This window comes from Telopea speciosissima, chromosome 4, assembly GCF_018873765.1.
Source record: "Telopea speciosissima isolate NSW1024214 ecotype Mountain lineage chromosome 4, Tspe_v1, whole genome shotgun sequence".
Taxonomy (NCBI): Eukaryota; Viridiplantae; Streptophyta; class Magnoliopsida; order Proteales; family Proteaceae; genus Telopea; species Telopea speciosissima.
This window is the reverse complement of record NC_057919.1, coordinates 12,313,318-12,457,496: the sequence shown is the minus strand read 5'-3', so window position 1 is coordinate 12,457,496 and position 144,179 is coordinate 12,313,318. Positions and strand designations below refer to the sequence as shown.

The following is a 144,179-nucleotide window of genomic DNA, read 5'->3' as shown; positions in this document are numbered from 1 at the left end:
TATTTTTGTAAAGAATATACAAAAATAACAGTTTAGAGAGGGTTCTCTAGGCAGGCCATGGCTCTACCACTTGATAGGTCAAATGGGATTGTAATTTTGTGGACAGATAGACCCTAGATTCCCTTTACTCACATGTCAAATTTTCCTTCAATCAGATTTGACCAAGTGGCAAAATAAAGTTTTGAAAAAAATTGGGACTACATAGAGAATGCTCACAAAAAAAATTATAGGGATGCATAGTCATACATGGGGTTATTTGATTGAAATTGAGTATGCAAATGCCAGATTGCCCTACGCACGGCAAAAGTAGGTGAGCCCACCTAAAAAACCTCTCTAAGAGAACTGGTCTTGAAAAACTTTAAAGTTGGGGAGTGACCAAAGGCTGGGCTTGGGTTTTAAAATCCCAGTTGCAGGCCTATAGGCAGATGACATATGAAAATAGAGGCCCATGGAGATTAGGATCATTGAAATATTTTCAGATGAAATTTCGAGAAGCAAAGCCCATAATGGTCCAGCCCACAGGGCCCATGTCCACACCACTGCCACAATGAGGTGGGTTTGAACTCTGTCCATCAATCTTGAATCTTTCATTTTACCCCCAAGAAAAAAAAACGAGACCAAGTTTTCCACCACCAACGGTGAATGGGATCCCATTCCCTGCGGCGCAGGAGGGCCTTTTGGGAACATACCAAAACCCTAGAGAGTTTTGTGAACCTGGTATGGTGTGTGAAACCATCTTTCTATGGGTAGAGGGAAACTTTGTTCAAAAAAGAAAAGGCTTATTTTCTCGAATTATTTCTTAAGAATCCCAACATTATTCATTCACCAAGAATCTTTTGGCTTATAAAAATTATTTTCTCAAGAAATAGATATATGGCATACAACAATGGAATGGGATGTCATAGAATAATAGCTCAATCAACGGGATGTTATTGGGTTTGGATTCTTAGCCCAATTACTGCATGAGCTAGGGTTGAGGTTGGGTTGAAGGCCCAATGGGCTGCTGGTACAACCATTTCTCTATTCCATAATCCACCTGATCCATTTGTCTATTTAACAGAAATTTAACCTCATCCAATCTATCATGTGATAGATATTTGTGCTGAATTTAGCTCGTCTCCAAGGTGGCGTGCCCCCAAGGTGCTGCCAGGGGGCATCCAGCGGTTGAGCTGTGCAGCACACATCTCGGCGCATGCCTAGGGATATGTGCGACACAGCCCAACGGCTGGCAGAGCCCTAGGCGTTCCCTGCTCCCTGGAGACGATCCTGGTCCTATTTGTGCTATCCAGGGATTCTATGGTGAATGTGAAATCCATAAAAACCAATTCCCTTGATTTATTATAAAAAAATTAAGTTATCTTAAAATATTCCATAAATTTGTAATTAGTGAGTGTGTAGATGCAAGTGTAGTGTCTTTGCCTCCATTGCTAGAGTTTGGATCTGCTACCCACATGGGGACGGGTGGGAACAGATCTAAACCCTCCTTGGGGGTGTGGGACCCACCTCTAGGGTGCAGGACCCACTACCCATGGAGGGGTTAGATCTGTCCCACCCCGTCCCCATGTGGGTAGCTGATCTGGATTCCCATTTCTACCCCATAGAATACCAACCAAACAAATTAGAACAACTAAATGGAGAGATCACACCATGCATTTCATTTGAGGATCTCGATCGTCTACGGCGCAGTTGCCTGTCCTGCCTGTGCTGCACAGACATAGGACCGCATGCAAAGATCGCCTTACCCCACTCGAGCAAGGCGCTCGGGCAGGGGTAAGGCGGTCCTTGAGCGCGACCCTGTGTTTGTGCAGCACAGGCAAGACGGATAGTTGCGCCGTAGATGATCCAAATTGTTCATTTGATGGGGTCGTGCAATGCAATTTTTTTATTTATTTATTTATTATTTAATTTCGATCATATCTATACACTATAATTCTTCTGACGGTAGAGTACTTGGCTTTTAAGTGCCCGTAGGATCTTTTACACAGTAACGTAGGAGACATCTCTATTTTACCCCATGGGGATCTTTAGAATTACCATTGATTAGTTTTCAATTCACTTCTGACCAACAAATGAAATGTGAATAACTCGTCATACCCTCCCTTGGAAACATGGGGGGCTTCTGGTGCTATCGGTGCTTCAAACAATTTTGTTGTCTTTTCCATATTACCATATCTTTAGAGTCAAGAAAGTAGTTTTAAGAGTGTTTTTTTTGACTAATTTGGGACGAAAACCCACTTGAATTTATTCATGTACTATATATATATATATTTTAAATTCTATCAAATTAAATTCTATAATATCATTCCTAGACTTAGAGAGGGATGACCCACTTAACGGATTCACATTTTAACAAAGGAAAAAACAGGGTTCCAAACCTAGCCGTTGGACGGAGATGTTGAAGTACCACATGAAATAGTCTCAATCCCCTAGTCAGAGTGCAAACGTAGTTTTTAAACGGCGAAATGTGTGGATTGTCGTACAATGTCTAGAGGTCTCAAACAAGATTGAAGAGGTTTTTAGTCTAGGCTTAACTTATGCTTGTAGGCAAAAGGAAAACCTTTGAAAGAAATCCTAAGTACTAGTCAACCAATCAGCCGCTTACTTTACAAAGATGAAACTATTCTCTTCAGCAATGGAAGCCAAAAGTCTATCTATAGATTAATTATAATCTTGGAAAAAGTGTGAAAAAAATGTATGGACAAAAAATCAGCAATGACAAGAGGAATTTTTATCCTTTGTTAAATGTATTTGACGTCAAGTATGGACCAGACAAATTGAGAGGATAAAGATCCTTAAAAGAGTTCTTTCATATTTTCGGATAAGGCATCTTCTGCTAATGGAAATAGGGACAGGGACACGTACGCCGAAGTATTAGAAAGTATACGAAGTGTTGAAAGAGTGAAGTCTGAGGACAACGATAAACATGAGGAATGGGATCTCTAAAGCTTCCACGCCAGGGAGCATCCTTACCCACCTAACTCTTGAATCCGCTCAACAGCAGTCAAGAAAAGCTATGTACATAGAAGAATAAATTTGTCAACTATGAAATTTGAGGCCCTAATTCATATTCATGAATTGTTCAAAATTTTGTATTTTCCACACTTTTTATTTGCTTTACATTGACAATTGGTAAAGGATGGTGACGCCTTGGTAACCCGAAACCCATCTGAGACGAAAAAAAAAAAAAAAAAGGTTGGGGGGTGGGGTGTGATGAACTCAATATTGGCTGAAATTTTTTTACCTCATGGGACTACGGTTGAGAATCCATGGGTTAGGTATGGATTAGCTTCATTCTCTTGGTAACCATAACTCATCTAAGCCCAAAGCTTGAAAAAAAGTCAAAGAATACATGTATATGCACATATTTACAACATATAGGGCATACATGCATTATTATAATGCTACTAAATTAATGGTATAGATCTTATATAAGGGATGGAATGACAGAAGTTTTGAGAATCCAAGAAAAAATCACGGCGAGATGAACCATTTATCATTACGATAAGTGTCAAGTGGAAGTGCAGTGATGTATGCAACTGAGGCATCCTAACAGACCGATTATAGACTTGAACCTTGTTCCTACATGACTCGATCAATTCGATCAGGCACTCACCATCTATTTTCATTGCTCAACTCTTTGACAACAACATGAAAAAAACAAAAGCTCTGCCCTCCCTCTCTATCTATCCAAGGGATGGAAGAGCAGAGGCCTTTGGTGTCCCCTCCAGTCAAAAATTGGGGCCTAACAATCACTAGTCAATAAGCTTTTCTCTCATGCCTTTCTCCATGCTGATGGTGGTGGAGTTTATTACTCCATCTTTCAAAGACTATCCTTCTTTTTATTTTTTGGCTATCCGAAACTATGTAATGACCACAACTTATTTAAGAGATTTTTAGTAGGGCTAAGTTTTCCTTCACTTGTGGAGAAGCGGAATATTTTCCCTAGTAGTTATGTGAACTCTTGGGTCATCGTTACACTCTCCCCTCTTATTGACAAAATCAAAAGTGGGCTAAAGCTCAATTCCAAACTCAAGGTTGGGTTGGTATGGGCCCATCCTTCCAGTCTGCCCGATCCATCCGATCCCACCCCAACATGCTACAATCTTCCTATTTATATAATAAGTTGGCGGTTCGGCTGAACCTGCTAGAGTTGTGTTTGTTAATGAAATTGACTATTGCCAAATGTTCTCTGTGCCGGGGGCGTAGGCTACGCCCAGATACATGGGGGTGGGCGAAATGACCATCTTGCCCCCCTAATGGCAGGCCCATGCGTCTAGGCGTAGGCTGCACTGCGGCACAGAGAACATCAGCCCATTGACTATTTTGATATAAATATCATCTATCTACACATCTTGAGTAGGCTGCCCCTACTTCCTTTGGGTATGCTTCCAGTCTCATCAATAATGCAAGTTTTCTTTCAATTTCAAGAATATCTGGGGTGATAATGTATCAAAAAAATCTTATTGTAACCAAACTAATAAATTAAGAAATTGTAACTTTATCTCTTTGCCCTTTTAAGATAATATAATTTTATTTTTCTTCAATAAAGGTAAATCCTATTATTTTACAAAAATATTGTATCAAATAACTTTCAACTTTATAAAATTCTTTTTTTTATTTGGACCCCTATATTACTACATTATATACTATATTAAATAACTTCTAGGAATAAAACAAAGGGCAATTAAAACTGCTAAGTATTCAGTCTCAGTGCTTCATTGGACGCATCACTGGATTGGATAATCTGTTGGTGGTAAGGGGCTTGGGGCCTGCGGTGTTGTCTGATTTGGACATTTGGACCGACAATCATAACTCTGTGATTGGTGGCTTACAATTGTGGAAAAGTGGAATGAGTTCGGTTCTTTTGCTCGTACGTGCAGGTGTACGTACATGAAACCACTTGTCCTATTTTTAACATTTACTAGGGGAGAAAGGGTATTTATGGAAACAAAATAAACATATGATTGACTCTGAGATGTACGTTCACCTGCACATAATGATCCATTCTTCAGTGGAAATACCTTTGAAATTTGAAGAGAAAAGGAGAGGAGAAAAAACCAACATAGGGAAAACCCCTTGAAATCAGCAAAGAGTTTTCATTGCAATGGCGAGCAGTTGGAGGACTTTCAGAAACATGAGATTTTTACTGGTAACTGGATGGGAGGTCTGAGAGGAAGAAGCAATCTCGCTTCATGGGTTGCTGCAGGAACCTTAGCTTGCTTTCTTTGGGTCAAACCCTCTCAAGATCTAAAAAGAGAACAAGAAGTCGCTTAATTTTCTCATATGATTCAATAGTTTCTTTCGTTCTTGAGTGGTTGTGAATTTGGATATGAGCCATTTTCGCTTTTAGTTGCCCATTAGAGAGAGAGAAAGGGAAGCTAGAGCTGAATTAGAGAGATTAAGAAAAAGGATTTGGTGCATAATTACTTTAATGGCAAGGGCCGGGATAGGCAAACCTGCCGTGTGTAGAGTTGATTTGGAAAAAAAAATGGGTGATGGAAGAATTTCTTCACCTACCACTAAAATATATATGGGCTTTAAGCCACTTTCTCGTAGAAAAAAAACCTAATCTATTGTGTTTAGTAGTTATCAAACAGTTTTTATTTTCTTGATCAAAATGGTTTTCAGTAATAAATTTTATTTTTTTTTTTAAATTGATCAAAAACAAAATGAAAAATGATACCAAAAAGACCCAACAAGTTGCACTCATTATAATAACCTTAGATAAAAAGTCAAAGACAAAAAAATGTAGAATGGGTCAATCTGGAGATAGAAATGATATTATTGAGAGATAAGTTAATATATAAGTCGCGATTAAACCCATACTAATTAATAATGTGCAGTGCATGACTACTTGTATAATTTTCTTTTTAATTAAACAAAGAAGTTATTTTTAATTAATTACTCGATCCAAACATCTGGATTTATAGTAGGTAGGTAAGAGCATACGCAATGATGGCTGTGTCGGTGTTTCTTACTTTCTAATTTTTAATTTATAATTTCTAATTTCTGGGAGTTATAATCGAGCCAAATAAAATGCTTTCCATATGTTCTTTGAACTGTAAGCATTGAACGAGTCCAGAAAGTCTCAAAGGTAGTAGGGGCAAGGCGGTATTTTCCACTCATCTTGTATGTGGGGTAAGGCTGGGCGCACGGCAGTATAGTCCGCCTTGGAAGTAGAGAAGTCTCTTCCATAGTAATAGTCAATATTTGACAACTAATTAAAGACAAAGAGGAGAGAGAGAAAGAGAGAGAGAGAAACCAAAGTGGAAACAGCCTTATCCTGCCCTACCCCACTCAGTCTCTATTAGGAAAATTATCTCTCCTTTGTCCAACCCAGTTCCTTAGTGTATGTAATAAAAAAGAGGGTGGACCTCACTTGGGCAGAGTGTTCGGACAGGGATACGATGATCATTGCACCCTTCCTTTATTACAAGCACTTGAGGGGGAAACTGGAACTAGAGGAGATAAAGTTTATTTGAATCCAAACTTTTCATGTTGTGCCCTAAAGTCATGAGATCACACACTAGAAAGGGTAACAAAGAAGAAGAAGAAGAAGACAATAATCATCAATGGGTTTCATCACCTCTCACCTCATGTTGCTTCACTGTATTACACATTTGTCTTCGCATTTCAAAGTCTCCTTTTAATTTTTCCAGAAAACATCAATCAATATTGTTAGAATTGTTTACCTTATTGAAATTATGATGAGATATGATTCCTGTTTGAAACTTTGAAACATGATTATTGACTTTAACGAAGAGATGTGTGTGACACAGCTCAACCGATAAATGCCTCATTGAACATTTACTGGACGATGCCCTCCAAGGAGAGGAGCCGCCGAAGTAATTTGTAAGGGAAAGTTTTTTTCTACCCACCAACCATCACAATAAAGACAGGAAGTGAATCTCTTTTCCGCTCTCTTTCTCTCTCTTTGTCCATCCTATCCGTACAACAAACGTACCTTTGAGTTTGACTTTTCAATACCAAGCTGGCTGTGTGGAAAATTTGATTGTATCTTCTTCTTTCCATAGTTCATTTATAAGAAAAAAAGTTTTCAGGTCCACAGATTAATGAAGAAAATTAAAAGTATATACTGTTCAAGGTATGAATCCTTATTCCTTACAAAAGGAAATTAACATATTTCTCTCGTTTCCAATTGGGTCAACACATCATTATCATATATTAATTATAAGAGGGACCATTTTGGCTGGATCTACCCTGAAGTGACCACCTCAGTTTGTTTTCGCCAACTATATATGTACGGGGTCACCTTCCTTGTATTTAAATTCTGCTTTGTACACTGTACTGGATGATTTCTAACTCCAAGGCAATGTTTGGTATGCATTCTTTGCATTCTAAGTCAAATTCGTATTCTCAAATGATAAAAATAATTGTTTTTATTGTTAGAGAATGTGAAATTGACCTAGAATACATATCAAACACAGCCCAAGTCTTATAACGTACTGGTCAACTAGTCAAGTTGGATCTTAGGTGTTAATGCAGATACCAAGAAACACGAAGAAACAATACAGATTCAAGCAAAGATGACACAAAGATTTAACATGCTTTACACACCAATTAGGTATGTTATGTTCACAGGCAAAGTTTTTTGCCGAAGATGATTCAATATGTAATGAAAGAAAAATATAATGGAGCTCTCTTCAGAACACTAAAAGTCACAACAAGAACTCTTTTCAAAAAAGCTTAACTCGAAAATGTTCAAATCTCACCTCCATCTTGCTTACACAACAAACAATAAAACAAGGTAATTTTTATCCAAGGCAGGTCAATCCATCGGGTCGGGACAAACCCTCTGCTACCATCATAGACCTTACACAATTTTCCTTTCGGGTCACTACTAAAAATGTCGAAGTAGGGCAAACTTCGAAACGGGTACAATAATTCAAGACACACATAACATTAGGTTGGGTATGGATGCTTAATTCTGGACTGAGTTGGACCATATATATTGGGCCCGTAGAGAAGGAAGAAAGTGACCTCATGATTGACCTCTTGGGTCATTATTAGTAGACTAAGACTGTGTTTGGCATGCATGCATTCTAAGTCGATTTAGTATTCTCATATGATAAAAATAGTTATTTTTATAATTTGACAATGTGAAATCACTTAAGAATACATTTCAATTTCTTTTGTTTTTTTGGATAAAGAATACATTCCAAGAATGCATACCAAACACAGCCTTAATACATTGCCTAATAAGTTAAAGAAACGCATACTACAAAGACTTTCAAGTCTCTTTTCCAAATCATGCCAAACTAAATTTCTCGGGAATTCAAAAAAAAAAAAAAAAAATTCCACCAGAGGTGAGAGGTGATGATCATCAAAATCTTTGGTGGGGGCCATACATGCATAACGTGTCTCAGCCCCAACTAATAACCCTTAATTTTTACCAACGTCATATAAATTACAACATATCTATATATTAGTCTTCCCCTGTAATGAGATTTTAATTCTCTTTAGCACCCTCATCTGCCAGCGAGATGCAATGAGCTCGACATGTGAAAGGCACGACATCCAATGGTACCGAGTTGAAGAGGATTTATTTCTCCTGTAATGAGGACTGTAAAAACAACATTTCAACTTTAATTTTCAACATTAAAATCTTTTGCTAGCTGTTCATAATGTTCAAGATAGCAAACAATGTCACAAGTTAGCCTTGAGATGTAACACAGAAATAGTAACCTATAAAATAACATTGGATTTCTGGCGTCGACACGTGTTTCTTTATTTTTTTTTTTCTTTCTTTTATTGGTTTTCATCGTCCAATTGAACATGAGACACGTGGTTGGTGATTCTAAATTCCCGTGTGCGAGACCTATGGGGCTTACATCATGTCATCAATGATCAAACCAAGCCCATGTACACAAGCACTATCACAATTAATATTCCAAAGCCCCATTGGTTTCCTTTTGAACGACCTAACTGACGTATCATAGGTTATGACAGGCTTGTCACCTATAAACCTATTATGTGATATTATAAGGGGCAATATTCTCTGCCCAGGAGCGTTTCTAAGCGCAGGTTGCACCTAGACACATGGGGTGAAAAATGTGGGATAAGATATTATTTCCATCGTTCAGAGGGGTGAGAAGATCATTTCGCTCACCCCCATGTGTCTGGGCGCATCCTATGCCCCCCAATATAGTGAATATTTTTCTTATAACAAATTCTATTTAAAAAGAAAGAGAGGAAAGAGCTAATCCGATGATTGGAGTCTTGTGTCAACATTAAACCCTTATCTGCTATTTCCGAAGTCAAAGTTATCGTTCCCTAATGCAATCTAATGGTACCAATTACCATAGTGAAGGTAAATTTGGTCTTAAATAATTTGAACCATAAAAGTATATAAAGTTAACCATTAAATCTAAGTTTGCAAATTCAAATATTAGTAAGAGGGAGATGATTTTGAACGACCAAGGGCATGGTGCTATAGAGTTTTAAATTGTCATTTTTCAAACTCAAATCAGTTTCATCTCATAATAAATGTAAATGCCTATGTGATCCTGATTTATTAGTCAATAACACTCACTCACATTCTTAACACACATAAATTACCCTTATTAATTTGCATTCCTTCTAGCAAACACATAAATTACCAAGCGATTAAACACAATAACTAACATATTTAAATGTAATATATTTATTTTTATATATGCTACAATAATTATATATATATATATAGAAAATATTAAGTAACCAAGGTTGGTGGAAAAAAAAATTCATAACTTTATTTTTTTGCCATTTTAGTATAAAACACATATTTTTTTTAATTAGGATAAATCGTATCATTTCACATGTCTGCGAAAAATGTGTAGCTTTTAATATGACATAATGACAAGTTACTTTCAAATTATTTTGAAAACCTTGTTATATCTTTACGTTACATAACTTTGGGATATAGGGCAAAGGGAAATCAAAAGAAGGTTACGACTTCTCAGTTCACCGTTTTAGTAACAGTAAGATACACCTTATATAAAATATTATAATGATGTACATATTCAATATATTATGCTGATTTGTCTATATAAAAAAGTAAAATGTGGATTTCTAGTGCTGACAATTATATCATTATTGTTTATAAGACTAAGTTTCCCTCCACCCATAGAGGACGCTTCACCCATCACCCTAGCTAGAGATCACAAACTCTTAGCCTTGCGTCTAGGGTTTTAGTATCTTCTACTTGGCAATTTGACGATTAATCTTCAAATTTGATGACAAGGGCATATCCATGGGCGCTTGGATAATCAATATAAATATATGATATAAAAGCAAAATTATACTTATATCTTGCTCCTACACTTGTACCTGTTTGTAATCTAATTCATATGTTAATTTTGTTCATGTGTGCACACATAGGCATACAACAATTTAAACAAGTACCTTAAGGGGACAAAAATAATGGATATGTTTATGAATCATTTTATAGTTTTTTTTTAAAAAAAATTATTATTTTTGCAATCTCTCAAACTTAAATTTTGTATTTTTTGTTTTTGGACCAATAAGAATTGGAATTTTACCAATAGCACCACCAATAGAATTGTTTAGTACATGCATGATGGAATATAAAGCGAACAAGGAGTGGATAAAACATATTATGAATTTAGGGTCTTTATTAAATGCATAATTTAAGGTATGATTTCTCCATGCATTTAAAATATAAGTGGTGATGTAAAACAAAAAAGATGTGAAGGTTGAAAACTTCTTCCAATATGAAATGTGGACTGCAATAATGAATATTAAATAGTAATCTTTTTTAAAGGAATCAACTTAGTTACGTTTCATTGAGTGTGACTATTAATCTACATATTAATTAGGGGGAAAAATGGTTGTAAGGCTGCGTGGTGTCTGTGCTCAGACACAAGAAGAGAAAATGACCACTTGGGCCTCCGTGAAATAAAAAATCTCATCCTTGTTGGATGCCATGCGTTGGTTTAGGGGCCATGCAGTGATCCCCTCCCAATTAATTAATACTTCCCTATTAGTTCCTTAAGATCCAATTCAGATATTTTTAATGCATTGATTTTGATCGCTTTACATTTACTTCTTTGACACACCACTCCAAATACTTTTAATCCCCATATTGTAAGTGAAGGTCCATTGGAGTGTTTAGAGAGTGAGTTGTCTCCTTGGGTTAGGGGTAAGGCGGGCTACGTCCCTCGTGTATATTTTTCTAAATTTTCATGTTATAAATAAAATGCTAGGGGCCACCTCGGTCCCAGATAATATTCTGGGTAAAAAAAAAAAAAAAAAGTGAAGGTCAACTTAGAATCCATGGGTTTTTTTTGGGGGGGAGGGGGGGGGGGGGGAAGGGTAAATTTGGAATACATGTTTTACGTAATTAAAGGGTAAAGGAAACTAAAAATAAAAACTAAAGCATCAATTACCACCCCTTAAATTTGTGTTTTTTCATGGTGGAATATCCTTGAGAGAAAAACTCATTTGAGCAGCTGGGGCCTTGATAAAATTGGAAAACTTTTTGTTGCTACTTACCCAGGTATGCTCTTGGTACCCATGCTGGCAGTCAATAAAATAGAATAATTCACTTCCCCTTTGGGTTCATAAATACTCTCTTAGGTTTTAGTATTCTAAAAAATACCCTTTAAGATCCCCATTTACTTGATTGCCTACAGTAGCAAAATTTCGTTCATAAACTTAAGGAAGGGGATATTGGATCACCTTTATAAGTTTGTCAAGGCATGTCATTTTAAAAAGTTTTACCTTTTTGAGGAACAAAATGAGATATTATTCCAAGATGATTTAGCATGTTATCAACTATTGCAAGGATTCAGTTTTCCTGCATGAGAGGGTATTTTAGAAAATATACTAAAACGCTATAGGGTTTTGTGAACCCTGGGATGGTGTGGTTAACCTTCATCACGTTGTGAAGGAAAACACTCTCCTTATTGGAACATCACTCGCTCTCTCATGACTCGGGTGAAAAATGTAAAAAATATACGTGGCGAGGGATTATTGTAGAGAACACACTATTTCGGATATTTCAATAATATATATTTTTGTTTTAGGTAATTTAATTAAGCAAATAATTTGATAATTGAAAGTAGCTAATTTTTCAGTAATCTAATGATATTTATTTTCAGAAAAAAAAAATAAAGGGAGGAAAGAACTTTTCACATGAACCTTAAACTCATGGACCCTACCCTTACCTTCTAGATGGTAGAGAAATTAAAGAATATGGGCACTACACTTACCCTTCTAGATGATCGTGAATGGTTGAGAACTGAAATAATATGAAAGCAAGGAGGGGTTTTCATAGACTGATTAAAATGTATCCAATCATCTTTGTTTTTTTATTACATTTTAACTAAGGGTGTCAATCGGTTTGGTTTCGATTTTGGTTCCACGGATTGATGGTGTGATCCAAAATTGAATTGAGAACCAAGTCGGTTTTGGAATTGGATATCGAATCTGAACTTGCTCGGTTTAAGTCGGTTACAGTTCCAATTCAGTTCTTCTTCAATACGGTTCCACTTCGACTCTAAATCTGGTTTCAATTCGGTTATACAACTCGGTTCCTATTTGGTTCACTAAATTATTCTAATGTTTGGTTTTCAATTCTCAACCTCTGTTGCTGAAAGTCATACAAATGCTCATCTTGTAATAGTATCTTATCTCCCTGCAACAATGATTTGCCTTACATGTCAGTGGTGTCTTTGAAACTGATGGAACTAAGAATAAGGGACACCATTTCCTCTCTCAACCTGAGCTTATTGATATTAGATGCACTGTGATTGCTGCTACTGACATTATATTATATATGTTTGTTGTTGTTGGTTGTTTATCTATGTCCCTTGGTCCTGATATTTAGCTTTGCGTTGTGATATTAGTGTGGGACCATGGATCCTTGTGGGAGTTAAGAATGAAGAGAGACAGAGTCGAAGAGTAGAGTAAACTTGAAGTAAAAATAAAACCATAAAATAATAAAGGCAAAATAGTGAAATACGAAAGGCCATATAGGGTTTTGGATTTAAGTGGGTGATTCGGTTCTATTTCAGTTCAAACCGATAGGTTTTGAACTAAAACCGTATCCAAATTGAACCAAATTAAATGCTCATATAGCAAACACGAACAAAAACTTTCAGTTCGATTAATTCAACTCAGTTTCGGATTTGGTATTCGATTCAGGTTTGATTTTGACATCCTTATTTTTAATCCAACCAACTCATTACATATATAATTAATAGTTCCATCTAAATTTAAAAAAAAGAAAAAAAGAAAAAAACAACATTGATAAAAAAACAGGAAATTTCCTTTTAAAAAAACTAATGCATCTTACATGCATGGTTCTTGGAGGATGTCAAAATATGAAACAAGGTCCGTTTGTCTCTCAACATAATAAGGTGGGGGAAAACGTCTTGTCTTTCAAGTTTGATATGAGCATTGAATAAAAGAGGAGAAAAAAAAATGATGGAGCAAACGGGGCCCAAAATCCCCTAAAGAGACAAAACCCCAGGGTACCCTACAACTCCACACCTAAAAACTCCTTAAACAAATAATAATTAATATGAAACCACAAGGTATTTTCTTCCGCCATAAGAAGCGCGTAGAAAAAGTAATACTTAAACACGGTTTTGGGTTCATATTCATAATCGACCGCGCCAAAAAAAAAAAGTTAAATGACCAAAGTACCCTCTCATGCGCAAAACAACTACGAATTTAACCTCGTGACAAACAAAGTGAGATATTTTAGATGATACATACATACATGGATATTTTGTTTTAAACTCTATTAAAACGTAGTAGATAATTTCTCATTTTAAAATGGCCTTCTTCTTCTTCTTCGATCCTCTTCCTTATTTCATTCTTTTCTTCTTCTAATCACTCTAACATGAACTGCTGAAATGCTGAACACAGATGCCTCACCAGGTCCTTCACTTTCATGGAGAAATCTTCTTCCATCTGCAAAGAAACCAAATAGGGTTTTTCAAGTTATTAAACGATTTTCCTTCTCTTTTCAGGAAAACCCAATTCGAAAGAACAAAAAAAAATAGTATATAGATTACCTTTGCGACTACGGTTATGTCGAGAGTGGATTCTCCAAAAGGAATGGCACTGCTATTGATGACACAAAGATGAAGCTTCTCCATCTCAGCTAGGGTTTTCACTACAATTCCTTTTTGTTTCTCGCAATGGATCCTTATTAAGACATTCTTGTCTGAAACCCTCGCTTCGATTTCAGGGAGTGGATCGTTGGTGCCGAAGTTCTCTCCTGAGAAAGAATTGTCGTCGTCTGATGAAATCTGTGATTTCTTGATCACCACCACTGATTCCATGGCTTTTTTCTTCATTGCTTGTTCCTCAAGTGTCTTCACTCTCTCTTGAAGTTGTTTCAAGTACTTTATTGCATCTCCAAGAACAGAAGCCTTGTCCATCTGCCATAGTTCTTTCCATCATCAGAAACTTTAATTTGTTTTAAATTTTAATGTATGGATTCGATTATCAAGTATAAGAACCACAAGATGCCACCCTACTTTGAACCAATTGGTTTCAAGATATACGCTTAACATGGTATCAAAGCGGGTACTGTTGGGCTTCGTTGAGCCTAAAGTAATAATATCAGGAAGAAGGAAAATGGGTACCTTTTTGAGGCCTGGAACAATGGCTGAGAGAGCTATGAAACGCTGGCTGAGCTTCTCTCTTCTTTTCCTTTCTGCTATAATGTGGTCTTGTGAATGAGAAGTAGGTTTAGTTAAAGGTAGATCTCTCTTAATCCCTTGGCTTGTTTTAGATCCTTGGTTCTGGTTCCTGTAAGACCCTTGAGAAATCAAGACATCTGAGGAAGAGAAAATCATAGCCTCATCTTTGGGTTTCACAGTTCCAATTAAATTCCCAAATAACTGCTGAGCCTGATTGTTTGGCGAAGCGGCGCCACCGAAAGAAAGAATATTTGGAGGAGAAGAAGAAGAAGCTTCTAGAGTGGTGGTACAAGAGTTCCAGCTATTGTTGGTCTTGAGTTGCTTTGTGGGTCTCTCCATACCCTCCATGGATGATGAGCCACTAAAGGTGGTTCCACTACTTGTTTGGTTGAAAGTTTGGGGGTGGTGGTATGATGAGTAACTCTCAGAGGAGAAAGAGCTGTGGAAATCATCTCCAAGTGCAGCTGCCATGTGTTCAGTAGTTAACTCATCAAAGGAACTCATCTGACATTGATGGATAAAAACTGGATCTTCCATTTCCTGTTAGGTTAAGAACCAGAGAAGAAAGAAAGATTAATTTTCATAAATTAATCAAAATTTTCAATAATCAAATATGAGTAATTAACTACAGAAACCCCATATGAGCTTACCAGTTCAGATAACCACCGGAAATTTGACATCTCCATTGATAGATGAAGTTTCTTAATTTTCTTGTTCCTGCGAGAAATACAAAATTGAGGTTCAGGGTCAACGGAATAGGCTCCAAATTTTCAATATTTAAACTTAAAATTGAATATTCCCATGAACCCTTTACTTGAGAAAGCTTGGATTTCAGGTAGAAGGGAGAAGCAAAAAAATCATGTTCTCTAAGGAATTAAAAGAAACCCAGAAGTCTAATTCTCCAGAAAAGAAGAAGGAAGAAGGAGAAGAAGGAGCAGAAAGCCCACCTTAAGGCTTCAGTGCTTCACCTTGAGGAGGAAGAGTTTCAGAGTTCAACAAAGTCTTTGGAAGGCCAGAGGGAGGAGTCTTCTTTTTTTAAATGGCCACCATCCCCTCTGTTTTATAGTAGTAATTCCTGTAGGTGAAGCTAATTAATTCGCACGTGAGAATTGTCTCCTCTTTTGCTCTAACTGTTCCAGAATTCCAACGAAGCCAGAGGGTCTTCTCTCTATTTCTCTCTCTTCCGTCCAAATTCGTTTGAAACAAACACATCTCTAATATAATTTAATAAATAATAGTCTCATCAAAAAAAAAAAATTTAATAAATAATAGTTTCTGAGTGATCTCTCCGAGTAATCTGACACGGAAAGAAGGTATTGACGGCGTAACAGCTTTGATCGTTAATTTATTAAAAAACAAAAACAAATCACATTCGTAATCTGTCCAATCTGGACTCCCACAAGTCCGGATTATCACATCACCCTACCCCTCCATTTCGTTTTAATTAATTAATCTCCACTTAATTTCACTTCCCATTTCATAACTATTCGTGATTAGCCGTGGGGTCCTTCTCTTAATTTGGGTCTTCACAACAAAATTTTGGTCAAAGAAACCTTTGAAAACGGGTTACGCTGCAAATGGCTACCAAGTCACACTATCACGTTTACGATCAATTCACATAACTTAGAAACAAGGGGATTAAAATCTAAGAGAGACCTGAGGAACCGGTCCATTATTTTGCTAAAGTTTTAAAATACGAAAATTGGCCGATCCTATTGATTCTGATCCGATTTTGATTCTTGTTTGTTATTTATGCTGTCCAAAAATTATAATTTTTTTGAAAAGTATACGAAATTTTAAAAAAAAAAAATTCAGAAATTCTATATATCAGTAACTTTCTAATCTTTATATTTTAATGGAGGCAAAAGATCAATACTTGGTCGTATAGCCCTTACATTAACACAGGAGACAATGAGAGTGCATGCAGGGGATTTTTTATTACACATGGGGTAGGGTGATAATTTCTCATGCTCTCTTTTGCAAGGTGGTATTGTACCAGCACCTTTGTCTGTGAAGCCTATCTTCGAGGACATCATACATTATTTGTCTTCTTATTTTGTATCTTGTGATTTTAGCTTTGTTCCAAGGGAGAATAACAGTATTGTTGAATCCCAGACCAGGAGGGGATTGTTGGTAGCGCGTAGGACAATTTGACCCAACTCCGATCCATGGATTCGGGAGATGTGTCTTTCTCTCCTGTGTGTACTCCATGCATTATATGAATAAATTTCCCCATCCTCTCAATGTAGAGGGGGTTGGGGGTGTTCCCACCAAAAAAAAAAAATTTATTTATAAACCATCATATATATTTTTTTGCATGTAATATTCTCAACATTAAACACAAGCACAATGATTGTTTAATCATAAATCACAATGATATTCTTCTTCTTCTTTTTTCAATTTTTATTCGGTAAAAAAAGAAAATTTTTGAATACTCTATGGTCTTGGAGATTTGTCAAAGTTTTGCAAAATCAAGTCATCAAACAAATGAGTTAATCAACCAAACATGGAGATCTATGATCAATGCAACATATACTTCAAATTCATAAGTGAATCATACTAAGGTGCAAACAACCGTTAACTCGGTTGGCTGGAGGCATTGCAAGTTGGTGCATGCCCCCCAGGAGGTCAAGGGTTCGACTCTCTTGGATTGCATATTGTGCCAAAAAAAAAAAAAGGGCACCTTTCTCCCCCTCCCCCCTCCCCCCTCCCCCCTTAGTTGTAGATTGTGGGCTTGTCTTACCCTTCCCCTTAGTTTGTAGTTGGCCTTTGGGCCCTTGAGTAGGATAGACCCCAAAAAAAAAAAAAAAAAAAAAATATCATACTAAGGTAGGGGGGAGAATCGAGTTTTACCTATATATACCTCCCAAATCCGAAATGCCTCCATATATAACTCTAAAATTGAAAATGGTGAGGCTCTCTAAATTTTAGGGCTAATGAGATGCCCTAATCAATGAGATATCACAAAATATATTTGAATTCTCAGAATCTTGTGGTGGGTTTTAGCATTTGATTAGATTGGATGGTTTTAAGAATCAACTGATTCGACTCAAAATTGAGTAGGACCGATTTCAATTTATTCCAATTCTTTGCATATTAAATCGATCGAGTTAGGGCGATTCCAACATATTCTTATTGATTTTGGAAAAATTCAAATCACAATTGATGGAAACCAATCTTGTTCTTGATTCTGAGTTTTTAGACCTTTCTAAAGGATAACTTATTAAATAAAGGATTTAAAACAAAGAAAAAAAAACATATGGATCAAGTTAAGAGACATAATTAATGGAAATTACTTATTTCTAGTTTTTCTGAGCTTAATCCTTTTGGCGTCCGTGGCATCCGTAGTGAATAAATTAGATCAATTCAACAAGTGAACTATTATGTGTATGTATGTATGTATATATGTGTGTTTTACTTTATCTGCCACCGCCCTTTTTACTGCTAAATAGTACAAAAGAACACAAATATATGTTAATTATATCTTAAAAAGGTCAGTCTTCTTTTGTCCTGTTCTCCTGTTTCCCACTTGCAAATTTGTTTTTTTATAACAGCTTAGAACAAACCCAGCAAGGATGGATCATATTATTAATGTTAATTAATATGATACGGACAACTTGTCTCAATTTAGGGTTGAGAGCATTTAAAAAGGTGTTTTGCTAATTGGGCTTGGGCGATTGCTTCATACTTGAAAAATAAACATTCTATCATTCTCTATGGCTTACCCTTCTCAGTTCTTAACCATTAGAGACCTTGGCTATACATTTATGGCCAAATCAAATATAGTTTTATTGGGATTTATAAAAGAAAAAATCTTGTTATAACCACCGTGGGTGAAAATGAAATTGCAACTCTATATTTTGACTTTTTTAGTTTAATTAGCACTCGTCTTCTTTCAATGAAGGTAAAATCCTGTCATTTCATATTTATATTTGAAAAAATATGCAAGATAATGACAGCTTTTGAAAATGACGTAATGATAAATCACTTTCAAATAATTTTGAAAATTCTTTTTACTACTAACTTTGAGAAACTTTTAAAATAAAATAAAATAAAAGACAATAGATGAGGAAGTGCATGACGTTAGTGTACAGATTCTTATGCACATCTTTTCATATACCACTCGTAGATCCCACATCCGTTATTCTCAATAACTGTATGCACATCTTTTCATATACCACTCGTAGATCCCACATTCGTTATTCTCAATAACTGTCCTATATATTGAACAAATGGTTATCCACCCCCACCCTCTTATTGGTATAAAACTGCACTTTGACATTGTGGGGAAGCTCTGCTCTTTTTCGATTTAACTTTTTAATTGTTGCTCTCTTTTTTGTTTAGGTAAGACTTTTTAATTGCTGCTCAAGAGAATGAATCAACGAAGAGAGAAGCAAATCATAGGGCAAGAACCAAAATATTGCCAATCATGACTATGACTTATAACTAAACTATTTTATCATTTGCTGAGACCCTTATTTTTAATCAATCACTTCATTATTGTCACATTGAATCTGAAATTAATCACTATATTGTCCCAATGAAGCACAAAATTAGTACAAAAATGTCTGCTTCCTCCTCTTTTTTTTTGTCTTTCCTAAGCAGCAAAAACGAACATTAATTATTGAAAAATGCTCACTTCAATGTTCTCACTATCAAGCTTCTCCATGTTAAAAATATTTAGGCAAAAGGTTTTATGCATAGTCGTATCCGTTTCAAACATTGGATGGGATGAGAGAGATATATAATTATACTTCTATCTCCCACCCTCATTCAACAATTGTAAGACGAGACCATATATGTACATAGCCGTGCATAAAAACTAGGTCCAAATTAATCTTTATTAGAATGACAATGAGAATAATCTATCTAGAGCTGAGGATAACTTTATTTTTCTGCCCATTAATTGCTATCTATAACAAATTGGTTACCAAATGCTTGCAGATTTCAAGTCTGTAGCAACTTAGCAAGCTGGTTGGCTTCTTGCATGGCCCTTAGATTTTTGAGTTGGATATATGAAGAAATTGAACTTGTGTGTATAGTATAAGGCTTTAGTTGTAGACTCCACTTGTTTACCCTATACAAATTATGGAAATCTCTCCAATGGCTGCCTTCAATAAGAGTGTATTACATTGACCATGGAAGTAAAGAAGCAAGTGCATGCATGTGGGATTAAAATCCATTCCAATTTCTTGATCGTCGAGTGCGGTGTAGTTCAGGGTTGAGAGGTTGACACCTATTAGACGCGATATCCAACACGGTCCGAGATAGATTGAGGCACTTTTTTTTCTTTCTTTATTTTTTCACGAGCTCAGCATCGTTGGATGTTGTGTTTGCCAAGTGTCGAGCTCTCAGTCCCAAACTGCATTGTGCTGCACTTTTAAGGAATTGGCCGAAGAAGATTTTTTTTTTCATGCAGGTGATGTCAATTTGAAAATTTTGCGAAACTACAACATTTTTTTTTCTTAGACACACTCCTACAACGAGGACAAAGGAGGACTTTTGGGGTTTTCCCACCTTACCTTCCTACAGTAATTGGATTTTCTTTCATTGCCAAGGAAAATAAAATATTTGTTTTCTAAAAGAACAATGAGAGGGAAACTGGAGAATTGGTCCTAAATCCAGTATAGAATGATAACGAAATCAATGGAGGGTAGAGGGGAGATTGAGTAGATTCATTAATGGAAGAAAGATTGAAGAGAAAACTTAAAAGACTTAATAAATATGGATTGATCATTCTATATACCCCCTTGTGCATCTACTCTACTGCTGGTAGTTGACCAGCTCTACCGATCCTTCAAATGGCTAGGAGGATACGAAGGATAGATCATTCTCCCTACCCTGATCACCATTCTTTATAATTTTTAATTGTTCGATCAGATCCTACACTCTCTACACTCGAATCTCTTAAACATTCTATAGTTGTGGTTGGTATGCATTCTAGGTCGATTTCGAATTCTCGAACAATAAAAATATCTATTTTTATCATCCAAGAGTGAAAAACCGACCTAAAATGCATTCCAAGAATACATATCAAACACAACCGATATTTGTATCCCAAATCTATAATCTGTTTTTTCGGTAATATCCCCAAATCTATAATCAATGTACCCAAACAATCTTATATTGCATTTCATCGCTTTAACTAGAAGTCCAAAATTAACACATGAATAGAGCTTCTTTCATCAATGGTGGAAAGATTGCAAGTGTTACGTAACTGCACAATCAATAGTGACCAACTCAGCTTTCCACATCGACAAGACAACCCAACCCCTCAACCCAGGAAACTTTTCTCATGAGTGTAGATTACGCTAGCACTCCCATGAATCTATCTCTCTCCTTCTCATATGAAAAGACAATCTTACCCCTTTGTTTTAAGGAGAAGAGAAATAGATACATGGGAGTGCTGACATGGACCTTTATCGCCTACAATTCCCTGCCAAGTACAATTTCTATTGTTTTCTAACAAAGGGGGAAAAAATGATCATTCTATTCCCTGATCGAACACTCTGCCTGAGTGGGATCTACCCCTTGTTGTTAGAGTACTGTAGAAATCGTACCGGACAAAAAATCTTAGTCGATAAAAATTCGGACAGAAAACTCCTTTCCAATATAAAAAAAAAATTGGTTGGAAGCTATTTCAAGCAAAACGCGGAACTGTAGATAGATAGGATAGACAGAGAGAGCCGCAATTTTTATAGTCAAAATTTCAACTATTCCCACAGCGATATCGTGCGACGGTAAATGATAAATAAAAATAGAAAAAAAAATTGATTTGAGGAGGACTGAAGGTTCCACTACTCCACGTGGCGAAGAATTTAAATTGACTCATTTTTCATGTGAGGCTCCACGTCGTATTGTGAAATCTCACAATCTCTCTCTCAACACGTCACACGTTTGAGTCAATGAAATCGCGTCTAACTCCGGATGACCTGCCGATAAAACCTGTCACGTTCCATTCATTTAATGTATTATTATGCCAATTATCATGCTCTCTCTCTCTCTCTCTCTCTCTCTCTCTCTCTCTCTCTCTCTCTCTCTCTTTATATAGGATAAGTGGGATCCTAATTCTCAATTACCGATCTGCCCGGTAGGACCCTATTGCCAAGACACAGTAAGGTAGTAAAATACCGCCTTACTCCTGCCTGAGGGGGGGTAAGACGATCATTTATCGCCTTACTGTGTCTTGACAATAGGATCCTGCCGGGTAGCTCGGCAGTAGAGAATCCAAATTGAGGGTAAGTAACTAGTAAGTTAAGGTAAGCACCATCGATTCCTCATGATCAACCGCTCACTCATTCACTATTTCATCCTCTTGTTCGTCTTTCTCATTAGCATCGTAAATAAATCACCGCCCTTTACGATGTTACCTGAACGGAGATAGAAATGCAACAAAAGAGAATCTCGTACAAATTTTTACATTCTCTAAATATCTTGAAAGGCTTTTTCACATGGAGAACTCTACACTTGAGAGTAAAAGAGAAATTAATGTTACAAGAATACAATTAGATTTTGGGATGACTTGATTATATGTTTGTATAATCAGTCTCCACCTCCTCACAGTATTCAAACATACAAGGGAAGAGACCCAAAGAAGGAAGGCCACTGACCACCTCCTTTTCTAACCCATCCAGCTGGTTCAATCAGTTGTTCTATAGGTGGGCGCCAAACCTAAACCGGATCTGCCCAGGTTCTGTTAACAAACACCATCATCATCATCATTATCGTCATCAACCTTTCATTTACTCTTACGAGACTCAGTCTTCCCGTGGCGGCGCCCATGGAACGAATCCCCAGTTTACTCTTACGAGACTCAGTCTTCCCGTGACGATAGAAAAACGAAAAATAAGGCGCTAGCAACCTCCATCATCACCTAATCCTTCTCTATTACTGTTGCCACTTCAATAGAAAACGAAATGGGTCAATTCATTATTAGTATTTCACTTGGCCAGGCAAATTAAGATTCAAGGAAACACGATGGGCCTCTTTTAGAAATGGGTCTGTTTAGGTGTTATTTTGGATTTCTTAACTTTCTTTTGGTTACCCATCCATTTTCTATGTTCCCAAAATTTCTTTTAAGCTGTAATAATTTAGAATTGAAGTAATTTATCATTGTGTTCAAAGGAGAATGTTTTCCTCCACAGCACATACAGGAAGGGCTCAGCCACTATCCTAGGGTCCTAAAACGTCCCTTTCTTTATGAACAATCAAACATAATCCTCATTGTTTCGGGATACCTACTCCCGTCCATTTCCCTTCATCATGGCTTAAGGAAAACTCGGTCCTTATGTCATTATTAAAAGTTGAGGAAAATGTTCTCTATGGGGGAGATGCAGACCATGCCCAAACACAGTGGGGGGGGGGGGCGCAAAATGACCGCCCCATCCCCATGGAGAAAGTCTTGCATCACCCGAGATGCCAGCGTGTGGCCCTTGTGCTCCCCCACAGAAAACACTCCCCCTAAAAGTTATCATTACTTCTGCACATTTTTTGAGTACATATGCCAAATGATATGATTTGTCTAGAAGTGTGACTTACGTCAGCACTACCTTGAGTCTATCTCTCTCCTCCTTGTATTAAAAGACTTCTCCACCCCCTTGTTTTGAGGAGGAAAGAAATAGACACATGAGAGTGTTGGCTTAGGCCACACTTCGGAACAGAAAACTACGTCCCTTATAAATATTTTGACACCTTATAAGGTGTCATACCTTATAAGGTGTCGATAGCAAAATCCCTTTAGAAATTTTATGTTGTAATCTCACGTAACTATTCTACTAGTGGAGGCATTTGGCAAGAATTTAGTTGTTGAGCATGTATGACTCAAATCGTATTTGGTACCCATCTGATTATCATTATTATTAGAAAAAAAGAATGTTGTTTGATTGCATGGATCCTAATCCAGACACATGAGCGTCGAAATTATCATCTCCCCCAATAAAATCAAAATCTCATTCATATTAATGCTCATGCACATGCTCTCATTTGCCCTTACATTGGTATAGCGGCCACGTGACCAGGCAGCAATCTGTTGCCCTTTATTTTTATTACTCTTGGGTACCTTTCTTTGAAGAGAAAAAAAAAATCAAAATTTAATTATAAGATTCACCTCCTTTTTAAAAAATAATATAAGATTAACTTCTTTACTTCTCAAAAGATAATCACTTCCAGCCAAGCAAAATGGTACAAAACGTAGCTAGCTGACAACCAAAAAGATACTCTTAACCCTCAAGCAATATTCCTTTCCATCTTAATAAGTCATACCCCACACAAGGAGGCGACGTGGCAGAAATATATATATTACAAAGCTTAGTTAATGAAAATACAAATAATTAATGTCCAAGGAAGACTACTGTTACAAGATGAATCATAGGGGTTGATAGAATTTTGTATGTTACTAATAATGGCTCATCACTAATATTAAATCCGGAAACTACATTACAATCATAACCTTTGGTTATAATCTTATTAAGTTACACTTTAAAAAAAATGGGTTTTGTAGTCCAAAATCCATCCTTTCTTGTTTCAAGGGGTTGGTTCTAGTTCAGCTCAGTTCAACCACAGCTTGGCAGTTGAACCAGCTAAGGCATTTTGATTTTCTGATTCACATAAAAATTGGCCTGGTAGGGAAAATTATTCGATGGGAAAATTTTTCGGTGTTTATATCCTATCTAGACACCTGTTCATGCTTCATTAGGTCTCAATAATAAAAAAATAAAAAATCCAATTATTTTATTTTTGGACAAGAGATCTCTACTTAGTCGCATGGTCTCTACACAAGCGTCTAGGCCAATGGATGAGCACGCCTAAGTATCTATCCAGGGGCAAAGGCATCTTCTCACGATGCCCTGTGAAAAGGCATAGGAAACACCACCAAGTAGAAATCTTTTTCCCTTTCTTTTTAAAAAAGAAAAAGAAAAAATCCAACTCTGTATTTTACCAATGCGTGCATGCATGGCTATTAAGGCCCAATTTGATAAACATATTAGTATTTTTTATTTTTATTTTTTTAGGAGAGAGAAATTAGTTTTTGTGCTCAATATCCTGTTCTTGAGCCATACTTAATCTTTGCCTTTTGAATAGTCTCAAGTCTTCCCTTCACATGGGGGACATTATATTAGTCAATCAAGGTAGGGAAAGTACACTAGTTATTGTTGTTTAACAGATAGAGAACCTATAAGGGAATAGCGTAAGAGATACCCCAGAGAGAGAGAGAGAGATAGTGAGTGGTGGAGATTAAAGATTTAGCTATCAATAGATTATGTATTTAAAAAAACTTGCACAAAAAGACAAATGAAGAATATAGAAACTAGATTGGGGGTTAGCTGCCCCTGATTTAAGTAATCAAAAACCTCTGGAAAAGATTAGTCATTAAGATGGAATTGAAGAAAAGATGTTGCCACTTATTTTGATCTTTTCCAACTTATAGCTAACTTCCCTCCGAACCATCAACACATGTTTCATGTTATATTAATTAGAATAAATCATGATCTCTAAGAAGTACTCTTTTCATAAACAAAATTATTTTTAAACCCTTTAAATAATCACTGTAATTAAGAAATCCATACTGTTAAAAGACCTGTATGTAATGAGAACTGGGTTCCTCATTTTGTTATCGAGGAGTCTTCATCTTGTCCTTACTATGACCAACAACTAAGATCCACCTTAATCTCCGGAATTTTATTATATCATTTTAATTCCCAAAAAAAAATGTGACAGTTTATTCCACAAAAGGATCTTGCTTTTTTTTTTTCCCCCCTTCCTTGTATACAAGTTGATCCATGGGGTCCTCCAAGCTGGTCATGATTCAACCTATTTAATGACAAGGGAACTACTTTTTGATCAATGAGAACACTTAGACCTGCTCAATATGAAAATTTAGCATTACATATAATGTTACTGTGGATCGATGTGTCCACTGAATTTTCTCAAATGACTGCTCCCCATCAAGATGAGGTGAAGTTAATGTAACTTACTGGTTGTTAATAATGAGAGATTGATTACACATGCACTAGCAATGACCCTGCATATGATGAAGGGAAACATATCATATTGTTTAAAATTATCAATCAGCCATGAATCATAACTATTAAGATATTGTAATCCATTGCTGGGTCTCATATATTTCTAAGATTTGCATCTATCACAATCCAAATTTCTTGGGAGGAATATATTGCTTTTTAATTCACCCACGAATAAGGCACTAAGATGATCCTAAACCCAACCTGTCACCTCTAATAATGAATAGAAAAGGCTAAAGCAAGGTATTAGTTCTTCTTATGGGGTGCCTTAACTCTTAATTCTATTTCTCTTGATCTTCTTCCTGCACTAGTTAAATTTGGTGGCATTTGCAATATTTTTGTAATGTTGTTGGCTGGGGGAGATAGGGAGTTCTTAAAAGATTTAGTTTGTCTGTAAGCTCATTGACTTGAATCTTTATTTGTTTGGTACCTAACAGAACCTACTCATGAATAATACAAGTGGGCTTAAGGACATGCTCTCCAGTTATCCTTAGTTGTTTCTCTTCCAGCTCTAAAGATTAAGCTCTGGTTCTCCCTTTTTTAATGCTCTGGGTTCTCTCTTTCTTTCTCAGGTTGGGGGTGAGAAGCAAAATTTATATTTCATAGAAAATGCACAGAATCCAATAATGTCTGCTAAGCTAACATGACAAATTCGTAGATATTTATGTATTCTGTTCCATAAAATAAAAGTTGCACTTTTGTCTATAATCCCATGCGCAGGTGTATATCTTGTGGAATCTCAAAACTAAAATCTAGAGCCTGATCCTCAATGAGCTACTTGTGTATACTTAAAGGGAAAGAAGAAAAAAAGATCTACTTGTGTAGTATAAATACAAGAGACTTGGTCAAATGGCTTAGTTGTACTAAAATGATCCTCCTCAAAGTAGTTGAGGAACACGGCATTTCAGCATAATTAAACTGACTTGTACCCTGAATAATGTTTCCTTCTTTCTTCTTTAATATATGAACGCATTTCATTCTGTTTTTTTTAATTTTAATATTTGATTGTTCAAGTGTATAATCTATATATACAATATGAAACTGCTTTCTGCATCACCTGTAATCTAGAGAAATAAAATGATCATATGGCAATTAATTAGTTTTCTTTAGTAAGAAACTACTTGATGGTTTGAGATCCCCCCCCCCCCCCTTTATTACATCTGTCATAAATAAATGCCTAATTTATCAGCAAGTTGACTTACCCCTTAGATCTATTAAAACTCTTCAAAAGCAGTTTCTAAGATGTCTGTATAAAGTTTGGTGTTCATTGTTCATCCATTTGGTCTTCCCTGTCAATCAGGACAATTTAGTTTACAAATTGCCCCCTCTTCCACAGAGAACAACCTAAAATAGTACACAATTTATCCTACTAAATTTAACATCCAAAAATATCCTATCTGACTGCAGGACTTCTTCAAATAATTTACATGGCTCAAAGCAGCAATCATGGGACGGTACAGATAGTTTATAGATTCCTTTGTGTGTCATTGGAACATTGGTTGCCCACATTGGACACCTCAAATTATGTACTGCAATCATGTCCCACACTGCGTAAGCCAATGAGAATGCAGGAAATGGAATCCTTGGAACACCCAAGTTCTGTGCATTGCTGTTGTCCAAGTAACATAGGTTTCTAATGGCATCTGATAAGAGTTGAATAGAGATAGTTGATCCAAAATGATGGATCATTTAGGGGTTCATGAAGGAAGAGAGAACATTTATTTATGACTCGGATGTGGAAGAGTTACTTCTAGTTACATCAGTTCAACACTTTTAACTTCCTAATTGGCAGTCAGCTTATAAGTTCAACCTAGAAAACAGGGGACATTGTTGGAACCCGTACATAATAAGATAAACTCCAAAGTTAGCTATTGGATGTGTTGATTTGTCACAAGTCTGTCTTGCAGAATCTGTTTTGTTATTTTTTGTACCTTAAAGAACAACCTTTGAGTTCAACTGTTGGGATTTAAAAACTCAAGTACATCAGAATTGAGGCAAGTTGCTATCATATTGATTCTTAGGAGGTTGCAGTTACCTTCTTACAATTACAAGACTAAGAAAATGAGTTGTTTCAGTTATCTTCAGTGGCTTTTACATGTACTGTGAGAGTAAAGTTCAATTTTCGCATCAAATGCAAAACTTGAGAGGGTCACCCAGAAAATCAAATCACGACATAAAAGAAGTTGTGATCTTCCAATCAGCTATATAATACTAGAGAATTAAGATATTGTTGTATCATGTAGTATTGCCGATGAATTTAAAGACAATGAAATGACTTGACATGATGTGAAACAAGAATCACACCACAATTAAGTAGAGCATTATAACAGATACTGTAGAGACCACCGGGAAGAGGACAAAAACTGCCTTGAAGTCGGCATGAAGCGGCAATGAAAAATATTTTTCTAGCACAAGAACATTAAATTTGTGAAGAACTCAACGACAAACTTCAAACACCATTCTTATATTTATTGAAAAGAAAATAGAAAAGCACTTTCAGCACCAGTACTGATTAATAAGAAATAGTGACTAACAGTGATGACAGTACTAGATCCACACAAATAATTATGGTAAGAGTACCAAATTGAGATAAGTAGATACCATAAGCATATTCAAGGTATGGAAAAGCTTTCTCAGAACTGGATGAATATTAGAATTCAATGGCTAATTCTGGCCATAAAAAAAAATGTACATTCTGAAAAAAACAGTGATATAAATTATAAATTCAGTAAACAAGAAAAATCATACATGTGTGATTTATTTTGTGTTTATCTATTAGAATTTAATATGGTAAGCATGGGTCACCATCAGGGGGGAAAAAAAACTCATATCTTTTTATGACAAACTTTTTACATGCAGTAATTAAAACAAATTTTCCACTAGATGCCGTAATAGAAAAGAAATATTGTTTACTCCCTTGAAAATTTAATGATCCTTTTGCTTCTTGGGCCACTGGATGTAACAAATCAAAGGATCACATCATGATTTTTCTCGCATACCTGAAAACGCTGAAAATTTAAAATTAAAATGTGTAACTACAAAGATCTTGCACATTATAGAAAAGTATGTTTATTACACTACCGTTGTAAAAAATTCACCATGTATCCTGTGAAATAACTTGTGCCAATTGTCAAGAGATAACAATGCATATCAATGGGAACTAGAACTAGAAAATTATTGTTTATCTTGAGAAAAAATGTAACCACTACCAACAAGATACAACTATAGAGATAAATGGTGATATTTTTTGTTAAAAGAGAGATGTAGAGAATGCTTGAATGAATAAATCGATCATTCAGACCCTGTTTATATAAAGAACAGAATTACAACTGAAAATAGAAACTTAACTCAGTCCTAGTCCTACTAGGAATTCCTAATACAACTAGGAATCCCAAACTAGGACTCGGCTGGGGAAAAACAATAAAAGGAATAAAAAATAAAGAAAAAGAAACATAAATAAAGTGGGACTAACCACCCTAACTCGACTAGGACTAATCCTAGTAAGCTAGGACAGGTAGGACCAATCCTAGTGGAACTAGGACTGCTTACCCCAATCGGGTAAGCAGTAAGTAGCCTATTTCAACACTCCCCCTCAAGTTGGAGCAAAGATGTCGATCATGCCCAACTTGACTAAATTGGGATGAAACAATTTTTCAGACAATCCCTTGGTGAAGATATCAGCAAGTTGATCCGCAGATGTCACAAAAGGAATACAAATCAGCCCATCTTCTAACTTCTCTTTGATGAAATGCCTATCCACCTCAACATGCTTGGTACGATCATGCTGTACAGGATTGTGTGCTATACTGATTGCAACTTTGTTGTCACAGTACAACATCATAGGAAGACGAATAGGAACACCAAGATCTTGTAACAACCCTTTAAGCCAGAGTAACTCACAAATAGCCTGTGCCATAGCTCGAAACTCAGCTTCGGCACTAGAACGGGCAACAACATTTTGCTTCTTGCTACGCCACGTGACAAGATTTCCACCTACAAAGGAGCAATACCCAGAAATAGACTTGCGATCGGTAGAACCAGCCCAATCAGAATCAGTATATGCTTCTATCCGTAGATGACCATGTGTAGACAAAAGAATTCCTTTTCCAGGAGCTGACTTCAAATAGTGTAAGATACGAAGAACAACCTCCATATGAGAAGAATAGGGATCATGCATAAACTGGCTTACAGTATTCACGGCGACAGCAATGTCAGGACGAGTGTGTGAGAGATAAATCAACTTCCCTACAAGTCTTTGGTACCGACCTTTATCAACAGGCTCCCCTTCTTTCTCCTTGAGTCGAACAGTAGGGTCCATAGGAGTATCTGAAGGATGGCAGCCTAGCAACCCCGTTTCAGCTAATAAGTCTTGGACATACTTCCTCTGGGAGAGAAAAATGCCTTTAGAAGATCTGGCCACTTCAATCCCAAGAAAGTATCGTAATTTCCCTAGATCTTTAATCTCAAATTCTTGTCCAAGGAAGGTCTTCAATCGTTTGATCTCATCACCATCATTACCAGTAACTACTATATCATCGACGTAGACTATAAGAACAGTGAGTTTTTCACCAATCCTCTTTATAAAGAGTATGTGATCAGCATTACTCTGCTTATAGCCCACAGAAATCATAGCTTTGGGGAACCGGCCAAACCATACTCGAGATGACTGCTTCAGCCCATAAAGTACACGTTTCAGTTTACACACTTTTCCTTGGTTTCTGTCATAAGAGAACCCTGGTGGGACGTCCATATACATCTCCTCATCCAGTGCTCCATTTAGGAAGGCATTTTTTACATCTAGCTGCTGCAAATCCCATCCAAGGTTGACTACACAAGATAATAACACACGAACAGTATTCAACTTTGCAACAGGTGCAAAAGTTTCCTGGTAATCAATGTCGTATGTCTGAGTAAACCCCTTGGCCACGAGCCGTGCCTTATACCTATCCACAGTGCCATCAACCTTCTGTTTCACCACAAACACCCATTTGCATCCAACGATTTTCTTCCCAGGTGGAAGAACCACAAGCTCCCATGTGTTATTTTTCTTCAAGGCCTCCATTTCTTCCATCATAGCTGCCTTCCACTTTCCGTCTGATAGAGCTTCCTGCCAATGGTTAGGAATACGAATAGAAGAAAGAGAGGAAACAAAAGCATGAAAGGATGGGGAAAGTGAGTCATAAGAAACAACATGAGATATGGGATGCTGAGTGCAAGTCCTGACACCTTTGCGAAGAGCAATAGGTAATTCAGGAGAAGGAATATTACCAGGTGGCGAGGCAGGTTCTGGATCCGGGTTCGACAATTGGATGGGTATTGGAGCAACAGTTGATTAAACCTGCTTATGTTTCCTTCCATAGGTCTTCACAATACGGTCATCAATCCTCCTCTGAAATTCACTAATAGTCCTCTGGATAGGAGTCTGGACCGGGGTAGGTTGCTCCTCTTGAATAGAGATAGTCTCCCCCTGTATAGGAACCTCTCCCCCTGAGTCAGGGGAAGTACTGGGGACAAGCCGAACTGGTTCAGACTCATGGTAAACAGACTGAAGTGGAGGTGGAGAGTCAATAGTCAGCACATCTTCACTAACACTCCCCCATGAAGAGGTGGGGACACATAATATGAAACATGTTCATGAAAAACAACATCCATGCTAACAAAAGTCCGGCGGGAATGAGGGTAATAACACTTGTACCCCTTCTGGGTAGCAGAGTAACCCAAGAAAATGCAGCGGAGACTACGTGGGTCAAGTTTACCAGGGGACCTTGTATCCCTGGCATAACAAACGCAGCCAAACACATTAGGTGGGACTATGAAGGAAGAAGAGCCAAGTAATAGCTCAATAGGGGCCTTGGAAAGAAGAACCCGACTGGGCAACCTATTAATTAAATAGGTTGCAGTAAGAACTGCATCTCCCCAATAAAGGGAAGGGACATTGCGAGCAAACATAAGAGGTGGCGATTTTTCCTCTCAGCACACCATTTTGGGCTGGAGTGTCAACACAGCTGGTCTGATGGAGGATTCCATAGGCAGCAAGTTATTGTTGGAACTGACCTTCCATATACTCTTTCCCATTGTCACTCCTCAAAATTTTAAGAGTGGCAGGAAATTGGGTCTTTATTAATTGATAAAAGTCTTGAAAGCAAGAAAAACTTCATTTTTGTGTGCATAAGGTATACCCAGTGAACCTAGAATAGCGATCAATGAAAGTGACATACCACCGATGGCCGATCGGGGAAGCTTTCCTACTAGGCCCCCATACATCAGATATGAACAGTATGAAATAAGGAAGAGGATCTCTTATTAGAAATAGGATAAGCTGAACGTGTCTGTTTAGCCAATACACAAGGTTCACAAAAAAAATCTTCCTTATTACAATCTTTAACTAATGCTGGAAATAAATTTGATAAAGTTCCTAAGGGGGGATGGCCTAGTCTAGAGTGCCATTTACGTATTTCGAAGAGAAAGATGTCGAAGGTAAAGACGAGTAGGTGTAGGATCTCCATCAGCGGTACAATCCGCCATGCACTTTACCCGATCCAATCGTCTTCCCGAGTCCAGCTCTGAAAAACACAGTGAGTTGGAAAAAAGGTCACTTTACAATTTAGGGATTTAGTGATACTGCTAATGGAAAGAAGGTTAGTTGTAAATTTGGGAATATGCAACACAGATGACAGGGTAAGGGAAGGAGAATAACCAATGGATCCTTTCCCTGAGATGGAGGAGAGGGACCCATCAGCAATTTCGACTTTATCCTTACCAGAAGCAGAAGAATATGTATCAAAAAGGCTAGAAGAACCTGGCATGTGATCAGTAGCACCGGAGTCTATGATCCATGGAGTGGATACTACCGATGCACAATGACCAGCGAAAGAAATACCTGTACGGGCAAAGAAGGAACCTGAATTGGCAGCAAACGTAGTAGAAGCAGCGGATGTGTTTAACATACGACGGAGAGCCTGGAGTTCTTCCTGGGAGAAACCGATGTCAGCAGTAGGAGTTGGGGCTACACTTTCAGTGTGATTGGCTTTGCTTTTAGACTTAGCACGTCCTCGTTTGGCCTCAAAATCAACAGGCTTGCCATGTAATTTCCAACACTGAGCCTTCGTGTGATATGGTTTGTGACAATGCTCACATTTCACAGGCTCTTTAGTAGTGGTAGCACCAACACTGTCAAAAGAAGTAACCGGAGTGGAGGCAGCAGTCAGCAATGCTGATCTCTCAACTTTGGGAGTAATCATCATGGCAGCCCTTCTTGTCTCTTCACTGTGAACATAAGAAAAAGTTTCCTCTGAAGTGGGGAAAGGAATCCGACCAAGGACTTGTACCCGGATAGGATAATAATCATCATTGAGGCCAGCCAGGAAATCATAGACCCGAAACTTATCAACATAGGAATGATAGACAGTGATGTCAGTAGTAGTAGTAGGTGAAAACCTAGCATAGTGATCCAATTGCTGCCATAAACACTTGAGGGCAGCATAGTATTTAGTAGACGCTCTGGCGAGTGGTATGTTGGAGTGTCTTCCGATGTCATACACCGAGCATCATTACTGAACGGCCATAAGTTCCCTTGCAGATCCGGATCCGGGTAGCGTGTCGAGGAGTAGATATTGATGGAGAGGTCGGTGGTCATAGAATTCATAATAAAGGACATCACCATAGCATCATTGGCAGCCCATTTAGTACGGGCAGCACCTTCTTCAGTAGGCTGTGTGGTGGTGCCACTAAGATGGCCAGTGAATCCCCTACCAGCCACAGTCAAGGAGATAGATCTGGCCCAGATGAGGTAATTTGATCCCTCAAATTTAATAGCTGCAGCATAAGGGAGAAATTCTGTCCATGGCTGAGAATCAATTCCAGAGTTGGCCGTGGTTACATCTGAGTCCCCCATATTGCAGACAAAACAGTATAAAAACTGAAAGATGAGTCCCTTCTGTAGCAACAAGAACCAACCCTAAATAAAAATCGATAGGTAGGGTTTTGAGGAAACCCTAGAAGAGAAGTCGATTGAGATTCAGGGGTCTTCAAGTCGTAAAAAAAATTACAGAATCTGTCTTCAAAGTTGATGCAGATCTGTGCAACAAAACTGCCCACGCAGAGAGGAGAAATAAACCAGATCGAGAAGCAGCAGGTCTTGAATATTTGTTCAAAAAAACCTGGAGATTGATATGGATATATGCCTCAATGTTAGGAAGAGAAACAGAGACAGCAGCTGTCCAGAAAAACCTGCAGTGTTGGATCCCAAGAAAACCAGCCTGTAATTGTAAGAGAATCTGATCTTTAATAAGGGAGAACTCCAAAAATTTGCAGAAGTGTGGGCAGCAGCTATCCATCAAAGAACTTCTTAAATCATCAATTGTTGAGGTGAAAAATTAGGGCAGCATCTACAAATCACCTCATTAGATGCAGTGTTGGATCCCAAGAAAACCAGCCTGTAATTGTAAGAGAATCTGATCTTTAATAAGGGAGAACTCCAAAAATTTGCAGAAGTGTGGGCAGCAGCTATCCATCAAAGAACTTCTTAAATCATCAATTGTTGAGGTGAAAAATTAGGGCAGCATCTACAAATCACCTCATTAGATCTGCCCTAGGTGGAGAAAAAACCAGAAAAAGTGAAGAGAGTTGAGTGGGGGGGGGGGGAGATGGAGATCGAGTGATAATGGAAGGAGGGTGGGGGGCTAGGAACCAGGCTAGATCTGAGAGACTAGCTCTGATACCATGTTAAAAGAGAGATGTAGAGAATACTTGAATGAATAAATCGATCATTCAGGCCCTGTTTATATAAAGAACAGAATTACAACTGAAAATAGAAACTTAACTCAGTCCTAGTCCTACTAGGAATTCCTAATACAACTAGGAATCCCAAACTAGGACACGGCTGGGGGAAAACAATAAAAGGAATAAAAAATAAAGAAAAAGAAACATAAATAAAGTGGGACTAACCACCCTTACTCGACTAGGACTAATCCTAGTAAGCTAGGACAGGTAGGACCAATCCTAGTGGAACTAGGACTGCTTACCCCAATCGAGTAAGCAGTAAGAAGCCTATTTCAACATTTTTATTTTCAAAAGGATTAATATCATTGGCATAAGCTCAGAGATCAGCCAGAAGAGGAGTTCAGATATACGAATTTGACCCAATGAATCCAGCAAAATCATAAATTTAGTTGTTGCTCAAACTGATAAGGCCAAATGGTTCAATGGACCCGATCTCTCTCTTTTTTTTTTTCTTTTTCTTTTTTTTGGGGGGGGGGGGGGTGTTGGTGGGGTGGGTGGGTGGTGACTTTGTAGCAAACTTCAGATTTTATATGGTGCATTTGTGAGAATGTAAAGTGGCATGAGTTGATCGTAGATGAGGTGCATGTGGTGTTGGCATGCATGGATACAATCATGCATGGCATGAAGTGATGGTCATGTGTATGGTTTATGGCATGCAGCAATGCATACATGGGCAGCAGCTGGGCTGCATTGGGGTTAATGCATGGCCAACAGCCAAGAGGCACAGGCTGCAGCTCATGTGGCTAGGCCTCAACATGAGTACAGCACTGGACGTCAGCTCAAGAGGCCACCATGGCAGCCAGTTAAGGTATCATGACAGTCATGATGTCTATGCAGCCATGCACTTGTAGCAGCAGCACGGCAAGGAGAGCACAAGGCATGAGGCAGCCGGCCTGGCAGGATCATGTGTTTCAGCCGTTCGCAGTGGCTATGGGACCCACACAAGGAGGGCAGGGGGCAGGGTTGTGTGCCATGGTGTTGTTTTTCAAAAAAATTTCAATCCATATGCTATGATTTAACCAATATGCACAAACTGTAATCCAGAATAAACTCTGGTGAGTAATCATAGCATACCATTACAATCCCTCCTTTGGGCCAAAATTGCAACTACACAGAAAACAATAAAGAAGCCTCCCCACCTTTGGGCATGAGAAACAACCCATTGAATTGCATGTGTTTATCACCCTATCCGTTTTAAGTTTGGGAACATGTGAGCTTCTTTGAGCTGCACATCATCCATCAATTCAAATGCAATTTTATATGTAACTAGAAATCGTGCTAGCATGGCACAAATTAGTCCTCTTTGAAATCTCAAAACCCAATAATTGGGCCACTTTGGCAGATACCAAATCATTGAACTCCTTAACTTCAATGGCAAACCTCATTAGTGACCGTCTAAACCTGAATAACCATACAAACTAGGATAGCTTGGTTTCCAAAACCAACAGGAAAACAGAATTTGGAGCTGACCGGTCAACCGGATGTACTCGGTTATATGACCCTGGTCCCTGGGTGAAGATACTGATTAGAAAAATGTAAGTGAAAATATGCAAAAAAGATCAAAGCAAAAGTAAGGGATGCTGAGATCACTACTTTATGGTGCAAAGTTGTGTAAAATTGTAGAAGGCACTCAGAACACAGCCCAATTTACCACACACCATCAAAATGTGAACTCGCACTTGTAAAAAAAAAGAAGAAACGGTTTTTTCCAATTCCCTCACCCATCCTGTCATTGTGCCAGAGCAACACAAGTATTGATGCAAAAGTTGTTGGACAGATAAAGTTCATGCAATTGAGAGCTTGAAAGAACTGAAGCTTACAGGCTTGGGCCTAAATTCATAGCCCTTCACTTTCCTCAAACAACTTTTGTACATTAGTGTACACATGCTCATCTTCCAGTCAGTTCAAGTTATTCTATGACGTTTTAAATTTCCGTTGCTGCTAAACTATCATTCATATAATCTGGAGTACTAATTATGGTCCAACTGGTCTGTACTTCAAATTTTCATCATTGCTTCATTCTTCATGTTTTACCCCAAGGAAAGTAGAGCAACGACATAAAAGCGAACTGTTTACAAGAAAATTGGCTGTTATCTAAATTGAGAAGAAGAAACTCTAGAGGTATGAATGCTAGAATGCACTATCTAAATCCCCACCCCCAGGGGGAAAAAAAACAAAGGATGAATAGAAATTCTGGATATCTCGTTTGTTTTTATGAATTGGGACCATAAAGCTTCTCCTCCATTCCTTTGGCATTTTCCTAGTGGTCATAATCTTGTTAAACAACTTGGTTAGCCAGGATAGACCACAAGGTTCTACGTTCTTCCACACTTCAAATGGGATCTCGTCTAGGCCTAAGGCTTCGCCTACTTTCATCTTTCTTATCGCCTCTTTTACTTCAAGCATCCAAATTTTGTGTATATATCTACACAAAGAGGTGTCCCTAAGTATGGCTTTTGGCCGACCACTTTTATTGGCTGACCGCTTTTGATGGCCGACCACTTGACCTGACCGTCCTAACAATGTATCAAACCGGAAGGACGTTGCAGATCACCAATCTTTGGATCAAATTTTGAGCATGATCCAAGCAGAATCTGAGGAAGGCTATAATGTACTTAAAAGTTCGGTTTTAAGTCCTCTTTCAGATGCAAAAAGAATCAGGTCATTTTCATTTTTACACAGAAAGTTATGCTGGTCGGACTGAGAAAAGTTCAATCTGCCAAACTGATTCTGGTCCAATTTGAGCTGCTGAACCAAGCACGAGTTTGGGTTGTTTTGGGGGCTTTTTAAGTGAAACTTAGGGTTCATTTTCAGTATCTCTTCCAGAAACGAAAAGAAGGAGAAAAGGAAGAGAGGAGGAGTGATTGTGAGCATTGAATCTACTCATCTACCACCATCATCAATGGGATTGAAGCAATATTGAAAGTCTTGAAGGGTAGTTGTACCATCATTGAAGACTTGGTGAAGATTCATTGCAAACAGTGAGAAGAAACAGGGGAAGAAGCTTCTGTAAGTGTGTGTGAAAGATCATCAAGAGCATTGAATCCTCCAACTACCTTTGGAAGAATGTTTGAAGGCACATTCAAGTGAAAATGTTGATGGTTGTGCTCCATTGAAGAAGAAGAACTCAGCATCACTTGTGGTTATGCATTTATGAAGCTTTAAAGCTTTGTATTGCTCAAGTGAATACAAGAAGGGAGCCATTGTGTCAGTGTACTTGAAGATTCAAGTCTCCCCTTTTTTAAGGTTAGTTGAAGATTACAGTACCACCTAGAGATTTCTATAAAGCCACTTTAAGCAAGACTGTCAAGGGAGGTAACTTTAAGATTAGCAAGTCTTTTATATTTAACCTAGATTGAAATGTGTAGAAGAATCTATGGCATGCATTGAAAGAGGGTGGGACTTGCATTTACTTTGAATTTGATTTATTTATATTGTCAGCTAAGTGGGAGTTTAACTGTAAAAGGTTAGGTGCCCTAGCATGAGTGGGTGCTTAGGTGGAAGCAGGTGTTACATCACCTAGACTGTAGTTGCAGTTGAATACACAGTCAGTATTGAGCAAATACAAAACCCTGGGTAGGTTATTACTCTGTCGATGTAGGCATCTTGTCGAACCACGTATATCTTGTGTATTGTTCTTGCATTTATTTAGAAGTGTTGTGTGCTGCAGGATAGGTGTGCACATTACACAACCTGGTATGTCTGGCCACATGGTGGTTGCAATTCGGATGTGCATGTGAATAGTGTGTGATCGTGATGCAGATTCATCACCAAATAGGGCTTGTTTCATTGGGAATAAGTCTAAGGTTGGGTTACATACATGTTAGGCCTTTGATCCCATGGGTTTCTAATGTAATAGGCCACTTTTATGGGCCTAAAATATGGGTAAATAGGTTGCATACGGGATTAGCTCCCATACTTAGCTTTTTATTTGGTGTTTTAAATTGAACCGGTTCAACCAATGGTTCAATTTAAGTGATTTTATTAGTTTTTCTTTTAGTTGTTTAGTTAGGCTGGATTAAGACTCTATTTTGAGTCTATTTCAGTTTCCTAGTCAGTTTAAGTTAGCTAATAGGTTAGGGATAGGATTAGGCCTTTCCTTTTTAGTGTCTAAGTCTATTTTTGAGTCTTCAAAATAAGTTTGTAAGGGAGGCCAGCATTGAATACGAATTTGATTAATAAAAACTCAGCTTTATGCTTGCTGCCTTTGTTGCTGCCTTTGCTCCATCGTGAGTGTGCCTTGTGAGTAATATCAAGGTGAAGGGATTGGTGGATCTCCAATCAACTCCTTGTATCGTGAAGATCGGGAGGGCTGCTACTTATCTCCTTGCATCTCGTAGATCGGGAGACCCCACTGTTCATCTTCAAAGCTGCTGCCATTGAAGATCTCTTCAAATCCAGTAAGTTTGAATCTGAACTTTGTTTAAACCTTCTTCTTCTCACTCTTACCCATAGTTAGTAAATACGCGTATTATACGCGTATAACACGCGTACCCGAACGTTTCAATGAAAAAATCACCGTATTGCGTATAATACTTCAGAGTCGGATAAATACGTGGACTTTAAGGCCTAATGTATTATACATGAACAATACGCGTATTATACAGTTGTAATACGTTTATTTAAATATTAAAAAAAAAAAACCTAAAGTCGATCTTAACCGTTAAACCAATCTAATAATATTAACCGTTAGATAAAATAAAAAATTAAAATCTACCACTTACCAAAACCAAACCAAAGTACCAAACCCTCGTCTTCTCGGCATCTCTAGCGGAAAACGAAAGGAACTCCATCGTCCAACGGCTGCTTCTTAGTTCTCACTCTCCACATTCCTCTCTGTCTCTTCTTCCTCTTCTTGCGTTCTTCAGGGCGGATTGCAGCGTGCTTCTTGCGTTCTTCAGGCCGGAGATTGTAGCGGTACTTCTTGCTTTCTTCAGGGCGGAGACTACAACGGTGCACTTGCAGCAGTGGATTACTTAAGGTATTTATGACAATGTTTTATGCATCATTGTACACCTGCTAGATAGGTGATTATGTTTCTTATATTGGAATTTGATCTCCATATTTGTTTTCCCTTTCACAAGAGAAGAGATTCTGCATATTAATGAAGGATCCTTTCATGTTCAGAAGACTGATATTAATCATCTTCTAGTTGAACAAGATAAAATTTGGATGGAATAGTCTTGAGACTTTCCGGATCTGTAGTTGCTCGTTGGATCCCCCTTGTTTTTCCTCCTTTTCTTGTGCTTCCTTCAGCTATCACTGTGAAGCAGAAGTTTGTTTTGAATTTGCAGAGAAACAGAGTTTGTACACATTAATGAAGAATAAGTTTATTTATCTGCTGGTCGAATAATTTCAAAATGGAATATTGTAGGCTCGGACTCATGGGTAACTTCTGATATATCTTCTGTTGCTATGTCTTTCTTCATTTGCGTGGTTGGGGGCATGATTGTACTGTTGTAATGAAGTGTGAATCTAGGCAGATCTGAACTAGGAACTTTTCACTAAAGGCTGAAGCCTTGGGTGTTGATTTTCTTAGCATTTAAAAAATTCCATTTATCATAATTTATGGGCTTAAACATCCTCCCATTGCTTAGTACTATTTCGGTGAAATTGAAACGAGGCTGAGCTCTAAAGTGATCAAAGTCGCGCAGTTGATCTTACAAAACAGAGTTACAGAGCCTTTTCTTCTGCTTTCTGTTCAGTTTATGATGCTTGGAATTGTTCTTGAAGGACTCCATGGAATATATGCCCGTATTTTTGCTCTCGGATTTTTACAGAGCAACCGTATTATACACGTATTAAACACGTACTGTATTATTTCCGTAGCATTTTATTGCGCCGGATTTGAAAAGTATTATTGCCGTACAGTCCATTTGACTGCCGTACGTATCCGTTCCCGTATTGTTGCCGTTCCCGAACTTACTAACTATGCTCCTACCCTAACTAGGATTCCTCCATAACTACAAATTTTTCCATTAGTTTCAAACCAAACTTTCAGCATACATCCCTTACATCATTATTGACACTCGATCCAAGTTTCATCAAACCCCCACCACCTTAAACCCTAGAATCCCCTACTCCTACCTCCATTAGGAATTGTCTCCAATAACCTTATCTTGCTGTCCAACTCTTCTAACCTACTTCCATTCACTCAAACATCATAAAACCTATACCATTAGACTTCCCTACACCTGCCTATCATTACCATATAAGACAACCCTAACCTAAACCTAACTTAACCCTAATTTTGACCTAAAATTCAATTCTGCCAAAATTGCAGAATTTCAAAACTCATCCAAACCCTAACCTTTTTATATCATAATAGCCCTCTAGACCTGCCCATTAATACCCTATAAACCCCTTTCCCAATATCCAACCCTAATCCTAGTTTTGCCCTAAATTACTAAACCCTAACCCAATCGGCCAGCCTTTGTGTGTGACCCCATTACTCTGGTTCCTAGTGGGATTACTCCTATCTAGGACTACATTAGATCGTTTGTACAAGCAAGCTCTGTGGCAAATTCTTGTGTGTTGTGAGTTACAGATCATCAGTTACACCAAGTGCAATACAGTTGCGAGCTAAAATTGAAAAGAATTTCGAGACCCTGATCCCCCCCCCTCTCAGTGTTTATCTGGGAACTACACTATAAAACCCGAGCTATTTACAGGTGGTTATGCCTGATTCACAAAAGCATTCCCTCAATATCCCTTCTAAGAAAATGGTAAGTTAACCCGAAGACCCAAAAGAGAAGAAACTCCAAAACAAGATGGGAGAAAGTAGATTGAGAAACTGAACAAACATTGAAATTGAATGAAAACAATGTCACAGATATCGATGAGGTAACAAAACCACAATAAACGACCAGAACCAATAGACAACCATTCCAAAATTAATTTTCCACTAAAGAATGTCAATACCAACTAACCTGAAATTCTGATACAACAAACAAGACAATGTGATATAGGATAATATCACTATGATATTGTCAGAGAAAACTAAAGTAACAAAACAATAAGGATTACAAGATATAGAATGTAAACCACTACCGTGGGAATCAAACAGATCATCCATAAACATCAAGATGAGAAACCAGTTTACGGACCAAAAAATTCATGTGCCATGCATCAACATTAAAAAACTATATAGAATGTATTCATGCGGATATTGCAGTTTTCTAATAAGCACAAGAACTCATTCCGACTTTTGATGATTAACTTATTCATGCTTTATCAAATACTTAAACTGGGACTGTCTGGTTGGAAAGATGTTCACTACAAAGAAGGTCTCGGCTGCTATTGTTTCAGAGGCCTTATCCATGGTCTGGGGCTTTGCCAGAACCTCGAGGTACAGCAAATTGGCGGCAATATTTACCTAGTACAATTAGTGAATCAAAGTAAAGTTGATCCTACTACATTGTGAGGACCATGGTGGGTGAAACAATGCCTTATTTGGGCTGCAACCATGGTCAAAGGATTACTCAATCTCACCATTTATGCATCGATTGGATAGAAATCAGGGTTTATATCTATGATCTTCCCATGTATATTCATACAAAGGAGATTGTTATGCAAATTGCTAGCAAAATTGGGGTTCTACGAACGGTGAGACTCCCTGTAACCCTAAAGAAGTTTAACCAAACTCTAGCTCTGAGGGTTTCAATTCGTGTTGATATTCCCTCAAGGACATGTATGAGTCTCAATCGTTCTATGCATAAGTTTCTACGGATTGAATTTGTCTATGCAAAGCTTCTTCCGTTTTGTTTTTTTCTGTGGAATTATTAGCCATGATTTGCGCTCCTACCGGAAAAGAAAGTCCTCTCTCAGGGTTTTCACTCAAAATTTTACCTGTAACTATCACCGGAGTTGAGAACTCTTTGTTTTTATGCACTTTCTAGAGACTGGCTCCAGTTGAAGCATTCTACAATTCGGCCAGAGGCAGCTATCCAGATGCGCCTTGCTGCTAAGGTCATCCTCATAGTTCACGAAAAAAGATCCTCTACATTTGGTGATACCAGCCAGCCTGAGCAAGAACGTGGAAGGAACCTTGGATGTCTGCTTCGTTCGCTCCTTCATCCTGAAGCTAAGCTCCGACGACGACATTGCCGAGGGCGTGCCAAATTGCACATTTTCGAGCTCTTTTCGGTGAACGCTACAACAGAAATCTCTGGAACCCTTTCAACCATCGACAGAGCGGCGAGTGGTTCTTGTGTGGCCACATTCATCGATTCTTGAACAGTCCAGTGAACGTTCACCAAGCTCTGAGTGTCCAACAAATAACTCCAACAATATTTTCGTATTAAAAAAGGGAGGGAAAGACAACGCCACCCGGTCAGACAGTGTACACCGCCCACACAAGGGCGCGCCTTCTCTTTCCCATATTTTTTTATAAATCTCTACCCTCCCTAACCCTAAAAGAAGAAAGAAACATGAAAGAGAAAAAGTTTACAAATACCATAGAGTTTTTTTCTTTTCTTGTTGAGAAGAAAAGAATTATGGGAGAATGTTCTTTGTGCCGCAGCGCAGGCTGCGCCCAGGCACATAGACCTGCCACTCAGGGGGCAGGTGGTCATTGCGCCCACCCCCATGTGCCTGAGCGCAGCCTGTACTGCGGCACAGAGAACAATGCCCCAAGAATTATATATATAAAAATAAAACTTATATCCTAATGAAGTTATGCCCCCTAGCATCTATACAAATAAGGAGATGCAAATGAAGGAGGAGGCTATTTATAAAAAAAGAGTGCTTGTTGATGTTGTTTGTAACACCAGCAAGCCAGTCAGTACAATATTTTGATTCTCTAAAACAAAACAAAAAAACGATGTCGCTGAAGTGATGAGAAAGCTTGTTGATCTCTTGAAGAAGGTTCCAAGTGGCCTAGTGGGCCTGCTGCTAGCCCGATATAGCTTTGATGACCGAGAGGGAATCAGGTCTGACAACTACCTTTTAGATACCCATATGCTCAACATAGCAAGGGCCTTTGTTAATGTTTAAGGATCTTAGTCCACAAAATGCTAGAGATGGTGGTGGCTCCAGTTAGAGCAAGGGATGGGTTACTTCTAGGGACTCTGATAATAAAACCATAACCACGTAGATCCTCTCAAATTGAACTATCATAGTTGAGAACCATTCAATCAGGCGGAGGGTGCTGGGCTTCTCCATGGTAATCTAAGGGAAAATTGTAAATAAAGGAGATCTCATTTAATTCAAATGAAAAACACTCATAACCATCAAAAGACGAAAGTTTTCCTTCACCCATAGAGATAAAATGACTTCATAATCACATCCCCAATTGACAAAATCAAAACTACCCTCCCCTTGATCATCTAATGGTACCGATGCCTAACGTGAAAAGATTCCACCTTCCCTATAAATGACGGATAACTTGATCCCCGTCAAAATATTGGTTTTTGGATGTTTTCAAAAAATCCAGTCTATTTATAAAACATATTTTACCAAAGTTTTCTTGCTGTTTTTACCTAAAAAGAACGATGACTCCCCCAATACGTAGTCAAGAAATTCCTTTTTGGATGCAGCCAATAGAAAATCCATTCCTCTTCTAAAACACATTTACCCGAAACTTTCCTTTCTACTCTTTTTATGCTTCTTTTATTGGTTTCACAACACAGCCAAAAACAAAGAGACAAAAAAACACTCAAAAAGAAGAAAAAAAAATTAAGTCAATCGAACTCAGATCGTTGGATGTTACGCCTATCAGATGTGGAACTCCCAGCCCTGAACTGCACCGCAGTGCACCTCTGGGGAATTGGAGAGGTTTTAAATACGCATGCATGCCCTAATTTCTGACCTGATATATACTTCCAACCAAAGGTATTAAAGGGAAAAGGAAAAATAAATAAATCACGACCCAGGGCGTGGCCTCCCAAATGAATCGCCTGAAGCGGCAAATCAAATGGAATCAAGTCTTGGCCTGATCAGCATCCTCATAAGATTCATACGTAACCTTCACGTGGCATATATTTTTCCCAGATTCCACGTCGGAAACAACTACTCTATGCAACACATTATAAACTGAGTGTCCAAATGACACCTCTATGGGTGAATTTTAATTACCCTTTTTCTTATATCCAAAAGTTCTTTATGTAGGATAAATAGAGTTTTCAAAAATAACTTGAAAATGAGTTTTATCATTATTATACGTTGTCGCATTAAAGCAAAATTAAAAATCATTTGTGTCAATAAGAAAACCCCTTTTATAAATGTTTCCTGCTAGAAAACCAACTTAGAGAGATATAAACCTAATAACAATAGCCCAAGGCCCCAAACAGAATATTAGCCTTCAATGTTAACAATTTGGTTTTTCTTAGTTCTCAGTAAAACATTTTGGGCTCCTAATCTTTATTATATTCCCTCCATTACATCTGCCGAAAATGTTGATGATGTTGTACTACCAGTCCCAAGCCTGAATGGATAAGGTTGAGATTGGTCAGGAACCAGCAAATGGTTTGAACATAGATCCTGAAATTTTGCTGCTTAGGAAAAGGAGCACAATGGTACAAGATTAGTGCAGCCACACACAGGTAGGTGGAATCAGGCTCATTTGGAGTAGGTGAGAAGTAATCTGGTAGCCCACAGATCTTTAGCATAAGAATCAACAAAATTGAGTGATCCAAGCCATCTAGATCAAGTCAAGTGCATTTGGATGGGCAAGGTATAGTTTTCCCTTCTCATAACTACCTCATTTTTTCTCAGTAATCCATGATATGACGATAAATAATGGCAACTCACTGATGATAAAACCCACTATTACAAACCTTTTATGGTGGTGATTACGGTGATAATGGCCGCTGTAGTGATGATGGTCTCGGATGCACTCAACAAGGATTATGTAGATCAAATTCCACCAGTTGAAAATCCAGACCCTGTCAAAATGGGAGAACATACTTGCTGATTAGGAAATTATCAAAAGCCAAAGTTCACAATTCAGTTGCCCAACAAAAACTCTGCTTTGATAATATTCTCAAGGTCTTAAATGAGTTACGAGACTTGCCCATGCTTCCTACTAATGATACCTCACATAGCAATCATGCAAAATTCTCTTACCAAGTAACTTCTTTGATACATGCCCATATGATCGCATCAAAGCTCTGGTGGACTGGAATAAATGTCAAGTACATGGTTACTCATAGAGGAACCTTAGTCATTGACATGAAACCTCTTTCAGCTATTTCTGCATTCACTCTAATGATTAATGAGAAAACAAAGACGCCACATATTTCTGCCCATGTAGAAGTATTATGTTACATAACGTTTAGTTGACTTTTCTTTATTTTATGGTGATCACAGAAGAAACCTTCTGTACCTTAATTTGCTTTTTCTATGCATGACAAAATACTTCACCTCATCAAGAAAACAAAGAAATACTGCCTATAGATGTGTAACAACCAGTCAACCACCCTCCTTCCCCTCCACTACCCCACCCCACATAACAAAAAAAAACAGACAAAATAAGGGGAGTTAGCTTACAACATGCATGCATCTGGGACCCATGGCAATTCAGTTGGGGCCCAAATTTTGTGGATGTTTTGTCACAATCATCTCTCCATGATCAAAATATATGACAATCTGAAATCCGCTATAGAGGTTTTTTAAAGTTTGAAAAGTCTATAAGGTGAACTCTACAGGAGCCACTAAAAAATCAATGCAGAAATCATATATATGATGGTCCATAGTTGAGATAGGCCACCAATTTTGACAAATGGCATATTAGGGGGTTGGCAAACAAATCCAACAGTCAGCCTGCCAAATCATCTGTGCTCATAAGTCTGAGGAGACGTGGCGAAAACGAGCGCAATTGAAATGGTTCAAAGTACAGGCATAATAGAACCTCTTTTCCTAAAAGATAATGTAGAAGATAAGATCCCAAGAATAACAAAACAAGAAGAGAAATCTGAAACCTGTAGATAAAATAGTGGTCACTGAAGCAAACAAACTAATTGGATCTATACTCTTATAATTGGGACTACTAGAAATGATAGCCAACTTCATTGAAAACCAAAAAACATAACATCCGAACTTCAAAAAATACTCTTACTAACACACCCCACCACCACCACCACCACCACCACCACCCCCCCCCCCTTCTTAATAACCACACATGCAAACTTTGGGATTCAATTCAACAAAGCATAATAAGAATACAGGATAAAAAAAAACTAGATAGACAGGTAAGGGTTCTCCTTAGGATGGTTATTCTAGTTTCTTTCTTCCTCTCAGCTCTCTAAGCTTCTGAGTTCTCTCTGCTCGCGTATTGCAGCTCACCTCTGATTTCGCTACTAACCTGTGTTTTGATCTAGTCCTCATTTGACTTCCCAATGGTTTTCCCCAAGTCCTAAAACTGTCCGTACTACTGTCCGAAGTTACTTCCCCTTCATTGAATTCCATGGAACATTTTTTCACTCCTCCCTCCCCCATCACTATTTCTGATGCGATTGAAGCCCAGACACTTCAAAGTATTCTCATATCCTTTATTACTTCCCACCTCCCATTACAGGTTTTTTCCACGTTACTGATCTTGGTACCACCCAATTCAGGCACCTTGATAGTCTCCCCCGAGACCTAAAGTCAAGCTAAGTGCTTTCCTTTTTTGGCGACTCCCACTAGACTATCACTTCCGAGTTTCTTCTCCACTCTTCTTTTCACCCTGGTGTTAAGTGTAGCTGGTAGTCATTTTATTTCCACATTACCGCATATGATGTCGCCTTGCAAATCATCTATGCAGTCCTCATCTCATAGAGGTAATAGGCTAATGACTGTGCACCAAGGTAAAAGCTTCAAACCGCAAAGCAAAGGCAAAGGTTTGGCCAAATATTCCGATAAGGACAAAGCTCATGATAAAGTTTTTGACAAAGCTGCTGAGGTTCATGGTTCCTCTAATAACCTGTGTATCTATGGCTCCGCTATCGGTTGTACCAACCCAGAATTGGTCTCCATGTGGAGCAAATTTCACGTGAAAAGAGTCCCAAGTGATGGAGAACAGCCAGTTTAAAGTTCATTTTTACCAAAAAAGTGACTGAGATGGTGTCCTGGATGACTCCCCATGGTGGTTTAGAAATTTCATCTTTCAGCTTATTCCAGGCCTCCAGCCCCTCCTCTCTCCTCTGATTACCGCAAGGAAAATAACAGTTTCACTATGTGGATTCAACTTTTATTCATCCCTCCTTGCTTCAAAGAGTCTACCATCCTCAAAGGTATGGAAACTATTGGTTTACCCCTCTCAATCGACTTGAGCTGGGAATATCTGGGCCTTCCTCCCTTCTCTGCTAGAATTAAGATCAAATACAACAAGCGTCGTCCTATCTCACGCTTCATTTACTCTCGGAATCTGAGGAACTCAGCCATAACATTGAAGCTAGATATGAGGCCATTATCTTTTGCTTCAGATGCGGCAGATTAACCCATAGCCTGCCCAATTGTTCCGGTAACAAAGCAGCATACAGGAAAAATAAAAATTCGGAATCCCTCCAAGTAATGGAACTTTTCCCCAATTCTCCCAAGGCAAAAACAAAAGGCATCCCCACCCCTCCCATCCCTAACCCTTCCCAACCATAGCAAATCCTGGGTCAAACTCCTCCACAGCACCAATCCTCCCCGTCTCTCCCTCTTCCATATTCACTGCTTCTTTTCACATTCCTCCCCCAATTGCTACCCCACCTCCTACAGGCTACAACCCTCAATCCCCATCCTCAACCTACCACCTGCTCTCCCCTTACCAATACTATCACTACTTCACCCATTTTAGGAGCAACTGGGGAGGGTGAAATCCAACTCTCCCCTCTCCAGGTGACATAGAAACTCTGTGGTCTGATGATCTTTGCAATGTTTTTTTTATCCATACTTGAACCTCTTCCTCCCCTTCCTCAAAATGATCTCTCCAATCCCTGCCCTAAATCTGACTCCCTTACTCTACCCCAAGCGAACACCATCTCCATGCCTCCCCTCCAAGATGAAAACAACCAAATCCCTGGCCCTGCTTCTCCCCATGAAAATACCCTTTTTACCCCCCCTGACTGTCAAGATGGGTAGCAATCCTTTATTGTGAACAGTAGCTCTCACGTAACCCATCCCAACCCTTCTTATACCCAATCACTGCCTTCACAACCAGCCCACCACCGACCCAAATCCCTTGCAAACTCATCAAACCCACCAAACCACAGAAAAATGTTTCACTTTTGAACCAAAAACCCATTTCTTTCCCCCAGCTCCCCAGTGTATTTAATAACCCGAAGGCCATTACCATCAATTATTTCCAATCAACCTCTTTGTCTAGCAACTGTGGACATGGGAAGACCTCGACTCGGCTATCAAAGGGGAAAGGGAAAGTTTCCATCATGCTTCAACCACCTGCAGCAAAGGGTAAAAAGACCAAGGCTGATCTCCAAGCAAGTTTCTCTGTCCACATCCAAGGATTAACAAATACGGCCTCAAAAATCAATGACATGGCTAATAGAAAGGAACTCCTTGCCGAGGAAAACCGGGAGATGTCTACGGACTCATGTAAAGAGGGGAAATCCAAGAGGAAATGAGAGGCTAGTGCTGAGGAGGATAAAGCGTTTGTTGAACTTGAGCTTTTCCAGAAGTTTGCTACCGATCTCAAACTCTCCAAGACACCTGGAATCAAGATTTAAAGTATCGGTATCGGGTATCGTATCGGTCGGGTGATTTTAAGAGACGTATCGTATCGTATCGTATCGTTTCGGAGATACGTATCGAACAATACAAATACACATAGAAATGGTTAAGATACACATGGAAATACACTTTCAGAACAAAAAACAATATAAATAAGCAATATATAATAAGCGTCATGCATAAAACCTGAAATGGTGAATAATGTATAACCAGACAAGTGCATTAAATTAAAATTGTTATAAAAGATGAAGTCTCTCACATGTTGTAATCGTCTATAGCCATGAAGAGTATTGGATGATGCAAAGGATGATGTTGTAGCACTCCTTCATTCGTTTTTTAGTTTAAAAGTGTGAAAAACCAAGATTAAATGCAAGATTTTAGACTCTTGGTTGAGAGTTTTCCTTCATTTTTTCGTTAGATTAGGAATTGTATCAAATCTGTGAGTGAAAATGGTTCTTTTATGCAATGTATCGATGGTATCGGTGCGTATCAGTGTGTATCGGTATGTATCGGTACGTATCGGTGATGTATCGGTATGTATCAAGCCGTATCGGCCGATACATATCAATACGTATTAAACCACCCACTGAACCCTTTACTGCACGACCATCGATACGTATCGTATCGTATCGGCCCGTCTCGGTCAATACATTTCGATACAATTCGAGACAGTTCATTTTTTTTAAAAAAAGGAGACGTATCGGTATGTATCGTATCGGCATCGACTGATACCAATATGTATCGGTCTGTATCGTATCGTATCGGTCGATACTTTAAACCATGCCTGGAATCCTCTCAGATCAAATGAAACACTGGGTTTATGAGCTGAAATCAGAGGCTGAGCTCCATCTCTCTTCCCAAAAGAAGCGCTCTGTGCACATTGGTCAAGATAATGCTATCAATACTAAGAGCAAAGAGGCTCAAACGCGGGACACCTTCACCTCTGGTAAGTGGTAACAATTTCCGATTTGGATTCCTTTTAATTTCTTTCTTGTGAATTCCTTTCTCTCCCTACCAATATGCTTTTGTTAAAGGGAGACAGATTTCAGATAATATCATTATCGCCCATGAAATCTTCTATTACCTTAGGAAAAACGAGTTTTTTAGCTCTTAAACTGGACATGTCCAAAGGCTATGATAGGCTTGAATGGGGATTTATCCAAGCTATTTTCAAATTTCTTGGGTTTAATGATCACTGGTGTTAAATGATCTGCAAACTCTTTCAAGTACTCTATGTCAAACTCCAAGGAAGCTGCTTTAATTGTATAAAATCATCCCGAGGCATTCGATAGGGATGCCCTCTCAGCCCCTACATTTTTATCACCCTATCGAGTGTCTATCACGTCTCTTGCATACTTATAGAGACCTTAATCTTTTCAAGGGTATCAAAATTGCCAGAAATGCTCCAGAAATCACTCATCTACTTTTTGCGGATGATACCCTTCTCTTTTGGAGGGCAACCTTAGATGATGTTACCGCTCTAAAATCCATCTTCTCTTTTCAAAGACCTCTCCGGTCAACAAATCTATTTTTTGAAAAGTAATATATTATTTAGTAGTAACACCTCTGCTCCAACTAGAAATGTCATTAAGCGAGTTCGTGGGATCAAGGAGATGGATTCTAATTCTAATTACCTTGGATCCTTCCTGTTCCCTCAGTGATCAAAAAGCCAATGTCTTGATTATATTGTTCTACATATGAGAAAACGATTATTAGACTGGAAATGTAATCTCCTAACCAATGCAGGTCATTCAATTCTCATCAAATCAATCCTCAATTCTATCCCAACATATGTTATGTCATGCTTTCCTTTTCCAAAATACATTTGCAACAAATTGATACCATTAATGCAGCCTTTTGAAAAGGGAAAAAGGAATCTGAAAGATGCCTTAATCTGATCTCATGATCATCCATATGTCTCCCGAAGCATGTGGGTGGCCTGGGTTTCCAAAAATCCCATATTCATAACCAAGCTTTATTAATGAAACTTGGCTGGCATCTCATCTCTCAGCCAAATGAACTTTGGGCAGGGATCATTAAGGCAAAATACTTCCCTTCATGCTCTCTTCGTGAGCAATCTCAACCTTGGTCACCAAGACTATGGGTAATGAATGGTCAATGGTATCCAATCGATCATCCCTAACCTACAAATAATGACCTGTTGGAAGGTAGGAAATGGAAGATCTATTAATATCTAGAGCTCGGCCTGGATCAAAAAGGTGTACCCAGTGCACGAGGCTCCCGCCACTGCAGAGTCTGGGGAGGGCCATAATGTATGCAGCCTTACCCCTGCTTTCGCAGAGAGGCTGTTTCCAGACTCAAACCCTAGACCTCTTGGTCACAATGGAGCAACCGAAACCGTTGCACCAAGGCCCGCCCTACTTGGTCACAATAGAGCTCGGCCTGGATCCCATCCCCAATCATTCCACACCCTACCATTTGTAAAGCCGAGGCATTCCTTTTTAATAGGGAATGGGACCATTCATTAATTCACAACATCTTCCCTAAGAACATTGTGGAGGCCATTCTCTCTATACTTATTAGTACCACCTCCCGCAATGATTTCCTCTTCACTTCATACACCAAATCTGAAATTTTCTCAACAAAGGCAGCTGCTTCATTCCTTTCTAAAAATACTAACCAACTTTCCAAAGGAAATACCAAGGTTTGGAAAGCCATTTGGAACCTAAGAATCCACCCAAAATTCAAAATGTTTGCCTGGAAAATCCTTTGGGGCGGTATCCCAACCCCCGTCCAAAATCTTTTTTTTTTTTTTTTGGTGAATAAAAAATATATTACCAAAGCCCAAGGAGGGCGAGAGGAAAGGAAAAAAGGAGAGGGGGGGGGGGGGAGGGAACCCAATACCCGACCAAGAGCAGGAATGAGGAAGCAAAAGAGCACTATCTAAACCCCAAGATACAACAATATGCATGTTCCTTGGGGTATCCAAGAAAGCCTTTTTAGTAACAAAAGTAAGCTTAGAGGAGACATCCCAAAAGATGGCTTTCAAATCAAGTCAAAAGAGCGAGAGTTGGAAGTCCATCTCCTCAGGTTCCTCTCCATCCAAATGTGATAGAGGGTAGCACCAAACACAAGCTTGCCTATAGTGTCGCAGATTGAACATCCAAGGAAAGTCATGATAAGCCAGAGCCATTCTCGAGCGAATGGAAGGTGTCTTCTACTGCGGGGTCAAATGAATGAGAGGGCTTTTTTCCAAATGGTAGAGGTAAAAGAGCAGGCAAAGAAAAGGTGGTCAATGTCTTCGGTACCATTCCAACAAAAAATGCAGGAAGGGGGGGACTGGGATTTTTCGAAGAGCAAGGAAAGCTTGGGTAGGGAGGCAGTGGGTAAGGGTTCTCTACGCAAGGAAGCTGTGGCGGGGGATGTGGCCTTTGAACCAGACTAGCTTGTGCCAAGGGACAGAGGGGGCATAGTGTCTAACAAGGTTCCAGGCAAATCTAAAGCTAAAGAGACCGTTGGAGGAGGGGAGACAAGTAACCTTGTCCACTAGAGCCGGGGAAAGGGAAAGGGGGAGAGGGGGTAGGGAATTCCAAACCAGGGAAAGGGAGATGGGGGAGGTAAGGGGGGAGACCAGGAACCATTTGAGATGATGTAGGAAAGAGGTGCCAGCTTAGGAATGCCAGAGGAGTAGATTGTTCTCGGGCCAAAGAAGTTGTAGAGGATACCGATGGGGTGCCAGGGATCAAGCCAGAGGAAGGTGGAGGATCCATCAACAATGGAAGAAGAGATGGCTCTAAGGGCCAGCGGGCGAAAGAGAAGGATCTTGCGCCAGACCCAGGAGGAGTCAACGGGAATGGAGACAGTCCAAATGGAATCATTCTTCAGGAGGTGGGAGTAGACCCATTGGACCCAAATGGAGTCTTGATTAGAGGAAATTTTCCAGATAAGCTTTAGGATTCCCGCAGTGTTGGAGTCCCAAATCCGACGAATGTCGAGGACTCCTTCAGATTTTAGGAGGCAGATAGCTTTCCAGTTGACAGGGTGAAGGAATTTGGCGGTTTCCTTTCCTTTCCAGAGGAAGGCACATAAGATGGATTCCATAGCTTTGGTGGTGACTTTAGGAAGGGCAAAGATGCCGCACCAGTAGATGTAGGAAGATTGAAGAACGGATTTGATACATTCGAGCCTACCAGCATAGGATAGGAGTCTACCTTTCCAGAGTTGGAGGCGTTTGCGCATGTTGTCAAGCATAGGGGTACAATGGTAACTGGAGAGTCTAGCAAGGATCAAAGGAAGGCCTAGTTATTTCACTGGGAGGGAGCCCAGAGAAAAGCCAGTGAGGCGAAGGAGGTGGTGTCTGTCAGAGGAAGAGTTTGGATTTAAGGAGGTTAATGTGTCGGCCAGAGAGACTCTCAAAGAGGTGAAGGGATGACATGATGGCGGAGATGGAAGAGGGGGAAGCTTTGGAGAAGATCATAAGATCGTCCGCAAAAGCAAGGTGGGAGAGGTTGAGGCTCTTGCATTTGGGGTGCTCCAAGCATTGAGGATGGTAGGAAGGTAAAGGTGGTGGGAGGTCCACATGTCGAAGAACTTGAAAGGTTTGGGGCCGAAGGACGAATAGGGCTGGATGAGGAGATGGCAGGGGCTGTGACCAGAAAGGCCCTGGAGGAGGAAGTTAGCAAGGGAGTGGGGAAAGGATGAGAGCCAAGCCTCGTTGACAAGGAAACGATCTAGTTTGCAAGCAATACGATCGCTTGCCCCCCTACGGTTGTGCCAGGTGAGGGGGGTACCCGACCAGTGAAGATCATCTAAATCAATGTCCTCGATACAATCATTGAAGGCCTTGGCGGATTGGAAATCAGGTGGGCGGCCTCCAATTTTCTCAGATTGGAATCTAACAACATTGAAATCTCCTCCTATCCCCCAAGGAAGAGAGCCTATTCCATCCTTAATGATAGCCAACTCATCCCAAAGGGAGACGCAGACAGCAGCCTGGTTTAAGGCATATATGAATGTGATGTAGAAGGAGAGGGGGGAGTTTGGGAGAGAAAGGAGGAGGTGAACAAGCTGAGAGGTGGAGCGAGAGATGGAGATGTTGATTTTGGATGGGTCCCAAAGAATCCAGATACAGCCATTAGAAGAATGGTTGTAGTTGGAGAAAAAAGTCCAAGAAGGGGCAATGGATGCCGCAATGCGAGAAGCATTTTCAGGCAGCACACGGGTCTCAAGGAGAGCACAGAAGGAAGAATGAGAAGATTTGATAAGGTCTCTGATGTCTTGGTGCTTGGCCAGGGAATTAAGACCCCTGACATTCCAAAAAAACCTGACAGACATAGCAACTAGAGGGGGAGGGGCGACGAAGTTCTAGGGGGAACACTCTTGTACCTCCTACGAAAGTAAGCAAGGGTAGGTCGGTGACGGGCAATAACGGTAGCTACAGGGGAGCTAACCGAAATATAAGGGGGGGGCCAAGGGGGGAGGGGTGGGGGGAACCCAGAACTAGGGGGAGGGGGGGCTCAGCGGACAAGATAGGAGGGGAGAGGAGGTTAGAGCAGGGGAGGGGGAGGGGGAGGGGGTAGGGGTGGGGATGGTGGAGCTGTGGATACAGTCGAGTGGGGGTGGTGGGCCAGGAAGTTGTGCGGGTAGAAAGCTGAGTGGAGCGGGTTAAGTGGGTGGAAGAGGGGCTGGGTGAGGGGGATCTGGAGTCAGGTCAGGTAGAAAAGTTAGTGGATGGTTGGTGTTCATGGCTTAAAGAAAGGGTAGGAGATAAATGGGGTAGCGGGGGTAAAATGAGAAGGTTGTAAGAAAAATAAGAAGGGATCTGGTTTAGAGAAGATGGTTTGGTTAGGGGTAGGACCGGTTGGTTCAAGGGGGGTTTGTTGGGGGAAAGCAATGGTAAAATGGGGAGATGGTTGGGAGGTGGGCCAAGGGGTAGGTAGAAGGGGGGGAAGGACAGAAGAAGAAAAGGACAAGGGGGGTTATCAGGGGAAAAGGATGAGGGGTTTCCATTCAAATTACCTCGTAGAAGGGCCAGACTCCCATCGAGAGAGGAGCTCCTAAGCGACTGAGCCCTGGGCTGATCTGCAGTAGAGGAGGTCAGCGAGGGAAGGGCTCCAAAAGGCGAAGAGACCATGGCAGCAGGGAGCAGCCGGGAGAACCAGTAGCCAAAATGGTGAAAGGGTCACAGCCCGATCTGTTTAGCAGGGAGTTCTGAGCAACAGAGGAAAGCTCAAAGCCCCTTTGTCGCATGGGTCGCAGGCAGACCAATGGGATCAATCGCAATTGTCGAAGCCGGAGAGAGCAGCATACCAGGACTAACGATCAAGGCATCAAGAAGGATCTCACACTGCAACAAACCATCAGAGGCAGCCAACAAAGGCTCAGGCAAGATAACAGAGGGGGTTTGCCTGCGAGCCGGAGAAGTAGAGGTAGGGTTGCCACGGCGACGTTGTCTGCGGCGGGGGCGAAGTCTAGCTCTGCCTCTGCTAGGAGATCTGAAGTCATTCAAGGCCAATGGAGGAGCAGCGGAGCTTGCTAAGCGTGGTTGACTGTCAGCAGATGAGGGACCTGGAACTGACTTGCCGCGAAGCACACCTGAAGGGTTCGAGAGATTGGCGATGGCCCCAGGGGCAAGTGAAGATGGGAGAACTGCAGAGGCATCGACTGAATCTTGACAATAAAGGGACTGGCCGTCAGCAACGGAGTCAACAGGGGCTTTTCCAAAGCAACTGCGGGAGCGATCCCAAAGACCTTGCAGTGGATGCAGTGTGGTGGGATCCAATCGAACTTGATAGGCTGCTCGAAGCTGAATCCATCTTCTTCAACGATGGTGATGGAGGAGGGCAGGGGATGCTCAGCCGAGACGTCGATGCAGATTCTTGTAAAGGAGAGACGATCCCTTTTGAGGGTTTGAGCGTCGGAATAAAGGGGAAACCCCAAGACTGAGCCAATTCTGCTAAGGCAATCCTGGCTCCAGTAGTGGAAGGGGAGACCTAGCAAGGCAACCCACAAGGGAATGGAGCTGAAGTCGACCTTGTGGAGTTGAATGTAAGGGTCCCATTGACGGAGGAAGATTGGTTTGGATCCCACCAGCCAAGGAGCCCCATCTAAAGCTCTGGCTTTGGCATCATCGGAGAAGAACTTGAAGACAAAGACACCATTGTCGAGGAGGAAGATGTCTAACGAACCGTGAGCTTTCCATTGCTTGGTGAGGGAAGCTCTGACAATGTTGAACGAGGGTCGTGGTCCAAGGAAGTGGCCCACTAGGCAGGCCTTCCATTTGGTGATTTCAGGGGAAAGAAGATTGTTGGGGCACAGAGCGAAGGAGGCTCCATCTTCGGTAGCAGGTTTGACAAAGAGAAGGGGAAGAACAGAGGGGGAGGGGGAGTTGGGAAGGGAAAACAAAGATGACCAAGATTTGGGCCCAGGCAAGGATGGAGGTGCAAAGGTTGCATGCGGAGGGTCAGGGGAGGAGGTATCGGGGGTGGTGGTGGCAGTGTGAGTGATGGAGGTTGGAGGCCGAGAAGAGGAGGGGAGTATGGTGGGGAAGGTGGAGGTGGAGGGGTGAGGTGGCGGAGGGGGGAGGTGGGGGGGAGCTCATCAGAGAAGAAACCTATGACTTGATTAGGGTTGTAGAAGAAGCTTTCAATGGCAGCAACAAGATCCAGCTTAATGATCAAAATTCATTACCAATAATGATGAAATTTGCAAATTCAGCAATTCAGTTCCCGAATCAGATTGGCATCTCGTTGTCTCCTGCAACTTCTCAAAAAGAATATAGGCTAGTGGCTCCTTAGGACTGCGTACTGAATTCATCCATGCTAACAATCTCCTCGATCTTATTGCTAATATCATTCACAGTCCTAATGTCGATCACAAAGACGTATCCTTAGTCTTGAGTGTTGCTTCCATCACCGCTTACTTTTTATGGCTATCTAGGAACCACTTCCTTTTTGAAAATATCCAATCAAATCCTTTCCATCAACTCAATCTCATCAATCATTGGGTTATAGATTTATCCCTCTTCCCTGCCATACCTGAACCCACTAAGCAAACAGTACTACACCCCATCCCACCTCTCAATTTTTATACTAACCTTCAATCCGAGGATAAATGCATCATTATATCTGATGGCAGTTTCGATCACCATTCCAAAGGAAGTGGTTGTGCACCGGTATTAATATGCAACAGAAATTTTATTTCCGCCCTCACAAATCTTGACCATACAGGTTCACCCCAAGAAGCCGAGGCTCGAGGGATCAAGCAAGGAATCGCTGGTGCACTATCAATGGGAAGACAAAGAATAGAGTTATGGATTACTCGATGGATGAGGTCAACTGGCTTCCACAACCAGATCTTCACGCCTGGCCATGGGAACTCTTCTCAGTACTTTTTGACATTCAATCTGATCTAAGCAACTTTCTCCTCTTTTTTTTGGTATTAAGAAAATGGACAGGAGCAACATTTACATCGCCCACAAGCTTACTCTTCTAGCTAGACACAATCACATTCATGGGGATGTAACAAACAATATTGTTAACCTTTGCTTCTCTTAGTTTAATGAAGTTTCTTCCTTCATAGCACCCCAAAAAAAAATACAGGATAAATATAATTTTTTTATATCAATATCATCATCTTTATGCACAAATGTCTATATTGGTCCTGCGAAAATTTCCATGTCTAAATGATTTAAAGGGACATGTACTAAATAAAGGTAGTAATAAGATGGATACATTAAAACAACATCATTACCAGAAAAACGAATCAGTCCTTATCCTGAGTCCAGATCTTCACTGTCTTGTCCTTCTCAAGTGCACCAGAAGCTATCATGTTCTCGGAAGGGTGACATGTAACAGATATAACAGTGTCTGTGTGGCCTTCCAGTGTCTGGACAATTTTTCTTGTCTGAAGTTCCCACAAGTAGACCCGGTTATCCTCCGAACCGCTGACAATATACTTCCCATTGGTTACAGAAAATGTGGATGATATGCAGTATTTTGAATTAACATGCCCAGTGTATGCTTTCAGAAACTTCCCGGTCGAAAAGTTCCATAATCTCTGCAGATACCATACAACGAGTCAGCCAACCTTATACAGACATCCATATGTAGACTAACAGACAATCTGGAATACCTTCATATTGAATGGTTGTAATTCAATATGGATAGCTAATTCAGTTCCACATCACAGTTGTTGGGTGGACAGATGACAATGAGAGGTAGGCATATGGGCCTCTACTTTCATTTAATAAAACAGTAACTTAGTATATCCATCAAAAATAAAACATTTGTGAATTTGTGTTATTAAACCCATTACAGAATAACCCATAAAAGCTTGATATTGTAGTAAAACAAAATCAAGCAACAAATAATGCAGATAAATCAGAAAAATGGGCTTATTTCAGTGGAATAAGCCTTGGCTGGGTTACATGTGTTGGTCCAAGGTGTTTTGTTGCAATAGGGCACTTTAATGGACCTAAAATATGGATAGCAAATAGGAACACAGAATATATTAGTAAATTAAGTTGTGGGGTCTTCTAGAAGTTATTTCTTTCTTTTTTTTTATCATAGATCTTATCTTGGATTTGCAATATTTACTCCAGTCTGAGTTGCATATCTTTTTCCTATAGGTTGTTAAGTATTTAGGTCAGTTTAGAGCTTTCCTACTGGCTGGATGATGTAATAAGTTAATTGGAGCTTTCCTATTGGTTAGATACTTAGATGATGGAAGCTCTTATTTCCTATTGGGTGAATGACGTAAGCTCTCTCTTTAGCCAATCACAACCTTTTAGAGTATCTATATTTACCTGTAAGACCTTCAGGCCATCACATCGATTGAAGAAATAAAGATTTTCAGTTTCTGAAGTATGGTTCTGTGGATTCAGCAGTGTTAACTGGTGGATTATGGGTGTGCATTGGTGAATTCCACGTGAAGAATAAGGAGGATTCCTTAGTGGAATAGTGGATTCTCTTCGTAGGCTTTGGTGAATTCCTAACCTAGTGTCTTATCTAACTATCTACCCTCTATTCTATCTATCTTATCATTCAATTGTTTCAGGTCAGATCTAATCAACCCTACTGCTATACCAGGGATTTAAATCACAGTAATGGTAACGGTATCGGTCTCAGCCAATACCTATACCGATCCGGATCGGCAGTGTCGGGTCGGATCGGTCCTGATGCTTTAGCACTTGACTAGTTGGACCAGCATGGCCGAGTTGGGAAACCCAAACCCAGACGGAACCAGCGCAACACGGGTTTTTGGTCCAATAAGGGCTGGTAGTAGTTTAATCTTCATGTCTGTTATTTCTTATGTTTACTTAGGATTTTTAACTCTATTTGAGTTTTAGAGTTCGATTAGGAGATAGAGATTGGGTGTAAGTTTCAATCTTACATTCTAGTTAGCATAGTTATCAAGGCGGCAAGGCGACAATGGCATTGGAGAGGGTCTAAAATCAAGGCGGCAAGGCATCCGCCTAAGCAACCAAGGAACCTGGACGCCTAGGCGACGCCTTGATAACTATGCTAGCTAGGACTCTTTTGATTTTCGTTTATTTATACCTTGTAATCCATCGTTGGAAAAACACAATGACTAGAAAGTTGATTGAATGTTGCTCAACATGAGTGAGGTATGATTGTGAATGTGTCTTCCTCTTCCCCCTTGCAACTTTGAGTTCCTTCTCAGATTTCTCCCTCCTCTCTGACCGGCCCCCCACCAATTTGGTATCAGAGCCGAAGTTCCCCATCTTCCCCCATCAATCTCTCTTTTCCCTTCCATTGTGATATTTTCCTTCTTCTTTTCCTCCCTCCACGTTATTTCTATTTCCGTTCTTGTTTGATTAGTTACCGGCACCCTACTCTGCTGAGAGTTGAGATCCAAAACACACACAATAAAAAATATAAAAAAAGAGAGAGAATTCGGCCTCTCTCGCTTCCTTCCCTCCTTTCCCAAACCCTCCTGTGCCGTTTAGTACCTTCTTTCGCCAACCCTCCTGCGTCATTTGAAACCCCAACCTCCTCCGCTACAAACACACACCCCTCCCTTAGATTCCTACGACAACCCCTCCAATCGCCAGCACTGCAACACCCCCTGCCCCCCAACCTGAGGTTCTCACCCAAGCGGCCAAACCTAGACCAGCATCTCTCCAGGTAAACCACTGTTTCTCACAGCCAACTGCATCTCACAGAGTATCAAATCAGCTCAACTCAGCCTTATCCCAACTAAATGGGGTCGGCTAAATGGATCCTTTTTCTCCAATCAGGTGAATAGTCATACTTGTTACTTGCCCTAAGCTATGCATGTCTTTCCTCAATCCTCAACACTTCTCCTATTGTCATTTTAGGCCTACTGATGAAATCAAGGCATCCTTAAAGCAGGTTTCAGTTCCAACCCAACAGGCAGTGTAGGGCAAGAATAAAGGCCATAATAGGACAAACCCAATAACAAGCAATAGCAGATTAAATCTAGTACAGGCTGGTATGGAGGAACAACTTCGCAGCAGACCAGAGGTGGGATTCAAATACGAACATAGGAATGAAAATATCAACTAGTTTCAGAATTAGAAACTAGGGTTTACTTTCACAACAGAACATCATCATATTTGGATCTATCGCCTCATTCATTCAGGAAGAAGATAATATAAGAAAAAACAACTTAATCCAACAACCAGATTGGTCAGTTCAGCAACAACCAAGAAATAGTAACCACCAGCAACTCTCTAACCGTATGTCAGATCAGGCTACAGCTAAGGTCGATGGCAGCATGTGTTTACTTATTGAAAACTTCACAGAAATCTCATAGCCAGATGTTCTAGCAGCACCTCAGAGCTACAGTCAATAAACTTCTAAAACAGAGAACTGCAGGGCACACTATGGCAAAATCTTTACTCCTCCAGTATAGATGTAAACCGGAGAGAGAGTGCTCGTAGATCAGCTCAACCACAAGCTGATTGTAAATCAGGAAAACTGCTGTGCTAACATGCCCTCTATTACCACAGCATAGGAGCTCAATTATCAGTCAACTATCAAAGGAAAACAGTTTAACACTCACTTGGTTGTCCAGTTTAACGGACCTAAAAGAGGTAGGGGCAGGCCTAAGATGACTATTGGAGAAGTGGTAAGAAAGGATACGCATGTAGTAGGGCTCGATCCTAGTATGACCGCAAATAGAGTGGTTTGGAGGACAAGGACCCGTGTAGGGGAATGTTCCTGGGATGCTGCTTTGACTAATGCGTTGACTTTTTCCTTTACTTATTTTCTACTCTTCTTCATTTTACTTCTTTTACTTCTTTTTACTTCTCTCATTTCTTTTACTGTCATAGCCTCTATCGGATCCATGTAGCCAACCCCATTTAGTTGGGATAAGGTTATGGTTGTTGCTGGTTGTGTAGGACAGATTGGAATAGAAGAAGAAGATGATGAGGGGATGGGTAATGTAGAACCAGTCTCAACTAGACAATTACGAAATCTTTCCACAGTAGGATCTTTCAATGCTAACAACAGCACTTTATACCCCCAATACCCAGCAATATAAATACCAGTAACTCTTAACAGCAAATAAGAAATGAGGTAATAGACTCTCGAGACCTACACCTAGGTCTAACAGTGCTTCGAATAATGTCCAGACATAGACAAGATAAAACAGAACCAGATAAGAATATCGGCTGTCAGAAAACAGGCTAACAGGCAGAGAAAATAAACAGGTACAGAACTAGTAAGTCGGCCCTTCGGATGAGGCTGAACTTCCTGTCGGGTGAAGTACTTTCAAACTAGCTTAACTGCTACAAATCCCAGCCCAAACTAATGAATGGATCGACAGACATCAAAGAATCTCTGAAATTAGAAAGTATGGCCTCAAATTAGTAACTCACTGTTGTGGCTAGACCAGCCTTTGGATCGTCTTACAACCACCAGCGAAGGAAGGTTCTAAGGAGATCAGCAGACTGTCAAAATATGATCAGGATCAGGGGGCTAGATGTATAAATACAGTGGCTTGAAGTTGAAGCAGAAATCTCCAACACAGTACAGCTGCAAGCTAGAAGATGTGCTTTCCAGGACCAGCTTTAGATGGACCCATTAGTCCAGGCCTTGGTGTTCAGATGGACCCAATAGTCCAGACTTTGGTGTTCCAATAATCACTCAGCAATGAAGAAACTATGCTTCAATCTCTCTCAAAACTGAGTTGTTTCAATCAAATAAAATACACACGAGTAAAGAAAAAGGAGGAGGGGTAGGGAAGGGCCTCTCACCCATGGTCTCTCACCATATCTGCCTCTCGCAGCACACAAAGCACACATCAATGTTTTTTTTTTTTTTAAAACTCCAAAACCGATGGGATGAATTTCTCTAACAATCGAATGGTGAAGAACTCCTAAACCTCCTGGACACATGCCCCATGGAAGCCACATCTTCAACTGCATTGGGACATGCAGGAGTTGTTCTGAGCAAAGTACTGGTTCTTGACCAAATCTGTAAATCACCTCTAAGAACACAACTTCCCATCTGTGACATGCATCAACATCATAGAGATAGAGGACAGAAGAATCTCAATACCATCAAAACTAGACACATACTCAGCCCTCAGTCTCTCCCAACCAAGGTACTAAAACTCGGGTCTCGGTACCAACTCGACTCTTGGAAAAACCGAGACGAGTCGAGATCTCGCCGAGTTGGTGCATTTTTTTTTTTTCAACTCAAAGCCTCAACTTTGGGTGGACCCGAGATCCGAGATCTCGCCGAGATATGTCGAGTTTTGTCCAATTAGGTAAGGTATTTAAGTGGTAGGTGGGTTAAAATAATGGGTCGAAACCGAGATTCGAGATCTCGCCGAGATATTGCACTTTTGAGACTCGTAGGCAGTCTCGTCTCGGCTTTTCCAAAAACCGAGAAACTCGGCGAGATCTCGCGAGTTCTCAAACTATGCTCCCAACATCCAGATTTGTAAAAGTTAACGGTCAGAACAATGTTAATCTTTAAATATTTGTAGTTTCACCAAATCAACAAGTCAACAGGTTATCAGGTTCAAAAGAACTAAAGCCAAAAAGTGCATGGCTTGGTAACTCAAAACCAACATGAAAAATAGCACCAGGTTGTTGGAAGAATCAGAATATCTGGCTATTGTGGCCTTATTCTTGGCACTCAACTTAATTAAGACCTGTAAACAGAAATCTTTCGTAAACAATATAGTTCAGTTACTACATCATCATCATCACCAATGTATTTAGATTGCTCATACAACTCTTCTACTTTCTTATCATGTTAGTTGTCTCCTTGACCTCAATAACCAATATTAGATTGCTTAAACTTAATATCAAACACCAGATAAAAAACCAAACAGTCCCTCAATACCTTGCCAGACCTCAAAGAGAGAAAATCTTCAAAAACATGAACAAAAGGTACTTTTCTTTAGCAACCCAACATCATTTTTATACAGATACAATAATTACCCAATGCCATCTAAGTGGGACAACATATTCTTCAACTCCTTTTTCCTACAAATAACATAATGCGGATCCAGTTTAGTTGTGCCAAAAGGTTCTTTCTTTTATCTATTCATAACAATGATAACCAGCACAGCCTTCTCAGAAGCCAACTCATACAGAGTTGGGGATGCTTCCAATCATGATACACCTACCATTTGCCTTCCCAGCCAGGAAAGAGTGACTTTAACATATGTCCAGCATTATATGGATATCCTTAAAGTGTCCATATACTAAAGCTACAACTCATACATCCCATGCTTGTCCAGCAATATTTTCCTCAACCATATCCAATAAAATTCACTAAACTTCCAACAGTTGGCCTCAGGATGGCCCCTTACCTCACCAACTTGCCCCTACCCCCTCGTATTTATTGTAGGTAGTGAGATGCAGGATATCTAGGATATACTGACTTGGATGAAATTCGGTGGTTAGCAAAGGCCACTCTTTTTGATGATCAAAAGATTTCTGGAAGAGAAGCAGCCCAAATAATCAAGTAAATTGCTAGTATTCTTATAATGAAGAAGTTAATCCTGGCAACAAGCAGACATCACCTGGAGACGTCAAACAGGATTTTTTATTGTTGGGGGGGAGGGGGAGGGAGCACAATGAGAAGCTTTGATGCTTGAGGCCTTTTATCTTACTTAGCCTCTTTATGAGGCCTTCAGAAAGAAGCAAAGAACCTCAACAAAATCAGCTTCCTTGCTTAAAACCTCTCAAAGTGAACATTAACATAAGAAAGAACTCCCCAAATAGTTTGGCTCATTGCCCTTAAAGTACCTACCAAATGCCAAAAGTTCCAACTCCCAACATCAAATGACCTAGACATAATCAACTTGTGCCAATATTCAGTAGTTAGAGACAGTTGACTGTCAACAAATCTTCCATTTTATGCATAAAAACAAAATAGTTACTAGGAACCACTCAAAATGCAAAATCCAATACTAACAACAGGAATTCATTCATAAGTGCAATCAACCTAAGCACAGGCGGATTAGAACAAGTTCCCCAGGGATAAACCAACTTCAAGTTTTAAAGATAGACAGTACAGGGGGATTTGCAAAATCAAACATACTCTTCATATCAAACCATGCACCTCGAGGAGACGCAATGGAGCTGTTAATTCAGAATCCTCACAGTATATGAAAGAGCTACAAGAATCCAACAAGGTACCAACCGAATAGCATTTGTAAAAATAATCGGAAATACCTCAGTTTGAGGTAGAGTAAATTTCTTGCATACAAGCAATATTCAGAGATTTCCAATAACAAATAACTAATCAAAGAACGTAGGGAAATCTTCCTTTCCTCGAATAGATAAAGAGATGGAAACATACCAATGTATTGTCCAATGTGCCAGCGAGAATAAACTTTCCATTAGGCGAAAACTTGACAAAAGAAACCGGCGGATTTTCATCGTCAATGAGAGTCTTCATGCAGTGGCCCGTCGACGCATCCCATATCCTACACAAACCATCGTAGCTGCTCGAAACGATTAACGACCCATCTCGGTTAAAGTTCACGGCTGTCACAGGATCCGAGTGGGCTGGGAGCACCTTCAAGCATTTTCCGGTCTTGACATCCCAAACCCTAACGGTCTCATCGAAGGAACCGGAGACGATCATATTCGACTGGGGATTATAGTTAACACAGAAGACATAATTGGTGTGACCATGAAGCGTCTTGACGAGCGAACCGGTCTGGACGTCCCACATTCGTACAGTCTTGTCATCTGAGCCAGAGCATATATAATGGGAGTCGGAAGAGAAGGCAAAGTCGGAGATGCCATGTTCGTGGCCTTCGATCTCCTTGAGGAAAGAACCATCGGTCGGCGACCAGAGACGGATGGTCTTATCTGCCGATGAGCTACCAAGTAGCTTGCCGTCGTTGGAGAATTTGACGCTGGAGATGGCGCGCTTGTGACCTGTTAGGGTTTGATAAAGCTTGTAAGGTTTTATGGCTTCAGCTGGATCTGACGCCATAGATGGAGACTTCTGCTAGAGAACTTGAAAATCGAAACCAGAGAAAACTACGAGGGAAATTCGAAGTTTCGAAATGTCTCTAAGACAAGTATCTCCCTCTCTGTCTCTCTCGCCACACTACTCAACGTTGCAGACAGTACGCACTTTATACCAAGTTGCTTTCCAAGGTGGCTTTCCTAGTGAACCCGTTCGTAGATAGGCACCGCGTGTGTCTCCGCGGCCCACGCCTCCACCTCCATGAACGTGACGACCTTAGTCACTGTGAAGTCCAAGATTTCATTCACGACCTTCTTCAGTTCTTTATTTATTTTAAGGGGTAGTTGCTGGGCACGCCGGCGCTGTGCCCAGCTTCAAATGGCCCCCTATGTTATGCATCTTAACTGTTTCGTGCTTTATGCGGATCGTTATCCATTCTCTGCCCGGTACAGTTGTTCGGTTCTGATTCCTCTCATAGAGGGTAAAAATGACGATTTAATCTCCTGCCCGAACACACTGCCGGGATGTGGTTAAGTGTCATTTCACCCCTATAAAAGGAATCGGACGACCGAACAAGGCAGGGAACCTACCAGAAAAAAAATTCACTTAATATCCGTACAAGAAAAGTTCTATGTAGGTGGACTCTGGGCCACGCCCAGACACAGTGGGAGGCCAAATGACCACTCCACCACCCATGAAAGGTCAAAATCTCATCTCCCAAGATGTCAATGCGTGCTCTCATTGGCTAGAACGCTCCCCTTTTTCAAAATCTTATAAACAATTATACGCAAATACCATCATATCCATATTTATGTCAATCAATTACAAACAATCTCTTTCTTTGATATTCTTCCAATTATGACATTGTATTCTATATTGGGCGTTACTTTTAAATACACGACCCCCGAATCCACAAGGTAGAAAATAAGAACGAAACTAGCAAATTTTAGTAGATTCTCATATAAAAATTACAAACTCTAAAGAGACCTTATATAATGGGTCAAAGTATAATTCGAAATTCAAAATTCATAAATTGTTAAAATTCAAAAATAAAAAATTTTGCCCAAACTTTGAAGCCCTGGACTGCCTAGAAAACAAAGGGTTTTTCGAGCAATTGCCTTGGCTAAACCTGGCGTTGGACTTGTAAAACACTGTGTGCCATTTCCAAAATTATATTTTAATGACGAATCGGATGAGAGATCGATGACAAAGTTACACTGTCCGGAAATTATGCATATACTTCAAGTACACATGTGAAATAAAAATATTTGCCATTATTGAAGAAAAAAATGTGTATAACACTACAAAGAACCCAAAAAATAAGGTTACAAATTATTCGACACCTTGAGAGATATCACTAAAATCTCATACTTAAATGATTACTTGGTCTTACTGTTGTCATCTAAAATCTAGTTTGTTGCAACACACAATTTTAAAACCCTACTTAAAGAATCAGAACATCAAATCTATTATCAGTTATGGGCTCACCTTCTTGTATAATGTTGCATTCGTGAAAGCTGCACTCCTTGGCCATGGTGTCCTCCAACTACCATCTCCATTCTGCAACCCCCCCGCCCTCTGCCTATTCTATGATATTTCCTCCAAACATTAAAGCGCTTCAGGATGGGAATATGCCAGATTTCATGATGGGCTGCGTTCAATTTGCTAAATGTTTTGCAATCAAATGATAATTACTCGTCTGAAAACACGAGTTTGGGAAGGGTTTTCTTCCCCTTTCTCATTTCGGGTTAAGATAATGTAAATTTTGATTAAATTGCTTAAGCATGTACGCTAAGTAGAAGAGCTTTGAACTACCTTTATCATGTCCTCTCGAGTAAGAAGAGCACATGCATTTTCACCTTTGTTGTTGTTATTGATTGAAAAAGCTTTTTAATGTTCTCCGTGGTAACTGAGAGTTATAATCCATTGTATTTTTAATTCGTGAATTTCTAATGATCGTCGTGTTCCGCATGCTGGATCCTCTACTACTCTATGTTATTCCCGAAAGCGTGCCAACCCCTATGTTGTTCGGGGCTGAGCATCTTCTATTCGCTGGGATAAAGCTTTTCCTCTACAGGGGTTTTGTGCAGTAAACCCTCTACGGGTGGTCGTCCGTCATCGTAAAGTAGTCTCCGCGAAGCTTTCAAAAAGAGGGGTAGTCTTATGCGTAAGCATAGTATTTCTGGTTGAACCCACCCAACCCAACTAAGAAGAACCGAACCTGATAGACACATCTTTTTATTTTGGGGAGGGTACTCCAAGTAGTGGGTACCTCATACAACCTCGACCCAACATCAGATCAATATTTTGAGGGCTTAAAGTAAAGTATATCTCAAAAAGATCTTTAATTTGATTCTCATCGGAGACTCAATGTTTCTCTCCCCCATTGTGGGGGGCTACTACGACAATATCTAAATGTTAGATACCTCAAACCCCAAGGTGTAATTTACCCTTAATAAATTGTAATCAAATATTTACAAGTTATGTTCAAGAGTTAATTTGTTTCTCTATAGAAGTTTTCCTTTTACTCGTGAGCAAAGAAATCTCTTCCCCACTTATGATGTGAGCATATAATCGAACTCTTGAGTCATCGTTATATCTTCACCTCGAAAATCTCTCTCCTTAATACAATCCTATGATAAATCGAAAATATCTCTCTCGAATTCAATCCAATGATAAAGGATATGATTGGATTTGAAAATTCCTTCAACAATCTTGGTGTAGAGAAACTCGATCCCTATTTATATGTGAAAACTCTTCGTACTTTTGGGGCAGAGTTGGTGAGGCTAGCATATGATACTTTTCGGTCTCCCCCCATCCTAAGAAAAGGAGAATATTATGATGGTGGATGTCAAAAAATCCAATTTAGTAGTAGCCTAAAACTATGTGTTTAGCACAAGCTTAACCTTCTGTTTTTTTTAACTTTACCTTTATTCTTCAACTTTGATATTAATAGATGAGATGAAACCGAAAGGCAGAACTTGTTAGTATTTAGTTAGGGAAAAGATTCCCACAACTCCAGCTCAAAATCAAAAGTGCATGCCCTCACTAGAAACACTGTAGTTTACCTTTAAGAATTATCCTAAATACCCCTATTATAATGGGTTCTTTTCCAACCTTCCTTTCATCGAAACTAGAAAGGATCCTAATCCCATTTTTATTATTGTTTTTTTAAATAATGGTACTGCCGAACAAGATGAATTCAATTACAAATGGGGAAGTAAATGGATCGAATATAGGTCGGATGTGATCGGATCTGAAAATTCTCTGATCGAATACGAATATCCCTAAATGGATATGGATGCGAATCGAATTCAGATTTTCGATTATTTGTTTACATCTCTGATTTTGTGTAACCCAGATCTTCCTCCCTTCAACAAATACAATTCATTGTCACTACATGTTTTAGTCTCATAATTCTCATTTCCTCATTCTTTAGAACCGGTTGAATCTTAAAAACCCTAATATCATTAGATGGATATCTATTCAGATCGGATAAGTTTTTATTTTTTTTCTTCTAATTATTCGAAAATCCCAAATACCCTTAAATGAATATGGATGTAAGGGCGTCAAAACCAAACCGAAACCGTTTAAACCGAAATGGTAGACCGTTTAGTTAAATGTTCTGGTTATGGTTTTAGAAATGATGTCGTTTATTTAATCAATTTGGTTCGATTTAGACCAATTAATCCAACGATTTCAAACTGTATAATCCAATTAAAACCGATTATAACCAAATCATCTAACTGTTTAAAAACCTAACAATTTTTTTTTTAATAAACAAAAAATCAAAATCTAGCAAGTAGCAACCACTAAGTAATCACGTTTCTTCATTAATGATTTCCTTTATCAAAAAAAAAAAAAAAAACTAATAACTTAGTAAGTAATAAGTAATAACTAGTATTAGTAAATAGAGTAGTAAATGTGTATAGAACCATCTAATCGAAACCGTGTAAAATCATATAGAACCATTTAACCGAAACCATTTACTAAACGGTTCAGGTTTTGATTATGAGACTGCTTAGTTAAATGGTTTGATTACGATTTTTACCCTCAAGCAGTCAAAACCGAACCGTTTATCACCCTTATATGGATGCAAATCAAATTTGAATTTTCAGGTGCCCGTTTACATCCCAAACTACAAAGTGCCAAATGGGTAGTGGCATAACCCGCCAAGAACCGACCCAACCCGTTCCTGACCGGACATTACATCGTTCCAATTTTCCCACGTTTTAGCCAACAGCAACTGCTCTGCCACTTGGCCCAAAAACTCCAGAGAGACATCACTATACGATGACACGCATTTTGCCGCTCCTTGTCCTTAGTTCTGACTAGCAAGTAGCAAGTCGCAACCCATAAATGCGTAAAGCGCACAGTGTCGATTCCCGGATTCCATTCTCAATGATACTTTCCTTCTCCCCTTCACTGAACTTAAATACCACCAGCACCACTACTACTCCTGTAAATTCGCCTTGCATCTCATCTGGGAGCTTTTGTTGGTTCATTCGAAAGAAAGCCAAGAAAAGACTTCTTTCCATCCTTGCCCCGCCAACTGTCCCTCCTTCTCCTACACATTGATACAGAGAGAGAGAGAGAGAGAGAGAGAGAGGAACCCTGCAGCGGTAGAGAGATGACAAGGCCTGAAATTCAGGTCCAACAGTCTCACCGAGCTAGGGTTCGACCACCGACTCGAGCTCCACCTCCAGCTCGAAGCAAGGTGCCGTTAAAACGGTTGTTCCGGGTGGCCTCGGTGGCTTGCGGAATTCAGTTCGGATGGGCACTGCAGTTGTCTCTGCTCACGCCTTACGTGCAGGAGCTTGGTATCCCTCACGCTTGGGCTAGCTTGGTCTGGCTATGTGGGCCGCTGTCCGGGTTACTGGTCCAGCCCCTGGTCGGCCACATGAGTGACCGTTGCACGAGTCGTTTCGGTCGACGTAGGCCTTTCATCATTATCGGAGCCACTTCGATTGTCGTCGCTGTTCTGATTATCGGGCATGCAGCCGACATCGGTCGATTACTCGGCGACTCCAAGGAGTCAAGGCCGAGGGCCATTTTTACTTTTGTTTTGGGGTTTTGGCTTCTCGACGTCGCCAACAACGTAACTCAAGGACCTTGCAGAGCTCTCCTCGCAGACCTCACCGGTTAGTTGTCACTTCAATTTATTCAATTTTCCGTCTTGACTGTTCATATTTATCCTCGACTGAATTCTTCTTCGTGTACATTTCTGTTCCTCGATTGCACAATTAGTTCCTTATATGGAAATTGGAAAACTTATTTATCTCTCATTGTGCGAATTTCCTGTTTCTAAGTGCTTTTATGTTTCTTATTTGTGCTTTCTTATGTGTTCCGCTAATGACGATGATGTTCCTTGTCTGCGTTCCACATTTCGAGTTGGATAATACTGAAACTACCTCCATGCATGGGCTTCCTTTTGTGCATTTGGATGATAATGCCCTTCAAGTATAAGCAAATCCCACCCTGTCTTAACTTTAATCCAGCCTGCCAATGCATGAATGCATACGGCACCTTAAGTTTAAGCAAATCCCAGAGTGTTTTAACTCTTATCCAACCTGCAAATGCAGGAGTGCATGCATCCCCTCAAGTAGAAGCAAATCCCACCCTTGTTTAAACTTTAACCCAGTCTGCAAATGCAGGAATTTATGCAGACCCTCTTAACTGTTGTGTCGTTCTTGTTGCGGGGTTGTTGAGGCGTTGTACTTAATTTTACGGATGGCTAAGTAGAGATGCCTATTTGACTTGTCGTCCTTTTCGTTCTTCTTCTCTTAGATCTTAGAAATGGGAACTGCCACCAGTCTTTTTCCCCAGGCGAAGAGTAGTACCCCTGGTGTATATTTCATGACTGAATGGTGATTTCCACGGGAAACATAGGGGTTCTTTCATCTCTGCCTCATCAACATCAATTAAATCTGTACAGCGACTGTCTTACAGGAATTGGGAAGCAGAGTGCCCATCATCATATGATGATTATGATCATAAGATGGTCGATGAGTTACCATGCATGACCCACCACCGGCTGAGTTGAGTCCCCACCTGATTGACTACTGGATCTGCACAAGGATGAGATTTCTTATGCGCAATTACCCTTGGAGCGTAGTTAGCAGTTCAGCATACATTGGTATGGCAACAAGTTCCCGCATAATTTGGTTTTTGCTGATAAGATAGTGTTCATCCCGTCATTTTCCTTATTAATAAAGTTTTTGTCTTTTCAAGAAAAAAAAAAAAATGGAAACTCTTCTAAAAATTGGACAGTATATGTGAAAGTTTTGCTATTTGTTACTGTATACATATTTATACGGTGATTATTATTATTATAAAAAAGTGTGGTAATGGGAAAAGTATGGGAATGATGAGTATAATGTGTATATAATATGTTTAGTTGAAAATTACACATATTTTGTGCCAATATGGATTTATATGGAGAATAGTATGTTTTCTGAATAATAGGCGAGGTTCACATATAATACATGAATAATGCCATTAGTCACATTTCTTTTCAATTTTCATACTGTTTTGCCTTTTCACTGTTAATGATATTCTTTTATTCTCTTATCAACAACAACAACAACAGTAATAATAATACACAAACTAACTAATTAGGTCTCAGGTTTATAATAGAAGGGATTCAACAACAACAACAAACCCAGCCTTATCCCAACTTAATGGGGTCGGCTACATGGATCCAAACAAAACAAAATAGGTAAAATTGAGGCCAAACAAAAAAAGGGGGAATGAAGAGATGAGAAATGAGATGAAAAATGAAAAATGGAAAATGACAAATGAAAGATGGAAAATAAAAGAAAACTGAAAGATGAGTGATGAAAGTAAGAGGAAAGAGGCACAGCCCAGCAAGTCAGGATCATCTCAGTTAAATGGGGTCTGCTACATGGATCCTTGCCCTCCAATAGATTCTATCCGAGGTCATACTTTGTACAAGGCCTAGACTATGCATGTCCTTCCTCACAACTTCTCCTATGGTCATTTTATGCTTGTCGCTAGCTCTTTTAGCTCTTTCAATCGGGATCATATCACTCCTCATTACGGGGGCGTTCCTAGGCCTCCTTTGAACATGACCATACCACCTCAAATGACTCTCTCAAAGCTTGTCATTTGATCGGGGCAACGCCCAAGTCAGCTTTAATATGCTCATTCCTTACTTTATCCTTCCTAGTTTTTCCGCTCATCCATCTTAACATCCACATCTTTGCTACACAAAGCTTCTCAATATGATACTTCTTAACTGCCCAGCATTCTGGCCCATACATCATAGCCGGTCGTACAACAGTCCTATAGAACTTTCCTTTAAACTTTAAAGGAATACGTCAGTCACACAACACATCGGACGCACCTCTCCACTTCAACCATCCCACTTTAATTATTTGCAAAACATCATCCTCTATGTCACCTTCTTTATTTATGATTGATCCCAAATATCTAAAATAGTCACTTTGCAGTATCTCTCTTTCCCCAATTCGCACTATGTCAGTATCCATCAAAGAATGACTAAAATTACACGTCATATACTCCGTCTTCGTTCTACTAATCTTAAAGCCTCTTGTTTCCTAGGTAGATCTCCAAAGCTCTAACTTAGTGTTTATCTCTACTTTAGTCTCATCCACCAGGACCATATCATCTGCGAAGAGCATACGCTACGAGACCTCGCCTTGGATGCTCTTGGTTAGGTCATCCATGATAAGTGCAAATAGGTAAGGGCTTAAGGCTGATCCCTGATGTAGCCCAATCGTAATTGGGAATTCCTTGCCCTGACCTCCCACTGATCTCACACTAGTCACCACTCCCTCATACATATCTTTAATTACATCCACATAAATACTTGACACCCCTCTCTTCACTAGGCATTCCAGATCTCTAGGAACTTAATCATATGCTTTTTCCAGGTCAATAAAGACCATATGGACATCCTTCTTGCTATCTCTATATCTTTCGATGAGCCTCCTCAATAACTAGATAGCTTCTGTCGTGGATCTACCTGGCATAAAGCCAAATTGGTTCACCGAGATACGAGTCTCTCTTCTCAAACGGGCTTCAATAACCTTCTCCCAAAGTTTCATAGCGTGACTCATTAACTTATGCTTCTATAGTTATTGCAGCTTTGGGTATCACCTTTATTTTCTTAGATTGGGACTACAATGCTTCTCCTCCATTCATCTGGCATCTTCCTTGTGTTCATAATCCTATTAAACAGTTTGGTTAACCAATAAACCCCACAATAGAAGGGATTCAACAGAACAATATTTGGAATGGTACTACCAGACCCCCCCCTTTTTTTTTTGAAAGGGGGGGGGGTAGTTGGTGTAAAATCTAACACGATGCAGAGAAGAATGGAAATCGCAAACACAATCACACAATGCGCACAAAGATTTACGTGGTTCGGCAAGGTTGCCTACGTCCACGGTGAGATGAGATCTGTTTCACTATCAATGGAGAATAGGGTTACAGTCGCTCGTTCCTCACACCTCTCTCAGATTTTCAATATAGAGAAAGAACTCTTACTACAGATTTATAGCGAAACCCTATACAGGAAATTTACCAAAATACCCATATAGTCCATCATCAGAAGTCAAGACACCAAAACCTCAACAGTTGGACCTCGTCATATGCTTCCATGGTTTTAGAAAGAAAAATGGACTTGGGATGGAACTAAAGGGGCTTTCCATTTTGCATGGTTAATCCAGTGTTTGCTCCAAGGATCCACCAAACAGAGTACATGACATATTTCATGTTTCATCTGTCTTGTTTTTACTGATTTCATGCGAACTGCCCATTTTCTCCAATTTTGGCCTTTTTTGACTGGTTTTAACCAAATTTGGCCTGTTTTGATCAAAGCTGTTTTTTAAGGAACTAAAACCATCATTATATCTAGTCTGGTTCAATCATGGTTTTGCTTGAGTTTCAAAAACCATGGCCCTCTATTGTCACACTCAAAATTCATTTACATCTCTCATAAGGCCAGGGTCCACTGTTGGGTGGCTCCCACCTCTAAACAAGGTTCTAAATTTCGGTTTTGAGGCTGATTTCGACCCTGGCTGAAACCGAGATGGTCAAAACCTGGTATTTTCTGGGCAAAACTCGACATGTAATGGGCAGGTCAAAACTGGTCGAAACTAGTTGAAACTGGGCAAAATTGGTCGAAACTTGGTATTTTTTGGTTGAAACTGGTCGCAACTACCGAAATGTGCAAAATATGGTCGAAACCAGGTCAAAACTTGGTACGAATCAATATCGACTCAAGGTTTCGTCTCAGTTTCTGTCAAAACCGAGATTAAGAACTATGGTTAGGATCATCCATTATGTTTAACCTGATCTTTTGGTTGAGTTTAATACTTCTACTCTAACCCCCACCCCCCAAAAGAAAAAAAAATCTAAGTTCCATCTCTTAGGTGGGACCTTCATACTAATTGTGGATACCCCTTGTTGTGAAATATATAGCAAATTATTTGGGCTCTGTTCCATTCTGCAGTGTGTGCCTGTATCTTAGATATTAACTTATAATAACCCTCCAGTGTCACCACCTGAAAGAATGTGTTGGCAAAGGTATTGTTGTGAAATATATAACAAATTATTTGGGCTCTGTGCCATTCTGCAGTGTGTTCCTGTATCTTAGATATTAACTTATAATAACCCTCCAGTGTCGCCACCTGAAAGAATGTGTTGGCAAAGATATTGCTCTGGTCATCTGTTGATGCTGAATTTTATTCGACCAAAAGTATGCTTGCTTTAGACAAATATATACAATATGAAGAGGGTACTTTGAAACATGGCCAGCGTACTAGGTCCCCTGGACCTGATGGATGCTGGAGACTTTATATCAAAACCATATTGCACTGATTATATTCAAGTCACCATAAATCAAAGTTGTAAATTTAAACTTTAAGAAGCCCAGACTGAATAGTTTACTTTCCACATTGGACATGAGCATAAGATATGGTGAATCGAATATCATATATTTGTATTTTTAACTTAATTATTACACATGACCAATCTACTAGGTTGGCTATCTGATGGAAGGTTTATAGCAAGAGTTTGGATCACCAATTCACTATTCGTCTAAGCTTTCAATTCATAGTTTTAAAAGTTGCCTTTACAAAACAGTATATCACAAAATAAAGCTATAGCAGATATAGTTTCTTTATAATTTATAACTTAGCTGGCATATGTTGAGTGGAGTAATTACAAATTAAATAAAAATTGATTCTGTCATAAAAAATAGTAATATGAGGTGAACAAAATAAGAAGAGATGCTTGTATAGATGCAGATCTACACAGATGACCGATGCTGCATAGAAGTCTCCCTTTTGGGGTTCTTCTCTGATCAAAAGACACATGTATCGTGATACATTTCACAGAGGAAATGGATGGAGAGGTGTTCAGATACAGACATGAGACAGCTAGCATGGGAGGATGAGGGTTTTCTTGAGATTGTCTGTTTATGCCGAGTTTTTGCTAGGGTATTTGTGATGCAGATCAAGGGCAGAGAGAAAATATATCTTTTATGGTCTGGATGCGTTAATACCGAACCAGTTTTGACCCACATCAGCCTTTACGATTGGAGAATTCAACTTCCTAAAATCAAGTGTTAGGCAGTACCTTGTGAGGGAGTTATTGTCTTTGTTAAGAGAGGGGAGTTTAGTTATCTTACTTTTAGTCTCTGTTGTTTACTTTGATTTGTGCTTATTGTAATTACTAATTAGACTTACTCTTAGTAGGTTTCTTAATATAATATAAGCTTTGGGACTAGACCATAATAGATAGTCTTTGGAATACTATTGTGGCTCTATAGTTCTCTCCCTTCTCCCCACTGTGCTGTCTCTCTTTTTCCTTTTCCTCTTGTAGGTGCTGGTTTACAGGTTCTTATATTGTTACATCTTATCAGAGCCTGGTTAACCAGTTCCTACTAATTGTTTTTTCTCTGGTTTGGAAGTCCTTGGTTTTCCTTTGTGGTCTGCAGCAACTTATGCTGCAATATCTGATATATGGAACCCTAGTTTGAAATTACATGAGAATAAACTAGGGTCTCCATCATATATGCTGTCAACTTGTTTCCCCCATGCTTGGATCACTATGGACGATTGATCTTCATCAAACTTTTCAACCATATGAAGACTATTACAAGCAGCAGTAAGTCTGTGGCGTCTCTTCTTTATCAGGCTTAGTTTTTTCTGCAAAATATTACAGATTACACATACTGGCGACACTCTGTTATTTGGGTTTTCTGGGCAGGTATCGATATCTGCAATTATTAAAGATTTGTCGATTAGTTTTGTCCAATATTCTGAGGTATTGAAGGCCCCTTTGGTTAGGTCCTTCGACCTAGATTTGAGGCTGATCCAAGCCTCGATGTGGTGTAATTAAAACTCTCCAAGAAGCTGGAGAGTGGCAATACCCTGTTTTTCTGAGTTTTCTGGACAGAATCAAATCTGATATTATTAGAGATCTGTCTATCAGATTTGTCTGATATTTTTGGGCATTATTGGCCCCCTCGACCCTGGTTTGGTGTCAATCTGACACCTTGATATTCTGATTTCTGAAATCACCCCGATTCTGGGTCTGTGATTTCAGGATTTCTTTATATTACTTTTGGCTCTTATCTATTCAAATCTGTTTTATATTGTGGGGTTTTTCTTGACTATTTACCTACTATACCTGACCTGTTTTGGGGGGCCATCAGAAAAGGTTATCCTAGAATTCTGTTAACTGTCGTTTCTGGCCAGAATCTGATCCTTATTGGTACTGTTGCTGCTGGTTAGCGTTCACATATATATATTCTTCAGTGACTGCTATTTTCTCTCCATTATAGTTATCAATTGGTAATTGGTTGCTGGTATATTTCGAATCTGATAGCCCTTTTCTATAATTGTTTTTTTCAAAACCCAGTAACAGTATTTAATTATGAAGGTTGGCTAGGTAGCTGACCCTGTTAATCCGTTCTTGCAAGATTAGAAGCATAATTCTTCTGCTTCTTGATCCCGTGGACTTTATCAACGTCCAAATTACTCTTATCAAACTTAATGGTGTATCAAACTATTTACTTTGGCACAAGTTAGTGTTTATATCATTGCCAAACGGAAGATGGATTGTCTGACTCTACCACTACCAGTTACGACTTTTACCGAGTATAAGAAGTGGACAACGGAGAATGCCACAATACTTTGTTGGCTGTGGAATAGTATGAAGCCCTTTGTGGCTGCCAATGTAATGTTTCATACCACAGCTAAGGGTGTCTAGGATTATCTTAAAGAAAGCTATTCTCAAGATAAGAATATGTCCAGGGTATATGATTTATATGAAAAGTTCATCTCTTTTATGCAGAATGGCAAATTCGTCGGTGACTACTATAATTCTTTGAAAGGCATGTGGGAGGAACTCAATGTGTGTCAACCTCTCTCAACCGATATTGAAGTCCTTAAATCTCAACATGTTGAATTCCTGGTTGCTAAATTTTTCTCTGGATTAGACTTTGACTTTCAACTCATCAACAGCCAAATTCTTGCAATCGAGAAGATTACCATCCATGAATGAGGCATTTTGTTGGATTCAACGTATCGATCTCCCTTCTTCACCAAATCTGACTCGACCTCATCTAAGGATAATTAATTTCTTGTTTCAAATAGTAGGGGTCATGGCCGTTGTATTGATTTTCTTGGGAAAGGTTTGAGGTTCAGGGGGAGGCCGAGGCCGTGGTGGTGGTTGAGGCAGAGGGCCGCTACCAGATCAAGGAATGCGTCTGTGTACTCACTGTTGAAAGATGAATCACATTGTTGTTAAACCCGAGTGAGCTCAGCAGCTGTCTGCTATTACTATTGCATCTGATAAGAGTTCTATGCGACATCATCTTCTGACACCAATCAAGCTTCTAACTTTGGTGGTAGTTTGTTCGTCTTTCCATTGCGCAATGAAGTCAATCAATTACTTGAGTGTTTTCAACAAATTAAGAAATTTGCATCTACATCCACTGCTACCATCGCTCACTCAGGTACTGACGCATTTCTTGCTTCTTCTTCTAATCTATGGGTCATTGACTCAGGTGCCACCTTTCATATGACTGGTGAGTCCCAAGTATTCTCTTCACTTCAAAAGATTAATTGCCTTTCTAGAGTCATACTTGCTAATGGCTTGTCTACTCAGGTATCCACTTCTGGTTGTGTTTATCTTTTCCTATTTTGAAATCTGTTTTTGTTTTTAAATTACCCTCAAATCTTATCTTTGTTCGTGAATTGACTAAATCTATAATGTCCCAAACCCAGTTAGGATTTTAGATACCGCTCTCATGAGTGCCGACCCATAAGGTCACAACTCACAATTATACATATAAAAGTAATAAATAAATCCCAGGTCTCGCATGCAACAAAGCAGAAGCATTAGATATTAGATAACAGTTCAAGTCAAATATATACACTGGTGGCAGTTAGCTATAAAGTTATACAACAACAATCTTGTTTATGTCATCCATACAATTATATACATCTCATAAACATCTTTCAGTTCAAAAACTCCGGAGTTGTATAAGCCTCCACACCTGTCTCTTCATCTGAAAGCATCAACATATAAGGGATGAGCTAATGCCCAGTGAGGTGTACATGTTCATATACGTACAAGCAATTAGAAATATAGTAAATGAGATGGAAGCATAAATGACAAATCATAGAATTTCATTCTTTATTTAACTAGGTCGAGCCTTGGCCATTTAGTGAATTGACCCCCTCATTTGATGACGAAAGAGGGAGAGATAAATTGATTGATTCTCAATTCAAATATACCACTTGGAGGATCAAGCGCTTACCAGTATATTATTTAGTTCAAAACTTGACATATATTGATATTTGATCCAAAATTGCTTCACATGAAATTTATTTACCTCCTTGAGAATCAAGTGTTTGTCATCGTCAAAAAGGGGGAGATTGTTGGGAAATTGGAATCCCACTCTCCTAAGTAAACCTTCAGTTGGTTTTGATGATAACAAACACATGAAAGTGTTTAACATACCTCTTAGATCATGTATTGTAGCCTCACGTCAAGTGACAAGAATCAAGTGAAGGAAAATCAATAAAAGGATGAAAAACATCACTTGAAGGCTAAAATACATCATACATGAAGATCAAGGAGTTATGAAGATTGAAGACTGAAGAACATCAATTGGAGAATTTTAAGGATTAAGCGCCATCAACAAATGAAAGAAGACATTGTACTTAGCCTAGAATAGATCACCTATGCATGTTGTAATTTGCATATCATTCACATGCATCTAATAGTCTAGAATCTAGATAGACCTTAGGTGATGTTCACTGACCCACTAAAGTGATCCATACTTAGTGGATACAAGCTAGTGAAAAGAGACCCAAAGTCAGATGGCTGAAATTAGGCCAAATTGTCTGACGATCGACCGGTAAAAGTAAAAGAGACATGCAACCGTCCGAGAAACAAACTGTTGATGGTTGATACCGTCAGAGATGACGGTCGACCAGATATCGATCGACAAAACCCCAACAACTCTCTGCACTCCAATGATCATACCCTAACGGTCAACTATTATAGACAAAAAAATAGCCATTAGACCTTTCTCCTCACCAACCTTTTGAGCAACAAAGGGAGATTATAAGGCAATCTTTACTCTTTATTATGACAATCAACTACCATCCAAACTAGAGCTTTATTGTGGTGAAATCAAATCAATTCCAAAGTACAATTCGACTTTGAATTCAAAAATATTCTTCAAGTTCACATCAACAAGAACTCAAGCTCTCAAGTCTTTGCACTCTCTCTAATCTACTACATCAAGAGGAGTGTACCAAAGGGCTATAAGTGCATTCATCATCATATCATTATTTGCACTCATTACGAGTAGGGCCACACTCCTTGGTAGGTAACAACTCAATTCTCCATTGAAATTGTCTTTTTTCTTAAGTTGGGTTAACTCTAGATTGAGCATTGGTGTATTGCATCAGTCTAGATTGCACTTAGACTTGTGCAAGGATAAAAGATTACATCCTGTTATCCTTAAAAGATTGTAAAAGATCCTCTTATCCTTGAAAAAGATTTGTAAAGGTGATATTTCTCCATCTATTGTATTGAAAGAGAGATACTAGTAGAATTCTCTCAAGTGTTAAGAGGAGTGGATGTAGACTTGTAATGTTAAACCACTATAAATCTTGTGTCTCCTTTATTTGTTCAATTGCTTATTCTTTAATTGTGAATTAATTGTTTTAACATAATTCAGCATCATATATTGTAAATTGTAATTCGCAATCAATCGATAAAGAGGCAAAATCCACTAGTAATAACCTATTCACCCCCTCTGGTTATTTCACAAGGCCTTGCCTTTACAAAGGAGGGGAGGCATTGGCCTGAACAATAGAAGGGGAAAGACCCCATGAATCAACAATAAACCTATTTCTAGGCGTGTCTGCACACCGGGATGGGGCAGCATCTATCTTAGCTTTGACATTGAAGAGGATGGAGTCCCAGATCTATTGAAACAATTTGGATTTGGAGGTCAATCTACGAAGGTTGCGCTCCAACCGGGTATGGTAGATTGCGGTGCTGAAAGCCAGTTTACCCACCACATCACAACAAGATTTCCTTGCAAAAGACATATCCACCCAAACCCATTCTTTGTCAAAAGGTAGGATTCTTCTTTTACTAGGCCCCGCGGTTGTACGTGGTACGAACCCAGTCCCGTGGCTGACCTCGCGGGGCCACGGACTCCCAAGGGGCCCCCTATAATAGAGGACCCCCTCTTCTCAAAGAATGGGAACTTGACATTAGAATTCGTGCTCTAACTTCCTTTCTTAGTGTTTTGTATTTTTTGAGGTTTTCTTTGGTCCATCCTGGTGTTTTGCCACTCCCTCGCTTCAAGATTCGCATCAAAGTCCATGCGTCCACATCTTGAGTGACTTTAACCTTCCTTCGGTGTCCTAAAACCCCGAGGCCTTTGGAAACTTGCCTAAAGCAGTGCCTTGAAGAGAGAGAAGCCGGTTGTTTGTCTGCCTCCACTTGAGCCAGGAGGTCTTTTATGTTTTGTCTTTGGAGATAATGGAGTCTTCCCTTTCGGCCTACTCCTGGGTCAACTTCAAGTATAATTTTCTTCACACTCTTTTCAATACGGCACAATGTAGACCATTAAAGCAGCGTGCAATTAGTGTATAATAGTCTATCGAATGTTAGTTATGCATGTTGGTATAGGATCTGCTATTTGGGAGAATATTTAAACTTCAACATCTAGTAGAAAGACCAATCTAAGCAAGCGAGGTGGTTGCCTAACACCTTCCCACTCTCGTAACCTGACCGCTTACTTGGACTTTGAACAGAACATATGGAATCAAATCTAGCCCATTCTGCATCATGGACTGGACTCACTTTATGGGTCCTAGGCCCTCATCCTAGGTGGCGACTCCTTTTGTTATTATAGGTTATATGTCCTGAACCCCCTGCCATCAAAAAAGGGACTCGAAGGAGCGAGAAAGCCCTGAGGTCGCGGTATCTACATATGCATTCATCTGTTTTAAATGATAAATCTCCTGTTGGTGTTGGTTTTCCCAACTCACCCTTATTTTCCTTACCACCTTGTGTTTTTGGGTGTATTTGTTTTGTTCATATTTTACAACCAGGCGTTAATAAATTATCACCTTGTACATTAAAATGTATTTTCTTTGGCCTCAAAAGGGTTATTGTTGTTATGACTCTGTTACCCACCAACAGTTTGAAAGTGTTGATGTTACTTTCTTTGAAAACACACCATCTTATTCTGCTGAGGGTTAAGATTTTGCAATTGACATTTTCCAGTCTCCTCTATTCCTAGATTGATTCCTCTCGCTGACATTCATACTACTTCTCAACAAGCTCTACTAGAAGTTAATCAGCACCTGCAGAAGACATCATTGGCAGTTGCAGTTCCTCTTCCATCCTCCAGGTGGTCTAATTTTGTGCCTGATGTTCTTATTTCCTCATCCTTTCCTCCAGACTTACCAGTGGTACTTAGCAAAGGTACCCGCTCTTGTACTAAAAAATGTACGGTTGGATATTCTATTGACAAGTTTGTATCCATGTCTCACTTACCATCTTCTTTACATAGTTTTGCCATATCTGTGTAAACTCATGCCATTCCTAACACTTATTATGAGGCATTGTCTCATTCTAAGTGGAAGTTAGCTATGGATGTGGAGATGAATTCTTTAATTTCTCGCCAGACATGGTCTTTGGTAAATATACCTCCTAGGATCTGGTTAAGGTTCAAAAACTCGTCTCGACACCGAGATCTCGTCGAGATAATATAAATTTTTTTTTTTGGTTTTGGTTTGATGTTTTGGTGGGCAAATGACCATAGTTGCCTTCGAAACTTTAAGGGAAGCTTGTTTTAGTCTTAATAAACATATTTAAATCTTCAAATTGTAAAAAAAGCACCCAATTTGGTGTTTTGGATTTGCCACCCTTGGTTGGCAGTAAACGTCGAATCCTTAATGTAATATTGTCTATTCTACACATTGTTTGAGTGCTATGAGACATAATTGCAAGTAAAACAAGTAAATTATGCAATAATGGATGAAGACACATAATATTGAATAATTATTTAAGAAATAGTTAAAGACTTAAAGTTTCTACAACAAACTACAAAGTGCGGTGAAGTGTGAATAATACATATTACATAGACACCCAACCCAAGTACAGTGAACAATACATAAGTCATAGACACCCTAGTCTTCCATGTCCCAACAATACAATACTATGAGTATGTGACTGCCTACTGATATGAACTATGACGTGCTGGATCGAGTCCACTCATGGTTTGATGGAGCCGACATGCATTGTCCTCTGTCTGCATGACATAAGAATGCCACGTCATAGTGTTCAAGAAGAAACGAGAGTAGTCCTCCCAAGCTTCCCTTTAAATGGTCTCATTTATATACTACATGTAACCTATCCTAGGGTATAGGTGACTGCAATGTGAAGAACCAGCCATTGAGCCACTTTTTATGTCTAACATATAAAAAATCTACCCCCATACAAGAAGTATTTGTCATTTTTTTTTTCCTTCAAAAAATAGTTTTTGGAATAGTAACTTTACCTGAAATAGTTGAATGTAGCCAAATCTTCCACAGTAAGCAGCAATCGATCTCTTCGTAGTGATGTGGCAACCCCAGTAGTATTGAGTGATGATGTGGCAAAAAAATAAGATCCAAGCTTTCCCCCCCTTTCTCTGGGTCCAAAACCATGAAACTGTCGAGCTTTCTTTGAAATGGAGAGGCCACTTCGGATCGGTTCAGTGTCATTCCCGCTCCAGAATTGGGAAGTAATCGGAGTCAGGGACAGCTGATTCCGATTCTAATTGGCCGATTCCTCAAACCATGGTCTTCAGGACTGTTTACTCAAAGAGTTCCAAATAGTTCTAAATTAGTGTTTTGGAATCCGGGTTGCATTACCCCCCCCTTTGGATCTGCCCATGTTACTAGCTGTACAGGTCTGTACTCCATTGAATCCTTTCAATTGTTATTGGTGAATTCTGTATGATCCCCTCAGCATTCTTAAGGAGAAATGGATTAGCTACAGTTTATATTCTAAAGCTGAACAGGTTTTCCTTGGTCTCAGAAAAATGAGTGTAATTATATGCATAAGCAGAAAAAGAGGCATAACTACATGTATAAGCAGAATATCATGGATGAATTTGTCTTTGTCTAGGAAATCTCACAGGTCAAAAAACAACCTGATAGAATGATTCCAACACGGCAACACCCTAATACTTTGATTATTTGATAGAATGTAATAAATCAAGACAGAAGGAATCATCCTGTTCTGTATATTTTTGAATTGTGAGATCTTGGCAGACACTTCCAATGGTGGTTGCTGACCCCTGTGTGGTCATATGTCCTGCTGTTCCTGTTGTGAGATTGCAAGTATCATCTACCACCCCCAGGTGGCTAGTGGTTTATCCAAAAAGAAAAAAAAAAACCAATGGAATGGAAGCAGGGTTTGATGTAGATAAGTCAACTTAAGGGTTTATTTTATTCAAATAAGATTTGGGTTGGGTTATGTAAGTGTTGTTGGGCTTTTGATCCCATAGGTTTATTTTGTAATTGGCCAATTTAATGAGCAAAAAATTATGGGTAGAAAGTAGGAAAACGGGATTTACTTCATTAGTTTTGTTAGAGTCCTGTTTTGAGTCTATTTCCTTTATTATTTCACTTTCCTAGTCAATTTAGGATACCTTATTAGTTAAGGATTGGGTTAGGCCTTTCCTTTTTATTGTCTAAGTCTATTTTTGAGTCTTCTAAATACGTTTGTAAGGGAGGCCAGCATGATACACGAATTTGATTAATGAAATATTGGCTTTAGCCTTTGTGAAAATCCTGAGATAGGATGGGTGAGATGCCCAGGCTGAGATAGCCAACCCCACCTTTCCCCATCCCCTTCCATCGGTTGTTGATTCCAAACCCATGTTTCAGTCAAATCGAGTTCAAGAGTGCTACAAGCTTTTGGGATTTCTTTTCAACAGATTGTTACATCGATTTCTTGAAGATAACCATATTAAGATCATTGCTGCTTCAACAGGTTTCAAATTTGTGGGTTTTTATTTGTAATTTCAACCTAGGAAATTGTTCCCTCATTTGAGTTCCTATGGTTCTCTTGGTTTCCTCATATGATTTGAGTTCCCATTTTTCTCTTGGTTCCCTCATATGATTTCTTGGTTATTGGAGATTTTTTTTTATTTGATCCTACCTGGGATTAGACCTATTCTGGTTCTAGTCTTACATTAGGGTTACTCATGCTTTGCAAGTAAACAAAGAGAAGGCTTGGTGGTTTGGAGTAAAAGTAACATTTTAACTATCTTTCTTGGAAGCACAAAATGAAATTAACTATCTTTCCAGGAAGCACAAAATCAAATAATGTATCTGGTTATGCTTTCCTTCTCTGTTGAGAAAACATCTTGTACATCATATCCCAACATATGCACCATTATTTGCTCCACCCATGGCAAAAAATGAATATTATGATAACTAAAACAAAATTTACCTTTTCTTTATGTGTATTTTTTATTCTAGGGAAGGATCAGAGGAGGGCTCGCATAGCAAATGCATATTACTCGCTGTTCATGGCTGTTGGCAATGTCCTTGGCTTTGCGACTGGGTCCTATAGTGGCTGGTTCACCATTTTCCCCTTCACAGTCACCTCTGCATGCGGTGTTAACTGTGCCAATCTTAAATGTGCTTTTTTTATTGCCATTGCTTTTATTGTGTTCACCACATATGTGAGCATCTCTGCAGCCCCAGAACTGCCTCTAAGTTCTAGCAATAGATTTGCACACTCTGCTGATGAAAGGCCAAATGAGTCTTACCATGCCCAAGAAGCTTTTCTTTGGGAATTGTTTGGAACTTTTAGGTACCTTACAAGGCCTATTTGGATAATCCTGATTGTTACTGCTCTCACATGGATTGGATGGTTTCCATTTCTTCTCTTTGATACTGATTGGATGGGCAGAGAGATTTACAGAGGGAAGCCAAATGAAGGAAAAAATTATCATATTGGAGTTAGAATGGGTTCATTTGGACTAATGTTAAATTCTGTTGTTCTGGGATTGACTTCTGTTGTCATGGAGAAACTCTGCAAGAAGTGGGGAGCTGGCCTTGTTTGGGGGATTTCAAATATTCTAATGTCTATTTGTTTCATAACAATGTTCATTATTTCTCATTTGGCGGCCAATATAGAGTTCACCGGAGATGATCTTCCACCTAGAGGCATTGTAATTGCTGCACTCGTTGTTTTTACAGTTCTTGGTGCTCCATTAGCCGTAAGTTGCCCCATTTTCTTTCACATAAGGTCTATTTTCAATTTCCCATGAGAAAAAAAAGCTATGCCTTCCGTTTCCATCGAATATGCATATCTGACCTCCACCGTGCAACATTATGCTGTAATGTTGGTGTGCTTTTCAAGCAGATCATCTTATCTGATGTTTTATTTTGGGCTTTGAGATGTTCTTGGCCCAAAACTCAGTCCATCTGGTGCTCTTAATACTTGTTATATCATTCAATTGGATACTCAAGGAAAACATATTAATGGTCTAAATAAAATATGTCTACTATGGCAATGTAAATTCAATCCTGTGTTGTTCTCAGTCTGGGAGATGTCCTAGGTGGGGATGTACCTAGCATATCTGACCTTTTCCCATGTGCAAAAGAGATAGATCAGGTGGATGTCAGATATGCAGACATTTTGAGCTAATTATCCTTCTGTTTCCTGCCTGTGTCTAACATATTTGTTTAACCACTTCTTTTCTGTTCTTTTAAATGTGCAGGTTACATACAGTGTTCCTTATGCTATGATTGCTACACGTATAGAGTCTTTGGGACTTGGGCAAGGTCTTTATTTCTTGCCTTTATTTAATTTTTTTTTATTGAGGTGAGGTTGCAAAACTGTTTTTGTCATTATTGGGAATTGTGATATTGCAGGCTTATCAATGGGTATTCTGAACATAGCTATTGTGATCCCACAGGTAAGTTGTGGTCTGTTCTGTTTTCTTTTAGTTCATGGACCATTGCCTTTTTTGTACTCGTCAAGGCTTTATTCCACTGAACAACATGGCATCAACTTATTTTCCTACTCAAAATAATCTGGTGTATTCATATGGTTGCAAGTACACAAGTGGGATTTTCTTTTAATGACAATTAATGCTTTTCTATGTGTTGAATGCTAACTGTTATTGGAACTTGCAAAATTAACATTGTTTTTCTGTCGGCAGTATTTGATTTGCTCTTCACTATTAACAGCCATATCAGAACTCAATGACTGGAAGGAACTACACTCTCTCTGTCATACCTCACCTTTGTCACACAGACAGGAAGATTGGTGCGAACCATGACAATGGTTCCACTGTAGGGATCTGATTGCCCAAGGGTAGACCTATAACATGTTCTTTAACATGGACTTTATTCTCAACCATTTTAACAGTCAGAGCAGTTTTCATTTGGTAAACCCAGCTATTGACATAGAAATCTTTTCCTTGAACCGTTAGGATGGTGGTCCAAGAACCATGATTTGGAGGTCAAGTTTGCATAAGCTTCAAGTGGTTGATCCTGTAGTTTCCAGACATCAGCATTCTTATTTTGTCTTTTTGCAGTTAAAACAACAATCCTTTAGTACATAAGGATGACCTTTCACTTTGAATCCATCATCTTCTGCATGATACTCTCTAATAAGAGATGCGTCTGCTGTCAAAGGTGTAAACTCTTATGAACCCGAACTTTCTAGCATAGGGCATTTATCTTACTTATCAGGGGGGAATAATATGTAACAGTCGTCTTGAATATTGGACCAGCCAGAAATAGGTGCAGTAGAATACTCCTTTACCTCATAAATAAATGGGTCTTCCTTATTGGGCAGCTAGAAAACAACAGTGTCAACCTCGAGAAAAAGGTTTAGTTCGTAGAAGATTAAAATGAATTTGTTTTTGAACAAAGATCTCCTGAAAGGGTTCCACTGTGTAGCTGAATTGAAAGGAATGGGTAAACCCAAGGACAACTTGACTGTATAGTTGAATTGAAAAGAATGGGTAAACCCAAGGACAACTTGGTCAAGACTTGAGCTTAACCCAAACCTGCCCTGGAAATTCCAATCCAAACTTGACCTGAACTCTGGTTGCATTCAGATTCATTCCTTGCTGCCATGGGCAACTGACCCACCCAAGCCTGAAGATACATGTATGCTACAGTTTACATTACTAAAATGTGCTTAAAATTTTACATAATTGAAGTGTATGATCCAATGGCCACAGTGCTGCTCATAATGTAAAATGGCTTCAAAGTTTGAGTTGTATATTGCCCATTCTTCATGATGTTACATATGTACTACATAAATTAAGACTCAATCCAAGCCAATGTGACCCAATCTCTACCTAATGGCACTGTTATATTTGGTTTTTGAATATGTATTAAATGCTTCAATGCTTAGAAGTTGTAGTTGTGCCTCAACTGCCTGATGTTTCTCCATAATTCATGTCTGTGAGCATGTTCTCGAGTTAATTCATTTTGCAGAAGCTATGCAGTGAGCTCTCATTTTTATCAAATAAGAATGGCCTTAAACGTAGTCGCATATTTCTACAACCTACACTTAAGAAAATCCAAGCAAATCATATGATTTCCCAGGCCTGTGTTTTTTTTCAATGCTTTCAGAGATTCAGATCATTCTCAGGAATGTGATCCAGATTAGCATAATTCCCAGATTATTCGTATTTTACCTGATTATGGGTACAAGGGCTGGGGGAGGTTGGGAGCCATATCACAGAAGCTTCTATATAAAAAAACATTCTTAGTATTCTGGTCAATAATTTGAAACTTCTATCGACTTCGAAGATTCTGGTTGAGTTCTTGTTATGGTGGCCTTATAAAAGAGAGTCTCTTTTTGAACTGGTGCATGACTTTCTTTATTCTTGTAATGGATTAAGAAAGTTTCATCTATCATCTTTCTTGAGAACTATGATTAATATCAACGCTTTGTGTGTGATGGAGAAACATGGTGGACTGGATGAACATATCAAATATAAAATATTACTGTTGAGAAGAACAGCAATAGTCAATTTCTCTCAAATTGTAACCAACCCAATAGTCACTCTACAGGTGTAGTTGTTTCAACACCAGATTTACTTCACAGTATTTTTTGTTCTCCAAATACAACTCATCTTCCTTTTTTATAGGTGATTACAACCGACACTGGCATAGATAACAAACTACTAGAATATTTAAGAGAGAAGTTTCTTGACTCTTCTAATCTCTTGATGTTTCAGCTTCTCACGTTTTTTCCTTGGAACCCACTTCAGAAAATTCTGGAGTAGTCGGGTTTGTTTTCCAACAGTGTGATGGGAAGGATATCTTCCTAATAGAAATGGCTTTTTGCTCAAACCCAACAGGGAACTGATTATGTTGTCCGAAGTATCAGATGCAAGTGTATCTTCTGCTTCCCCTTGATGCATGTCACTATTTATATGTATTTGTATAATTTGCTGGTTGTCATTCTTTATCACATGGATGATTTTCTATTTCTTGTGTTGAAGGTTTCTTAATTTTTTGTTGGCATATTGTTCAGTATGCTGCTTCTACTTTTTAGCTGTTGAAGTGATGTGAGTTTGGTGTTTGAGATCAGGTAGTGGTATCCCTGGGAAGTGGACCATTGGATCAGCTGTTTGGCGGTGGGAACTCACCATCCTTTGCTGTGGCAGCGGTTGCAGCTTTTGCAAGTGGACTTATAGCCATATTGGCTCTTCCTCGATCGTATGTACAGAAGCATAGGGTCATAGTATAAGGTATTATTTTGTATTGCTTTCTTGTAATTGCTATTCTCATTAATACGATTAGCAGAACTGTACAGATAGTGGTAAAAGTTGTGAATAGTATTATGTCATCTATTAATGAATAAAGTATTTCATTTCTCTGGATTCCCCCTCCCTCTTCCCCTCCCCTCCCCTCCCCTCCCCTCCCAAAAAAAAAAAAAAAGATTAACCAAAGTTCTGCTACGAACCAATCACCGAGAGACCTGTCAATTATTTTTTTAAACTTGTGTTTAACTGTTCTAGTGATTGATCACATAATTGGAAGGTGCACCATTGCAACTTGAGGTCTCAGGTTCTGCGTTGGCTTTACCCATCCAATTCCAACAGAAAAGGTTGGATTCTGGATGCCCACTTTCACACGAATTTTTACGTCGCATGGGCTTCTGGATGCTTACGGAAGACACAAAACAGTGGAAACCCGTGGGAAATGGTTGCAATCTCATGGACTGCGCCTAAGCAAATGACGATGCTATACCGCATTATGAATGGAATCAACAATGAGGAAAGCTCGAACAACCCAGATTGATACCTGCACACCCGCACACACCCACCCATGTGGGTATTTTCACAAACACATTCAATGCTACCAACAATACAACTCTCTCAGCGGCTGCTATTGAATGTGAAAAATGCCATTTGTCACCATCCTTTCCATTCCTTCCTGCTTTTTGTTTTTGGAATCAAGGCAAGGCAAGCCTTGTACTTGATTCCAATGGAAACTGCGGCGGAGACCGACGGATGGATACGGAAGGTCTCCTCTCCTCATCAGTAATTCCTTATTTGTGCTGTCTAAAGCGCAAGCTTACCTTACACAAATTCGGGAATTTTGTTGAATGTTGAAAATTCTAATTTGACATAAAATGAAAAGTGTTTGCTTTTATGGTGTTCTTCTGTCAATCACGTGGAAAAGTGGATGCACCGTTGCTGAGGAATAAGGGATCACTCCCACAGAGCAAAGCAATACCCTTTTGTACTAACCAAGATAGATAGATTGCTGGGGGCTTAATGGCTTATTCTTCCTGGAAAGTTACGTATCAATCCTTCATGGCTTTTGATTTGGCCATTACTGGTTTCACCGGTAATGTGTGTGGAATCTTACGTTATCTCCCACTCCACCTCCATCCATGCACACAATGTGGGTGTATAAATAAGGTGAATGTGCTTGGTGGCGAACAGATGTTGTTTGAAATATGCTGATTGAAACCTTGATGGAGACATGTCTGTATGCTCTGCTTCTCTAAAAGCTTAAGACTGATTTTAATGGTAAAAAGGCCCCCTTTATTTTTGTTCTTTTTTCTTTTCTTCTTTTTGCCTTCCATCAGATAGATAATCGGAATAAATTCTTCTGTAAGTTCTGTTCATTGCACTCTCTCAACTATCTCATTTTTGACTTCAATACCCTCCGATACCCGCGATACCGACACTTATCGGCTGTATATCATATGGTGAGGCCCACTACATGTTCATTTGTGATTTAGAATGACAAAATGGTGTCACTACCATTTCCTTACAATCTTTACAAAAGTTTATATTGTTGGTTGGATATCATCGATTTGATTCAAACAACAAAAAGAGTGAGGGTGTTGTAAATTCCACAGTTTATAGAAAAATTATTTAATTTGTTTGGTTGCATAAACAGTATAAAAACCCTATCAGTTATAGCAACCCATCGAGCTGGAGACACATGGAATCTGACATGGGTGGGCATGCATAAATTTCAGAGAAAAATTATTTATGCTGCAAGAAAACAAAGAAAAACTGATTCTTGCCTTATTCGATTTGATGATGAGACTCTGAGAAAGGGAAAGCAAAAGAAGAGAGAGTTAAAACAAAGGATCGAGAAAGAAGAGGAGGTGGTGATGGTGGGGGCCATGGTGCTTCTGTTTTCTGTTGCGCTTCACAGTCACAGCCAAAATCCCCTAATGCAGACAGAGACACAGAGACACACACAGTGTAGTCTTGTAGTGAGGAAAGGGTTACAGATTAAATGGTTGCAATTGGAGCACGTAGTTGTCTTTACACTGTTTCCTATCTCCCCCCATCTGCTTGCCGGTTCTCCATACAACCCAATTAAATACATGTACAGTGGTCCCCAAAACCAAACCAAACCAAACCCATAAAGAAAAAAAATTTTAAGCATCTGATGATGACAATAACAATAACAATAAATGTACAGATAGGATTTGACCACCCTTTGGGACTTCAGAGTTAAAAAACACTGCTAAATCCTTAACTTTTTTGGTTCTTTGGTTTAAGCCTTTGAGTACCCACCAAGAGACATGGTTTTGGTTTTTGATGTCCAAATCATAGAGACACATTCGATGATGTGATGTTTTTGCAAGCCAAAACTCCATAAAAATCTTGTGTTGATCCCCTCTAACCCAGCATAACCCCATGATAGGGTACCATGAGAAATTGGACAAAAAATATATATTAATATCTAAATTTGATAAAGAGGGTTCTTTGAGATTAGATTTTTAAGACTGATGATGTCAAGGTCTTAAAAAGAGAATCCCACTAATGAACAAACGATTAGATTGATTTGATTAGTTTATAAACTTCAGAATCCCAGCCAAATCTCTTTTTAATGGTAAACAAAACTGTTTTCATTAGTTAAAAATTGGAACCCCACTTGTTAACTAAAGAATGGAAGAGAAAGAAGAAAACAACAGCACGAGGGAAGTAGGGAAAGAGAGAGAGAGAGAGAGATGATCAGGGCAGAAAAGCAGGGTTTGTCTGGGTCAGGCCAGGGAAGTGAGTTTATGGGTTGCTCACTTCACACAGTTCACACAGTTCACAGAGACATGCATGGTTTCACTCCAAAATTCTCATGCACACGTGTTGGAGATACCATGTCATCAGATGGTGACAAACAGGCGTGATCTACCAAGTATAATCCAGTTGCTAGCTTATCTATCTCAATTCTTTCTCTCTACCTAGCTAGCTAGAGCTTAACTGTCTTGGTGATTACGATTTTGTTCTAATCTACAACATAAAGGGTAGGTAGGTTAAAAGAAATGTAGAGAACATCCATTACAGAGAAAGCCCAAGATGAAAAAAAGAATATAATACCCTTATCAGTTTATCCATATCAAACTTGTTATGACGAAACAGGGTAATGGCGCTTAAATACTTTACTATAAAGTCACCAATCATTCCTTCCTTCTTATGTGTTTTCACCATCTCTCATACCATATTAGATGAAAATCAGAGTAGATTCTTTCTTTTACCTTTTCTCTTTCTTTTTTTTCTTCTTTCTTTTAGGTACTCATATTCACACTACCCAAATTCCTCCAATACCCATTCTTCTCTGACAGATCTATTTCTTTTTTCACTCTCCCCTTTCCCTAATCCATTAAGTCACAATAAGACAGTGTTCTGTGTATATATATATATAACCAAACCAATCTCTAAGCACCTCAGCACTCACAAGGAATTTCCCCCCCCCCCCCCCTCTTCTTGTTTGGGAATACTGGGGCTTTTCTTATTGTAGCAACACCTGTCCCTTCAAAACTGCAAGAAATTCCTAACCTTTTATGTATATATATACCCTACCCCTCTTCCCCACTCATGGCAAGAGTAAAACAACAAGAGAAACACGAATGTTTATCCATCTTTTCTCATTAAAAACTCTTTAACTACTCTCACTCCACTGAGAAGAGAAGCAGAAAGAGAAGATAAACAGAGACTATGAGTAACCCAAAACCATCTTATCCCTCCTCATTCATCACTCCTAAGAAAACCCATTTCTTAAGTACCAAGAAAACCATAGATCCTCTCATCAATGAAGAAGAAGAAGAAGAAGAAGAACTCCGTAGATGGCCAACTCCTGATGATGTAGTGGAGGAAATCAAGGCCATAGGGAAGATATCAGGGCCATCAGTTCTCACGGGTCTGCTATTATACTCTAGAGCAATGATTTCCATGCTCTTCTTGGGGTACCTTGGAGAGCTAGAGTTAGCAGGTGGGTCCCTCTCCATCGGCTTCGCTAACATCACCGGCTACTCTGTCATCTCCGGTCTTGCCATGGGAATGGAACCCATTTGTGGTCAAGCATACGGTGCCAAACAATGGAAACTTCTAGGCTTAACCCTTCAACGAACAGTACTTCTTCTTCTCACAACCTCAATTCCTATATCCTTTATGTGGCTCAACATGAATCGAATCCTCTTATGGTGCGGCCAAGACGAAGCCATCTCATCTGTGGCCCACTTCTTCATCATCTTCTCCATTCCTGACCTTTTCTTCCTCTCTCTCCTCCACCCTCTTCGAATCTATCTCAGAACACAGAGCATCACATTACCCGTCACTTACTGCTCCGCCATCTCTGTTCTTCTCCACATACCTCTGAATTTCCTATTAGTGGTCCATTTCAAGATGGGCATAGCAGGAGTAGCCATAGCCATGGTATGGACCAATCTCAATCTGTTCGTTCTTTTGTCAGCCTTCGTTTTCTTCTCTGGCGTGTACAGAGACTCATGGGTTTCGCCCAGTATGGACTGCCTGCGAGGGTGGTCGACGCTGCTGAGCCTCGCCGTGCCCACATGCCTCTCAGTGTGCTTAGAGTGGTGGTGGTACGAGCTCATGATAATGCTGTGTGGGTTACTTGTCAATCCAAAAGCCACCATTGCTTCAATGGGGATTCTCATCCAGACAACCTCATTAGTCTACGTCTTCCCTTCCGCTCTCAGCTTGGGCGTGTCTACCAGGGTCGGAAACGAACTGGGTTCGAACCGGCCGGCCAAGGCCCGCATCTCTATGATCGTGTCGATGGTTATAGCTGTGGGGGTGGGACTTGCGGCCATGTTGTTCACTACGTTGATGAGGCACAAGTGGGGAAGGTTCTTCACCAATGATGCCGAGATTCTGGAACTCACAGCAATGGCGTTGCCAATTGCGGGACTGTGTGAGCTAGGGAATTGTCCACAGACGACTGGGTGTGGGGTACTGAGAGGATGCGCAAGGCCCACCACGGGAGCAAATATTAATTTGGGATCTTTCTACTTGGTGGGTATGCCTGTGGCTATCTTCTTGGGTTTTGGGGCTAAAATGGGTTTTCCTGGGCTTTGGTTCGGTTTGCTTGCAGCTCAGGCCACATGTGCTCTACTCATGGTGTATGTGCTGGCCACTACAGATTGGGTGGTGCAAGTAGAGAGAGCGAAGCTACTCACTCAAGCTTCATTACCATCTTCTTCTTCCTGCACCAACAAGGAAGTAAAGAAAGTGGATAATTTGGAGGAAATTTTATGCATTAATGATGGGTTAGTGAAGCCAGCTTTGGTGGAGACAAGAACAGATACAGATGCAGATACAGAGACAGACCCTTTGATATCTACTACTATAGTGAATTAGAAAATCATAATAATAAAAAAAAAAAAATTGTTCCATTTTTGTTTTAACTTTTGGGTTTGGTTTGATTAGAGAGATGATGTAAGATTGGAAAGATTCTCATTGGAATTGGATTTGGATTGTAGAGTGAATGTAGAGATGAGGGAGGAAAGCCAGAGAGGTGGGGTGGGGGTGGGGGTTGGGGGTCCTTCAATTCTCTTCACTACTTTTGGTTTCTAAGGTATTATTATTATTATTATTATTATATGTAATAACAGTAGTTTAATACTTACAGAATTACAGTTACAGAGAAGAAGAAGAACAGAAATTCTCATATTAGGAATTAATTAATTCCCTTTTGGCCTTTGAATTGTTTGAAGTGGAGAATTGAGAGAAACAAAAGGATCTGTTCTGTTAAGGTTAAGCTGTCGGGTTGCTTTTGAAGCTACTAGTGAGTGAGTGGGGGGATCTTCTTATTCATTCCATTAAAAGCCACAACTGAAGCTTCCCGAAGTGGACATTAGCTAGCTAAACACACTTCTTTCAATTTCTGGCAAACCACCTCACTTTCTCATACTTTTTTTCCCATCAAGAAAACCTTTATTCCATATATATTAATTTGGGGAGAATGTTCTGTGTGTCGGGGTGCAGGCTGCACCCAGACACATGGGGGTAGGTGCAATGATCACCTTACTTCTCTGAGTGGCAAGCCCATGTGTCTGGGCGTAGCCTGCGCTACAGCACAGAGAACATGAGCCCATTAATTTGTCTTTCAATTTCAATAGTACTATACACTTAGGTTCTCTCTTTTTCCTTGCTTAACCCCTCCAAAAAAGAAAAAGAAAAAGAAGAAGAAGAAAGCTAGGCTCTCTACGTAGTAGTTACTATAACCTTTTTTGTTCATGCAAATCCTTTCCGTATAAAGTTATTAAAGTATGAGTATTTAAAGGTACAAAATATGTAATTACAACCTTAATTGATTAATTAATTATCTTCTTTTGCTTTTGTCCTTCTCCTTGTACCCACATTGAAGATAGAACAGAACAGAAAGTACCCACTCAAAAGCTTCTAACGAAACAAAAAAATTATAAAAGAGAGAGAGAAGTAACAGTAAACAAGGGCTTTGGATGGTTGTAGGGGCCCCCTTGCTCCTAACTTGAGAAACAAAATCCAGCTAACGCTATTATAGCCTCTGTCTACTTCCCAGATGACAAAAAAATGAACAGTGCCTCTCCGTAGTAGTACTTCCCCACTACCCCAACACCCAACAAGGCGACTCAACCCAATTCTTTTTTAAGGTAAAAAAGAACCTAGAGGCAGCGTGGTCCTGAATCCCACTACTATTAATGCTTCCATACATGTTTTCATTAGCCTCATGTTGACCTACGTTGATGCAAGGGCCACATTGTCTTCTAGAGAAAAATCATTTTTTTCAAGAGAGGGTTCTTTGTTTAGCAGTGTGGTTCATGCGTTAGCAATCCTTTTTTGGGAAAGAGGATTCTATTGTGTTATGGAATTTAGTCTTACATCGGTTGTATTTAGGCCATGGAATGTCCATACAAGTGGCGACCAATCTTTGCATGATATGACGTATTTTAAAGTCGTGCGACGAACCTTAGTCAAAATGAATAGTATCGTGGCATGTGGGATCCACTGTGGACTGTGGCACTTCAATTTCATGAGGGAAGCAATGATCATTTTGCCTCGCCCAGACTATGTCTAGGGGATCTTTATCCTCTGAGATTCTCTGCCCAGCTTGCTCTTTTTAGTTTTTTTTTTTTTTTTTTAATCTTCTCTTTTATGTCTTTTCGGCTCCTTTGGATTATGGGAGCTTGGGGTGTGAGAGAGTTTGGGAAATGAGTTTCACATGTAGTGGTGTTAAAAAACATTGTGCTCTGGTCGGGCTTTTGCTTTTAGGTAAGCATGCGAATAATCGTAGACAAACAAATTTTCTTATAGCAAAGAACTACCTCGATCATACCCGAAAAAACTGAAACTTAGACTTTGAAATGCTGGAAGATAACAATTTGGATCCTCGATCTACTGCCGAGTTGCCCGGCAAACCCGTGTTGCCTAGACACGGTGAGGCATGCAATGACCGCCTTACCCCGCCCGAGCGCCTTGCTCAAGTGGGGGTAAGGTGATCATTACGTGCCTCACCATGTCTGGACAGCACGGTCCTGCCGGGCAGCTCGGCCACAGAGGATCTGAATCCGGAAGACAAAGTCTTTTTGGCTTTGCCCCCGCTCCATCTACTGTTAAATTCTATCTTCGTCTCAGCTCATCTATCCATCGACTGTATAAACCATGACTTTGCTATCAAATATATATCCTTAATTACCCTTTTGGCCTTTTCAAATTGTGAGGCTGGTCTTGGAAGGTGGAGCACTAGAGCCTTGATGTTCTATAGGACATGCACACTAATGTCAAGAGGGAAAATTTAGTGGGAGCACTACGTATAGTGCCTGCCTGCAACACTAACATGCGCAAATATGTGGCCATTTGGCAGTACAATATACCGTACTCTATTATATATAATCAAAATTTACATATAGATAACTCATTATAATTAACAATACTTTGAGGAAGCAAATTAGTTTTCAGTATAACAATTACTCATTATAATAATCTATTGGGAGAGGGTTCTATGAGCAAGGGGCATAGGGGACTCACACATAGAAGGGCAGCAATATCATTTTATATGGAGAGAGAGAGAGAGAGAATACTTTATTGGGCGGCTTAGATAACATTTTCTCTAAAATAAATACCTAAACAATGGTATGAGATTCGTGACATAAGTCATGTGATAGACACCCTACTTATGTGATAGGATATGCATGGAATTAGGTTCAAAGGGTACAAAACGAAGTCACTAGATGACTTGTTTAGTATTACTATTGTTTTTTCATTTTGGTAAGATGAGAAACTAGTACCACCAGAATACCAATGAGAATGTGTTATAAACTCTTAATTGGCCAAATACTTAGGAAATGTGGGGATATGTCAACTATGATGCATACTATGGATTGATCTAAGTAGGTGCAGGAGGTGAGGCCACTTACCGATGAAAGATTATAGGGTGAACTTTCTAAACAGACAAGAATCTGAGATGGGAATAAGACCAGTAAACAATGTCCAATTGTTAAAAGGATGTCATGAGGGTCGACTGGTAGGATATGGTTGGTAGGAAGTCGGCTATACCGATGAAGAAAGGTTCAAGAAGTCTGACTTCACATATATTCTGTAGCGTAGACTATCAGACCAATTGTAGGTTTAAGTCCAAAAGACATTTGCAATGACGTGTCTTATTAGATCTTACATGCTCAAACTTTTCGGTCTATATTTTGCCAGTATTTTGAAACTTATGGGGGAATTATTGCATTATATTTATAAAAGTTTCAAAATATATTATTAAAACTATTCCCTTACATTGTTTTGGTTTGTAGTCTTCAAGACTTGAACCCTTGGGTTGATAAAAAAACGAATGGTCCAATGCTTTATAGTTCTTTAGTAGTCCCACATGAAAGTGGGAGAAAGCTCTAACATGTTCTTATGTACCTATGAGAATTATAAGGGATAAGGGTTCTAAAGGATAAGTATCTCTTATTGTGGATATCTGAGGTGCTTTTCACACACGCGTGCAGGGGCCGGGCTAGGTCGGTGTGGTACGGTATGGGCTTGGCCATGTATCTTTTTGATAGTTAGTAAAGGTGTGGCTTGGGCTCAGCTTAATATCTGTTATTTTTATAAATGGGCTTAAGAGAGTTGGGCTTGGGCACTGACTTATTTTACATCTCGGTTTATACATATGGTCATATGTACACATATCTGTTTGTACGTACAGACATACCACTTCAAGAGGGTGCTTTGAGGATTCTTTATTTTATTATCTTATACAGAATTCTATACTTTATCTAACAAAGTAGTTAGCATACCCTTTTTCATTTTTGTAAGGAAAAAAGTTCCTTACGATGCAAGTGTACTATCGCTTTCTAACATGAGATTTTTTTTTTTTCTCTCATACCCTCAACATGTAGACCCCATGTAGATTATATCATTCTCTAACGCCATTATTGATGTGACATGGGAGATTCTCCCTCACACTGGCGTTGTGAGGAAACTTTCCCTTACACGTGGGTTTTTATTTTTCAACGAAGTAGTTAACATAGTTTGTATTTGGAATGATGGAATATAGGTCCATCGTTTAGAATCTTATAGGATCGAGTTTCTCAAACTATAGTGAAGAGAGAATCTCCAAAAAAGGATATGGAACCTTTTGGATTATCATGAAGAAAAATATTTTCAATCATAAATAGTCAATGCAGGAGGGAGAGGGTGTCGAAATTTATTGATGATACAAGAATTCAATCACATGATCACATCACCAGTGCATAGACATACTCCACCAAAGATGATGGGACCCTTTCCATAGTTTTATTCTTAAGAAGGAATCTCTCTTTCAATATGGCTCGTGTCAATTATCATGGAGGATAAATCAAATTATCAATGCTATTGCCACATCCATTTCTTAGTTGGGTATCTAATACTTTGTGCCACGTGGCACTCTCCCTTAATTTCTTCCCTTTATTACATTCATAATCACCAATGGCTATGCAACATGTGTCTAATGTCCAATCACTTCTCCATATTCCGAATATCATTATCTTTATCACATCACAAGTGCACCGTAGGCAATTCGGCACGTGTCTTAATCCATGCAAAATTTTTAGGGTGATGATGGGTTGGAACTTGGAAGAAGCTATATTATAGTATCAAACCGCCCCACCCACATTGGTGGAAGACTGCAAGTGGTAGGGTTGGTGCACTTAAAGAATGAGATTCACAGTAAAAAAATTAATGAGAAAAAGGATTTTGTTTATTAAAATTAATTTTCACGAGTGTGTCAGGGAGAGAGAGACACATATACACCAAAACAGGTACTGTGAATATGCCCTCCTTGGCTCCTTCCCTAAAAATGTCTTTTCAAGCCACCATTCCCTTGTGAGAAGAATTCTTCTATGAGTGTGAGTGCCACTTTTCCATCCCTTGCTAAAGGAGCAAGCCAAAAAGAATCAAAAAAAACGAAAAAAAAAAATCCCTTAAGCTAGTGAAAAGTGATGAGGACTTTGTCTCCCTATAGTGTGAAAAGAGTCAAAAAAAACAACTCATCTTGATTCCATTCCATATAGGGTAGACACTTGGCAGTATTTCAGCATTCTTTCAACCATAGGATAACTACACCGGCTGGCTGCCCCTACACACCAATCTGATGCCTCGTACCTGGCAAAAGGTCCAAAATCTGCATCTCATTGCATGCGTTTTTCTAACTGTGGCATGCCTTGGCAGCCCCCACCCCCTCAAAACACACACAAAGACCAATCCTTCTATATAGTCTCTTCTATTATATGATGTAGCAGTTAATAGTGGGTGGTAGTAGAAGTCATTGGCATGGACAGCGTACCTACCAGATTCCAGCTCTCATAATTGGAGCCTAACCCTAGTGCATTAATTGGCTGAAATGCTTGCAACAACATCCATTTGATTTGTGATCCAACCATATAAAATCGAGAATCTAAAACAATGCAGAAAAAAAATGGAAATCGAAAACAAACAATCACATAGGATATAGGATGCATACAAGGATTTATATGGTTCGATATGATTATTTATTTCCACAGTGATGTGGGATTTGATTCACTATCAATGGAGAATAGGGTTACAGCTGTTTGTCCTCAATTCTCTCAGATTACAAAGAAAAAAATAAAGCATACATAAATACATTTAAAGGAAATATAACCATATCGGAAAAAAACAAAAAAAATGAAACAAAGGGCAGCCAATTTGGCACGACCCCAACGATGAAGATAAATGTGCAAGGTGGACCAATTCATCCGAGCCTAGGTCCTACAATTTCTTAATAGTTTTTGGGAATCAGTCCACCAATGCAAGCAACAAAATACACAAAAAAAAAAAATTGTACCCTCAACAAGGACAAAAGCCCCACTCCTCAAAAACAATTATATTCTTATAGGTCTCCCAGGCTACTACTATACTAGCTGGGATTTGGGAAGGACCCATATGATAGATGTAAGAGAGTAAGAGTGTGGTTAGAGATTTTGAGTCAGCCACGAGGACCCAAGTGGGTTGGCTATGGTGGCAGCCAAAGGGGCTAATGACAAAAATCAAATAATGAGAGTCACTAATGTGGGACATGGGAATGAATTAAAGAGAGAAACTGGTGTCGTTTTTATTGACATTTGAGTGTAAGTTTAGGTGCAGTCAAGGTTTGACAAATTTAGCTTAAATTCTTGTCTCTTTTTTTTCGGAAGGGGAGGTTACTTTCGGTCCCTCAAAAATATGAACCGGCCTTCAATTTAGAATGTCTCAGTCGTCTCATGCACAAATCTTGACCACTCCTGTCATCTTTATTTAAATCTTATACAAGTTGCAAGCCAATCCCAAAGCTTATAATCAGGACTCATAGGAGGATAAGGCAAGACTTTTAATTGAGTTTGTTGCAACCATCGAGTGGAAATTGAAAATGCTGAACTCATTCCTTTCTTCTATTTTCTGTTTTTTTCTTTTCTTTTTTCTTCCCCTTTGTCAATGATAAATGAGAAAAAAAGATGGATTCTCATGTCTCCGCCGGTGTGGGAGTAATCTCATATCCACACCAATCATGGTTTCCTTAAAAAAGAAAAGGATCACATGGTCGGTGAGAAGAGATGGTGTCCATCAATGTGGGTTCCACATGGTTAAAAACTAAAAATTTACAAAGTATTTTTATGTTAAACAGATGTAAATAAAACCTTAAAAAATTATCGAAAACAGATTTAAGTAAACTTGAGTGCACATATCTTTGCTTTGAAGTGAATTGAGAATGAATGGAAAGAGATCACTCACAAATTCCCATTACTTATCCGTCCCACTCAAGTGTTTGATCCACCTACGCAGTTCAATATTTTGACTTTGTGCTTAGTGGGTTATAGTAATGATTAGCACATAGAGATGAACTAAATCAAGACAAAGATCTAAAAACAATTTCTAAAAGTAAGCTGAGAAAGGAGTCCCAAAATATATGAAATTTTTCCATATTCCTTTGTGTTGGGGGGGGGGGGGGGTGGTTGCTTGCGAAGGGTCAAAGCCGTGCCTGACCTCAATGGTCATTGCATCAGTTGCATGATGAGCAGGACAATAGAGCAGGGATCCAAAGCCAAACCACAACAAGACGGGCGGGCACATGTTACGCCCAGAAAATGCATTTCCGCACATTGAGGGATGTGATGGGCCGCAAGTTTTTACAATCACACTACTTTCGGCCTCTTAATTATACATGTTTGTTACCAAAAGTGTGCATAAACACCAAGCATAAGCCTAGACTGATTCTTTCTCTGACTCTCAAGCCTTATCCATAAAACTTAAACATTCTATTGGCCTAGCGCGGCTACTTTTTCTGAAACAGAGTATTAGACTATTAGTATGACCCCTTTTTTTTGGTTGGATTGGGGGGGGGGGGGGGGGGCCATAAATGTCGGGAAATTGATCATAAGCCTAGCATGTAGCAATGGTTTGAAATAGATGGGAGTGGGGAGCGGGGAAGAGAGCCCGTAAATGTCGGTAAATTGATTAGAAGCCTAGTGATAAGATGTAAAGAATTTGAATATCTTATCTTGAATTCAATCTTGTCCTCAATGGACAATATATACAGGTTTAACTTCCTCATTGGGTGAAGCTAATAATGGAATGTACAATCACAAGGATACAATCATGGGATAGGGATACAATTATAGGGATTACAATAGCAAAATCACAGGGATTACAACAGCTGTGGATAGGATCAATACTAAGGCATGAAGTGTCATGCTAACACTCCCCCTCAAGTTGGAGTGTGAAGATGGCGAACACCCAACTTGGAAAATAAAACCCGGTACTGATCACAACCCAGTGGTTTGGTGAACAGGTCAGCGACCTGAGCTGCCGTTGGGATTTTGGTGGGGTGGATCAGACCTTGATGCAACTTCTCACGTACAAGATGGCAGTCAATTTCGATATGCTTGGTACGTTCATGGAATACTGGATTAGCTGCAATGTGTGGAGCATCTTGATTGTCGCAAAATAAGGAAATTGGGCGGGTGATGGGAAGCCCAAGATCACGAAATAGGTATGACAACCAAGTGAGTTCACATGTGGTGACGGCCATTGCCCGATACTCAGCCTCGGTAGAGGTGCGAGAGATGGTATTTTGCTTCTTCGTCTTCCAAGATATAGGACAATCACCAAGGAAAATGCAATAACCTGTTGTTGAACGCCGAGTCATTGGACAACTGGCTCAATCAGAGTCACAATAGGCTCGTAGCTCAAGAGAAGACATTTTGGGATAATAAAGGCACTGCTCCACCGTAGCTTTTAGATAACGTAGAAGACGGTGAGCGGCATCAAAGTGCTGTTGACGGGGCTGGTGCATGAATTGACTCAATATGTTGACGGTGTAGGCAATATCGGGTCGGGTCACAGTTAAGTAGATCAGTCGACCAACCAAACGCCTATAAAGGGAGGGGTCCGATAATATAGTGCCTGTATCATCTGTGAGTTTCAAGTGCTGCTCCATTGGTGTGTCTGCGGGACGACAACCACTCAGCCCATAGTCATCCAAGATGTCTAAAATGTATTTGCGTTGAGAAAGAGAGAGACCATGTTGGGAACGAGCTACCTCAATCCCAAGAAAGTATTTCAAGGTGCCAAGGTCCTTGATATGAAACTGGTGATGGAGCATAGTTTTGACATTTTCAATCAAAGCATCATTGGAACCAGTTATAACAATATCATCAACGTAGAGGAGCACAAAAACTGAATCGGTACCCCATTGGAGATGGAACAGGGAATGATCAGCCTTAGAGTGAGCAAAGCCATAATGACATAATGATGTGGCGAACTTGGCATACCATTGGCGAGAGGCCTGTTTGAGTCCATAAAGTGACTTATGGAGACGACAAACAAAAGTCTCCCCCTTACGTCGATATCCAGGAGGTGGAGTCATGTAGACTTCTTCGTCAAGGTCACCTTGGAGGAAGGCATTATTGACATCCATTTGATGTGGCCAATTACGAATAGTGGCAACTGCTAGGAGAACCCGTACGGTAACCATTTTTGCCATAGGGGCAAATGTATCATGATAATCAACCCCTTCAATCTAAGTGTATCTCTTGACGACTAAACGAGCTTTGTAACACTCAATGGACCCATCCGAATTTCTCTTTATCTTGTAGACCCATTTGGAACCTATAGGTTTCTTTCCAGGTGGAAGTGGAACAATAGATCAAGTCTTATTGAGTGTCAACGCTTGAATTTCAGAATGCATTGCATCCGTCCATTCCTGATGTTTCATTGCTTCTGTGAAAGTGGTGGATTCTGTGGAACTGGACAAAGCAGTAAGAAATGCCAAGTGTGCAGGACGAATATGAGTATAAGATAAAAAAATTGGACATGGGATGAGCAGTACCTGAACCAATGGTGAGAGACGAATCAGGAGACGAGACAAGCGTGCAGTGGTAGTCATTCAAATATTTGGGTTGTTGACGTGTTCGTTGAGGGTGGGGGGGGGGAACATGTGGAGATGGCGGTGGTGAGGGTGTGGTGGGGTTTGCCGAAGGGGAAGGAGGAGATGTGGGTGGAGGGGAATTGGGGTTTGTGGAAGGCTCCACCGGTGTAGTGATGTCTGAGTGGGGAATAGGTAAGGGAAGAACTGGGGAGTTAAGTAGGATGGGATTGGAATGAAGGGAGTAGGGAAATATGTTTTCATGGAAAATGACATCGCGTGTGACATAGATATGCTTTGTGGTGAGATCAAAAATTCGAAACCCTTTCTGACCATGAGGATATCCTACAAAAACCCCTGGAGATGCACATTTGTCAAACTTATGGTGGATTGTTTGCCGACCAAAGGCCAAACAACCAAAGACACGCAAGTGGGTGAGAGATGGTGGTTTGCCATATAGAAGTTCAAATGGAGATTTCCCATTGAGCACAGGGGTGGGAAGACGGTTTATTAAATATGCTGCAGTTAAAATGCAATCCCCCCAAAATTCAATAGGCAAAATGGATTGAAAATGCAAAGCACAGGCCACATTTAAGAGATGGCGATGCTTGCGTTCAACAACCCCATTTTGTTGAGGGGTAGAGACACAACTCGATCGCTAGATAATCCCCAAAGATTGAAGATATGAAATGACAGAGGTATTAAAAAATTCAGTCTCGTTGTCAGAGCGGAGACACCGAATGGTGGTTTGAAATTGTGTATGAACCATCGCAAAAAAATGAAGAATAAGAGAATTAACATCAGCCTTGGAATGCATTAAATAAACCCATGTGCAGCGGGAATAATCATCGACAATTGTAAGAAAAAAAGGTGCACCTGAAAGGGATCTTGTTCGAAAAGGTCCCCAAACATCCAAATGTATCATTTCAAAACAAAATGTACTTGTTATTGAACTAGAAGGAAATGGCAAGCGTGTTTGTTTTGCAAGAGGGCACACAGTGCAAGTACAATTATTAGAAAAAGAAATACTAGTATCCATATTATGAATTTTAGCAGTAGAAGCTGAACCAGGGTGACCCAACCGCCAATGCCAAAGGTCGAAATGGGTACCCGGAGAAGCAATAGCTGCAAATGAAGAAGAGGGAACGGGTGCCAAAAAATAAAGACCACCATGCCACTTACCCATTGCTAAAATCGTCCTCGATTGCTGGTCCTGGATGACACAAGAGGTAGAAGAAAAAACAATAGAGGCGTTAGAGGTGGATGTGAGTTTGCCCACAGAAATAAGATTAAACTTAATGGCTGGAACATAAAGCACATTTTCAAGGATTAGACCAGGAAATAGGGATACATTACCAATATGTGTGACTGGAATGCGGGAACCATCGGGTAATGTAACCAGATTGGTGGCAGCAGTAGAAGTAATGGAAGAAAAAAGAGAAATATCTGAAGCAATGTGATCGGTTGCTCCAGAATCCATGATCCAGGCAGCCACCGAAGTGGGACAAAGAGAATTACCTGCGAGGTTAACCAATGGGTGATCATCAGGAGGGAGCAACGTCAACAACTGTTGGATTTGAGTCGCCGTTAAAGTGGGAACTAAAACGGATGAAGAACCAGAATCCGTGACAGCAGCAAGGGCGCGTGGCACAGTAGCACGCGGCTGGTTGGAGTGGGGTGTCCCGGAGCCACCTTTATGAGAACTAGAGCGTGGCGTCCACCCTTCAGGATAACCATTTTTTTTGAAACAACGCGACTCGGAGTGACCATCCTTGTCGCAGTAGGTGCAGTGATAACTGGGCTTGGATCCAGCAGGTCGAGTGTGAGCCGTGGGTGAACGATTAAGAACAGCCATAGCTGCTTGGTCCAGTGGAGCGGGACGCGCATCATGAAGGGTGCGCTGTCGCTCCTCTTGAAGAAGAAGAGAGTAAGCCTTATTAACACAAGGCAGCGGTTCCATCAATAAAATCTGGCTGCGAACAGCCACATAGGATTCATTCAATCCTTGAAGGAAGTCAAGCAAATGGTCTGTTGCAATGAAATCGGGAAGGGTCTTCATCGCCCCACATGAACAAGTAGGGAGAGAGCGATAGGAATAAAGTTCATCACGGAATGCCTTGATATGAGTGTAATAAGCAGAGATGGAGTCATTGCCTTGGACGTGCGTAGAGAGTGCACGACGAATTTAAAAAATCCGGGGAGCATTTTTGGGAGAAAAACGTTCGCGGAGGTCTGTCCATATCGCATGCGCAAAATCAAGCCATAAGATGCTGTGAGCAATGGTTGGAATGGTAGAATGCACGAGCCAAGAGCGCACCATACTATTGCAGCGAACCCAATTGGCAAAGTCCGGTGAATCAGAGGCTGGAATCGCGACAAAACCATCAATGAAACAGATTTTATTTTTGGCTTCCAGTGCCATCAAGATAGAGCGGTGCCAAGTTGGATAGTTGTCACTGTCCAAGAGAGGAGTGACCAAAGCCGAACCCGGCTAGTCATGTGAATGAAGATAATAAGGAGAGGAGACTGGCAGAGTCGTCAGAGTGGTGGTGCCCATGGACGTGGTTGCAGCAGAATCGTTAGGCATTGAGAAAGAAAATAAAAAACAGAGAAAATGGAGGCACAGAATCGTTTCCTTAAACTGATACCATGATAAGATGTAAAGAATTTGAATATCTTATCTTGAATTCAATCTTGTCCTCAATGGCCAAGATATACAGGTTTAACTTCCTAATAGGGTGAAGCTAATAATGGAATGTACAGTCACAAGGATACAATCATGGGATAGGGATACAATTACAGGGATTACAATAGCAAAATCATAGGGATTACAACAGCCGTGGATAGGATCGATACTAAGGCAAGAAGTGTCATGCTAACACCTAGCATGTAGGAATGGTTTTTTCGGAGTCATAGGGTTCCCCCAATAATAGCCACCCTTCAATCAGAAAGAACAACAAAAATCTGGTTTAAGTAAGAGAGTTGGAAAATGTCATGCCTTAATCGCATAGAATTTACTTGTTTGGCAGCTTCCAAAAAGAGTAGATATCTAAGTTTAAGGCTTAGGTTCTCGATTGCTGCCGTGTGGAGAGGGAGACATTTGGGGTTCCATGCAGAAGTAACAATTCCACATCGGATGTGAGTAGCCCAATGTGGAGACTTGTAGGTACTTAGGCTCCTCTCCTAAATGGCTAGCTTTATAAGAAGAGTTCAATCCAAGTCTATAATGAGTGGTGGTATCCTTGTGGAACCCCATCAGTATCCCCCCCCCCCCCCCTCCACGCTTAGAGCAACCAAGATTTCTCATGCCCTATTGGCCTAGTGTGTAGCCTTTTCTGAAAAGTGGGGTGGAGGAGCGCCCATTAATATTGGTAAATTGATCACAAGCCTAGCATGTAGCAATGGTTTGAAATAGACTCTTTTTGGGGGAGGTGGAGTCCATAAATGTCTGTAAATTGATCGCAAGCCTAACATGTAGCAATGGTCTTCTGCGTCATAAGGCTCCCCAATAATGGCCACCCTTTGATCAGCAAGAACAAGTTTGAGTAAGAGACTGTCGGAAAATATCTTGACTTGACCGCACAGGATTTACTTGTTTGGCTGGTTCCAAAAAGAGTAGATGTCTAAGATAAAGGATTCGGTTTTCGGTTGCGGCCCAAATGGAGGGGGAGACATTTGGAGTTTCATGCGAAAGGTGGACGTAACAATCCCACATCAGATGTAAGTAGCCCGATGTGAAACCTTACAGGTACTTCGCCACCCACTCCTTAATGTCTAGCTTGGAAAGATGAGATCAATCCAAGTCCCTAAAAAGTGATATCAGAGTCGGGACGTAGAAACCCGATGTGCCTCCAAAGATAATTTCAAGAAGATATCAATTTCTCTAACATGGAAGAGACTGATGGTATTCCACACGGAAGGCATAAATAACAATCTCACATCGAATGCGTAGATTCGGTCAGTAAAAAAAATGACCAGACTCTGTCTGAGTTTATTCGAGTCACAAGAGACTCCGTGTTTCATTTCGAATCACATGAAACTCACCGAGTTGGGTCAAACCTCTTTCACCGTCATGGTCTCAAAATGTGGTGATTTGTTCTTCATGGGTTGTTTTTTTTTTTTTTTTTTTTTTTTTTTTAAAGGTTTCTGCGTCTGCCTTATCTTGTGATAATCGTTTTCTCACAATTTTTCTTTCTAGTTTCGATTAATAGATACCCATCACTCCTCTGCTTTCGAACAGCCAGGTTTGTATGATTTGAACAATTCCACTACATATATGGGTTTCAGCCATCTTCATCTGCAACTTTGAATTTATTCTTTGATTTCTCTTTTTTTGCAAATTCAAATCAATCTCGAAAGAATCGTTTGAGTCAGTTTTCATAATACAAGTCAAATTTGCTGTGAATATAGTTAGTTTTAGTTTCGTCTGAACTCCCAGCCAAGCTAGGGGTTCCACCGCCTTCTAGTTGCAGAGTGATATATTGTACTAATTTCCTTTGTGTTCCTAGTCCTATTAGATTTGGTTGGTCTATAACCAAGTTAACATTTAGAATCTACGGTTGTCTTTTAAAATTAATCCGAGTTCCAGTTGGATTTCTTAATTTTTGTAGCCTATATAAGAGACGTAATGTAGCCTATATTGGCATATCAGACTTGTAATTTTTACTACAGCAATAAAGTTATTCTGCCCTTCAGTTTTTCTTCTCTATTTACTGGATTCTAAGCTAGCCTCACAGACTCAAAGTAGAACCATAGAACCAGTTCTCTGCAATTCATCTTATGATTGAAGAAATGTTTCAATATAGGGGAACTTGTTCTGACCAGGTTTGACTTGCCTGACTCACCAGGTTTTGCAAAGGGTGAGTCAAGTAAAAAAATCTGGTTTTCCAACTATGGCTTGAATATGAAAATGTTTTATCAAGCTCATTTATTTCTCAAGATGAGTGCCTAGTCTCCATTCTATTGCAACCAAGAAGAAGCTATGCCATGTTTTTATCAAACTTTTATTTTTCAAGATGAGTGCCTTGACTCTATTCTGTTGCAACCATGAAGACCCCATGCCAGCAATCCTGGTCGTAGAAATCCCAGTGACTCAACAATAACCATTCATTCAAGACAACTGAGAATTGCACTGTCAAGAAGCACATTATTCTTAAACATGAAATTCAATGATCAAGCTTTAGAAGAAGCTTTCTTGGTGTCGCAGATGAAAGAATTTGTGGATATGGGCAAATGGTTTGTTTTCTTTACATGCTAGATTTCTGGAAAATGCAAGGTTTTTAATTCTTTTCTAGCAGGCTCATGATGTTTTTGGCTCTAGCTTCCCTTGATCTGATTTGGGTTATTGTTTTCACAATTAGCAATAAAACAATCTTCATTTCGGAAAGACGAGAAAATATGACAACAATGGTTACCACTCGTTAATTTATAGATCCTGTGCAAATTGCCTAATCAGCTGGAGAGTAACCCATACTTCATAGAGTTATGCTCGTATGGAATACAGATCATAAACTACAAAATAAAAATGCAAACAAATGAAGTACTCCAATGGAAGAGCAGTGGAAGAGATAAACCTGCTCAAGGAACAAGTAACTAGATTGATTTGTGTGTTAAGTGAGACATTCTCTTGACAGTGCCTTAAGAATACAAGGCAAAATTCAATTCCACCCCATCACGTGAATAACCCTTTTCTGGGTGGATATGAAAAAGTTCTGGAGTAACTGGGAAGAATGACCACATTAACAGATCAAATGTTCAGAACCTTGAATGAGTATACAATATTGCACTAACTAATTTAATACCGAAAATAGCCATATGGGAATAGATCTGGGGAACAACTGGTAGCGAGAGAAGCGGCTTTCACACCTTGACAGTTTTATCAGAAAATTCATCTGATTGATGAGCCATAAGACATATCAGAGTTCAGATGGTTATTAAGAATAGGAAAGAATAATCGAGCTCATGGATTTACCTAAAACAAAATCTCTTAGACAAACAGAAGATTTATGAACATACAGACAGACATACAAAAGAGAGAGAGAGAGACAGCGAGGATGGTGCTGCAGACTGAACTGTCTCCACCAATAATTTGGAAAAAAATCACCCAGGGCAATATTTGCATAGCTCAGTTACCAGCTTAAAAACCAAATCTCTAGGGAGGATATTTGACTTTGACAAATTTTTATTGGTTACCTACTTGAAATCCAACATGTTCAAAATCCATCAATGTAACTAAAGGATACACACATGTTCAAAATCATTAATTTCAAACTTCCTTACCTCGCACTGCCCTGGAAGAATCCAGTAAATATACAGATGGATATAGATGGGATATCCAAATGGAAGCAGAGCTACCACAGCTTATTGGATTATACATCTTAACAGTCCTCATAAATAACAAATGTGGTTGTAACCATGTATTTTATGTGCGTGTGACATATATAGATGCACGTAGATAGATATTCAGATGGACTTTTCATCTTTCTGACTTTAGCAAATGAAGTTATGACCAAGTAACCAACATTCTATGAGCTTTGAAATAATCAGCAGCCCTTATAACAACTAGCACCTTGCCTAGACATGGTATAATATACTCATCTGACAAGTAAGGATAGTATGGCATGAAACTTTCAGAGTACAAGGTTCTCACTTCCCATTTTACCAAGTGCATTTTTTCATGGATTCTAGCAATTTTCTAATATGGTAAGTTCGCAAAAATTTTTACATGCCACATTGGATCAAATGTCACTATTTCAGGACATGCATAAGCATTTACAACTGGAAAGAACTTCGAATGTAAGATGAATGACAAAGTATGATATGGTCTAAGTGGCAGGGAAACTTAAACAAGTATGTCAAAAAATTCAGGGAATGGGGAATCATTAAGTCAAAATCCCTGCTTTCGATATCAGAGTATGCATCCATATATCTGTATCTCGGCACTATAGATCAACTGCCAACTAATATACCTTGGCCATAGGGCTGCAGACAGGTAGGGTACAGTTGTATAACAGCCTTACCCATACCCTCCTAGGTGGTAAAGTCGTCTTACCTTGCTGTATAGAGTACAGGTAAGAAACTCCCTTACCCTACAGGGTACGCGTAAGTAAAGTTATAACCCCCAGCAGACAATCGGGTAAGGCAGGTAAAGCAATATTTAACTCAGATTTCCTCCAATTTCCTATCACAAAACATAAATAATTACCAATATAAGATTTTTCAATAAAAAAATGTTAAAAGATATAGAGAAATCTTTCCTCGTTCAATCAACGTCAACAGGATGTCCGCTACACAAGTGACTGTATTAAAGGCTAATACTGTGATTTCATTTAACACCCTATGTGAGGACGGCTTCTCCTCTCTGGGCAAAACACATATGAGTCTATCTATGGGAGAAAGAGAAGCATAACCCAACCTGTCAAGCCCATATTCTCTTATACAACAATGCAATGTAAAGCAAAAAAGAGGGAAGGGGGGGGGGGGTGGAGTGGAGAAAATAAGTAATCCACTTCTCATTAGAATCATTAACCAAAGCGGGTGGACTGTTTAAATCAGTGAACGAACCAAAATAAAAGAGAATGAGGATATTCCACATTCTAACTCAAAGGCATCTCGTCCCCAGGCATATGTTTCAGAATGAGGTCTTTGACAGTTTGACCTAAGCAGTACAACTCCTGAAGACACCCTCATGGCTCTTTTTGTAATCAGTTTCACACATTATTTAATAATACCCAAGAATTTATCCCCTAAATCCTCTCCCACCTCTCCACTTAATCCTGTTAAATGTCAATAACCGCCGGGGAAAAAAATCATTAACGTTGCTAAAAATATCTTTGCTCTATCAACTCTACAATGCAAATTGCTTCCTTTTTCCTTTGCTTTCAAAATTAAATGCAAGTTTTAATAGATTACATCCCATGAATACATTTAATATGCATTTTCAGTGGATTCATACTAATAAAAATGAAACAAGTGTTATCATAATACATAGTTGCTTATTTGTTACGCACACATTACAAATGATGAACTATTTATTTAGCTTTTCCTTTAACATATGCTTTTTCAGTTATTGCCACATTACCAATAAATATAAACAATGAAAGCTCCAAAAAGATTCAGTAGTGAGACCTTACAGATTACAGACAACAAGGGATTGATTTGTTTTCCAATGAAGCCAATAGCTGCACAATTCATGCAAACATTTATTAGGTTCCAAGTTCAACCCTGACCAAAACTGCTAAAAAAATACAATGCCCCATGCGACCTTCCTTTAAATTCGGTAGACATATATGGGAAAAAGAACACTGCCTGGTCGTGTGCAGCCTGTGCCAGACCACCACCCCCCTTTGAAATGACCACCCCGGCCCCCTAAAAATGAAAAATCACCCCTGGTCGATGCCCCTGTGCGTGCTCCCATTGGCCCCCGTGCTGGTGCAGGGGCCACGCAATCGGGCAGTGTTCTTCTTCCATATATATATAGATGCAGATCCAAGCATCTGTAAGAAGAAGATGAAGAAGAAGCCCCAAGATCAGGACCAAGTGTTAGGAGCCTTAGTTATACTTAGTTTATTTCAATCTTAGTCTATTTTTACATTCCATACGTAGTTTATTTTCAGTTAATTGTAAACTTAAATTGAACCGGTTCAGACCATGGTCCAATTTAAGTGATTAATTCCTATTGGTTGTTAGGTTCTTATTTCCTATTGGTAGATAGGGACTCTTTTAAGTTTTAGCTTTTAATTAAAGTGTCCCACCCCTTCCACGATTTATGTGAGGGAGTGATTCATATTTGTAATAGGATTTGGGCCTTAGGCCATATTATAAATTAATAAAATCGTGGAAGGCTCCCCCACAGTTCAGATTTCAGAAATAAAACTTTGTTTTGCTTGCTGCCTTGCTCCTTTGAGAGTGTTGCCTTGTGAGTAATATCCAGGTGAAGGGATTGGTGGACCTCCAATCGACTCCTTGCGTCTTGTAGACCGGGAGGATCTTCTTCTCATCTCCTTGCATCTTTGCATCTTGTAGATCTGGAGACCCTATTTTCTTTAAGCTGCTGCCATTGAAGATATTCAATTACAAGTAAGTAATTTACTGTTTCAGCATTCACATTCTTCTTCTAATCCTCTAACCTAAGCTCCATCTACTCTTTCAATAATCCATCCACAATTGCATCGATCCACTAGACCCTAACTCATCTTCATTCTGTCCAGCCATAGTCTACTATTAGAATTCATCCAATTTTCAACCAATACCTCCCCACAGTAATCTCTACACTCGATCCTAGCTTCTGCCCCATTCCAACATCAAACCCTAAAATCCCCTCAATCTCCATTAAACCCACAACCCGATCCATCCCTTCTAGCCATCAACTCAGCCCCAAACCTTGGCCGAGTACTCTCCTCTATCATTAGAAAACTTGACCTGAAACCATTTCCTGAATTCCCATCCTAAACCCTAAAACTCATCTCTCTTACTTTCCCCAAAACCCAAAACCTGAAACCCTAATTTTCTAATTTTTAAAATCTCACTCAAACATCATCAAACCTAGTTCATTAAACTTCTAAAAACCTGCCTAGCTTTACCAAATAAGATTCAACTCCATTACCTTAAACCTAACCCTAATTCTAACCTAAATCCTCAATTCTGCCCCAATCGGCCAGCAGATTGAAAGGTCCTGGTTACTTGACTCCTAGTAGACCCTTTGTCTATCTAGGATATATATATATATATATATATATATATATATAGAGAGAGAGAGAGAGAGAGAGAAACTCCGAGAGAGTCGTTTAAGGTGGTCTGGTCATATTCAACGGAGGCCTAGTGACGCCCCAGTAAGGAGGAGTGATATGAATCCGATTTTAGGAGCTAAAAAAGCTAGGGACAGACCTAAAATGACCATAGGAGAAGTGGTGAGGAAGGACATGCATAGGCTAGGGCTTGTTCCAAGTATGACCTCAGACAGAGCCTATTGGAGGTCTATGATCCATGTCGCAGACCCCATTTAGCTGAAATTCTCCTGACGAATTCGGCTATGCCTCTTTCTTCTTACTATGTTTCATCTTTCATTTCTCTATTTATTTCTCATCTTTCTCTCATCTCTTTCCACATTTTTTTTTGTTAAAACTATGTTTCCCATACTTTGTTTTGTTTGGATCCATGTAGCCGACCCCATTAAGTTGGGATAAGGCTGAGTTTGTTGTTGTTGATAGAGAGAGAGAGAGAGAGCGAGAGTCAGTGAGTGTAATGTAGTCCTAAATAGGTAGGAGACCTACTAGGAGCCAAACAACCGGATCAAATAACAAAAGGGGCTGCTGGTTCGAATGGACAGCACTAGGATTTAGGTCAATTCCTAGGGTTTGGGTTGGATATTGGGAAAGGGGTTTATAGGGTATTAATGGGTAGGTCTAGGGGGTCAATATGGTATAAAAAGGTTAGGGTTTGGACGAGTTTTGAAGTTCTGCAATTCTGGACAGAATTGAGTTGCAGGTTTTGGGCTTTAATGGAGTTAGGGTTTATGGGATTCAAACAAAAAATAAAGGGGATCGATTGGGGGAAAGGATTAGAGGATTAGAAGAAGAATTTTGGCGTCAAACTTATTGGAGATTCCACTGGCAGCAAGCTTCGACAGTTGTGAAGGATAAAGCCACCTTCGAATTTGAAGAAGATCCTCCCAGCTGTCACGGCGTAAGGAATCAACCGGATTCCACCAATCCCTTTCCACCTTGATAGAACCACAAGGATGCACACTCACAAGGAGCACAATGAGAAAGAGAAGTTGAGCTTCAATGCATACAGCATAGTAGCATACCATGCTTAAAAGTAGGAACCTGCTTCTCCATTATATAATAGTACAGATTTTTTATTCAAGGTGCTTCAAAATCCAAAATACAAAGACAGCCCAAAAATGAGATTAGAAAAACTAAAACAAACATACAGGATGTAGCAGTACTTTAACATGCGTTACAAAAGGCTTTTGCTAGTATATACAGGTAAACTGGTAACTAAGGCCAAAAACTGTCACATATGACATACTTTCAAAGAGTCAAGCCCAAAACTCAAACGGTTGACGTTCCATTCCTAAACTATGGATTCATAGTCAACTACCATAGAAAAGCACAAAGGGAAACTGAGAATAGAGGTTAGCTTTACCCAAATGCAAAACTGCACTATCTATTATGCTTGGTATCCACATCATCAATTTCCTCAAGTTCTTCCATTTCATCCATGTCATCAATAGCAGCATCCTCATTATCTTCATCCACACCCCCTTCACTATCATCTGTCATCACTCATCAGGTTGAACAGAGTAGACGAATCAAGTCAGCCACAAGAAATCCAAAAACTACTAAAAAAAGTGAAGAGCATCTGCAGCAGCAAATTTCTCTTTCCACCTCTTTACTATCTGAATATATTATTGATAAAGATAAAAAGAATATTAAGGTACAATCCATTAGGATGAAAGAATTCTAGATTGTGTCACACCTTTCAGGGCACTTGATCGATAGAGTTCATGATGCTAGAGCATGACCACAACCAGTGGATGTGGCTTGATCTTTTGTTTTGGACCTTTAATTTGTATTTTATGCTTTGGATGTATTATAATAATGTAGACTTAGCTGTATAGGATAGTTTTTAAATTAGTCATTTAGTTGAGTCTTTTTATTTTTGGGTGAATAAGTATTTCATTACCAAAAGGAAAGAGAAACGAGGAGCCGGAAGCTGGGGAAAAGAAAGACTATACAATAACACCCTAGAAAGGATCAAACACAAAGCCTTAGATAGGGGGGAGGGGGGCTGAAGCAAAGAGAAAGGGAGACCCCATGAGATAACAATGAGCCTGTTCCGTGGAGTATCAGCACACCTAGAGGAGACCCTCGAGACTTTACAACAGACATCAAAATCAATAGAATCCCAAGTCTGCTGAAAAGATCTGGAGCTCTGGGTCCATTTTCTGAGACTGTGCTCCATCCAAATATGGTAGATAGAAGCCCCAAAGGCAAGCTTGCCACCACATCGCAGATAGACATGTTGACCCAAATCCATTCCCTTGAGAAGGGAAGAATCCTCCTTCTCCTGTGCCAACACTTAGCCAAAATCCCTTTCCAAACAGAAGAGAACAAACAAGTGAAAAAGAGAGGATCCACATCTTCAACAGCATTCCAACAAATACAACAGTAAGGGGGTACCGGGAAATGACGGTAAATAACGAAGGACTGCGTTGGGACTTGAGAGGCAGTTAGAAAAGGCCCACCAAACAGAGAAGTTGTGGCAAGGAATGTGATTCTTAAACCAAACCAACTTTTGCCAAGGAGACAAAGGGCTACGAGCTCAGATGAGGTCCCACGCCGATTTAGAACTGAAGAGGTTTGATGGAGGAGAAAAAATGCAATGAACACGGGGTAGGAAAACTGAGAAGGAGCCCAGTCGTCCGGACTAAGAATGTTCATAACCAGAGAATACTTATAGAGGCACATACTATAGATGGCTTTGATAGAGTGGAGAACACCCTGGGGATGCCAATGGTCCAGCCAAAGACTTGTAGAGGCACCATCATCACAGTCCCAAAAGCAAGTGGACGAAGCTTCAAAATTTTTCTCTAGACCCAAGATGCATCACGAGGAAAGGGCACAGTCCAAATGGAGTTGTTACGAAGCAGCACAGAGTAGATCCAACCGACCCCAAGAAAAGGCACAGTCCAAATGCAGTCGTTACGAAGCAGTACAGAGTAGATCCAAGTATCCAACCCACCAAAATACTTTTCTTTTTAGCCACTATCTTTCAGATCGACTTGAGGATACCAACGCTGTTCACCTCTTCGATTCTTCTCAAGCCGAGGCCCCCCTCATCTTTGAAAGGCAGACAAAAGCCCAAGTTGTGGGGTGAAGGAAACTGGAGGAGTCTGTGTCTTTCCAAAGGAACGAACACATGAGGGATTCCAGCTACTTGATGGGGGAGGCAACCCAAAGATACCTGACCAATAAATATAGGAGGCCTGGAGAACAAATCTAATCAACTCAAGATGGCCGGCATAAGAGAGTAGCTTGCCTTTCCAAAGCTACAACCTCTTGCACAAGAGGTCAAGGATGGGAGTGCAGTGATGAGTAATCAACCTAGAAGGGATCAAAGAGAGGCCCAAGTACTTAACCGGGAGGCGGCCTAGAAAGAAATCAATCTTTTGCTGCAAGATACTCTTGACATTATTAGAGACACCCGATAAAAATAGAAGAGATTTCAAGAGATTGATCCGAAGGTCAGACAACCCTTCCAAGAGGCGTAAGCATGACATGATGGTCTCAATTGAAAGGGTATTTGCTTTAGAGAAGATCATGAGATCATCCGCAAAGGCAAGGTAGTAAATTTTAAGAGCCTTGCACTTGGGAATGGGGGAGATGAGCTGCTGGTCTGGGCTGGTCTGGAGATTTCTGGAAAGTACTTCAAGAGCTAGGGTAAAGATGAAGGGAGGGATGAAGAGGGAGAGGGGGCATCCTTGTCGAATGCCAACAGAGGGGGCACAGAAACCAGCTGGGCTACATTGACAAGCATTGAGAACTGAGGTGAGAAAATGCTGTGGTATATTCAATTGACAAAGACTGGAGGGAAGGCCATCTTACGTATAACATTAACAATGAAGTCCCATCTCAAGGAGTCAAAGGCTTTGTGAATGTCAATCTTCATCAAAGCAGCAGGGGCATGAGATTTTCTACCAAAGCCTCTGACCAGCGCATTACAAAGACAGATGTTGTCTGAGATACTTCTACCAACAATGAAAGCCGATTGATTGTCACTGACAAGTGAGTCAACCACTAACAGAAGTCTGTTGGCAAGCACTTAGGCAATGAATTTGTACAGGAAATTACATAGATCTATAGGCCTGAAATCTGACACAGAGGAGGCTCCTTCTTTCTTGGGGATGAGGCAAAGAAAGGTATAATTGATCCCTTTGATCTGACTAGGATTGAAGAAGAGAAGAAGAACACACTGAAACCATTTGGCTTGGGGGCTCTGTTAGCCTTGTGAGAGAGGACAGCAGTCAAAATTTCTTCCTCAAAGGGGATGACTTGGAGGGCACTAAAAAGGGAGTTGGGAATGAATTTGTTGAACAGGCCCTCCAGAATAGTGTCAAAGGACAAGTGGTAGAGGGACGAAAAAGCTGCTTGAAATCAACTGTCTCCATCTTAATGTATTCAAAAGAGGATAATGTGGAGCCATCTCTACCCTGAACGAGGGGATAGAGTTGATATTGGATCTAGCCTTCATGGAGCGGTGAAAGTAGGAAATATTAGAGTCACCAAGCTCAACCCATTTCACTCTGAACTTTTGCTTTAAAAAACTTTCTTTTGAACAACCAAGGAAAGGAGATCAATTTCTCTGCCTCTGCCAAGAGGGAATTATGGATGAAGGCTTGGAGTCTCAACTGAATGGGCCATAAGTTTGTCCCTACAATCAATAGCCATAAAGGCAATGTTTCCAAAAGTAGAAAAATACCAGGCTTTGAGGCCATTTTTGACATTACAAAGTTTCCTGGTGAAAAAGATAAGGGGGGAGGAGTGGGCATGGACCGGCGAAGCCCAAGCTTCTCGGACAACATTAAGAAAGCCCAGATGAGAGGACCGCATGTCAAAAAATTTGAAAGGATTAGGGCCAAAGGATATGTAGGATTGGATGAGGAGAGAGATGGAGCTATAGTCAGAGATGTCAGGAGCATCAAAAGGGGCATGGGAAGATGGGTAAGAGGATAACCAGGCTTCATTGACCAGGACCATATCAAGCTTGCAAGTAATCCTAGAATTCCCACATCATCTGTTGTGCCAAGAAAATTTAAGGTCGGACCATCCTAAGATATTCATGCCAATGTTCTCAAGGCAGTCATTGAAGGCTTGGATTGAGGGGGCATCAAGACTATCACTACCCTATTTTTCATGACCAAACCGAACCATATTGAAATCACCGCCCAATCTCTAGGGGTGGGGAACAACCTACATAGCAATGGAGCGAAGGGCTCACCAAAGAGAAACTCTCTTAGTGGAACAATTAGAAGCGTAGATGGCAGAGAAGAGAAAACTAGAGTTTCCGTTGATATTAGAAATCTTACAACAACAACAACTCAGCCTTATCCCAACCAAATGGGGTCAGCTAGACAGCTACATGGATCCTTTCAAAACAGAGTAGAGAAAAATTGAGGTCCTCACAAAGGGAAAGGAAAGTATGAGGATGAAGAGTAAAAATGAAGAAATGGGATAATAAAAGTGATATTAGAAATCTTGAGATGCAAAAATTGGGAAGAAGCGGACAGAAGAGAAGCTTGCAGCTTGTTGGGGTCCCAAAGGAACCAAAGGCGCCCATTGGGGTAGTGGAGATAATTTGCACAAAGAGACCACGCAAGGGCAATGCGGGGAGCGTTTGTTTCTTTGACTCCGGTTTCCATAAGGCAACAGAAGGAAGTATTTTGAAGCATAATTCGGGATCGAACTTCGGACTGTTTGGGCAAAGTGTTAAGACCTCGGACGTTCCAAAGGACACTCTGATTCCTACAGAGGTGTTGGAGGGGTGCACCAAGGGCCCTAATGAGTTAGGGCCATGAGAGATTTGACGGGACCAACTTGCAATGTTGTGATAATGCCGGTATTATACACGGTAGGGGGATTGTGGGGGAAGGAGGGTTGAGTTGCGGGAGGGGGAGAGTGAGGGTAAGAGGACCAGAGTTGTAGAGGTAGCAATGACAAGAGGACTTCCCAAAAGGTGCATTAGAGAAGAGGGTGGAAGAGAAGGGTCAATAGTGGTGTTACTCAGGTCGAGTAGGCCATGGTCCAGGTACACAACTGAACGATTGCATAGGGGAGGCCTGAGGAGGGGCTATATGGGGATGATGAGCAACCAGGTGGGCCTAAGAAGGGGGAACGATTGGGCAAACCAAATGTTTAAGAAGGGGCATGGGATGAGAGAGTCGAGTGGGCTGGTCCAAGAGGGCAAATATGAGTTAATTGGGCACACTAATAGGAGTAGGCCAAAAAAGACGAAGAGGAGAAGGGGGTGAGGACGCTGGTCTAAGGGGTGGGGCCCACATAGGGAAGAGGTAAAAAGAGGGAGTGTAGAAGAGGTTGGGGGCTTCTCGAAACTGTTGAAGACCCTAACAAAAAAAGTGTGGGATGAGGGCTCTTCAAAATTCCAGAAAACACTAGTGAGAGATGGAGCGGTGCAGGGGACGAGGGAGATGGAGGAGTAATTTGTAGAGGAATCAGGGTTGCAGAGGGGTTCTAGTGAAGATGGCAACCAGAGGGAGAGGATGCAGAGGAGAAGGTACAGACTGTCACTTCTGACCTTGAATCGGGGACAGAATCGTCAATTGGTTGGAGACTCGAGAATCGCTTAGATCCTTTGGTCCTAGCAGGGTAAGGATTGACGGTAGGGACTGATGACCATTGGAGTGGCCACGAGAGGAGCAGAAGGCGGATCGCGACAACGATTTCTATGACGCTAGTAATCCAACCAGCGATCACAACTGGGGGGATGGAGATCAGATGAAGACAGGGGGCCAAGTTGGGTGAGGCATGCAGGAGGAGGAGGTAAGAAGCAGAAATATGGGTGTTCAGTGTTTGTACCGGAAGAGGTACCTGGAGGTTGCAGGAGTGCATTGGAGGTGGCAGGGGTGGGGAACTCGATGGAGGCATCAGTGCCATGGAGCTTAGTAGAGGCAGAAGGCTTGGGGGTACAAGAAGAGGAGGTGTGCTCAAAAACATTGCAGACCAAACATAGGGGAGGGAACCACTAGTAATGAACTTTTTGTTTGAAAGAGTACCTTTCATCATCAGTGACAGTGATTGAGGACAGAAGAGTAACTTCATGCAGATTATCCTTCCATCAGTGTACAAAGGGTTTCCCAGAACCTACAATACTGAGACCACCTTCACACCAGTAATGGAGAGGTAGCCCAGGGAGGGTGATCTACAAAGGGATGGATTTCAAATCAATTCTCTAGAGTTGGAGGTATCGATCCCATTGTCTTACGAAGATCTGCTTTCATCCAACTTGCCAAGGACCTCCCTCCAAGGCACGATTTTTGTCATCCCCATCTGAAAGCTTGAAAAACGAAAAACCCATTGTCCATCAAGTAAGTTTCAATAAACCCCTTATTTTCCATTGTTTCAACATAGAAGCCTCAACAATGTTGAAAGGGGATCGGATGCCAAAGAAGTGCCCAACCAGAAAATTTGACATTTCAAAGCTTCATTGTTTAGAAGACCCATAGGACATAGGGCAACCTTGGACAGTAGCAGGGCCTGACTAAAGAGAGAGTTCTAGGTCATTCCCCCTGGTTAGGAGGGGATAAGGCAGGAGGTCAGTAGTAACTGAGGAGTGTGGAGATAATTACAAGGGTATCTTAGGTTCATGACCTAACTCGATAGAATCAAGTTCTTTTAAGACCGGGAGAGTTGATGCAGTTACACGCAAGGTTAATTAGGGAAATTGCAAGTTTAATTATATTTTGTTGGAGTTAGACAACAATAGGAGTTAGTATGAAGTTGAGTTTGAGTTATTTTGTAATTTTCTTTTTCTTTCCTGTTGATGGAGTCGTAGAGTTAGAGTTGACTTTTGTTTTAAGTTATAGGATAGGATTAGGATTTCTTTGCTTAATTCTATATAACAACTTGTAAACAACGATTCTCAGTTGGATTGGAAAATTTAAATGAACTTGCGGTTAGCTGCTAGTTGCTGGGCGTACTAATCGTTTTCTCCTTCCTCTCATCTCTCTCTTTCCCTGGTTCTACGGTTCTACCTAGGGTTCCCAAGGTACGAAATCATTTTCCATTCTTCTCCCTTGATCCTCTTCTCTTCTTTTCTCCCTGTTATATTCCTTGCGCTTTATAATTCCCTGTTATTGTTTCATATCAGTGTTGCTCTGTTCTGGGAGAATCTAACAGCCCCACTCAATTGGATTGAACTCCTTTGAGGACAACTCATTCGGACTGAGATTTGGGTCGAAGGCAGCCTATCTCTAGGCGATTCAAACCCTAGAGATTACTCCCTGTAATCCCCTTCTATTATGAGATTTGCAGAGAAATTCAGGTCTGGTTCCTTGACCCCCACCAGATTCAGTTTCCACCATTAGGTATCATCCAATCACTTGTTATTCTGGGTGTTTGATGCTTGGAATCGATAGGACCTCAAGTTAACAACCTTCGCTTGCAATTTCAGATCAAACAGAGTTCATATGTGAGAGTGTCTCTCACCTGAAATGAGTCTAGGGTCTCTGCTGGTTTTATCTAACGTAAGGTTGAAGAAGAAGCTCTCTTCTTATTTATTATTTAAGGCAAACTTCTGCTATTTACATAAAAACCCCTCGTGTCAATAGATTGCTTATATTTCAATCCCACTTCATTCTAAATCCAATAAAGCCCACTTCCTCAATTTAAATTACTGTTTTGCCCCAGATTCCTTCAATCCTTTTTTAAAGGGTCTTAGTTGTGCTGTGAATTTACAGAATTGCCATTCAACCATTAAATTGAGTTATTTATTATTCCTATGGGCCCATAGCTACCCTAATTTGGGTTATTGAATCCAGGATCGTACCAGGTCGTGGCATAGGTGGAGCTTAAGGGACAAGCCTCAACATGGGAGGATGCCTAATGGCAATTTTGTAATTAAAATGAATAGTGTTTTGTATAAATTTTCAGGGGGGGTGTCATGTCTCCTTTTGGTAAACCACAAGAAGCACAAATGTTACCTTGTAGGGGAGTGACAGGTTGTCAAGGAGTGTAGCCATCCGTTACCTACCCCTACACTAGAGGCCCGTTGTTGCTACACACTTTGCCTGGTGATCCCCTTTAGAGCTAAGTTGTAATATTCTCTTTCAGTTACTGCACCATCCTTTCCTACCATCTGAGTGTGTGTGTGTATCTATGCTTTACTAGCCTAACTTCCTGTTGACGTATAGTTTAGGTGGTGCAGATAAGTCATCTATGGGGCTTATTTTTCTGGGAATAAGCCTTGGGTTGGATTATATATGTATAGGGCCTTCCATGTGTTTTCTTTGTAATGGGCCACTTTAATGGGCCTAAAATGTGGGTACAAGGTAGGCATACGGGATTAGTAGGAGCTTATTAGCCTTGTTTCATTCCTAATAGACTTAGAATTATTGTTATCAGTAGCTTTTAATTTCAGCAAGCAATGTAATAGCTCCTTGTCACACTAGGAGTTGATTTCTAGTTTTCCTAGTTGGAATAGGACTTTTGATTTACTTTCTATTTTAACAATGTAAGGCTGCTCAGCCGCATATGATTTGATTAATTTAAGTTTTGGGTGCTGTTTAACCTTGAGAATCTGTGCGAGTCAGATTGGGTGAGATACCCTGGCCTCCGATAAACTTCTTTCCACCTGAGATAGGTCTCTTCTTCTTTTCCCCTTCTTCCTCCTCTGTTTACCGTCATCTACATACTGATTGTACTCAGATACATGCTGATGATTTCCGATGCCTAAACCCAGACTTGTACGAGCGCTACATGTTTTTTCTATGTATGTGGATACATGCTGATGATTTCCGCTCCATTGTGACCAAGAAGTGGTCAAGCGTTCGAGTCTGGAAACAGCCTCTCTGCAAAAGCAGGGGTAAGACTGCGTACATTTTGACCCTCCCCAGACCCCACAGTGGCGGGAGCCTTGTACACTGGGTACGCCCTTTATATCGAGTGCATCTTTTTCTTACCTGCATCAAACCGTACAGGTCCTGTATCGGACAATACCAAAACGTATTAGTCTTGCATCGGTTCCATATCAAACTATATCGACCCGTATCAATCGATGCAGGGAAGATAGTCGAGATACAATTGTTTTGTTTTTACGTATTGTATCAATACCATATCGTATCAAGGCCTTGGCCGATACAAACCGATACAATACTTTAAACTTGCCTTCTTCATCTTTTGGATGATACCAATTTGAAGGATACAATTCAACCATCATGTTGTAACATTTTTAAACTTTTTATTTAAATCATGGTCGTTTGTTTCAGAAAGATTCCAATTGGTAGGATATGATTCAACCATCATTTTGTAGCCTATCCATACAATTGATTTGGATCATAGGCGTTCATTTAGCACTATAAATCATGGGAAACAAGACAGCACAAACCATCATAAGCTTCTGAAAGATTCTAATTGAAGGGATAGAGTTCAACCATCAAGTTTTAGGCTTCATAAACTTTTTACTTCGATAATGACCATTAATCTAGCATTTTAAATCATGGCAAACATGATGGCATGGTCTGACGCGAGATAAGACCGTCAAATTTTGATTAAAGGATAACATTCAACCTCATACTATAGAATTTTTCAACATTCGTCTTTTATCATGACTGTTCATTTAGCATGTTAAAGTATGATAAGCACGATGGTACAGTCAGATCTCTGATCAGATCATCAAAAGCACTCGATCCCGCAATCAATCATGTGATGAATGTTCAAATAAATGATTTCAATGATTATAACCGTGGATCTAGTCAAGCTTAGTGGTTGGCATGATTTAAAATGCTAAATGAACGGCCATGATCCAACTCAAAGATTTAAAAGTTCTAAAACAGGATGGTTTAATCATATCCTTCCTTTTGGTATATTTCAAAAGATGTAGAAGAACAGGGTTGTTTGGTCATGTATAGGGGCTATTTTAAACAGATTTTTGGTTTCACTTAACTGATGGTATCCAGGTTGAGGCACCCCAAACATCGAGTTTCGAAAGTTAAAAAACCCCTGGCATAGTTACCCTAAATGCTAGGAACCTCAAGTGTAATTTCTCCTAATTCCTCTTACAATATCACCCACATTTCCTTGGGGGAAAAATGCTATAAACACAAGCATAAATGTGTACAGCACAAAAGGCTGGGATCTCGCCTAATCAGTAGTTGCCCATATCCATAAATTGGTGGGTCCCACACTAACAGTGGACCCTGGCCATTCCAAGGACTCATGAGACACATTGCTTGTGTCATTGGCAGTTTCTTCCCTTGAAAAACAATCTTATTGATGATATTTATCAGTACTATTACAAATAATAATAAATTATTTTTATATTGTTGGTGGTTAGGCTTGATTAATCTTCCCCATTCCTCTTTTTAATTTTCCCTCACAACCCCTACCCTTTTGAATGAAAAACTAGTATCAGGTAAAGAACATTTTCTGAACAGAAATTTAGAAACTCAAAAGGCACAACTAATGGTGCAAGACATTGAATTCGGTGCCCTCTCAGATGGCTTGGGAAACAAAATTCTATATTTCACAGTTTGTTATCCGTACCTAATGTTTGTCCCTACCCCTCCACTCACCCACCAAAGAAGTAGTATGCAATGGCTACCACTTCCCATTATTTTTTGCATTATATAAGAGAGAATTAAGCATATAGCCTACTGACAAAATTCAAAAAAAAAATCTGCTTAAAATTAAAATGAAAAGGTTTACAATTACTGATATATCATGAGCACAGACAGAGTATAATGGAATATTTACCTCTAGAAATCAATGACACTGGATTTTGGTGTAGTCCACTTGGTTCTAATGTATTGTCAAGAAGATATGGAAGTTCCAGAAACTGCAGTAAGGATTCTGTTTGAGGGTTTCGACAATTTCCTGAACAAAATAAATAGCATCTGAATTGTCAATATAAGTGTGGTTTATATGTTATTTGTCTTTTAACTAACAATTTGGATCCATCATATATATTCAATGAAAGCAATGAAGGCAATCACTTTTATTATGATACCAAAACTGAACAATGGAGGTAGCAATGACTAAAAATGTATATCGACCTCATTATAGAAGAAATATCATAAAGTAATCAGCAACATAGTTCCAGCTTCAAATTGAAAATGAGAAGCAAACCTATTAACTCATATTGAACTGTTGCATCATAAACTGATAATCACAAAGCCAAACTCAATACACCTTTCAACATATCCTTTGTATACACATGACAGCCATGAAGTATCATTAGAATTTAGGCATCGATCTTCTTACAACCATGTGTACAGACGGTCAAGAAACTCAAACTCTTGAGAACTACTACATGATACATCAAATCCTTCTGCACTTAGTTCCATCCTTACATAGAGCAAAGACCAACTCCATTCACATTATGAAAATCAAGAGGTTTTGCAATTTTTCATTAACTAAATTATAATTGTTGGAGATGGTTTACAAGCTCTCCAGCTATGTTATATCGATGTAGGAGCAGGTTCTGACATTCACACACTTGTGCTTTTATAGCTTGTAGTCTACATAAGTGATGGGAGAGAAGGGAGGGATGCAGGTCCTGGTGATCCTTCAAGCCCAAAGTTCAAAATTTTCGATCATAGTTTGGGTTTCAGCCAAACCCTACACGTTTCAGTGGTTGGATTTGTTTGACCATTTCGGTGGTCAAATGGCCATATTTGGGTTCAAAACTTTAGGGAAACCCTAATTAAGCATCTCTAAACATGATGGTATAAAATTGAGCCCCAACCAATGAAGTCGTAAATCAGACAATGGTGTCTAACATGTATAAAATTGAGCCTCAACCAAGGTATATTAAACCCTATTTTTTTCAAATTCTTGTTTAAAGAAAATCAATTTTTAAACCAGAAATGTTAAAAATAGAAAATAAAATCCCACTCCATTAAGTCATAGATCGGCCTGCGGCATCTAACATTTAAAAATTGAAGCCCAACCACTAAATATTGACCTTATTTTTAACTTTGGGAAAAAAAGGTATTCCTCAAAGTTTGAATCTTCAACAAATCTCGCTCGAAGGCAGCAAATGGTAATTATAGATGTGTTGTAGTAGTCTCCAACACGTTGTTCCACCAATATTAGTAGGTGATTTGCCCAAAAAACACAAAACTGAGGTTTTCTGGCAAAATCCCCCTCACTGTCAAAACCACTGAGTCGAGCGACTTTTGTATCTTATATAACACATGATTGTATCGTTTTACCAAAACGAAACGATCCTTCCCACCGAAACCGAAATTTCTACCAATTGTAACTTGGTACACCTGCAAGGTCAACTAGCATCTCGTTTCGACACTTGTCAAGACTGAAATAATTCATGAAATCTCGGTCGAAAGCCAAAAACCGAGAGGCCTTATAAAAAAAGATAGAACTTCGGCCCGCTCTCCTCCTTTCTCTTCTTCTCTCCCATACACCCCCCCCCCCCCAAAAAAAAGGATTCATGATAGAATAATGCCGTATAAGCCAATGGCCACAGATACAGACATGCAATTCTGTAGGGGACGAGTCTAGGTAACATGGTATTAGAGTCAATAGAAAACACATTGGAATTAAGACTGACCTTGTCTTTCTTTTATTGAACATTCTCAAACACATTTTCAGGGTTGGAGCCTTGGAGGCTCTTCTATTTTCTCTTATGATAAAACAGTTAAAAACAGTTAATTGTATTAAAGTAAATCAAATTGCATAGGCTTGATAATTGTACGGTTATAAAATAACAAAAATATATAAATAAATCAAAATCCAAGACAGCTACTAATACCTAATTTTTCAAAAATTAACAAAATGTCAGCCATTGGGTTTTGTAAGGGTTGGAATATATAATGTGCATGAGATCTCATTGAGGTGTACTTCCAATGCAAGATAATTTTATTTTTACGAGATGGAACTCAGTCATGCATAACAAACTCAAAGTTGGCAACAATATGGAACTGGGTTCTCTAGGTTTGGACAAATGAATGACAGGCCTACTCCAATTCCATATATAAGGAGAAAAATCTCTTTGCATGAGAATTGAGTGAACCTCTCAATTGGGTTAGTTCTCTCTCCAAACAAATTTTTGTTTCATTCTCCCAATTGTTATCAGTCACTGGAAGTATTGTCCTTATCAATGAAGTTTGTATTAAATATCATCATCAAAGCTTAGTACAACCATTGAAAACCAACTAAATAGCTAGAATATCCAAGAAAGCTCTAACTGAAGAAAATAATTTTAATTCCAAAATAGCTCAAAATTTTTAACTTGGGAAAAGAAAGACATTTTCCTCCTCCAATCATGATCGATAGAATACTTTTAGGCTTAAAACTGAATAAGCATACACACTTAATACAGTAATATGCAGCATCTGATTCAATAAGCAGTATTTCGCAATGTCACCTCATAAGCTTACTAGTTTAACAATGGAGCTCTGTTCAGGTTGGGCAGTTGCTTATAAAGACCTAGATTGGTTATGTTTAGGAGCTTCCAAACTAAATACAGCTATTGTTTCCCAAGTTAACTAGATAAATTGTGATTTCTATTATTGTTAATAATAATATCTTTTGGGATCCTAACCCTCCCCCTCCCCCCCCCCCCAAACCACTTTCAATGATCTTAGCCATCATAAATTCATGTAGCATCCATGACAAACTCCACATTTATGTTTTGTATTATTATTAAAGGGAAATAAAGTCCCAAACATTACCAGATAAGGAACCTTCCATGACTGATTGAAAAGGATCATATGGAGGTACGGTCCGTATAAAATCAAAAGGCTTACTTCCTCGTGCTTTTAGCCTACTCCTGACCCATTGACGACAATCTTGCAAGTCGAGCTGCAGACCCCTACATCCAAACATGTAGACTCACATATTACTAAGAACAAGAACATTCCAAGAGTTTCATATAAGGAGTATCCTAGTGATGCACACACCCCAACTGCATGTGCTTCCTGGTTAAAGGAAAGATACAATTGAATTTCCGTGTTATTGCCATCCATTCTTCGTCATAATGAATCTCATAAGGTCCTGGCTCCGATTCAATTTCAACAATCTAGATATGAAATCAATGACAAAACTGAAAGGCATTAGCTTCCAGAGGTAACAACTGCAAAAATCTAACAGAAACAAACAAAGATAAGGAAGACTACCTGCAAAAATTTGCGCCCTGGGAGGCATTTATCAAGTGCAAGAAATTTTGTTACTGCACCACCCTCTCCATGTTGAACAAGAGCTGCAAACTTGCAGTGAAGATGAGCAGAAAACCAGTATGGTGGTTTCAATTTGTCAAGCAATTCTGTAGCAGCCTTGCTTCCTAGTGTTCTATCCTGAATCTGAAAGCACAGAAAATATAAGTCATATTAAGGAGGATGATAAAATAACTCAGTCTTGCAATTATGACCAGTCTGTATACAGATATTAACACAAGAACAAAGCCTAGGACATGCGGAAAAATCTGCAAAACTAGCACAGTTATATAAGGCCTCCTCGAGGGCCCGAAATATGACTTTGCTCCAGTGCCTATCGGCCCTATCCAAACTTGGGCCTCCTTTGGGCTGGCTTTTGGGTCTGTATAGTTCCCAGACCGCCCGTGACTTTATCTACAGCATAGTTGTCAAGGACAACGCCTTGGCATCCAGGTGTCTTGACAACTAGTGTCACCTTGGTCGCCTAGGAGGTGTCGCCTTGCATCCAAAAACCCCTCCAATGACTTGGGTTGCTTAGATGCCGTGACAGCAATGATCTATAGGCAGTATGGTTCCCTTCATGTCCAATAGACCATGCCAATCATTGGAGATGTAAATTTATGATTGGCAGCTGAAGGAATTCAATTGAAATTTTAGTTTTGAAGTTAACAAATTTTCCACTCCAGAGGTTGCACGTGTTTTAAGATATGGTTTTGCCACGTTGGTCTCACATTGAATTCAAATCTAGTCATTAACTCATTATATTTTGAGGCTACTTCAAGTCATGTTCCAGTTTCTTCTGTTTTATTTTATTTCAATTGTTTAGAATGAGTCCAGAAACTAATAATCCTTCTTCCTGATAAATAACAACTTGATATTAATAGCACATAAGGAAATCAAGTACAACTTATTGTGACCAAAGGTTAATTAAGAAAAAGGGCGTACCCATTGCACGAGGCTCCCGCCACTGCGGGGTCCGGGGAGGGTCATAATATACGCAGCCTTAACCCCGATTCTCAGAAGGGCTGTTTCCTGAGACTCGAACCTGTAACCAGTTGGTCACAATGGCGCAACCTTACTGTTGCACCAAGGTCCACCGTCCACCCTCTTAACCCTAGGTAAATTAGCAACCCCTTAACCCACAACTTAATAAAATCCCACAAGAATGGGCAGTCCACTTGGCTTCCACCAGAATGAACAGTTCACTTATGATGCAAGGTACTTATTCTTCTTATTTCTGCACAAATCTCCAAGATCACTCTTTAATCAAGGTGACCCAAGCTATCACAGTGGCTACCTTCCACCATAATTTTAGAGAAGCCTTCCCCAATAGCAATATCCAATCCCAGAAACTAGTGACCTATTCCTACCACTTCGAATTATCAAGGGTAAAACTATGCCCACTTGGTTTGAGTTTGGTGTCATCAGGGAGATTGTTCAATTACCAACCTAACAAATCAAATGTGATTTGAAAGAGAAAAATATAATGGTTTGGGGAAAAATAATAAGTAGCTACATGGTTGTTTCAGTGGTCTCAGTTGATGTACTTCAGTTAATAATGGCTTGTTTTCTTTATGCAACAGCACAGTGGTGACAAGGGAGGCGACACGGGAAGAGGTAGGAGAGACGACAGGGCGTCGCCTAGGTGTCCACGTGGATCTCTAGGGGCCTAGGCGATTGCCACCATAGTATAGGGCGCCTTGCACTGGTCTAATTGGTATCGGACTAAGTTTTGGCACTTATTTATGCCAAATATCATTTAAGTAAATGATGTATTTCATTTACTTAAGATATTATTCATAAATAAGCAAATACCCCCTATTTGAATCCAATAAAAAATAGTTAAAAAATCAAATTCCAAAAGGATAAAAAGTCAACTTCCCAATTCAAGAACAAAAACTGGATTTTTGGCAATAGGTGAAATTTCAACTTTCTAATGCCGAGTTTTTTCTCAAATCTAAAAATTCCATAAATCTTAATATGGTAAAACATTGCTAAAAACCCAAAGTGTGGAAAAATATTCATTTATGTTGATATTTAAAAAAATGTTTTCATTCAGAGCAATTTTGACAGCATTCACGCCCACCAAATAAGGTTTGACCGAAAACAAGCACATTCGAGAGCAGTCAAACTACAATCATTTGATCAGTCAAACTTGTTAGAGAAAAAGAACATTTTTCTAAATCGAGAGCAGTTTAATTACTTATTGACAAGATCATATTTTCTAAGAACAGTATAAACCAAATGTATGTTTTGATTGTTTCAAACTTCCAATAGCTTGCTTCTTTAGTTCTGCTGTCTTCTAGTTCTATATGATTTTTTATGACTTTATGTGGCTTAATATTTTCCTGAGATTTAGCTGAGATTTTCCTGACGGGTTGGACTATGCCTCTTTCCTCCTCTTACTATCCTTTTCCTTTTTCATCCCTCTTTTCCCTTTAAATCTATGTTTTCCATATTTTGTTTTTTTGTTTTGTTTGGATCCTTGTAGCCGACCCCATTAAGTTGGGATAAGGCTGAGTTTGTTGTTGTTGTTGTTGTATGTGGCTTAATATTGATTTTTGATTACTTAATGTGATTTAATGTTGATTAATATTGATTTTTTATGACTTGATGTGGTTTAATGTTGATTTTTTGATGATATAAGGTACATATTATAGCATATAAATAATGTTAGAAAAGAAGGGAAATAAAAAATAACACTTGGGTGCCTAGGCAATGCCTAGGTGGGCGCCTTGCCGCCTAAGCGCTTAGGCACCCCTCCACCGCCTTGCCGCCTTGACAACTATGGTCTAGAGCAAGTGATAGTGGATCTGCATAGTCACAGGGGATGAGGCAGGCTGCGTTGCCCTTCAGGAGATCAAAGAGTACAAGGGCAGTTCCACTTCCAATACGACCACAACAGGACCACGTACTAGAGTAGGATCCCAGTATCTACATGAAAAAGGTAACAAGCAACGTAAATTGAAGGGTATGTGAAGTAATGTGAGGGGGAAGGTTGGGGAGGCTGTGTCTAAGTGGTTGTTATTCCACAACATCCCATCACATGCCACTACAGGGCCCTATTATCAGACGATGCTAAATGTGGTTGTTAAGGCTGGCCCAAGGGCCCAGTAGCCGACTGCATACAAGGTGATGAATGTGTATCTCCTCCAACAGAAAAAAAAGGAACTCCAGGAGTATATAGATGACCTGAAGGGATGTGGAAGATCTACAGGGTGACGATTATATGTGATGGTTGGACTGGGCCCACGACAAAGTTCATCATCAACTTTATGGTTTAACGGGAGGACAGTATTCCTAAAATCTGTGGATGCATCTAAGGAGAAAAAGGATGCAAAATACATTTATAAGTTGCTTAAAGAGGTGGTTCAGGAGGTGGGAGTGGAGAACGTTGTCCGAGTTATGACGGACAACGAAAGCAACTTCAAGAAGGCTGGTCAGAAGTTGATGAGTACCAGTTCTTCTAGACCCCTTGTGCAACCCATTGCATTGACCTCATGCTAAAGGGCATAGGGAAGATAAGCGAGACAGGTGTTTGTCTACAACCAAGGGTTTGCACTGACCCTCTTGAGGGAGAAGTGTGAGTGAGACTTGGTCAAGCACGGCCTCACTAGAATCGCCACAAACTACATTGCACTGAAGAGCTTTGAGGGGGAAAAGGCTGGACCAAGATCTATGTTTGCATCTGAGGAGTGATTTGGGTGTAGGGAGTCGAGTTCCCCTCGTGGTAAGGCAGCACAAGCAACCATTTCATCTGAGGAGTTTTGGCACCACCTGAGTAAGGTGGAAAAGTTTTGGACCCACTGATCAAGGTCCTGAGGATGGTGGACTCTGCTTGCAAGCCACCATGTCACATTTATATGTTGTTGTGGACATGATGAAGGACACGTCTACAATGTAATGCCACATGGAAGCAAGACCTTCCTCGAGATTATCAAGGATCATTGGGAGCTTCAACATATGCATCCACTACATAAGACTGGGATGTATTTTCTTTAGTATACCTAATTCACAATGCATTTTAAAACTTATAGAATGTATAACTATACATTAACAATATCTATATGTAAATTTTCAGCATACTATCTAAACCCCAAGTATCAACATAGCATAGACTTGGGTTGAATCTGGATCTTCTACAAACAATGAAGCAAGTGGTTGCCAAGTTAATAATTTTCCAAATGGGTATCTCACCAAAAAGTCATAATATTTTTTGTTCTAGCTAGGATCTGCTTTGGTGCTTTATTCCTTGCAACAAACTTGAGATGATGCTTCTAGGGGTTGTTGTGCATGCTAACACAAGGCTGTTTGCATACCACTTGGAACCACTAACAGACATCAACAACGTTTCTAGTAGGGGATCTTATTTGGGTAGGGAGGCTCCCTCCTAGAGGCCTTACTTTAATTTATATCGAGAGTGTGACTTGGGTTTATTGCCTGTTACTAATTGTGGACAACTACTTGGATGTACATTTGTGCAACAGCCTTTCCTATCTGATAGAAAAGGATCCCATGATCCAGAACCGATCTTACCTGGGATTGCAAATCCCAAGTTTGTCTATGAAGAGCGGATTTAATTGCATTAGTCTGTAATTCAGCAAACTACATTTAACTATTAGCTAGTCTGAATTCATCAAATATATATATTTTAATCGAATTGAAAGCAACTTGACTGGAACTATCATCATCCTCCCTACTTACAGTCAAGCACTCAAGCCGGCCTACTCAGTAGGCAAACTGGTAAAGGAGGAGCTGTAGAGGTATCAACCCAATGTCTTTAGTGTTAAAAGTGGCAAGACTTCAAATAATGATCAAACAGTATTTGAGAGCTTTCCTGAAAATGCAGAAAGATGCTACATTGTTTAGATCCATTAATTCTATTGGCTCATTCTTCATTATTGTCCACAAAGGTGTACAAAAAAAAGTCCTGTCAGCGCAGCCATAAATCCATCCACGCTTAAAAAAATCTGATACAACTATCTAAACATTGTTGTCATTGATATCATATAGCTAGACTCTGGAGAGAATCTTTGAAAAACTTTGAATGGCTAGGAGAAACAAATAGAACTAATCATTTTCTCTGTGAAAGATATTCCTAAACCCCCACCCCCAAGCCTTTCATAAAAATGAAGGCAAAATGTTTAATGGTTAGCCATATCAGAACAATAGGCTATCTGTCTCATCTACCAGCCCCTTTCCCTGTACTGGAAATAGGTTTCCTTTTTCATTAACAATACAGAGAATCAGAAGCTACTTTCGAGAAAGAAGAAACAAAGCATATATGATCAAAATCATGTCTACTCACATCTTAAACAAAAGAAATACAGAACAATAGTATGTTGCAGCCATTTAACAAGCTCCACATAGTCATTTCTTCCCATAGAAACATGCTATTTTATGCTTTAGCCCTCTTGAAAGTTATGCCACACACATAATTACCTCTTTCTCAAAAAAACGTTTGTGTCGAACAAGTTCCTTCCAGTTTCCGTAGTCAGTGATTCCAAGAGGCCAATCATGGGAAAGAAAAATATCAATTGGTTCCTCAACTTGCATGAGCTTGAGGACATCGTACTCACGCACATGGTAGATAGACCGAATATCACTTTCATTATAAGGAGGCCTCTCGTAGTGTCCTGCTCATAAAACAAGTAACATAATTTGATACGTACCATAGAACAATGAACCACTTACAATAGCCACAGTGGTTAAATGACATATAATGTAACATTAAACCATGTGAAGTTTATCTTTAATTTCCACCCAAGATTTTCCAGTAAAATTCACATACAATATGAACAGACAAATGACACAGAAGACAGTACCAAAACCCCAGATATGAGAATCTATTATGCCAAAGAGAACTACATAGCTGAGCAATTGAAACGGGTACAAATAGCCATTACTCAGAGTTTAACTTGCCTAATTGGTAGTGTCGTGCATTATAAATTCCAGAAAGACCACCGATTCGAATGTTGCCAAACTTAATCACTCCAGCAAACCCCAAGAAATATATATTAGGCGCTGCCCATCCTCCATAGTATCTGGAAAGGCAGCCAAAAAGTAATACTGATCTGCGTAAGTAGCAAACCAGAATAAAGTAACACCAGATTTCGGAAGCCTAAATATCTTGTCCAAACCACTTTTCACTATTGGCATCAATAATACCAGCAGACAATTACCACATGAAAAGAACAAAGTCCCTCAAAGATTACTTCACCATACGAAACAAATATAACTATTACCGATGAACTAGATGACAAATTGCATAGGAAGATAAAATAAAAAGACCCAGGTCCTAGATAGTGTGTACAGAGTTGAAGATAGTACTGTGCTTTGAAAATGTCATACCAGATTTGGAATTCATTAATGAGCAACATAAGGAGAGTTGAACTGTTGAAGGATTGAAAGAACTGTTGGAAAAGGGGAGGAACCTAATGGCCTTCTAATGTCAAAGATTTTCAAAATCTGGTCATAACGAACATCTCTCTCCTTTAGTTGTACTAATACCTCTCATGCTCTTTCCATTGCCTCATACAGGTAACCCAAGGTAAGCCCATCACCATCAACCAAACGAAGAACCCGAATGATTGGTTCCATTAACCGCAAAAACTCTTTTGACTCAATCTAGAATGATTCCCTTTGAATAATATTCATTATCGTACCGGCTTCAAAAGATCTAGAATTTCTTAGACCCCTCCACTCAGCTGATGCAACTAGGAGTCTAAGCTTCTTCTTCCAATTCAACAATGGACGAATCATTAAGAAGTTGGAAGCAAATCAGGTCTTACAAGGATATTTCAAATCCTTATTTGTGAACTATCTCATCAACTGCAAGACAATGGTAGACCTATACAAGTAATCAATTATGCATTTTGCTTCATAAAACATTTCTTGAACCCCTTTAACCGTCTCATAAATATCCTTAAACATTAGATTAATTCCATGAGCTGCACATCGAGTCTTGAACAACCAACGTTATTTTCCTAGAAGCATATCAAATGCATTTCCGTAATTGGAAACATTGTCTTAAATTATATGAACTACATTATCTTGACCAATACTTTCAATCTTACTACCAATAATATCAAAGATAAATGGACCACTCATTCTAGCATGAGAACACTCCTCAGACTTCAAGAAAAGAGCACCGCCCAGTGAATAAGCAATCACATTAATAAAAGACCTCTTCTTTAAGTCAGTCCTTGAATCAGACATGATGGTACAACCAGTTGCCATCCAAAACAACTTTACTTCTCCAACATATTTGTCAATGTCCTTTCTTGCCTGAGAGATAATTCTACCACTAAGGGTAGAATAACTTGGAAGAGGAACACTAGGACCATAACGGGCAGTACACTTCAATAAATTGATGAAAACTTTGATTGAACAACATTAAAACTTAAAAGGAATGTTGTTCTTAATAAAGATTTCACAAAGGATTTTCTCCCAAGTTGGCTTATCCATATAGGAATCGCTTCTTCCATTGTGGATTGCCTCTGATCACGTGAAGTCATAGAGCAAGAACTGTAACCAACCCCTTCTCAACAGTATTACTCCTACGTTTTTTATTACGTAACTCAGAATTAACAACAAAAATGACCTGTGCTTGGATATCATCAATGACTTTTTCACAAGGGGCAACATCATGGACACTAAACCTAGCCAAATGGTACTTAAGCCAAGTGACCCCTCTGTAAAATTGTTTTCCACAAAATTTACAATTGAAGTAATCATTGTCCAACTGACTAGCATGTTACCAAAACTTGTCTTTTGGTTTTAACATTTTCCCTATTTGATTAAAAACATAAAACCAAATTAATTTGATGCAACCATATTCTACAAGAACCATAGAACATAAATGAAAGGAAAAGAACAAAAGGCAGCAAAAATTCTGTGAAAGGAAAAGAACCATAGAACATAAATGTAAGATGAATATGACTCAGATACTTGGGATCAGAATAGAAAAATGGAGGTTTAACCAATTTTCTGATTTTGCTGAAGGTATTTTGTGAAGCTTCATAGTGTCATTAGATAAAATATAAATGGCAAAATGTTGCTATCTTTAGGGTGAAGTTCATATCTGGTTTTACACTCATTAAGAACCAGCCACCAACACAAACAAGCACAGATCAAATTCCCTTGATCACAGAGCTGGACACAGGAGGGCAAGGAGGTATTTTCCAAAGGGGGAGGAGAGAGGAAGACACATGTTGGGCATCCTAGCAGCATGCCCGGACTTTTCCTTTATATATTACTTATTTATAGTGTTTTATGCTTCAAAACTGTATTTTGCATATATCCTAATCATTTCGATATGTTCACGATTTCCATACATATCTAGCGTGTCTTGTGTCTCTCCGATACGATACAATACGTCTCTTAAAATCATCCTTCCGATACGATACCTGATACCGCTACTTTAAACCTTGGGTTTCGGTCATTTCGATTAGGTCGAAACGAGACCGAAATCCGAGTTTTGAACCTTGGTCTGGCTTGAACCAAAGGTCCAATTGAAGAACCATGGGCCTAAGTATGGATCTGGTCCTTCTTAGGCTTGCAGCTATGGTGCTTGTTGTAATGTTTGTCTACATCAGAAGTGCTTTCCACACCAAAAAAAAAAAAAAAGAGGCGGGAATAAAATAATGACAGGCGACGGCCCAGATTCCAGCCGTAAAGTAGTCCTCAAACCAATGCAGTAGTGGCCCACAGCATGGGGAGGAAAGTGTGGAATCCATGCCATCATCATTTTACACACGCGTTGGTCGAGCATTTCCCTTCATGACTATGTGGCTTTACCCTAAAAAATTTATGTTCATTGCCAACATGAGACAACGCTCTTTTATCTCGGGGCATGGAAATGGCAATGCAAGAAACAATGTGACTCGACTTACCCTGTATGGTTGGGATAAGAATTTTTTTTAGTCCAGTTAAGCATCTAAAATCAGAGACATAAAAAAAAATGCATCCCAAAAGGTCTTCCATCTTCTAGCGAAAAAAAAAATCTTGGACATAACAAAGATGTTTCCAAGTAACTCACAGTTCCCAAAGATAATTGGATGCTTCGTGATTCCCACCAATGAAAATAGTTGGAAAGGGAGGAACTTCCTGTCCTGAGTAGTACTTCCAAAACGAGTTCATGCTCCTATATTTAGGCTTGACATTTAAGCTCTCCAAATCCCTTTCATTTCTAACAGCCTGCTTGAACAAAAAACTACCTATAATAAGTAATAAGACTTAAAGTTGGAACTGAATCTAAAAACTGAACCCAAACTACATTAATGACAAAATACACTGAAAATGAGAGCAATAGCATAATATTGCTTCAAGGGATTCGTAAGATGCTAAGAAGAACCAAAATCAATCATTGAAATTTATACCATATAAAAGCAAAATAAATGAAATAAGGAAAAAACATTTGTTTGAAGACAGCAATTTCAATATAAGCTTCTGACAGAGTAGAATCCTAAATTTTGAGTACAAATTCAAGACTGTTTTGTATGGAATTAAAATCCTCAAACAAAATCCAAAATAGCTTAACCAAAAAAAGTAATTAAAGATTCAAAACTAAATTATTGCATATAAAAATTATATTTCCTACAGAGATGGTCAAATAAAGTACCATCCCTCCTGTAGAACATGACTCTTACTCTTGTCATTCCACTTAACTTATCACCTGGAACTACAGGTTTGAAGGAAGCATGACTACTCCACTTGAAGTCAACCTTATGGCAACAAAAGCATATAATACAGCAGCATGAACTGACCAACCTTATGACAACAAAAGCATATAATACAGCAGCAAGAACAAACTTAGCACAAGATTTTCTGATTGATAAATCAGATTCCCAAATTGCATCAAATTCCAACTTTGGCCTCCATATCCATGCAACACTAGATACGCTGCTCATTGTTAGTTCCTGGAGGTTCCCACTTCCCTGGACACAGTGCAGAAAAGCACAGGGAAAATCATAAAGTCTACCCAGGTATTTTGGTCATTTCTCCAGGACTCATGTATGGTCTCCCCCACAGGCCACAGCACACCTTAATCTGATAACTAAAAAAGGGACAAATCTACAAAAAGTTGATGAAAATGATCCAAAACCTTCATAAGCAAAGCCCCTGAAAACTTACACATATCTCCGTGCCCACAAACATGTCCAAGATCAAGCCATTATTTAGCCCATTCCACCTTGACCTTTTGCTTAGAATTATCAATTAATCCAAATTAATAATGTTATAGAAGTACCTATAGTTTAACAGTTGTATGGGAACTTATATAGGAACGAAATGGGGCCCTAGGGGCTGTATCTAGAGATTTCATCCTTCAAGTATCATTAGGAAGATGGTTTCTCAATGGATTTAAATAAGCAGCCTATTAGCACGTTAGAGAAGTTAACTTCGGTTGTAAGCAAACATAACCTATAAATGGGTGCTTTTTTCTTCCTTTTTTTTTTTTGTTTTTTTTTTTTTGGGGGGAGGTGGGGGATGGGTCTTTTACATGGAAATCTTTTGGGTTTATTTGTAAAAGAACTTGAATGAGTATTTGTTGAATACAACTAGTTTAAGCTACAATATCAACAGCAATATCCTATGAGTTATATAGATCAATCTATCCCCCCCCCCTCTCTTTCTCTCTCTTACACTTCTTTCTCAACCTTCTTTTTTCCTAGTTTCCTATTGGTACTTACTATTTCTTACCCTCCTTGCTTCTAAACCAAGTTTTAAACATCCTTGTTGACTGTTATATCTTCTCAGTCCCTAATTCCCATCATTGCCACCTGTAAACTATATTTTTTAACCTTACATAAGATCTACCTTTAACAGGTGCAAGACATAGGACCCCTTAATCAGGTGATGCATTTTAACACCCCTACAAAGATAAAAACCAAAAAAAAGAAAAGAAAAGAAAAAGAAAGTACTGCATCAAAGGACATTGTTTGACCTATTTTATCAAAATCGTTAGATGCAAAGGTGCAAAACTGATAGCTCATGCATGATCTATTAAAATAGTAGATAATTTCAAATATATGGTGCAATTTCTTTCCGGTGGCTTGACAAGTAAAAGCCAACTTGGAGCCCAAAATGAATAAGCTGTCAAAAGGATCCTTTTTATTTTAAATTAAAGATGGATTTATTTGGGTCTCTTAATATTGTGAGTGTGGTATTTTATCTTCTTACTTAATATTTTAAGTGATGGAAGGTATCTGTATTTTTTTTCTTTTACAAGTGCTTTAGTTTGGTTATTTAATGAGTTAATGGTCCTATTAACTGAGGTGAATGGTGTTTAGTCTTGAGTTATTACTTGGTATAGGTCTAGCTCATTTCAATGTAAACAGGAGGTAAAGGTATTCATTAAAACATGCAATCCCAAAGTGGGAGAGGATTTACGAGGGAAAAAAGAATTTACGGGGAAACCGGGGTCCACCAGTCTACTTTTCCATCTTCTTTCACTGTTTCTCTTCCCTAATTCGCCTTTAACTACTACCATTCTATTTCAGACTCGTCACTTTCCTTCTTTCTATTGTTTTTCTCTTATGTGATTCCTTCATTTCTGCTTATCTAAAACTGAAACGTAACCACCTTGATTAAAATCATTCAATTCTTGTTATTTTCAACCCATAACTTCCCTAGACCCTTCCTACATCCTCTGACGGAATTAAAACCTATACCTATTACCTTGTTTAAATCCTTCAAATCAAAACCCTTCAATCTGAATCGACTCTTTTCAATTAGGTTATCACTTATCAGTCTTGATATAGATTAGAACTCAATCTCGCACTTCCATTGGTTTACCAAGCCGAACACTAAATCGATTGAATTTCATGAATCAAAATAACTCTGAGCAGCATGCGATTTGAAATTTCCTCACTTGGCGCACCCACTGTTGGGTTGGAAATCGTCAATCTGTACTTTCTCAATAGATGCAATAAATGGAAGTAAGATCCATTTATACAGTAACAATTTGATTTCTCCAAATTTCTAAACGGTACTCTCCCAAGAAAAATAATCCCCAGTGAGCATTATAAACATCAAACTGACTTGTTAAGCATTAAATGGCTTCCCTGCAACATGAGTAAGCATCAGAATTTTCTTTTTACCCTCGTATTTTAAAAGCTAAGCCTTCTTCCTCATCAAAGCTCAACTAACGATCAGCCTTCTACTGTATTATGTGATTCTAGAGACTTTAATAAAAAACTAGTCAACAATTGATAACAGTAAGTACTTTATCCGTACCACTCAGTTCTAGCAATACAAACTCTAACAATTTGCCAGCTCACTATTCATTTACCTCTTCGACGGCTAAGCCAGACAGAAGCCAAAAATTCATCAAACACATTTCATTAAACATACAAGCGCGTACAATCTCAGGTCAATAACTAATATTATTCATTGCAACAGCGACGTCCAAAAACAGGCAGCCATCTCAATTTACCTGAAAATCACCACAGCATAGGAGAAGGTCGATCTTTGTGTTTTCTACTTTCTCCAAATGCAGAAGAGTCGCGTAAACATTGTCGAGATCTCCGTGCATGCATCCTTCCACTGCAATCTTCATACGCATAGGATCGCAGAAAACAAATATGAAACGATATATACGAATGAGCAAATAAAATCGGACTTATCTATCAAAAAACAAAAAAAACAACAAATGGGACTATTTTAAGGGGAGGTCGAACGAGGGTTTTAGCAAATAAAACTGAACTGCAAATCGAAATTACGGAAGATATTCCTTGGATTAATATTTAAAACGGTCGAACAAAAGAAAGAAATATGAGTAACAATCAGAACAGCGAGGGAACATAGAAGGTTTTGGCGCTTACTCTCATCGTGGTCGAGTGACTCTAGCTGCGCAACCGAGCTCAGTCAGTGAGAAAAGGCGGGAGTTCCCCACAGGCCACAACCAGTTTGATCGAATCGAACTCGCTAAAACTTTAACCCTACTGCACGAGTCGACGGGAAAAATTAGGTCAGAGTTGTTTGGGCCAGCCCAATCGGTCCCACCAATTTAAGGCCTGCGTCGTTACCACGTCATTAATTAGTCGGGTTCTTGGTCCGTCACTAATTTGTATAGTCGGAATTTATACGGGTTAATTGGGCCATGATGGGCTGTAAAATGTAAATTGATCATAAATGCATGGTTGGAAAACAGGTTTTGGATTGTGGTGAGCCGCCCGAGTCCGATCAAAATTTGAAAAATCTGGTCAAGAGTCATATAGATTAGGTAAGAATAAAAATTATTGAAATTGTCATAAATTGTTTGAGTTAAATAAAAATCGATATTTTTACCCAACTAATGACAAACTTGACGTGTTTTAGTTATTTTTTTAAAAATCATAAAACTTGTTCACTTATAATTGAGTTAAGTAAAATAGTAAATTTGCATTCTACAACAATAAGAAACTCTATTAGTTAAAACACGTTTAAAATAATGTACCATGTTTCTGCCATTTTAAACGCAAATTGTCAAATTGATCTCAAAGAGTTGGGAAAAAACGAGTTCGGCTCATCTAACCGTTCAAAACGTGTTTTAAATGCATTGCCGTTTTTTTATAAATGAAACAAAAAAAACAAAATTTAATTGGCTTTATTAGGCGGTTTGACCAAACCATCCCAAAAACTAATAATACACACTCCACACGAGGAGATACCAAGTTGTCACTTGTCACCGACTCACGTAGAGTGAGAGCTACAAGTTTAAGTTTGCCAAAAAGGTTTCATTTTTATAGAAGCTTGTCCCCTTTGAATTTATAAACCTACAAGATGTGAGAGTAAATCCAGGAAAGTGAAGATTAGACTCAAACCGGTTTCTATCCCCATTAATAGATAGAACATTCGCTTGAGACTGATAATGTTGTTGCTTTTAATGTCATTGATGATATCATGTACTTGTAACATCAATCGTGACAGTAAAATATGCAGATAGATATACCACCCACTATGACTCTATGAGTGTAGTTGGGCCTAGTTGGGTTAGGTCTTTTAAAACCTCAACGAATCCTAAATCCTCCTAACTCAATCCATCCTGGCCCAAGAAAAAATATATTAACATAAAAGAAAAGGAAAATACAATGATCAAGCTCACTAGCCAAGGGAAGGATCACAATCAAAACAAAAAAGGGACCAACAAAATGGACAAATCTAACAATATAAACTAAGAATGAGAAACAAAACATAAAGTATTCTAGTCTACAAATCACAAATAGTACGAGGAGATCCTAATGCGATGTATTCATTTTACTGTAAAAACATTATAGCCCTCTGAAACATTAGTGTTTTTCAAGAACAATCACGTCAACTTTGGTGAGGCAAATAAAAAAAAAAAGCCAACACTCACCAATATGAAGGAGTGAAAATCCCTCGATTAAGTAATATAGTGTCATTTACCAAAAACAAAAGTAATATAATGTCATTTTCTGAACTCAATTTTAATCCATGTCATCAAATTATTTTAAGCATAAAATCGCGTAATCCACCAATGAAATGAATGTGAGATCTTCTTTCTTGAACCCACTCATGTTTGGCAATATTATAGT

General features: G+C 39.5%; 5 protein-coding genes across 11 annotated transcripts; 2 read left to right on the top strand and 3 right to left on the bottom strand.

Moving 5' to 3' along the window:
• Positions 1–13,848: 13,848 nt before the first annotated feature.
• On the bottom strand, positions 13,849–15,417 carry LOC122660002 (transcription factor bHLH18-like). The gene is made up of 4 exons (XM_043855174.1): positions 15,329–15,417; positions 14,622–15,218; positions 14,046–14,414; positions 13,849–13,941 (listed from the first exon to the last, which is right to left on the bottom strand). The coding sequence occupies exons 1-4, from the start codon at positions 15,362–15,364 to the stop codon at positions 13,861–13,863; spliced, it is 1,083 nt and encodes a 360-aa protein (XP_043711109.1). The 5' UTR covers positions 15,365–15,417; the 3' UTR covers positions 13,849–13,860.
• A 29,893-nt stretch (positions 15,418–45,310) lies between these two features.
• Positions 45,311–65,611, bottom strand: LOC122657471 (COMPASS-like H3K4 histone methylase component WDR5A). Of its 2 annotated transcripts, XM_043852181.1 has the most exons (3): positions 64,903–65,611; positions 57,842–58,147; positions 45,311–45,360 (listed from the first exon to the last, which is right to left on the bottom strand). In XM_043852181.1, the coding sequence occupies exons 1-2, from the start codon at positions 65,545–65,547 to the stop codon at positions 57,854–57,856; spliced, it is 939 nt and encodes a 312-aa protein (XP_043708116.1). In that variant the 5' UTR covers positions 65,548–65,611; the 3' UTR covers positions 45,311–45,360; positions 57,842–57,853. The 2 variants fall into 2 exon arrangements, with proteins under 2 accessions (XP_043708116.1, XP_043708115.1); XM_043852180.1 differs by lacking the exon at positions 45,311–45,360 and having other exon boundaries at positions 57,689–58,147.
• A 4,502-nt stretch (positions 65,612–70,113) lies between these two features.
• Positions 70,114–89,978, top strand: LOC122660371 (sucrose transport protein SUC4-like). Its single transcript, XM_043855651.1, has 5 exons — positions 70,114–70,664; positions 85,593–86,338; positions 86,843–86,906; positions 86,997–87,040; positions 89,683–89,978. The coding sequence occupies exons 1-5, from the start codon at positions 70,154–70,156 to the stop codon at positions 89,839–89,841; spliced, it is 1,524 nt and encodes a 507-aa protein (XP_043711586.1). The 5' UTR covers positions 70,114–70,153; the 3' UTR covers positions 89,842–89,978.
• Positions 89,979–93,522: 3,544 nt separating this feature from the next.
• LOC122658975 (protein DETOXIFICATION 48-like) lies at positions 93,523–95,221 on the top strand. The gene has a single exon (XM_043854143.1). The coding sequence runs from the start codon at positions 93,560–93,562 to the stop codon at positions 95,219–95,221; it is 1,662 nt and encodes a 553-aa protein (XP_043710078.1). The 5' UTR covers positions 93,523–93,559.
• A 16,461-nt stretch (positions 95,222–111,682) lies between these two features.
• On the bottom strand, positions 111,683–142,603 carry LOC122660312 (lariat debranching enzyme). 6 transcript variants are annotated; one of them, XM_043855556.1, is made up of 11 exons: positions 142,322–142,383; positions 142,079–142,227; positions 138,683–138,840; positions 135,565–135,716; positions 135,085–135,278; positions 129,607–129,789; positions 129,391–129,509; positions 129,163–129,302; positions 126,224–126,343; positions 115,881–116,010; positions 111,683–111,820 (listed from the first exon to the last, which is right to left on the bottom strand). In XM_043855556.1, exons 2-10 carry the CDS (start codon positions 142,205–142,207, stop codon positions 115,898–115,900), a joined length of 1,308 nt encoding a protein of 435 aa, XP_043711491.1. In that variant the 5' UTR covers positions 142,208–142,227; positions 142,322–142,383; the 3' UTR covers positions 111,683–111,820; positions 115,881–115,897. The 6 variants fall into 6 exon arrangements, with proteins under 6 accessions (XP_043711491.1, XP_043711493.1, XP_043711492.1 ...); XM_043855558.1 differs by lacking the exons at positions 111,683–111,820; positions 142,322–142,383 and adding an exon at positions 142,467–142,603 and having other exon boundaries at positions 115,614–116,010; positions 142,079–142,195; XM_043855557.1 differs by lacking the exon at positions 111,683–111,820 and having other exon boundaries at positions 115,614–116,007; positions 142,322–142,386.
• Positions 142,604–144,179: the final 1,576 nt, after the last annotated feature.

Bases quoted from the DNA above. Each gene is read 5' to 3' on its own strand.
- LOC122660312 (XM_043855556.1), bottom strand. From the start codon at position 142,207: ATGCGTATGAAGATTGCAGTGGAAGGATGCATGCACGGAGATCTCGAC. The intron at 135,279-135,564 runs GCAAGTTAAACT...TTTTATGAGCAG, and splicing joins TGCACGACACTACCAATTAG to GACACTACGAGAGGCCTCCT. The intron at 129,303-129,390 runs GTGTGTGCATCA...GTTTGGATGTAG, and splicing joins AGGAAGCACATGCAGTTGGG to GGGTCTGCAGCTCGACTTGC.
- LOC122660371 (XM_043855651.1), top strand. From the start codon at position 70,154: ATGACAAGGCCTGAAATTCAGGTCCAACAGTCTCACCGAGCTAGGGTT. The intron at 86,907-86,996 runs GTCTTTATTTCT...GTGATATTGCAG, and splicing joins GTCTTTGGGACTTGGGCAAG to GCTTATCAATGGGTATTCTG. The intron at 87,041-89,682 runs GTAAGTTGTGGT...GTTTGAGATCAG, and splicing joins TAGCTATTGTGATCCCACAG to GTAGTGGTATCCCTGGGAAG.
- LOC122657471 (XM_043852181.1), bottom strand. From the start codon at position 65,547: ATGGCGTCAGATCCAGCTGAAGCCATAAAACCTTACAAGCTTTATCAA. The intron at 58,148-64,902 runs GTATGTTTCCAT...TGGTATCTGCAG, and splicing joins GCACATTGGACAATACATTG to AGATTATGGAACTTTTCGAC.
- LOC122658975 (XM_043854143.1), top strand. From the start codon at position 93,560: ATGAGTAACCCAAAACCATCTTATCCCTCCTCATTCATCACTCCTAAG.
- LOC122660002 (XM_043855174.1), bottom strand. From the start codon at position 15,364: ATGGAGATGTCAAATTTCCGGTGGTTATCTGAACTG. The intron at 14,415-14,621 runs GTACCCATTTTC...GAACTATGGCAG, and splicing joins TTGTTCCAGGCCTCAAAAAG to ATGGACAAGGCTTCTGTTCT. The intron at 13,942-14,045 runs GTAATCTATATA...GTTTCTTTGCAG, and splicing joins ACATAACCGTAGTCGCAAAG to ATGGAAGAAGATTTCTCCAT.